The 121,896-nt window shown below is 39.4% G+C and overlaps 4 protein-coding genes and 2 long non-coding RNA genes across 23 annotated transcripts in view; 3 read left to right on the top strand and 3 right to left on the bottom strand.

Annotated features, from left to right (window-relative positions):
* The first annotated feature begins 6,237 nt into the window (after positions 1-6,237).
* dock10 (dedicator of cytokinesis 10) lies at positions 6,238-84,144 on the top strand. Of its 8 annotated transcripts, XM_058079072.1 has the most exons (59): positions 6,238-6,380; positions 6,882-7,040; positions 14,234-14,496; positions 43,288-43,407; positions 43,652-43,741; positions 43,837-43,919; positions 45,760-45,832; positions 46,034-46,192; positions 46,942-47,076; positions 47,159-47,345; positions 47,829-47,914; positions 49,166-49,249; positions 49,330-49,488; positions 50,653-50,901; positions 50,979-51,101; positions 52,989-53,071; positions 53,146-53,268; positions 53,331-53,410; positions 53,484-53,671; positions 54,594-54,659; positions 54,738-54,830; positions 54,903-55,026; positions 55,111-55,232; positions 56,869-56,952; positions 57,047-57,139; positions 57,321-57,439; positions 59,233-59,302; positions 59,935-60,048; positions 60,116-60,187; positions 60,258-60,404; positions 60,498-60,581; positions 62,056-62,152; positions 62,300-62,332; positions 62,427-62,605; positions 62,774-62,890; positions 63,839-63,956; positions 64,055-64,176; positions 64,273-64,387; positions 65,608-65,674; positions 65,781-65,828; positions 68,219-68,320; positions 69,299-69,411; positions 69,483-69,598; positions 72,743-72,880; positions 72,955-73,137; positions 73,212-73,322; positions 74,583-74,798; positions 74,883-74,940; positions 75,356-75,457; positions 77,061-77,167; positions 77,241-77,363; positions 78,608-78,721; positions 80,675-80,821; positions 80,882-81,092; positions 82,539-82,729; positions 82,806-82,906; positions 82,969-83,107; positions 83,224-83,296; positions 83,413-84,144. In XM_058079072.1, exons 3-59 carry the CDS (start codon positions 14,389-14,391, stop codon positions 83,466-83,468), a joined length of 6,615 nt encoding a protein of 2,204 aa, XP_057935055.1. In that variant the 5' UTR covers positions 6,238-6,380; positions 6,882-7,040; positions 14,234-14,388; the 3' UTR covers positions 83,469-84,144. The 8 variants fall into 8 exon arrangements, with proteins under 8 accessions (XP_057935055.1, XP_057935052.1, XP_057935051.1 ...); XM_058079069.1 differs by lacking the exons at positions 6,238-6,380; positions 6,882-7,040; positions 14,234-14,496 and adding an exon at positions 34,703-34,861 and having other exon boundaries at positions 60,116-60,181; XM_058079068.1 differs by lacking the exons at positions 6,238-6,380; positions 6,882-7,040; positions 14,234-14,496 and adding an exon at positions 34,703-34,861.
* LOC131134148 (uncharacterized) lies at positions 44,731-63,965 on the bottom strand. 3 transcript variants are annotated; one of them, XR_009131347.1, is made up of 11 exons: positions 63,791-63,965; positions 62,411-62,646; positions 60,227-60,337; positions 59,927-60,006; positions 59,471-59,653; positions 59,216-59,372; positions 57,672-57,805; positions 57,227-57,326; positions 54,137-54,305; positions 50,638-50,830; positions 44,731-47,588 (listed from the first exon to the last, which is right to left on the bottom strand). It is a non-coding gene; the product is annotated as an uncharacterized LOC131134148 (long non-coding RNA). The 3 variants fall into 3 exon arrangements; XR_009131345.1 differs by lacking the exon at positions 57,227-57,326; XR_009131346.1 differs by lacking the exons at positions 57,227-57,326; positions 63,791-63,965 and adding an exon at positions 62,768-62,863.
* LOC131134149 (uncharacterized) lies at positions 64,053-72,334 on the bottom strand. Its single transcript, XR_009131348.1, has 3 exons — positions 72,248-72,334; positions 69,281-69,608; positions 64,053-64,166 (listed from the first exon to the last, which is right to left on the bottom strand). It is a non-coding gene; the product is annotated as an uncharacterized LOC131134149 (long non-coding RNA).
* A 3,117-nt stretch (positions 84,145-87,261) lies between the features above and the next one.
* cep57 (centrosomal protein 57) lies at positions 87,262-95,818 on the bottom strand. 4 transcript variants are annotated; one of them, XM_058080577.1, is made up of 12 exons: positions 95,497-95,818; positions 95,169-95,337; positions 94,821-95,015; positions 94,557-94,678; positions 94,365-94,481; positions 92,840-92,917; positions 92,682-92,765; positions 92,548-92,616; positions 92,233-92,474; positions 91,018-91,162; positions 90,700-90,938; positions 87,262-87,468 (listed from the first exon to the last, which is right to left on the bottom strand). In XM_058080577.1, the coding sequence occupies exons 1-11, from the start codon at positions 95,515-95,517 to the stop codon at positions 90,747-90,749; spliced, it is 1,434 nt and encodes a 477-aa protein (XP_057936560.1). In that variant the 5' UTR covers positions 95,518-95,818; the 3' UTR covers positions 87,262-87,468; positions 90,700-90,746. The 4 variants fall into 4 exon arrangements, with proteins under 4 accessions (XP_057936560.1, XP_057936559.1, XP_057936558.1 ...); XM_058080576.1 differs by lacking the exon at positions 87,262-87,468 and adding an exon at positions 89,764-89,857; XM_058080575.1 differs by lacking the exon at positions 87,262-87,468 and having other exon boundaries at positions 89,764-90,938.
* A 56-nt stretch (positions 95,819-95,874) lies between these two features.
* On the top strand, positions 95,875-109,237 carry mre11a (MRE11 homolog A, double strand break repair nuclease). Its single transcript, XM_058080574.1, has 20 exons — positions 95,875-95,954; positions 96,301-96,364; positions 96,448-96,580; positions 98,517-98,677; positions 98,754-98,841; positions 98,922-99,063; positions 99,894-100,008; positions 101,050-101,235; positions 101,311-101,479; positions 101,556-101,636; positions 101,710-101,839; positions 103,891-103,991; positions 104,246-104,416; positions 104,494-104,553; positions 104,621-104,783; positions 106,789-106,875; positions 106,959-107,023; positions 107,107-107,156; positions 108,305-108,419; positions 108,510-109,237. The coding sequence occupies exons 2-20, from the start codon at positions 96,345-96,347 to the stop codon at positions 108,546-108,548; spliced, it is 2,076 nt and encodes a 691-aa protein (XP_057936557.1). The 5' UTR covers positions 95,875-95,954; positions 96,301-96,344; the 3' UTR covers positions 108,549-109,237.
* Positions 109,238-111,846: 2,609 nt separating this feature from the next.
* The window catches only part of fat3a (FAT atypical cadherin 3a), a 117,228-nt gene continuing 107,178 nt past the window's right edge, over positions 111,847-121,896 (top strand). For all 6 annotated transcript variants that reach the window (XM_058080477.1, XM_058080475.1, XM_058080476.1 and 3 more), the window contains exons 1-2: positions 111,847-112,111; positions 112,478-112,680. The gene's annotated coding sequence lies outside the window, so the exon portion shown is untranslated. The remainder of the gene's footprint in view (positions 112,112-112,477; positions 112,681-121,896) is intronic.

Here is a 121,896-nt window from a genome sequence, read left to right as displayed (position 1 = left end):
AGGTGCACTCAAAGAAATAATTTGTTGGGTGAACGTAATAAAATGATGGAAAGAATTTCCACCTAATTAAAATGCTGTCATTTAATGAGATATAATTTTGTTGAACCAACTCATTTCAAACATGTTGAGTAAGTATTGGTGTTACCATTACAATGTTTAAATCCAACTTCATTTGTATAGGTTGTTTTAACATATTTACTAAGGTAGAAGCTGACTTATTTTCCTTTGGTTACATTAACGTCTATATGATTATGGGTATCTTATTTTTACAGGCTAAAAAAGCTACAATTTTAAAAGGTAAAATAACACCAGTTATTTAATCCTGACTTGACAAAACTTAAAATTCAGTCAATAAAAAGTTAAACGGAGAAAAAACTTTTTAAAAGGAAATACTCTAAAGTAGTAGTGACTGTATTTTTCAAAACAGGCAAAAAATGACAAAAATGCATATCTTGATTTGATTGCTACTACATTTATGAACTTAAAGTACTCTGTCATGTACCTGAGACTGGCTGACGACACTCTCTTTGCAGTATCTCTTTGGTATGATGAAGCTGAAGAACCAGTCCCTTTCACAGGTGGATGACAGATGTTGGTAAACCTGAACAGGAGACCCTTTTAGTTTGGGACACAGGACATCTTCATAGTATCTAGTAAGTTCCTGGGGTAAATTGAGACAAGAGTGAGGACAGCTTAGTTTAGTGATTAACAATCAAAGCAACACATGTCAAAGGTTAATAAAAAGCTTAAAATTGTGATTTATCTCCCGCTTTGTGAAATAATGTCAATAAATACGTCCATAAAGTACTATTTTATCATACACCTGCACATACATTTGGAAGGACAAAATGATCAACTCACTTTAGCCTAACATGTCCACTTTAGCTTCAGCGTTTTTAACCTTATCTGTAATTCACAAGTTAATATTTACAGGCATGTGAACAGCACATTGTTTTACAATTGCTCATTTTTCCACCTACCAATAAACTTACTTTAGTTAGTCTAGTATGTGTTGTCTACGTGGTGTTTAACAATGGCAGCAATTTAGTTTTAGCTAAAAGGTAACAACACAAAAACTAGCAGTCATAAGTATGTAAAATACAATAAATACGAAAGAAAGAAAGATGACAGAATTAAAAGGGAAAGTTAACTTACCGATGGAGATCTTTCTCCACCAGGGATGGTTTAAACGTTTGATGGATGCCAGAAGATTGTCGTGAGGTAGAATAAGCTAGCTCCCCAACTCTCAGCTATGGCGCTTCTCCACCGGAAGCTACCTTAGCTGATGAATAGGGCCTGTCACGTGTTGCTGCCACCTTCTGTTCTGGAGAGGTATTGCAAATGGGATTCCAATCTCAACCCATTAGGTTGTGTTGATATAAAGCCATCAAGTAGTTTAAGGATTTTGCTCGTCATGTTAAAACTACATGATTGAAAAATATCTAACCATTAAATATGAATAAATATAGCAGAAACTACATGTTACACCTTTGTTGATAAAGCAGACACCCATGTTGCTTTTATTGTGTGTGTGTGGAAGCTGAAATTAAACTAAAGAAGCTCAATATCGGCTTTGTTATTCATATCAGATATAAATTGTAATTTCACTTTGTTAATGTCACTTTAGTTGTTAAAATATAGAAAAAGATGTTATAAAAATTATCTTATGAAAAACAAATAATAAATAGTAGAACTTTCTCAACTTTATTCTTGTGACGTAACTTTTTCCGCAAACTTCCAAAAAATTTTACTTAATCATATTTTTTATTTCCCAACAGGTCAATATATTAAGAGGGAAAAAGTTACATTTTAACAACCCAAAATGTTATAATTTTATGAGAATAAAGTCAAAATATTAGGAGGTAACATTTTTGTAGAAAAGTGCTTAAGTTCAGGAAAAAATACATTTTGAAGTCATAATATTATGAAAAACAAACAAAATAAAGACAATTCAGTTGGGAGAAAAGCATTATAAAATTAGGGAAATAAAATAATATTACAAGAAGAAAATGTACAGAGATTATTTAAGAATATTTGGAAAATTAAAAAAAATCTATAAAAATGGGAGAAAAAAGATCAATGGATTCTTGATTCTCTGATTTAAGGCAAAGGCCTTAATCAGGTAAATATCTTGTTGAATTAAAAATGCAGCAGGCAGTAAAATATGGTTCAAAAATCCACCTGTGTCATCGTTTTGTTGGAAACCAACAAGGAAAAAATGTATTTTATTAATTAATTTTATTAATTAACTTTATTAATGTCACTTTAGTTGGACGAAGTTAAAATATTGAAAAAGATGTTATTAAAAAAATATATATTATGGAAAACAAATAATACAAATTATAATTTTCTCAATTTTATTCTTGTGACATAACTTTTTCCGCAAAAATTACTTTAGAACTTAATTATAATTTTTATTTCCCAACAGGTCAATATATTAAGAGGGAAAAAGTTTTTTAACAACCAAAAAATTATAATTTTATGAGAATAAAGTCAAAATATTAGGAGGGAACATTTTTATAGAGAAGTGCTCAAGTTCAGGAAAAAATACATTTTGAAGTCATAATATTATGAAAAACAAACAAAATAGAGACAATTAGGTTGGGAGAAAAGCATTATAAAATTATGGAAATAAAGTCATAATATTACAACAAGAAAATGTACAGAGATTATTTAAGAATATCTGGAAAATACAACAAAATCAGCAAAAATCGATGCGAGCCATGACCAAAGATGCAGTTTTTCTTGATCCCGACTAAGCTCTAATCTCGACATTAAACTCAATAGCCAGGTCTTACGGTGCTTGCATGGGCGAGGTAGCTAAATGTGTTCTAATCTTCTGTTAAAATCTAATCTATGAAGTTCAACTCTCCATGAAACTATAGTTAAGGTGCGGTACTTCAGGGCAGCTGCAAAAAAGAAAAGAAAAAGCTCCTGGCGATAGCTTACGCTCAACCTGCGCTACTCGTCAAGCTAACAAGCGGCGACGCGTGGTGAGTTATTGGACTGACTACCAGGCCGGTTTGATCTTTTATTTACACATCTTTTTCTCAGTATTTCAGGACATTTTTCCAAAGCCTTTGCAGTCGGAACGCTACAAAGGAAGGTGTACGTCTAAAGTAAAAAAAAAAGACCTTTACTTTGGCGAGTTGCTTCAGAAATTCAGAAAAAAAAGTTTGGTCACCTCGGTCACTACGGCGGTTGGCTGCGGTACCACACAAAGATCCCGAAGACACAAAATCATCCGATGCGAATACGATTGCATATTATTCACTCAAGTGGTTGTCCGCATCAAGGAAATAGAGCCGCTACCTAAAACTATTATTCCGCCATTAGTTTTCCGCAGGTCACGATTGTGGCATAATGCAATAGCATTCATCTATTTCATTCATTTTGCTTCTTACAGAGCGCCGCACAATTTAATTACCCATTCTCCTCCCTGAATACGGAAGCGGGACCGAGCGTCTCATCCCCCGTCCTTCCCGCCGCTCACTCACTTCTCGTAAAGGATGCAGGGTGCCGAAACAATGATGGATAGAGTCTGAAAAGTGCATTATTTCTGATGCATTTTTGATTATTTCTAGCTTTTTCTTTTTTTTTACGTAGGTAATTCAATAATAGGCCTGATAGGCCCGACTTCTGTCAGACAGAAACGCGCTATTGCAACAGCTCAAACATGGCTTCCTATCGCCATTGTTTCACAAACTAGGACCTTTTATGTTTTTATGTATTTATCTCCTGCTACTTCACTCTTTACTCACAGCCTTTGTGACTCCATCCGTGTATCCGTCTTCAGCTCCGAGACGTTCTCATTTGGACCGCTGCCTTTTAGAAGATGTTATAAAAAAAATTATATTATGAAAAACAAATCAGAAAAATTATAATTTTCTCAACTTTATTCTTGTGACATAACTTTTTCAGCAAACTTTCCGAAAACTTTCCCAAAATGTTATAATTTTATGAGAATAAAGTCAAAATATTAGAAGGGAACATTTTTGTAGAAAGGTGCTAAAGTTCAGGAAAAAATACATTTTGACGTCATAATATTATTTAAAAAAAAAAACAAAATAAAGACAATTAGGTTGGGTAAAAAAGGGTTCTAGAATTATGGAAATAAAGTCATAATATCACAAGAAAAAACGTACAAAGATTATTTAAGAATATTTGGAAAATAAAACAAAATCAGCAAAAATGGGGGGAAAAAAGCGATGAATTCTTAAAATATCTTCTTATTTTGGACTCCTCTGATTTAAGGTAAAAGCCTTAATCAGGTAAATATCTTGTTGAATTAAAACGCAGTTATCAATAAATGGATGACTCTGCGGAGCGTCCCAGAAGGTAAAGCAGGTCGTCCAGAAACTGGAGGGTTGGCGCTTCCAACCCGGCTTTCTCCGTCCCAGTAACTGGGCCAGATACCTCACCACGTTGCCGCCCACGCTGGTGTATAAATGTGGATGGATTATCCGTGTCAACAAAGGAATTGTACATTTTCATTGACTTTTTCCTGTGCAAAATGCGAATACTTGTAAATATTTAGTTCGTCTCCATCACGTACACACAGAGATGTTCACCAGTGACATTTAGTGAGTGGGTGAGTGTGGCACCGTGGTCCTTCTGATGTGATTGGCTTTGTGCTTTGCTGTCACGGTGACCCGCCAAAGATTGATGGGGGGCGGGGGCGGGGGGGTGTGCCACTTGCCTGCCTGAGTGTATGTGTGGGGGCTTTCGGGGGGAGACGGGACAGGCCTAAAAGGTCAAAGAGATTCACTCTGATGAGACAACACCTGTGACGATGCCACGGCTCCGTGGGTGTGGAAACACAATCCCAAACTGGACTCTGTGGGATTTTCAATGAATAGCAGTAATACTCCAGAGGAAGAAACCTCCTCTGTTATTTTTGTGCTAACAATTGTAACTTCAGGAGGTCATTCATGTTTTAACTTGCCAGATTGGCACCTTTTTTTGGAATTGGTATCCTGCTCTCGTGCTGCATCGTCATTTGGGCAGCTTTGAAGTTCACTTCACGTTTTGGGAATGTGGGAGGAAAGTACCCGGAGTACTCGGAGAAAACCCACGCATTCACGGAAAGAACATGCAAACTACTGGGTGGAATTGAACTCGGGTCTCCTAGCTGTGAGGTCCGCACGCTAACCACTCTACACACGTGCAGCCCTCATTATTTTATTTTTGTATGAATTCATTCATTGAATTGTTTTGTGATTAAAAAGAAAAATTATTGAAAATTCAGAAGACACTGCTAAACACTTGCTAAATTATAATTGTTCTGTGAATTTTTAATTATTTTTATATTATTCATATATTTTATATTATTAGTATTAATTATTAATATTTAATTAAAAATTATAATTTTCTCGACATAACTTTTTCCGCAAAAATTTTAACTTAATCATATTTTTTATTTCCCAAGAAGTAAATATATTAAGAGGGAAAAAGTTAGATTTTAACAACCAAAAAAGTTATAATTTTATGAGAATAAAGTCCTAATATTAGGAGGAAACATTTTTGTAGAAAAGTGCTCAAGTTCAGGAAAAAATACATTTTGAAATTATAATATTATAAAGAACAAACAAAATAAAGACAATTAGGTCGGGAGAAAAAGATTTCTAAAATTATGGAAATAAATTCATAATATTACAAGAAGAAAATGTACAGGGATTTTTTAATAGTATTTGAAAAATAAAACAAAATCAGCAAAAATGGTGGGAAAAAAAGTTTATTAATGTCACTTTAGTTGCATGAAGTTAAAATATTGAAAAATATGTTATTTAAAAAAATATATTATTATTATATATTACATTCATATATGCATATATAATACAAATAATACATAATAGATATATTATTATTACATTCTTTGTTTACACCACATTGATCAAGTGGAAGGCAGGCAGCCCTCTGAGGGCAACCACAACTGCGTTGTGGCCCACGGTGAAAACTACTTTGACGCCAGTACTCTTTGTCTCCATCTGATCCAAATTGAACCTCTTCAAGTTGTTTGATGCTCATGTCTGCTTTATCAACAAAGGTGTAACATGTAGTTTCTGCTATATTTATTCATATTTAATGGTTAGATATTTTTCAATCATGTAGTTTTAACATGACAAGCAAAATCCTTCAAACTACTTGATGGCTTTATGTCAGCACAACCTAATGGGTTGAGATTGGAATCCCATTTGCAATACCTCTCCAGAACAGAAGGTGGCAGCAACACGTGACAGGCCCTATTCATCAGCTAAGGTAGCTTCCGGTGGAGAAGCGCCATAGCTGAGAGTTGGGGAGCTAGCTTATTCTACCTCACGACAATCTTCTTGCATCCATCAAAAGTTTAAACCATCCCTGGTGGAGAAAGATCTCCATCGGTAAGTTAACTTTCGCTTTTAATTCTGTGATCTTTCTTTCTTTCGTATTTATTGTATTTTAGATACTTATGACTACTAGTTTTTGTGTTGTTACCTTTTAGCTAAAACTAAATTGCTGCCATTGTTAAACACCACGTAGACAACACATACTAAACCAATGTTAAATTAAGTTTATTGGTAGGTGGAAAAATGAACTATTGTAAGACTATGTGCTGTTCACATTCCTGTAAAAATTAACTTGTCAATTACAGATAAGGTTAAAAACGCTGAAGCTAAAGTGGTCATGTTAGGCTAAAGTGAGTTGATCATTTTGTTCTTCCAAATGTATGTGCAGGTGTATGATAAAATAGTACTTTATGGACGTATTTATTGACATTATTTCCCCAAGTAGGACATAAATCACAAGTTTAAGCTTTTTATTAACCTTTGACATGTGTTGCTTTGATTGTTAATCACTAAAGTAAGCTGACTTGTCCTCACTCTTGTCTCAATTTACCCCAGGAACTTACTAGATACTATGAAGATGTCCTGTGTCCCAAACTAAAAGGGTCTCCTGTTCAAGTTCACCTACGTCTGCCATCCACCTGAAAGGGACTGGTTCTTCAGCTTCATCAAACCAAAGAGATACTGCAAAGAGAACGTGTCATCAGCCAGTCTCAGGTACATGACAGAGTACTTTAAGTTCATAAATGTAGTAGCAATCAAATCAAGATATGCATTTTTTAGTCATTTTACAAATCAAGTCTGTTTTGTGTCTGTTTTCCTTTTAAAAATACTTTTTGTTGACTGAACTTTAAGTTTTGTCAAGTCGGGATTAAATAACTGGTGTTATTTTACCTTTTAAAATTGTAGCTGTTTTAGCCTGTAAAAATAAGATACCCATAATCATATAGACGTTAAAGTAACCAAAGGAAAATAAGTCAGCTTCTACCTTAGTAAATATGTTAAAACAACCTATACAAGTGAAGTTGGATTTAAACATTGTAATGGTAACACCAATACTTACTCAACATGTTTGAAATGAGTTGGTTCAACAAAATTATATCTCATTAAATGACAGCATTTTAATTAGGTGGAAATTCTTTCCATCATTTTATTACGTTCACCCAACAAAGTGTACCTTTCTCCTAATCACCCAACTCTTTCTTCACGTTTCCGTTTGTCTTTCACCACTGGCTAGTGTGTTTTCTCCAGGACGTTTCCCATCATTGTCCTTCAGTCCACAGCACCGTGCCTTTATGGTTCCTGACCCGGGTCCATTCGTCTTAGCGCCACCTCTCAGCGTTTCCTCCTCTGTGGGCTCAGGACCGCTCACTATAATGCCCCCGCCCACACCCACGCCCGGGGAACCTGTGGGGCTAATTAAAGGAAAACAAACCCTGCACATTCCAACTGTGTAGAAATCTGCTTATTAGGACTAAAAGTCATGATTCATTAAGAAGAGGATGATCCCAAGGAAGAAAGTCTAGTATCCAGCATTTCTCAGCGCATATGGCTTGTTTTAGCAAAAAAGCCATGATTCTTAGTGTACTTTTTGGGTGTACCGACATGCATGTTTACATACAATATGTCGCTTGCACTCAACGATACTGGTCGTAGTCCACACTGCTGGCCTGGACCTCCTTTCTCTTTGGTCTTCCACGCAGCTTTCCTCAGTGTGATATTTTCCTTTGGCGCTAATGAGTTGTAAGTGGCCAATACTTTCTTCTGCAGGAAACTCATGTCAAAGTAATTAACTTTTAATGAGAGGAAACCCACTGATTAGAGTGTTTTCCTTAGCAAATGAGCCAATTAATTCTGTGGGTTTGAGCAGTGGGGCCAAGAAGGCCTTCTCTCTTCAGCTGGTCCGTCTGCAGCACCGGTCCTTCTTTCTCCCACACACAAAAAAAAACCACAGACATAAACACTCAATCCCACCCGAGCCCCCGCTTGGTGTGTTTGACCAGCTGCTGGAGTTTGGGGGTGTTTGTGCACACTTTTACCGTTTTAGTCTATACACACAATTGGAATTTCTGTTGCCCACTGCTGCTCTCTAGTGACAGGAAAGGTACCCAAAACTAATCATGTTTGAGTCCAAAGTACAGTACAAGAGTCATAGCACATTTTCAAGCTCTCATCACTTTGTCACTATGTATTTTATTCAGGTAATTTAGTCGACTATAGGCGCCGGGTTGTTGGTCCCCCAAAGCAAATAACCACTACGGTTTCCAAAATAGCACAAAAAATGACTAACTCATTTGCTGCCAAAGATGTATTAATGTTTGTTTCAACCCGACCGCTCCATCCCAAGGACATATTTGCACATCTTTTATGTTTTTTTGCGCCACAAGCAAAGTTATATTTTAACAAACAAAAAAGTTATAATTTTATGAGTATAAAGTCAAAATATTAAGAGGGAATGTTTTTGTAGAAAAGTGCTTAAGTTCAGGAAAAAATATATTTTGAAGTCATAATATTATGAAAAACAAACAAAATAAAGACAATTAGGTCGGGAGAAAAAGGGTTCTAAAATTATGTAAATAAAGTCATAATATCACAAGAAGAAAATGTACAGGGATTATTTAAGAATATTTGGAAAATAAAACAATCAGCAAAAATGGGGGAAGAGAAAAGTGATGAATTCTTGAAATATCCAGTATGTAACTTCTTATTTTGGACTCCTCCGATTTAAGGCAAAGGCCTTAATCAGGTAAAAAGCTTGTTGAATTAAAATGCAGCAGGCAGCAAAATATGGTTCAAAAATCCACCTGTGTCGTGGTTTTGTTGGAAACAAACAATGAAAAAATGTAATTTCACTTTATTAATGTCACTTTAGTTGCATGAAGTTAAAATTTTGCAAAGGTGTTATAAAAAAAAATTATATTATGAAAAACAAATAAAAATTAAATTAAAAAAAAAATTCTCGACTTTATTCTTGTGACAACTTTTTCCGCAAACTTTCCAAAAATTTTACTTAATTATATTTTTTTATTTCCCAAGAGGTCAATATATTAAGAGGGAAAAAAATATATTTTAACAAACAAAAAAGTTATAATTGCTACTACTGCTGATAACGGAAAAAAGTCGAAAAATCCCTTTTCTCCTGATGAAAAACAAGCGTCTAATCTTTCTTTTGCTATATACCAAGTCTATGTAACCCTAGAACATAATATTCTTCAAAAACAGCCTGTACTGACAGGGTCTGCTTATGAAAAATGTCTGGGATGTGGCTGTAGGCAACCTCCTGAAAATATTTTTGCGATACTGCCACAAGATCATCAGAGTTGTCCGTGTCTAGTACCTCTGTATGCACTTTAAATGTTAATGGCCTACTCACGTGTGTCAAACTTGCCGTAGTGTACCGAACTAATCAGCAGTACTAACGCCGGCTGAGCAGTTAGCACCTTAGCGCTATTACAACATTGGTTCTGTTGCTGCTGTGTTGTGCAATACACAAAGAGATCAGTGTTTTCCGCGACAATTATTGCTTCCTTCCAATGAACTAAGCTTTTTTTCGTCATAAATGAGTTTATGCCCGCTGGCGTTAGACTGATTGACAGACATTCCCATGGAGGTGGTTCTTATCTGAACGAATGTACGTGAGTTTGTGTGAATAATGTGTGACCATTTGACTTTTTCTCACGAGTGGGTTTAACCGCCACGAGAAAAGCGTACTAACATCTTATTACAGGGCCGAGCGCCACTCTCCGCTATTCCCTGAATGGGCCCGTTTTGATGTTCTGATGGGCACAGGCCTCTCAGAACCTGGCAAATGTGCCCGTTTCATCTCTAAATTACCGTCAGGGTTTGAAGCGCTGACGTTCTACCTTCATCTGTCACAATATGGCTCAAGTTTGTTGAAGTATGTGAAAAATAAAGGCGAGCCCCGAAAAACAAAAGCGAGCGAGAGACACGCGGGCCCGGCAGCTGTTGCCGTTTCAAAGCCTGCCCAAGCACTTAAGATGAAATCCATTTTGTTTCAAGTTGCGCACACGGCCTTGCCTGACGAGGGCTCCAGGGGTGAGGAGAGAGAGAGACAGATGGAGACGGGGAGAGGCCGAGGGAGAGCGCCGGAGAGAAATCTGTTTGATTTGTCAGAAGTTTTTTAATTTCATCTACAGCTGTCAGGATGCCGACGAGCCACACCTCATCGCCGCCTTTTATCCCAGTGATTTCACCCCGGGCACCACACACTCGTCTCTAATACACACTCGCACACGTGAACATGCGCGGCTATTCATTAACTAAACAACACAAAGGAGAGCCGGGAACAAATAATGGGATTTAAAGTGACTGACTGGGTGTGAGGCTCCGTTGGAAAGGGCAATTGTTTGACTGGGCAATAACAACAAACTGTAACTCGTACTCTGGTACTCAAATTAAACAGATATATTTCATGTAGGGAGCTCTATGGCCGTATTGATTAGAATAAAAGAACATCAGATGCTGTTTATTCCTTCAAAATAAGTCTGGAAAACAATTCTGTCTGCCGGCTTCTGATATTTACGTAAGACTAATCTTAAATCAGGGTAACGCTTTCATTGAGCCCAACTACGGCACATCAAACGCCTGAGAAATATCTGTATGAAGTATGAATAAGGAAAGGAGTATTAAGTCATTCTTGCAAATACTCAGCTACTGTGTTAGAGCGCCATGGCTCGTTTTAGAAGTATCTATAGATCACAGTTGCGTCGGAATACTATTATTTTAGACTACCATCACACTTCTGCCTGTCCAAACTCCACACTGTAAAAAAAAAAAAAAAATTTTAGCTTTTAGTTCCGTCAACTTATTTTTGTGCGTCAGGTCAACTAAATTTTGCTGTTGTTTTAGTTGTTGAGACAACTAGAAATGTTAGGTTTTGATGCTCCCAACTAATAAAATAGTTCAGTCAGGTGGTAAGAAACACTCCGTCGTATTGTTTTAAAGACAAAACATTGTTACATTTTTAATGTTTTCAAAATTATTTAATCTGTGTCAGATTTCAACCCTGACTACTGCATTTAAGAAGCAGATACGTTCTGTAAAAAAATTCCAAGTTGACTCAACTTAAAAAATTTTTTTAACCTCGCTGCCTTAAAATTTGGATTAAATCTAGCAAATTATTTGAGGTAATTTCAACACACAACTAAGTTTCTCCAACTTAAAAGACCAAGTTCACGTGACTTATTGATTTGTTTTGGGAACTTCATTTTTTAGGCCAAATAACCAAATATTTTGGTTGTATCAACAATGTAAATCAAGTCATCTCAACTCATTTTCAAATCGGAATTGAAATTGAAATTACCTGAAATAATTTGCTAGATTTAATCCAAATTTTAAGGCAGCGAGGTTACAATTTTTTTTAAGTTTAGTCAACTTGGATTTTTTTTTGTACAGTGTCGGAAAGTCTACAAACCTGTAAGATTCCTCCCTAGTAACGATGAAAAACGGGAAAGAAACTACCATATCAGAATGTTATCTAAAGCTGTTTTGCGTCTCTCGATATGTCCATAAACAAACTGAAAAACATATTTGATAAAAGCCAAAAGCCTAATTACTCAGACGGAGTGGTTAAAGGGCCCAGTGGGACTTAGCCTTTGCATTTGGAGTCAATGTAGAAAATAAAATAGTAAAAAATACTCTGTAAAATATGGTGGTGGTAGTGTGATGTCTGTGGCTGTTTTGTTGCTTCAGGACCTGAAAAGACCTGCTGTGATAAATGGAACCATGAATTCTGCTGTCTGACCTGAAAGTCGTGACGTTAAGTTGAAACCAACTTGGGTTCTCCGGCAGGACAACGATCCAAAACACACCAGCAGTCCACCTCTGAATGGCTAAAGGAAAACAAAATGAAGACTTGGAGTGGCCTAGTCAAAGTCCATGACCTTAAAAAGGGCGGTTCATGCTGGAAAAACCCTCCAAAATTGCCCCACAGCGCTGTAAAGACTCATTGCAAGTTATCACAAATGCTTGATTGCAGTTGTTGCTGCTCAGGGTGGCCCAACCTTCTTCATTACTAATAAAAAGTTTCATTTAAAAACTGCATTTAGTGTTCAGTTGCGTTGTGATTGGCTAATGTTTAAAAAATGATTATCTGAAACATTTAAGTGTGACAAACATGCAAAAAAAAAAAAAAAGAAATCAAGGAATGGGGTCAACACTTTGACACCAATGTATGGGTAGGAAACGTGGTATGGCAACATTACATGGAGTAACACCGCCATCCAGAGGTCAAATATGGTACTACACTATTCAGAAATTTGGTTCTCTGCAAAGGACTTTCAAATTACTAGATTTTGATTGTTTTGTGTTAAATCTGGATTCAAATAAAATTAAATTAGGCCACCATATTGTGAACTTTGGTTCACATCAATAATCTTAACCAAAACGCTAAAATAATATTTTATTTCCCATAAGAAACCTTGTAAATCCAATAAATATGGCAAGACAATCAAAAATGTTAACACAAAGTATGTTTATATTGTTTTACAATGCATAAAACAATTTGAAATGTATATAAATGATGAATTATAGGGATAAATGACAATTTAAAGCTACTTTGACTGTACTATTAAGTCACTGAAGGTGTGTTGTTTCCAAAGACCCGATTTGCCATGACTTGTTTCTTAAATTGAATCATGTTTGTCACCTCAGCTTTTCTTTCCATCAAGCAGCCTACATGGAGCCAAAGAAAGTTGCATGTGTCAGCATTTTAATGAAGAAGGTGAGAAACAATATTAAAGTCAAGAAACGACTAGCAAAACAGGAAGGTAGTGTCGGCGTGTATCTTACTGCCACAACGTGTCTTTGTCAGCAATCACATTTGACCCTTTTATTTGTCATTTGCATGCATTTACAATAACTTGTGCATGTACAGCTACAGTTGTACGACGGTACAAACGTGTTTGTGTGAACATTTTTGAGACTTGTGGAGGAAATCTCTTAGCTAGCATAAAACCAGAGTCAACTGTGCGCTGACTTTCTACTTAAACCATTACCATTTGTGCTAAAAAAAATAATTTAAAAACACATTAAACGCGCACCGAGCTGTACGCTAACGAGAAAATCCACATAATCCGAGGCTAAATTTTGATCCAAATCCTCGGTCCAGTGTCCTGTCGTAATGGTTGCTAGCAAGCTAACTGGTCCCAAGCAGGTTCGCTACAGCATTGTCACTTGTTTGTTGTAAATACTAAACCTTATATCATCTACTTCATTGTGCTAACATTTGATTTATACAGGTTTATCAAGTGAATGTAGCTTTACAATGTATTTATACAGCTTAAGCAACCTGAGCTAACTAATCTTACATTATGATTGCGGTAGTCCTGTAATTGCAGTCCCGCTTTTGTACACCAGGGAGCGCCACCGGTGCATAAATACTGTAGCTGGCGTTTTTACTAATTAAGAACGCACACAGGAGTTGCAGAGCCGAAAATGGACAACGTAATGCGATAAATTCAATTAATAATGTGGAATATAAATATGTAAAACAGTTTACATACTCTTATGGGGTTTTTTAAATATTCGACATAATGACCCCAAGGGCCATTATGTGTTCCTGTAAAATAAAAATGTTTGACTCAAGTCTTTGATTAACAGTAGCTCCAATTGGGAATTATTATGCCTGTCATGAGAATTTTTACATTGTAATAAACAATGCAATCACATTTTTAGTGCGTGTCTTTTAAACAAACAGTATGCGTTTAGTTGGTTGAAAATGGTTTTTAAAGTGAACGTGAAAAATACGTCAGGTTACGGAATAAGACCAAAATTGGGATACAATGTGGACTTCAAAATAAGAGAACAACGTCCCCCAGCGTTCATTTCCTGGCCTGAGTTTTATTCTGAAAGTAACAACCGGATGTTGTTTGTGTGTGATTATTTCCAAGGTGACTACCCAGTGTGTCTGCTACCGTATGTGTGCGTAAACAGAGCGCCGTGTCGAGTGCTCATGTCGGGAGCGAGGAGAGGGTCCTGACTGCGGCACATTACCCCGGACCGTACGGACCACCCCCCCCCCCCTTGCCACCGCTCGGATGACGACATGGCAGCCGAATCGACCCGGAGATTCACCAAGAACCTGCTGAAGCCCGGGAGCGCCGCGGAGATCCGGCAGACAGCCTGCAACGCTGTCAGACACTCCGCAGTGGCGGTGAGTAAAGAGCCGGCGTCGATGATAGAAAAAAAAAAACACGCATCGCCACCTGTGGGCTGTGGACGGTTGGATGTTAATGATCAAACATGGATTGAAAAAGGGGGACCTCATGAGTCCACACCACCTCTGCAGACCGATACCCCCCCCCCCCCCACACACACACCCCCACCGCCTTCCAGCTGTGCTAGAGCTGCCATTGACATTCATCTTGCATCTTTCTATGCAGCAAAGACCCCACACTAGCTTTTAATGCTTCAAATATGTCCTTGCATTGATTCCCACAATGGGAAGAGAGTGGGGGGGGGGGGAGTGGAAGGAGTTTTCCAGTGTGTCCAAATGAGATGAATGGAATTGTGGCTTGGTTGTAGGTTAGTGGGATGCGGCAGGAGGCATCTGGAAAATGGAGGAAGGGACGCAGGAGCGGTGATAGCTAGCGCCACGGTACTCCATTTCCATTTACAACCTTTAAAAAAAAAAAAAAAAAAAATCTCCACGTTATGACAAGCTCCGGTGGGCGTGTCACACCTCACAGCAAGGACGGTAAAGGGGAGAAGGGGCCATCTTTGGGGAATAAATAGAAAAAAGACTGAATGATCCATGTTAGATTCTCCTTATCCGAATGTCCGAGTGTCCGTTCCGGAGATTTCCATAAAGAAAGGTCATTCCGATCCACTCCCCCATTCTCCCATTCCACACTTGCTGTGTTAGTGTGTCAGTAGGACACAGCTCAGCAGAGTGCACCATTGATCGCAATGCCGTCCAAGAATTGGACGTTCTGTTGGTTCAGTGCAGAACGTTTCAGATTGGAATCCTCCCAGGAGACGCTGTAGAAACGTACTGTATGTTTCTCTGTGCACAAGATCATTGATCGTTGACTTGCTTTGTTGGACAGTACATGTCTTGGGCCGATACCGTGCATAATATTCCACTGCAGTATACATCACTGGGGCACTTTAGGACCGATCCGTCCATTTTAAGCTCCAACACTTACGGATCCCCTGTGATGCAAAACTGACTTTTTAGGGACGTTCTAATGTGTCTCTAAAGCAGGACACATTTGGTTTCAAAAAATAGTGTACTCCGCTTCAAAGACTTCCTGAAGCTGGTGGGACATATCCACGTATACATGGAGCCAAATATTCCAATTCCATTGGTGTTATTTGCTCAAAGGGAAAGAATGTAACCTTTGTATACACCTCATTCCCAAAGAAAAGTGCCAATCCCAATGAATATATCATGGGATTCCCAGGGGTGGAATATTCCTTTCCCCAATCCCATTGAGGTATCTTGTACCCGCTCAAACGGAAAGTTGTCAGACTGCGTTCTTCTTCTTCTTCTGTTGTTTATTGGCGGTTGGCAAGCAGCTTTGGTGTGCATTAGCGCCATCTGTGGAACACAATCTAAACCCTTCTATACGCCATTCACAAGTACACTTTTAGTCAAAAAGAAAATACATATCTATATAAAACATGTGCCCAGCTTAATTATAAAATATTAGCAAGATTGAACTTTATCTTTTCCTGTTCCCGGGTGCGTTCTTTCAGCGAATGCTGAGATATGACGTAACACGCAGCTCCAGACGTTCTTCACTTTTAAAAATGGAGGCCAGCAATCGGCACTGGACTGCTAAGGAAAGTTTGTTTTTGATTCCAACTAAATTCCAAGACTGGATGAAGGAAAAACTGGCAATACGGAGTTATTCCAACAAGTGGAAGAAAAACTGGAGGAAGTCGGTATCACGTGATGTTGGTGTTTACGTTTTACTGGGCATGCCCCATTGACTATTCTGGTTGATTATATGTTGACACGCAATTGGAATTTTCCTTTCCATGTATACTATTGCTTTCGGAAAGGTCATTCGGGAAGAGAAAAACTCCTCATATAAACGTGGCTACTGACCCAGCATGCTTTGTGGCAAGGGTTTAATTTTGGCATCTGTGCTGTGCATCAAAAAAAATGATTTGGAAGCATCCGATTTATCAGCATTCATGTGTAGTCATGTGACATCATTCCTGGGAGGCTTCAGTGTGGACACCTTTTTGAATAAGTTGCATTAAATGGTAATGGTAATGGTAATGGTAATGGTTTTATTTCATTTGAACATGCATCAGATTCCAATTGAGTGCATCCCATAATCAGTTCCCAGTTCCAGATGTCCAAAAGGAGTAGGAAGAAGCAAAGCTTATTAGATCCTACCCCTCCATCTGGTACTTTTACAATCACTAATTGTTAAATTTGTTCACTTCCTGTTTTCCTTTTATTTTTTTTTATTTTTTATTTTTTTATTTTTTATTTTTTATTTTTTATTTTTTATTTTTTATTTTTTATTTTTTATTTTTTATTTTTTATTTTTTATTTTTTATTTTTTATTTTTTATTGTAATTACAATAATAATTGGAACCATAGTAAGTGTATATAGGTATGGAGGAGTCTGGGGTAAACATGTGTCCGACTGTGCAGGTACGACGGCGTTGTGCACCAGCTGAAACTAAGCGGGTGTAAAAGGTCCACGGGCGTTTGAGCACCCACTCACACGGATGTTTGCGTCAACGTGTTAATGCATGGCTTTTTTTTGTTGCTGAAAGAAAGCAGGTCAGCAGAATCAGGCCCTTTGGCGTAACGTTCAATGAAGCGTGAGCCTCTCTCTATGTTTCGCTTTCACTTCTGTTCATTCACTCCGTGTCACTCCCTCTCTTTTTCTGGCTGGTCTATAGTTTCACTGTAGTACAACTAGTACACAAATGGGTTCCGGCCTCCGTCAGAGCTGCTTTATAATCCTTCTCTTCAATGGCAGACCACCCATCTTCAAATCTGTAGGAGCATGGATGGTGGTCTTTGGCTTTACTCCAATCTACAATGCAAATATGACAAATATCACAATAGAATTTCTTGCATTTGAGCTTATGAATGGAGCCCACTTCACGTCTTTTTTAGCGTGTTTAATGTGAGCTTTGCTAAAAAAAATAGCAGCACGTCACCACATGTGTCGTCCTCGCGGTGGATGCCGCCTGCTGGGACAAACCACATGACATTCAGCGCTGGTGGATTCCAGCCCACACTAACCACATGGCTAACATGTCTGCCCTGGCATCCCATTGTACGGCTCTGTATCTGCAATGCCACAAGGCTGTCCGCTGTGGAGACCCGTTATTAGCATTGGCGTCCATGGCGCCCTGATGGTACCAAATCAGCAAATCAGCCGCTTCACAATTAGTCCATCATTTGACATCTTCTCAAGGGACAGTACTATAAATGACATTTTGTCACGTTGGTCAGTGTCATAAAGGGCAACATAACAAACTCTCCCGCCTCCCAACATATCCACGCAACCCACTTTGTCTTTTGGAGAAAAAAAATACACAGTCGACGCTCACCGACACGTTTGATGGGCAATGGAATAGCACAAAACAGTGTGTGTTCACGTAATGGTAATGGTAATGGTAATGGTTTTATTTCATTAGAACATGCATCAGATTCCAATTGAGTGCATCCCATAATCAGTTCCCAGTTCCACATGTCCAAAAGGAGTAGGAAGAAGCAAAGCTTATTAAATCCTACCCCTCCATCTGGTACTTTTACAATCACTAACTCTTACATTTGTTCACTTCCTGCTTTCATAATATAGTTTAAGGTTTTTTTTTGTTATTTATTGGTTTATTTTATTTATTTTTATTTTATTTTTATTTATTTTAATTTATTTTAATTTATTTTAATTTATTTTAATTTAATTTATTTTAATTTATTTTAATTTATTTTATTTTAATTTATTTTATTTTAATTTAATTTATTTTATTTTATTTTATTTTATTTTAATTTATTTTATTTTAATTTATTTTAGTTTATTTTAGTCCCATACCAGAGTACTCGGTGATATGAGCATCCAATGCCATAACGGGTACCGTCGTAAGTGTCGTCGATAGTCGGGTAGTCGATTACAGCATAGTGAGACGTGGCGAGTGAGGAGGTGAGAAGACAGCGTTTGCCAAAGGGAAGTACAGATACTACTTCGATACTACCTTGTTGAGGTCAAAGGTAAAAAAATACATGATGTCCCCGAAAAAAAAAAAACTTTGTCCACGTCTCGTGTGAGCAACTCAAACGTACATAAACGTAATGGGGGTGGGGCTTAGCAGGAGCGAGTAATGCAATAGTTACTTTTACATGTAACTACTTACTTTTGGAATGGAGTAACTCAGTTACTTTTTTGGAGAAGTAACTAATAACTATAATTACTTTCTTAAAGTAACGTGCCCTATACTGCATATACGTAATAAGCACGTAACTTCAGGAAGCAAAGGGAACTCAAAAAGTGAAATGCAGCCAAAATTCTGGTTTTCAAGGAACCCTACAAATGTTGAGGACGACATTTTCTGCACCACAAGGAAATCCAGGACCCAACTAATGATGCATCTTGAAGCACATTCTGCCAAATTCCTTATCACCAACAAGTTATTGCTTAATCTATCTCCAGAAATGACTAATAATTACTCGTAAACTGTCAAATGTAACGCTAACGATAAACCACAGAGTTTGTTCCTTGGACTCATGCAGTGGATCACTTGGAGTGTATCCTTGCTATTGTTGAAGTCGACTATCTCACAGCCTCCAAAAATGATGAAGCAACATTTTGCGGCTTTTGTTAGGGAGCCCAACGCCCCCAAACATTCACGCAAGTGATGACGACTTTGAATATTTTCTTACTTAAATCACAACAAACCAAAGAAATCCATCTGTTGGCGTGATTGCCTGCCCTTTTGTGTGGAAAGAAAGTCACACATGAAAGTCGCCCTTCAAGATGGAGGACCTTTCACTGACTAGAATTTGCGATTTTTATCAATGACCTGAAGCATGCAAGAACTGGGAGGGGTCACATCTGGCTAACATGTGGTTTTTTGTTTTGTTTTTTTTTTGCCTTGCGTTGTCTGTCATCCCTACAAAGCATAAGAATATATCAATTATGAAGCATCTGCTATCCAATCCGCCAAATCAGGGGTCTCAAACATGCGGCCCGCGGGCCAAAAGTGGCCCGCAGGACACTAGTTTGAGGCCCCTGCCTTGATATGAAAGTTTAATGTTATTTGATATGGATGCTGTATGGTATCATGTACCCAGAAAAAATGATTACGTTTGATTCATGTTCATGTTAAAGGTTAAATAACTGTTAATAGTTATCCTCCCTATCCGTGTGGAAGTGGTAAGTTTTGGCTATTTAAGTTGAAAGGAAATAACTTGAAGGCTACCGTTTAGGTGGCTAGCTCTCTAGTTTGCGAGTTAGCATGTGTCTCAAGACCCTGCAGTTGCGCAATATGTTGTAAATAAAAAGAGTATAAATGTGACTATAGTCGTGTTTTGTCATGTCTACAGGGCTCTAATAATGCTTTGTTCATTTTAATATGAAAAAAATCATTTGTCTACCCACCAACTATATGTGCTTTCTTAACTTTTTATTATTATTATTATATTTATTTATTACTGATTGATTTTCTTTGATTGATTGAGTTTTTAAAATTTTTTGTTTTTAATAAATGCGTTTTTTTTTTTTTTTTAAAAACCTGATGTGACCCAGTCTCACTCAGACCCGAGCTCCAGTGGCCCCCCAAGTAAATTGACTTTGAGACCCCTGGTCCAAATGGACTCTTCTGGCATCTTCTTGCATGTGCTTGAGCTTCCTGGGCTCTAACGTGAAGGTTGTTCCTGGAGAGAAACAACACCAGTGGGTACGTCTGCACGTCTGGAGCTCTAACGCGTGTCAGACAGCGTTTGAGCAACGGGGGGGGGGCATTCTGGGTAGACGTGCATCTGTGATATGAATGTAGCGTACCCGTCAGGGGACTGGCTGTCAACTTGACTACGCTCTCGCTCCGTGACGTGCCGATTGCCTGGGGTGCATGGCGCTCAACTAGCGACCCTCGTAGTGACACAGTACATGGAAGTACAGTAGCATAGACCCGGCACTTCTAGCGTACAAACAAATGATGTTGAAAATCAATGGTCCCTGAGGAGTGGTACTGGCTGTATTAGCAGGGAGCTGCCCTTATGTAGCGGTGCCTCTGTTGCCATGGAAACACACAGGGTCAATTAAGATGGAATCCTAACAGGAAGCGTTCCTATCAGTCTTTGCATAGCTCTTTGTCCACTGTTTTGGCTCATTTTGGGCTATTATGGTCTTTTAGCGTTATTTCCCTAGAAACAAGAACCGATCTAGATCCAGATCTAGATCTAGATCTGGATCAGTTCAAGCATAAACAGAAAAAATCCAAAGAGAGAAATGAAGAAAAGATCTGTATTGAAATGGTATCTGCAAGCTGATGTTCTAGTCTGGAGTAGAACATCATTGGCATTTTAGCATCCCTTCAGACCTCAATTGGTCCACACCAGGGGTGTCCACAGTGGAGCCCACGGGCCATTTACGGCCACAAATGTCGTCAGCCCGGCCCTCAAGTCTATTCTCATTTTATAGGTTTTTGTTCCGAGAAGTCAGTACTTGATAAAATGCCATATACTGTAATAGTACCCCCCAGAAAATCACTTATTAGTGAGTAGGGGAGGCCTCACTTTTATAGTATTAATAAATTCGCAAGCAGGCTGCACGGCGGACGAGTTTTTAGCGTGCAGATCTTAAAGCTCGGAGACATGAGTTCAATCCCACCCTCGGCCATCTCTGCGTGGGTTTTCTCCGGGTACTCCGGTTTCCTCCCACATTCCAAAAACATGCTAGGTTAATTAGCCACTCCAAATTGTCCATACGTATGAATGTGAGTGTGAATGGTTGTTTGTCTATATGTGCCCTGTGATTGGCTGGCCACCAGTCCAGGGTGTACCCCGCCTCTCGCCCCAAGACAGCTGGGATAGGCTCCAGCACCCCCTGCCACCCTCGAAAATGAATGAATGTTCGCTAAGCAGGACAACTTTCCGCTCCGTCTTTGTCCTCCTGTCTTCTTCTTACACTAGGAGGCATTCAGGCGCACTCGTAATTTTGTGTTTCTGGCGCTAATTGTTGTTGATTTTTATTCACGTACCCCCTGTGGCAATCGACGTACCTGTGAGAGTACGTGTGCCCCACTGTGGGAACCACTGATCTAGATCAATGGTTCTCAAGTCGTTCTTCCTCAGGAACGGCGACCCAAACTACAGACTTGTGAAATAATCTAACATTTAAAAGGGACTGTTTGGAATGACGAGCACTTCTCCAGCAGATCTCTGCAGCTGTGTGTAGGACAAACGTACTTCATGTCTTTCCCCTTCCGCTCAAGCTTGACAAAGTCGCCCAGAAACATGGCTTGCTAACTTCACGGACATCAAGTCAGACATTTATTTTGGTGATCGGATCCTCGGACGTCGTGATAGGTGGCCCTCGTGCCCATGCTTGAGCAGCATAGTGAAAGTGAAAGTGAAAGGAGTCACAGTGAAGCTTCGCCTGGCAGCTGCTGTCCTCTTTGTCAGGTCGAGTACGTACTCATACGAGGACAATAGGATTCATTGTCCGCCGAGAGCACGCGCCATCGGCGTTGGCACATCACCAATCAGCTAAACGGTATCTCACCGGCCACTTCATTAGGAACACCACAGCGAGTCGCACGTATTGTCGTTTTGGCGGCGCTTTGTGTTCAAACCTGAGCGCTGTCGTCGGCCGCACGTGTGATGAGTCAAGCACTCGCAACCAAAGACTTTATATCGCATCTCACGGCCTTTGAGAAAAAATTATGATAAAATAATACAAAATCTAATAAATATTAAAAATTTAAAAATATATAAAAAAAAAATTTATATAATGGTTATTTTATTATTATTCTTATAATATATTGGTTATTGAAAATATGTTTTTAATAAGATGATGTGTATATATTTCAGCCATTTTACAGAAAAAAAGACACACTTAAGTATACAATGTTGCAAGAGTAAGGTTAGATTTTTATGAGAAAAATAAATAATGATAAAATAATACAAAATCTAATAAATATTATATAAATAATATTAATATATTGGCTATTTTATTATTATAATATATTGGTTATTGGAAATATGTTTTTAATAAGATGATGTGTATATATTTCAGCCATTTTACAGAAAAAAAGACACGCTTAAGTCTACAATGTTGCAAGAGTAAGGTTATATTTTTATGAGAAAAAAAAGATAAAATAACAAAAAATTTAATAAATATTATATAAATAATTTGAATATATTGGTTATTTTATTATTATTATAATATATTGGTTATTGGAGGGCGGCACGGCGGTCTGGTGGTTAGTGCGCAGACCTCACAGCTAGGAGACCAGGGTTCGGTCCCCGCCCTCGGCCATCTCTGTGTGGAGTTTGCATGTTCTCCCCGTGCATGCGTGGGTTTTCTCCGGGTACTCCGGTTTCCTCCCACATTCCAAAAACATGCTAGGTTAATTAGCGACTCCAAATTGTCCATAGGTATGAATGTGAGTGTGAATGGTTGTTTGTCTATATGTGCCCTGTGATTGGCTGGCGACCAGTCCAGGGTGTACCCCGCCTCTCGCCCGAAGACAGCTGGGATAGGCTCCAGCACCCCCCGCGACCCTCGTGAGGAAAAAGCGGTAGAAAATGAATGAATGAATGAATGGTTATTGGAATTTTTTAAATATAAATGTTTTTATTTTATTTTAATTTTAATATGAATTAAAATATATTCTTTTAATTGTCAAATATAGACAATAGTGTAACAAAATATTTTCCCAAAATACAAAAAATATCAAAAATGATGTATTATATAATAATATAAATTAACATGATTATTTATTATTATTATTAACTTTTTTAAACCACCCGGATGGCCTCCTGGTTCACTTCCTGGTTATTTTCGGCGAATGCCCTCCGGCATCGTCACGCTACGTAAACCAGAGAGTCGAAGAAGGGATTCTAATGAGATGAATAGCTCTTTGACGTTTGTAACGACCGAAGCGCAGACGGCTGAGCCGGCGTTAGTTAGCCCGACAACAGTGGCACCGTGCACGGCCAGGACGGGTGTATCTTCTCAATGACTCATTGAGGCGGACGGCGAGGGAGGGCGAGGGAGGGCGAGGGAGGGCGAGAGAGGGCGAGAGAGGGCGAGGACAGTGAAATAAGAGCAATCGGAACAAAAAGAAAGCCTGTGCCGCCTCCTGCTGAATGGAGCCACTGTTTGATGGTTTGGTGACGCCGCACCGGGGGGCCGTTGGGCACGTCGGAGCTGAAAGTGGGAACATTTCCACGCAGCAATTTGGATCAGAATAACCCAAAGGAGGTCACGTTAAAGTTAAGAGGATCCATTCCCGTTTGCCTTCTTTTGCCTTTCTCGTCAGGAACTTGAAGCCTCACCATGGACGCTTCTTCACTCAGGCCTCGGGGTGGAACTTAGGCAGCGTGGGGGTCCTGTTGGGTCCACTCCACATAACTGGACTAAGAATAGTCCACTTAGTCTCTTGGGAGTGAATTGAAGTGTTGTGTCCGACTCCTCACTCTGCATTCCTCAGTAGGAGGCTTGAATATGCTACTGCCATTAGCCCCCCCCCCCCCTTTTGTCTCGCTGCCCGCGCCCTTGAGCATCTGCGCACACGCGCCCGTGCATGCCTTGTGACGCTTAACTGCGACGGCTTTAAGCTAGTCTGCTGACTGAGTAGCACAAGAACAGAGTGTGCTAAGTGCGGCGTCACAATTGTTGACGCTTGGCTAAAACGTTGGTAAAACAAGCTAATGCATCGGCAGAGTCAGTAAAATGGCCAACGTCAACTTTGCTCTGAATACGCCAGTACAGTAATAAAAACTAATAAACATCAAATCAAATAAAACTAAAATCAAATAAAACTAAAATCAAATAAAACTAAAATCAAATAAAACTAAAATCAAATAAAACTAAAATCAAATTAAAAAAAGAAAAACAGAAAAAAAGACACGCTTAAGTATACAATGTTGCAAGAGTAAGGTTGAAAAATAAATAATGATAAAATAATACAAAATCTAATAAATATAATATAAATAATTTTGATATATTGGTTATTTTATTATTATTATTATTATTATATATTGGTTATTGGAAATATGTTTTAATAAGATGATGTGTATATATTTCAGCCATTTTACAGAAAAAAAGACACACTTAAGTATACAATGTTGCAAAAGTAAGATTATATTTCCATGAGGAAAAAAAATGATAAAATAATACAAAATTTAATAAATATTATATAAATAATTTGAATATATTGGTTATTTTATTATTATTATTATAATATATTGGTTATTGGAGATATTTTTTATTTTTTATTTTATTTTTATTTTAATATGAATTAAAATATAGACAATAGTGTAACAAAATATTTTTCCCAAAATACAAAAAATATCAAAATGATGTATTATATAATAAAATCAAATAAAACTAAAATAAAATAAAACATAAAATACGCCCACAAATAAATTGTGATAATTTTAGTATTTCAGTAATTCAGTATTACGTTTGTTATTACGTTTGTGGGAAATGTATTACATTTGCGGGTATAAGATGATGTCTATTAGTCTCTAAGGGTCTGGCTAATATATTTGGACTTGGGGACCAGAAGGGTAAAGGTTGAAGAACTAGTGGATTGACTATTAAGCTCATCTTCTATCTTCGTGGGTAAAGGTAAAGGTTGAAGAACTAGTGGATTGACCATTAAGCTCATGTTCTATCTTCGTGGGTAAAGGTAAAGGTTGAAGAACTAGTGGATTCACCATTAAGCTCATGTTCTATCTTCGTGGGTAAAGGTAAAGGTTGAAGAACTAGTGGATTGACCATTAAGCTCATCTTCTATCTTCGTGGGTAAAGGTAAAGGTTGAAGAACTAGTGGATTCACCATTAAGCTCATCTTCTATCTTCGTGTTCAAGCAAAATGCCTGCGAGCCGAAGCCCAAGTCTGGCGCCGTGAACAGAACGGCTAATCCTTTTTACACACTCCGAGATCCGCCTGTCTAAACGCTCCGTGTCGGCTTTGATCACCTCCACCATAATCCAGCTCCACCAGACCTGTCCCCCTTTGACCCTCCATAGCAGAAAGTATATAAAAAGGAAGCGACGGAGATGAGCTGCCGTTATTAATCTTGGGGTCCAGGAGCGGCTCCGCTGATAAAAAGCATTAGTCTCCATGTCTCCATGGACCTCCTAGACCTTAGACCTGGTCATAGACTCACTTCAAAAGTGCCGCACGTTCCTCTGGGAACGGGTTGTGTTCACCTAACATTTTTTTGTCCAGTCACTCATGCGACCAGTCCAGGGTGTCGCGTCTCTCACCCAAAGACAGCTAGGGTAGGTTCCAGCATACCCGCCACCCTATTGAGGATGAGCGGCGTAGAATAAGGAAGGATGGATGGAATTAGGGTTTTCATAAAATATGCCGTAAAATGCCGATTTTGGAGCTGGAGCTGCGTGTTACGTCATATCTCAGCATTCGTTGAAAGAACGCACCCGGGATCAATTTAAACAGGAAAAGATAAAATCTTGCTAATATTTTATAATTAAACGCGGGACATTTTTTATATAGATATGTATATATTTTTTTATTAAAGTTTTTATGAAAATAGAATATATATATTTCATTGAAGTTTTTATTAAAATATAAAAATTAAATAATAATAAATAAATAAAAATAAATAAATTTTAAAAATATTAATTTTTTTATTAATATATATTAAAAAAAATATAGATTTAGATTTGTGTTATCAGTGACATCATTTTTTCTCCTTACATTACACTTTTTTGCATTTTTTTGCTTTTTTTTTTGCATTTTTTTGGCCGAAAAATGAGCATACTAGTTTTTATCGTATTCTAACCTGTGTTAACCCACTCAAGCTTGGTTATTGTGTGTAGCTGCTCTATAGGAGTCCACAACTCAATACAAAGGGCTGAAAAATGAGCATATCAAGCTTGGTTATTGTGTGTAGTTGCTCTATAGGAGTCCACAACTCAATACAAAGGGCCGAAAAATGAGAGAATTAAACCCAGTTCTTCTCAATCTCCTGACTGTGTGGCCTCCATGCTAACCACTCCTCCACCATGCGGCCCCAGTATGTGTTCTTGGCATCTGTAATTCCACAACTTCCCAACTTCCCGACTGTAAGAAGACTTCCCTTGCATATCCGTAGGCTGGTGTAGGTTTCTGTTAGGATTACATGAGTGTAATATTTCTCCCTCTCTGGATTTGACAACACTGCGAGTTCAGGGCGAGTTACAGGAAACAGGAATCATTTGGGATCATTTCCGAGTGACAGCGGCCTCGACGTGGAGGGGGGGGGATTGCGGTTTGGTTGGAGTTTGAGTTGGCCCGGAAACCAGGGAGGCTGTGTAACACTCAAAGTTTGAAGAACCGAGAGGAATCCTTCTCGGATTTATTACAACTGCAATCGTTCCAGCGATGATGAGCAGATTCATATCAGCATAACCCCTTGAGACGCATGCTAACTCGCAAACTAGAGAGCTAGCCACCTCAACGGTAGCCTTCAAGTTATTTCCCTTCAACTTAAATAGCCAAAAACTTACCACTTCCACACGGATAGGGAGGATAACTATTAACAGTTATTTAACCTTTAACATGAACATGAATCAAACGTAATCATTTTTTCTGGGTACATGATACCATACAGCATCCATATCAAACATTAAACTTTCATATCAAGGCGGGGGCCTCAAACTAGTGTCCTGCGGGCCACATTTGGCCCGCGGGCTGCATGTTTGAGACCCCTCTTATAAAGCATCCCTGTAGTATTTAAAGCATTACTGCAACATAAAAGCATGTTTTTATGATCTGAGTGTACCTCTGCTACCAAAGAACTCTCCCTAAAAATGTTGCTGCTTCATCTATTTATATAATTTATATTTATATATAAATGCATGGCGTTTATTGCAAATATTAAAATGAGTGTTTTGCACAATGGAGGTCCGACCCCGGATAGAACACAAAGGGATGGATGCCGTGTGGGAGTGGGAATTAATGAGGCTGCGACTACGGGACAGCAGTCGTGTGTCCCTCTGCTGCTTGTTTGCGGGATAAAATATCTCTTGTGTATCCCAGACTTCCCGTCTAAGATGCTGATTCAGGACTTGGACAACAGAAGGTCTTAGTAAACAGTAGGGAGGAGGCGCTACAGCGGTACCTCCAAAGTCAACACAATCTGTTCCGCCCGGTGCTGAATGGTTCCCTTAGGAAATAATGGAGAAGAAAAAATCAGTTCCAGTGTCAAACTGTTGCCATATTTGAACCTTCATTAACTAAAAGTTCTTCCGCTGAGGGATGCATACTGACAAAGAAAAAATCTTACATTTGTGTAATCAGTGACATCATTTTTTCTCCTTACGTTACACTTTTTTGCATTTTTTTGGCATTTTTTTTTGCCGAAAAATGAGCATAATAGTTTTATTGTATCCTAACCTGTGTTAACCCACTCAAGTTTGGTTATTGTGTGTAGCTGCTCTATAGGAGTCCACATCTGAATACAAAGGGCCGAAAAATGAGCATAATAGTTTTTATTGTATTCTAACCTGTTAACCCACTCTAGCTTGGTTATTGTGTGTAGCTGCTCTATAGGAGTCCACAACTCAATACAAAGGGCCGAAAAATTTGCATATTTTTTATTGGATTGTAACCTGTGTTAACCCACTCAAGCTTGGTTATTGTGTGTAGCTGCTCTATAGGAGTCCACAACTCTTAGGAAATAATGGAAAAAAAACAATCAGTTCCAGTGTCAAACCGTTGCCACATTTGAACCTTCATTAACTAAAAGTTGTTCCGCTGAGGGATGCATATTGACAAAGAAAAAATCTTACATTTGTGTTATCAGTGACATCATTTTTTCGCTTTTTTGCCTTTTCTTTCGTCCTTGTACATTTTTTCTTATAATATTATATCTGTATTGTATACATTTTTACTGTTATATTTAGTTTTTTTGTTTAATTGTATTTTTAGAATGTGCCAAGGGCGGGTCCAAACGGTCGTGAGCCGTAAATGGCAGCCGGGCTGCATTTTGGACAACCCTGCTTTTAGACGTTGTGGGTCGTCAAAACGTCACCACGTCACACACAATTCCTAATCCTGGTGTCAAAAGAACTACACACAACATCAACACAATAGGATAAAAAAAACAGATAAAATAGATAAAAAACAGACAATACATTACCAACGTATAATGCAGAATATTAACCAACTACTATGTGAGCTTTAGCTATGTGCTTTCTAGCTTTTTTTTGTTTTTTTTTTTACAAAAGCTGTACAGCAAAGCACTCTGGGATACAGGAAATGCTCCCAGCAACGCTACATTATATAGATCATTGCTGTCAGAAAAGTATTTAAGCCGTGTAAAATAATGGATATGTTGGATATGGATGGATATTATTGATAGCAGAATTTTAGTTCACTATTGGTCATGATTTTTTTTTTTTTTAAGTTTAAAATTAATTTTTCATTTAATTTTTTTCATCAACGTATAACTTATTTACTGGAACTGATATTTCATATTGCAGTATTTGTTCAATTTTGTTTGTGAAAATGCATAAGAAGCATGACAGTAAAATGATTATCACGTGTTTTTGTGACAAGTGACAAGTTTGCGGGAAGCGATGCTTTAATATTAATAAAAAAAAAATATATTAGTAATGAAGTGCCGTGCAGTATTGGTATAGCCAATTGGTATTTTTTATTGATGTGTATATTTCAGGCTGAAGTCGTTTTAAATGTTTAAAGTGGAAAGAAAAGGTAAAATGTTGCTTGAATATGATTTTTTCATAAATGGTCTTGCATTATAATATCTCAGTCTATAGTGTATAATTACTTTTTTAGTTGGAGGGAAAATAATGTTGTTTTTTTCAGCAATAGACACTTTCCCAGCAGTCGCCCCCCCCCTGCCCCTAATTCTGCCCACCTTGTCTTCCCAACCCCCGCCCACAACAACATCCATACCGCCTCGGGACTCCAGTTCCCAGTTAAAGACATTTTAATGGCTTCCTTTTGTAAATAAACCAGCAGAGCAGATCCTATCTGGCTCCCAGTGGCCCCTGCAGATGGCGTAGTAAAGCACCAGCAGATGGGCCCGAGGTGGAGAGCCTGCTGTGTTGGGCTCCCAGCGCTAGATGGCATTGGCGGTGTACGACTTCCTGTGACCCAACTCCAAAGTCCAACTCACTACTTCAGAATCTTGAACAGTCAGGCTGGTAAAAAGCCTTTTGGAGTTGAGACAGGAGCAAAACTAGAAGACCAGTTTGTACAGAGCAGATCCCAGACCCAAGTGGGGTGTATAAAAATGATGGTGTGTTCCTTGGATGTGCTCCCAAACGTAAGGAATTTCTTCTGGGCTTTGCTTGAAATCACACATGAATGAAAAAGTCAAAGTCAATAAAGACTTGAGTCAAAGTGATTGACATCCCAGAAGAAGTCATGGTCCACCAGATGTTGGTGTGCTTCATGAAAGGCGTTACATCTAAAGACGATACTACACTCGGGCCCTGGGTCTTCCTTGAAGCCCCCTACCAGTCAGACACGCGTCCGGGAGGCGTTCTGCTCAGATGCCCGAGTCGTTTGCAGCCGCTTGTAACAGCGATGTTGTCCTTTCGGTCTCTATGGGTCTATAGTTCTGTGGTCCTGTAGTCCTATGGTTCTGTGGTCCTGTGGTGCTATGGTCCTATGGTTCTGTGGTCCTATAGTCCTATGGTTCTGTGGTCTATGGTCCTATAGTCCTATGGTCCTGTGGTCTATGGTTCTGTGGTCCTATAGTCCTAAGGTCCTGTGGTCATATGGTCCAGTGACCCTGTGGTGCTATGGTCCTGTGGTCTATGGTCCTATAGTCCTATGGTGCTGTGGTCCTATGGTTCTGTGTTGCTATGGTCCTGTGGTCTATGGTTCTATGGTCCTGTGGTCTTATAGTCCTATGGTCCTGTGGTTCTATGGTCTTATGGTCCAATGGTTCTGTGGTCTATGGGTCTATGGTCCTGTGGTCTTATAGTTCTGTGGTCCTATAGTTCTGTGGTCTTATGGTCCTATGGTCCAATGGTCCTGTGATCCTATGGTCCTATGGTCCTGTGGTTCTATGGTCTTCTGGTCCTTAGGTCCTGTGGTTCTATGGTCTTCTGGTCCTTAGGTCCTGTGGTCCTTTGGTCCTGTGGTCTTATGGTCCTGAGGTCCTGTGGTCCTATGGTCCAATGGTCCTGTGGCGCTATGGGCCAATGGTCCTGTGGTCTTATGGTCCTTAGGTCCTGTGGTCCTCTGGTCTTATGGTCCTATGGTCCTTTGGTCCAATAGTCCTGTGGTCCTTTGGTCCAATAGTCCTGTGGTCCTTTGGTCCAATAGTCCTGTGGTCCTGTGGTCCAATGGTCCTGTGGTCCTTGTTCTTCAGGACATCCCACCTGCATGTACTGACTATGACAAATGTTTATGTAATGGTTTGGATTGACTTTCCATTTCCACCCATAGACATATCTCTGGTTAATTATGGCTAATTACACTAAGTATTACATTTAATAGACAATATGTCGAGATACAAGAACTTCAACTTTCATCCTTTGTCTGATCGGTGATAGAAGCAAGAGAAAAGGTCAGGATGGAATGCAGGAAACAAAGCTTGACTGACTTCCTGTTTGTGCAGATGTGGTGCAAAATGTACACGTTGAGGTTTTACTCAGAACTGCTCACCTCGGTCGGCCTTGAATGCAACATCAGCTCACCTCGGTCGGCCTTGAATGCAACATCAGCTGATCTCCAGTTTGTAAGAGTTTCGTTTTTGACATTTTTACCTGTCATCGAGTGTGAAGAGAAGGTCATTATTATTCATGAGGCAAAGGAAAAGTGAATGAATCTTAGTTTGTCATTATTAGTGCTAATTATTGACCTTGCATGATAACGTGAGGTCGCTAATGATGGTTGGACCATCAAAGTGTTTGAGTACCTTTTATTTCCATGTGACCTTGTGCACGTCAGGAGTGGCAGCATCCCTGTGCTGGTCACCATGGCAACAAGAGAGCATTTTAAAGCCACCACATCAAACGCCCCCATTACTCAGGGAAGCCAACTATAGCCCAGCTAGCTAACTGCTTACCAAGCAACATCCAGGGGGGGGGGGGGTTTATTAGACCCAGGTTTCCTCCGTAGGCCCGGCTCGGCTATTTGAAGCCAGTAAAACGCTACACGCTTGGCTATTGTGGAAATACTTCAACCACAAGCATGATTGCAGCGTAAAAAGACGAGGGCGAGGACCCCGGTAGTCGTTGTTCCCGGCGACGGCACATCTGGGAGACATTAATGACACCACGGTGATGTCATTTTCTTCATCTCGATACGTGCATCGTACGTCTGGTCATGACATGCGAGCGTAGATTATATCGATGACGTACGTTAAAACACACAAATGTGTCGTAAAGATACAGATGTTTTCATTTTAGCAGAAGAACTCCGTCATTTCCTCATTCTTTTATATCAAGTCATGCTTTTTTATCACACATAAAGACCTCATCAAAATCTTAAGAATTGTTGAAAAATTGTTAAAATATTCACTTTGCATATTTGGACCTAAATGGGGTTTTAACCCTTCGATGCACGAGTGACTGGACCCTCCACTCTTCCATAAGTGGATCAAAAATCACCCATACTAGAATCAATGCCTTTTTAGGACAATTTGGCCATTTTGGTTAGGAATAATCACTTGTATGATATTTAGTATTATATTTAGGACCACACAAGAATGATTTCATGTTAGAAACATCTTCATTTTTCACTTTTTTACATCTTTGAAAAAGAAAATGACCCCGTACAACAATAGAAAATGGGAGGATCCATTGTGTGTTGCATAAAGGGAAGTTAAAAATGTCAATGGCATGATATCAAAAATATGATTTTTGAGGAATACCTGGAATATGAAATGATAACAATTTATTCATTATGAAGATATTTCAAGAAAACAACCTGACCGGGTCATTTTTGACCCACTTATGGAAGGTTGGGGTAGTAACACAAAAACTAAAATGTCTTAAAATGTATAAAAGGTAAGTTAAAAATGTGAATGGTATGATATCAAAAACATGTTTTTTGAGGAATACCTGGAATATGAAATGATAAAAAACTTTATTTACGAAGATATTTGAAGAAAACAACCTGACCGGGTCATTTTTGACCCACTTGTGCATCTAAGGGTTAAGTAGACCTGATCTAAAGGTTAAAACCACAGGTTATAAAAGCCCAAATCTGCTCAATTTATTGACATTTTTGTGGTGAACTTTACATAGAGTATTACTACAAGGTCCTGCTGCCTCTCACCTGACACCCCCCCGACACCTCACAGCACCCCGCCAGGCGGCCTTTGCTACCCCAGACTCCGTGATCCAGGAAGTTGCCAGCTAATTAACCTTCCTCTTGTGTTAGCTTCCTGGTAGCATCTCTTATGTTAACGGGTCGTGTATTAAATGAGCTATAAAATCCACTAAAAACAATAAGTTAGCATCAAATTAGCTTGTCATGTCTTGGTTACCTTCTTAGGCTTCCTCATCCATGAAAATGTTGCTTTTAATACTTTTGGTGTGGGCATGGAGGCCTTTTTTTGTCACTATACCCCTCCATTTCTATTTACAAAAATGCTCAAATCAACCTCAAAAGAATCATATTCATAAATTGAAGGTTCTTTTGTTAATTGGCTATTACTGAGGGATATAGAACATATCTCTTAAATCAATGAGTTAGATTTATTTTCTCATTTGAGTATGAATGACTAAAGAAACATGTATGGTGTTGGGGTGAATTTTGACCCATATATATTCATGTCAAGAAAAGGTAGAAAAACTTATTGTTTTCAGCAACACAACTTTAGTATAAAGTGAAATGAAAAAGCAGAACAGGTCCAGATCTTGGTTCACTGTACTTGTTGACATTCTTTCCATCATCCAAATTGGAAATGTGAAATCAGCCAATCAAATGAGTGAATTCACGTCACATGTCTGGACATTGTTTTTATGCTGGTATACTGGAGAAAAAATTGGTCAAAATGAGAATCCCCTGAAGTTAACCCACTCAAGCTTGGTTATTGTGTGTAGCTGCTCTATAGGAGTCCACAACTCAATACAAAAAGCCGAAAAATGAGCATAATAGTTTTTTATGGTATTCTAACCTGTTAACCCACTCTAGCTTGGTTATTGTAGCTGCTGGTTGTCATTGTGTTGGCTAATTGTACACTTATGATTTCAGTTGTGGCTCAAAATATTGCTTTATAGTCATATTATTATAACCGGGTCCAAACCCACCCTAACAATACAGTGGTCATCATTTCAACCAGACCATTTTAAAATGTAGTAAAAATTATTTTTTTTGGTTTTATTTAGTTGAAATAGTGTTTCCTGACAAAGTCAAAAAAGCCTTAATGCAATAAATTAATTAAATTAATTAATTTAATTAAAATTTTTAATTAATTTTAATTTTTATTAAATTTTTTAATTAAAATAATTAAAATGAATGCAATAAACAAATGTTATGTGATTCTTTTTATGTATTAAAATGTAAAACACAAAAGGAGGGTTAACAAGAGGAGCAACAAATCCAGCATTTATTTTTTTTGTCTTTGCTTTGCTGACGCCTCAGAGAGTACAGTAGTAAATGTTGCAGTACAGGACAGTATCAGAGTCCGTGTACTCCGTCCGCATGCTGCGTGCTTCCTCTCCAAATCCGCCCACTCCCTATTTTCCCTCCCCGGAGCCTCCCTGACTGTACGAGTGTTGTTGCCAGGGTGTTCCAGACTAAAGGAGCACCCCGGTTTTCCCTTCAGGCGCCGACACAGACAACAAAGTTTATGCAGTCTGCAGCAAAAAGGGGGGGGGGGGGGTTATCATGACTGCGGTAGAACCGGTGGCTTTACTGTAAAAGTGGAAGGATTGGTGTGACCGTCGTTAAAAGATGGCTGCAGAATGAGTGAGGAAAAATGATGCGGCTTTGTGTCCTGGTTCTGGTCCTTGTTGCTGTCTGGGCTGGGCTGGACTGGGCTGGGCTGGGCTGGACTGTACCAAATGCACTCAGCGTATGTGTGTGCGTGAGAGAGAGTGAGAGAGAGAGAGAGAGAGAGAGGCTAGCGGTGAGTTTAGTCCGCCATCGCCGCAGAAAGAACCGGAATCCGTAGCAGCGAGGATGGAGCATCCGCCGCCTTGACGAGGCTTCACGAAACGCTCGGCTGCTATCCGCCATTCAGGGGGGGGGGGGGGGTCCCAACAGGTGACATGGGTTGTTCCGCCAGCGGGGTCCTACTTCTACGCTCGGTGGGTGGGGCGGACTGCGGCCACATGTGTTCAAGGCAGGATCAAACGTCAGCGGATGCTGCGACACCCACCCTGGAAGGCTACACCGCCGCCAGCTCACCTCTGACCATCGTTGTTATGGTAACCAGCATATGTTTTTTTTATGGAAAATATTCATTTTTCATGCATTTTCTTGTTTTCAAAAAGAAGAGTCGAGTAGTAACTGTAGCTGTAGGTATAAAATGGAGTACGGATACAAGGGTGGGGGTGCTAGTGGTGGAGGATGGGGTCACACATAAGGAAAAACTCCATGATTTATAACAAAAAAAATACAATATTGATCCCACTGGTTGAATGAAGAAATATGCATGCATGCATGCATGAATGAGTTTATGAAAGCACTACATCAGGGGTCTCAAACTCAATTTACTTGGGGGCCACTGGAGCTAGGGTCTGGGTGAGACTGGGCCGCATCAGGTTTTACAAAAAAAAAAAACGCATTTATTAAAAACAGAAAAATATGCAAACTTTTTCAGTGCTTTGGTTCCGATTTTCTACAATAAAAGCTCTGATAAAACATTCCACTGTTCTCAAATATCTTACTTTTTATTTTTCTACACAAAATAAGATGAAAAATAAATAAACAAATCAAGAATAAAGAAAATCAATCAATCAGTAATAAATAAATATAATAATAATAATAAAAAGTTAAGAAAGCACATATAGTTGGTGGGTAGACAAATGATTTTTTTCATATTAAAATGAACAAAGCATTATTAGAGCCCTGTAGACATGACAAAACACGACTATAGTCACATTTATACTCTTTTTATTTACAACATATTGCGCAACTGCAGGGTCTTGAGACACATGCTAACTCGCAAACTAGAGAGCTAGCCACCTAAACGGTAGCCTTCAAGTTATTTCCTTTCAACTTAAATAGCCAAAAACTTACCACTTCCACACGGATAGGGAGGATAACTATTAACAGTTATTTAACCTATAACATGAACATGAATCAAACGTAATCATTTTTTCTGGGTACATGATACCATACAGCATCCATATCAAACTTTAACATTAAACTTTCATATCAAGGCGGGGGCCTCAAACTAGTGTCCTGTGGGCCACATTTGGCCCACGGGCTGCATGTTTGAGACCCCTGCACTATGTCAAGTCAGATGCCTTTTTCCTAAACAAGTGTCCAGCCATCTGTTAGGATCTGAAACCAACATTTTTGTTCTCCCAACAGGACCCTGGTTTCTGGTAGACCCGTGTAAAAACGTTTTGTCACGGTGGGATCTTTCCAGTTGTTGATTCTTACTCTCCCACGATAAAGTTTAGTCTATTCATCTCCGTCTCTATGGTGAAGTGGAATTGATGTTTGACACTGCAAAGTTTCACCTTGACTGGGCTTCCTTGTATGAAATATTCCTATTCAGAAGACCATTTTTGAAAACGGTAATTGAGTTTTTTTTACCTTTAACCTACAAATAACTACACAAAGTCAAAGACCTGGGATAGCTCTGAATACTCGCTTTCACTCGGTAACGTCTCGGACTTCCTTATATGGACGTTCCCAAATACAAGCAGTAGACCCGCCCTCTGCACTGTGAAGATTTCACCATCTAAAAAAGATGCGGGTTATTGTGTGTAGCTGCTCTATAGGAGTCCACAACTCAATACAAAGGGCCAAAAAATGAGCACAATAGTTTTTATTGTATTCTAACCTGTTAACCCACTCATGCTTGGTTATTGTGTGTAGCTGCTCTATAGGAGTCCACAACTCGGTACAAAGGGCTGGAAAATGAGCATAATAGTTTTTATTGTATTCTAACCTGTGTTAACCCACTCATGCTTGGTTATTGTGTGTAGCTGCTCTATAGGAGTCCACAACTCAATACCAAGGGCCAAAAAATGAGCATATCAAGCTTGGTTATTGTGTGTAGCTGCTCTATATCATCTGCAAAAAGCCATTGGTGCTATCATTGAGCCCTGGGGAACACCAAAGTTCAAATTCAGCTTGGTCTTCCACTTTGGTGCATCCTTGCGGACTTAAAAGGATTCATGCAGCTCTTCCATCTCTGGGATTCATAATGTTAGATGTAATATTCCCGAAATGAATCAGCAGTAAAATCTATGTGAAGAAACACACAAAAATGAAAAACATAAAGCATAAAGTCATTTGTGATATAAAAGCTTGTTGTAATGATGTACAACAGATGTCTGACTTCCTCTACTTTCTCCCCATCAATCTTTCATCCTCTCCACTTTTGGTGGTCTCCTTTCGCTTAGCGAGACGGTGAGAAATGAAATATGCTGTAATAAATAATAATATACTGAAATATGCTGTACTGTACTTCAGATAAACACAGACCACCTTGTTCACAATTAGCTTCTCGTCTTTGTTGCCGTGCTTGGCTCTCCGTTGATCCGTTGATTTAATTTACGATGCTCTTTTCATCCCAGTTGGCCAGCCTCCTGGTCTACATGTTCTTTCCTCACATCTGCACTTGATCAACATCTACCTCACGCTTGCTAATGGCCAGGGAGAGCAAACGGTGGGAGGTGTCAGGCAGACATGTTGAAAGGTTCATAGATGACATGATGGGGATCACAGGAAGTGGACCTTTGATGAGACCAAGAAAGGAGTTACTGTACACGTGGCAGATGGACTCTGGATTAAGATCATGTGGTCTCTTGATAGACTTCATGGTAGAACCGCGCTTTGCTTTCTGCTTAGTCATCTTTGCAACATCTCATTTTCATCAGTGTGTCTTCTCAAGGCACGGACCTCAAGAAAAAAAACCCCACACAGCCGTTATTGTCTAAACAGCTGGCAACACAAAGTAGATCCAAGGTGTTGGTGTTGAATGGTGCAAAATTGCTGGATGTTCATCTCACTAATTTATACCAAATAGGAATATTACTCAGCATTTCTCCAATTTACCAGGTTGTAGGTTGACTGTAAGAATGGTGCATGAGTGCTGTAATCAATGGGGGAACTGTGGTTCATTCATTGAGGAAAACCAGGCTGATTGGCAGTTTTCCCAGCATGACAAGGAACCCAAACACATCTCCAGGATGACCTGTGGGGCATCATCAAGCCAAAGGAAGGTGTATATATACATATAGACTATATATTTTTACAAAAAAATATATATAAAAATGGCCCCCACTATTTGTGCGGTATATGCCGCACTCGGTGCAAAATTGCTGGATGTTCATCACACTAATTTATACCAAATAGGAATATTACTCAGCATTTCTCCAATTTACCAGGTTGTAGGTTGACTGTAAGAATGGTGCATGAGTGCTGCCATTAATGGGAGAACTGCGGTTCATTCATTGAGGAAAACCGGGCTGCATTGTGGTTTTCCCAGCATGACAAGGAACCCAAACACATCTCCAGGATGACCTGTGGGGCATCCTCAAGCCAAAGGAAATTGTATATATACATATAGACTATATATTTTTACAAAAAAATATATATAAAAATGGCCCCCACTATTTGTACGGTATATGCCGCACTCGGTGCAAAATTGCTGGATGTTCATCACACTAATTTATACCAAATAGGAATATTACTCAGCATTTCTCCAATTTACCAGGTTGTAGGTTGACTGTAAGAATGGTGCATGAGTGCTGCCATTAATGGGAGAACTGCGGTTCATTCATTGAGGAAAACCGGGCTGCATTGTGGTTTTCCCAGCATGACAAGGAACCCAAACACATCTCCAGGATGACCTGTGGGGCATCCTCAAGCCAAAGGAAATTGTATATATACATATAGACTATATATTTTTACAAAAAAATATATATAAAAATGGCCCCCACTATTTGTACGGTATATGCCGCACTCGGTGCAAAATTGCTGGATGTTCATCACACTAATTTATACCAAATAGGAATATTACTCAGCATTTCTCCAATTTACCAGGTTGTAGGTTGACTGTAAGAATGGTGCATGAGTGCTGCCATCAATGGGGGAACTGTGGTTCATTCATTGAGGAAAACCGGGCTGCATTGTGGTTTTCCCAGCATGACAAGGAACCCAAACACATCTCCAGGATGACCTTTGGGGCATCCTCAAGTCGAAGGAAGGTGTATATATACATATAGACTATATATTTTTACCAAAAAAAAAAAGTATAAAAATGGCCCCCGCTATTTGTATTGTATATGACGCACTCGGTGCAAAATTGCTGGATGTTCACCACACTAATTTATACCAAAGAGGAATATTACTCAGCTATTATGTCACTGTGGGGCATCCGCAAGCCGAAGGAAGGTGGAGTACCTGTCACGGAGGAGTCATGGAATTGGGTAAATTCCGTGCCGTAGGCAGTGCTAGATTGGTTTCTCGCTCTTGGTATTAACACTTTGGACATGTTCTCTGTTCCCAGCTATTTCAACAATACCTGAGGTATGTTGGCTAATTTTCAGTGAATCGTTCGTTTCAGGGAACCGGATCATTCCGATTCATTGAGTAAAAAGATCCGTTCATTTCGGTCAATTGGTTGTTAGCCTGTGAGCTCCCCTAGTTGTGTCGGTCATGAACGAACGGGTTAAAAGAACTACTTCAATTCATGACTGAGGGCTGTGCGGCGCTACAGTGTTTAGCGCGCAGACCGCACCGCTAGGAGACCCGAGTTCAATTCCAACTCGGCCATCTCTGTGTGGCGTTTGCAGGTTCTCCGGGTACTCCGGTTTCCTCCCAGGAAAGGGAGGTTAATCCTTTGAAGTCTACAAGGTTGCACCAAAGTGGTAGACCAAGCGTTGCACTAGGGGGCAAGTTCGATTCCCGGTTAGGGCTGCATCAGGAAGGACATCAATTCAATATCTGAAGCTGAATTTGAACTTTGGCGTTCCCCAGGGTTCAATGATAGCACCACTGTCTTTTTGCAGATGATGCTAAAATTTTGGTTTATTTTTTTTTTACAATAACAAACAAGTAATAATAATGATTTAAAATAAATATTGTATGAAATACTTTGGTCTACTCAAGTCCTAGGTTAATTAGCGACTCCAAATTGTCCATAGGTATGAATGTGAGTGTGAATGGTTGTTTGTCTATATGTGCCCTGGGATTGGCTGGCCACCAGTCCCTCGTGAGGATAAACGGAAGAAAATGAATGAATGAATTCAGGACCGACTGTCGGTCGAATTGAACGGTCGATTGTCGGTCAATGTCCCGGTCTCGGTCTTTCAGTCAACTAACCCCGCCCAATGACAGAGCGAGGCGTGGCTATAGGATAAAACGGGCAAGTACGCAGATAGAACGATGACCTGACTGTCCAACCAATCAAAAAAAAGCATTTGCAACCGAACGGACTGAACGGGTATTTTAGTCGCGGTGACCTCGTTCACAAAAAAGAACACATTTTTTTGCCCCATTTGTTAAAAAATAAAATGGTTGTGGATTTTAGTTGATACTAAGTAGCGTACGACCTTCGTGGTAGATCATTAAATACGTTCTACGCCACGGAATTAGTCGTGTTTGTGTCAGATAAAAAAAAGGTTGGGCTACAAAGTCTTTTTTAAACGTTATCGCACACGTCAACTGTTATAAAGCGTTTCCTCTTATGGAGATCTCTTCTGCTCTGAGGTTTCGTCTGAGGAAGTGCACAGCTGTGTGTGTTTGTGTGTGTGTGTGTGTGTGTGTGTATACAGACTGACTATTATGAATATTATTATAACAGAATCATTGTCTTATTTGCCTGTTTGTCTTCTAATAGGACTTAAAATAGCGTCATATTGTAATAAAACTAAATTTCAATATATGAATACAAGGCGATTCAGCACCTCTCATTTGTTGGGGAATTTTGGACTGTGTGTGTGTGTGTGTGTGTGTTGAACATGAACTTCCTGTCCATCCACGTGCGTAGACAACCAACGAGGTGACGGTTCTCCTTGCCGGAGAACAGCGTGCGATTGTTTAGCATCTTTTCTACTTTTTTTTTTTTGGTTTGTTTTCACTTGTTTGTCGCCGAGCTTTTGTGTTTATTTAGCTTTGGCTATGAGCTTCCGGAGCAAAATCACCTTCAGGAGGAAAATCAAGACTAAACGAGTGAGATCAGCTTTCAGCCAGTTGAGTATTGTATGTATTATGTATCTTTTTTATTCTTATTATTTTATTCTTATTACGGCTCTTCCTGTTGCTGTGAATGTTTTTGTATTATCTGCATCGGTAATTGTCATCGGTAAGTTCTACTTCTTCTTCTCGTGTTCTCATCTGTGCTACTCGCTTTTACGGGAAACTTAGTGAAGCTTGAGCGATAACGGCGGGACATTGAGTTGGGACTTTACATGCTGTGTCTATGACGCACAAATGTCGATATCTGCTGGAGAAGAGCGCACCATAAAGACAGGACAGCATCTTTTTTTTTTTAGCATTTTTACAAAATAAAAAGTATAAAAATGGCCCCCGCTATTTGTACAGTATATGCTCAGTGCAAAATTGCCGGATGTTCATCACACTAATTTATACCAAAGAGGAATATTACTCCAATTTACCACAAAAAATTGTTGTATATTAATATATGACATATTTTAATGTCATTTAATGCACATACACTCCATCTTATTTAATGATTCCACCATTCTTAGGTATTGCATTTGGAATTCATCAGCGAAGTTGCAGGTTGACTAAGAATGATGCAACAATAATTCAGATGAGTGAATTATGGACTGGGCAGGAAACCAAAATATGGCGCCTATTGATTTTAGATCCCGCCATTGTACATTAGCGTCAACGTCACGTCGGCAAAGACACCTCGAGTGACTTTACTGTACTTTGTTGATTTTCTGGTGTCGAGATACAGCAACTGGAATTGACTTGTGTTTTCATTTGAGTATTGAAGTGCATGAAAAATGAAACACATCAGATGGGATACTTAGCGGTGCGTTCTTAGCATTATTAGCATTCTTAAAGTCCACATTTGATTGCAATGCAAGCTGAAACCACAATAAAGACGCAACCCCGACCGATTAAAGTGAGCTTAAATGCTCCAATTAATGTTGCCCTGCAATTAATCACAACACTGTTCCTATAGTCGCCCGGTCTACCATACTCTACTAAAGCCAATAATAGCATTGGTATTAACAAGTGTGGCTGTAGGCAACCTCCTGATGTAGTTTTTTTTTATGATGTTGTGATAATTACAATAGATTCAGCTATTATTCTTATTCTTAAGCTAACAGCGTAAATGCAAGTTTGAAAATTTCCACTGTGGCTGCATTCATGGTTTTTTTAAATTTAAGAAATTTTTAATTTTAACTTTAAGATTAAAACCTAACCCAAAAGGGTCCAAAGTGGGGCCCTAAATACAATTTAACAAGAACCCAACAACAGCAGAAATGGGAAAATTTAACAATTTTGCAAGAATAGAGTCAAAATATTAACAGTAAAAAGTTGTAATGTAAGAGGAATTTTTACGATAATAAATAATATTGTGGAAAAGTTCAGGTGTCTCGCCCGAATTAGCCGGGATTGGCTTGTGAGGATAAGCGGCATAGAAAATTTTGGATGAATGAGACTTTTTTTGTTTGTTTGTTTGTTTGGTTTTTTTGAATGATGAATGAAACTTCATAATATGAGGGAAAAATAACATTGTTTTAGGAGCATAACGTTGAAATATTAACAAAAAATTACGTTTTTTTAAAGTGTTTTTTTAAAGAAACAAACAAAAACAGATGGGGGAAAAGTTGTAATATTATGTAAATAAAGTCTAAGTATGTATGCATGAGAAAAAAGTTGCAATTTTACAAGAATAAAGTCGTAATATTATGAGGAAAGAGTGTCATTTTAGTGAATTTTACTAAAGTAGAAATATTAAAGAAAGAAAAAGTTGTAATTATGAGAAAATGAGGTTTTGGAACCAGTTCTAGCGTAATGTTAAGTTATAACATAATGTAAATAAAGTCAAAATACATTCGGTATACAGGATATTACAGGAAAAACATTTGTTGGAATATTTGTAAAATAAAATAAAAAACAGTAAAAGCTGAAGCAGAGACTAAAATTCCTACAAAGCTGCGATGCAGATTTTTGTGGAAATATATACGTATATATAAGTTAGCATATCTACGTTATCCACATTACGGCTCAGCGTGCTTCTTGTGCGTATGCGTGATGCATTCGTGTACAGCGAGGAAATTCCAACCATATCATGAGTAGATGTACTGCAGCGAAGCTACAGTATCTTATTTTGCCTTCGGGGCGTGTCCCCGCCCGCCCGCCCGCCCGCCTGCCTTCAGTGCTAATAGCCACTTGGCTACTTCCTGCGTGCTGTTTTTAGGTCCTGATGATGTCATAGGAAATGTCCAGATGATGACTTTTCCCTTCAGAATGCTCAGATTGTGTGTAGCCTACCGGGACCGTTTACCGTGTCCGTGTTGAAACCACATGTTGTCATGATGCTGCATTCATGTCACATGCTCAAATGTATCATCTGTTTGATTTCACCTTATTGTTTTATTGTTTCATTTCCTTTGCAAAAGCCCGTGCTTCAAATCTCGGGAATGTCTCCCAAGTTACTAACACGGCTTTTTGTTTTGCTTTGCAGCAAGAGAAGCCCAAGCTGATCGATCCTCTGGACTACGAGGCCGTCATCTCGGAACTGGGAGCCGAGCTCAAGGAAGACCCTCTCAGAGAGCTTCTTCTGTTTCCTGACAACGATTTCACAGTAAGTGTCCGAGCGGCTAATGCAGTCTAATCCCATCATCGTGTAGCTTCCTAAGAGCACGAAAGGGAATTCCCAACATCACGGTAGGATGTGGGAATATGTCAAAAATACTCGGGTTGCATTTAAGAGGACTAAAACGCGGCGATGAATGAATGAATAGACGCTAACAATAACGCAATAGCCCATTTTGTGCACAGCCGCCGCCATGGCAACGCTTTCCCTCTCCATCATCTCATCCCTGCAGGTATCCACGGTGCCCCAAGAGAGAAGGACTCTCAGGTCAGCGGTTCCTGAGGGTGCGGATCTCCAGGCTGAATGTCTGCTGGTCAGACAGGTCATACGCATTCGATGCGCTCTTCCTTCAGAGACGCCTTTTTTTTTTTTTTTTACAAAAGTTCATATTTATTCATATTCGCCTCGCTCTTGCAGGCCTGCAAGTATTACAACTCGGATCTAAACGTGGTCCAGTTTCAGTACGACGACTATGCTGGAGACTACCGCCTGCTGCCAAGGTATTGTCAGCTCAAAATCTGTCCGAAAAATATCTTAGTTTCCCGGTTTAAACGGCACGGTTATATGTATGACGGCGCACAAAGCCGAGTGAAAAACACAAATCCCGCAACGGAACGTCATTAAGTCCTTTAAATAAGTCAAATGGGTCCAGAGATGGGGCTGATCCAAAACTATTCCAACCACAGGAATGTTCACCCTCCGTCCCACGGGTCACCACTGGCAGTTCACACGACCTTTAAAACGACAGGAAGTGCACTTCAAGCAGGATGGAAAGATCTTACAGGCCCTTTTGTTTCTTGGGGAGTTCATGTCATTATATAAAATAGTATATACGAGAACCACATACTAGGAGTACTTTTAAACTACACAAATTCATGGCTAGAGACACTAGGCTGCTTATCCTCACTAAGGTGGCCAGCCAATCGCAGCGTTGGTAATGGTAATGGTAATGGTAATGGTAATGGTTTCATTTCATTTGAACATGCATCAGATTCCAATTGAGTGCATCCCATAATCAGTTCCCAGTTCCACATGTCCAAAAGGAGTAGGAAGAAGCAAAGCTTATTAAATCCTACCCCTCCATCTGGTACTTTTACAATCAGTAACTGTTACATTTGTTCACTTCCTGCTTTCCTAATATAATTGAAGTTATTTATTTCTTTATTTAATTAATTTTTGTATTTTTGAATTTTTTGTATTTTTTAAAATACATTAAAAAAATAAAATATTTTTCATAAATTAAACAAATATTTTTTAAATAATTTTTTTACAATTTTAATTTTATTTTTTTTTCATTTGAACATGCATCAGATTCCAATTGAGTGCATCCCATAATCAGTTCCCAGTTCCACATGTCCAAAAGGAGTAGGAAGAAGCAAAGCTTATTAAATCCTACCCCTCCATCTGATACTTTTACAATCACTAACTGATACATTTGTTCACTTCCTGCCTTCCTAATATAGTTTACGTTTTGTTTTTTTTGTTTTTAAATAATTTAATTAATTTTTATTTTATTGTTGTTTTTATTTTTTAAATTTTTTAAATTTTTTGTCACATACCGAAGTACTCGGTGATATGACCATACAATGACATAATGGGTACCATAGTAACTGTCAATATAGTGATGTATATATATAACTTCCTGTTTTCCAGCATTGACAATATAGTCAGCAAAAAAATATTTGCAATCAAAAGTAAGTACAGCGGAACTTAATTTTTATCATTGAAATAAAGCAGAGATTTATCCAACACTCAAAAATACACAGTGTCCTTAAACCGCCCCAAGGAGAAGACAAGGAGACAGATACAGAGTTGTTCATCGTTCTGCGTGCGTCCTATGAACCGATAAACCACACACACACACGAAATAAAGACGATTAAAAGATTGTCAATCCGGAATCTGTCCATAGTGTCCCAACTCTAAAGTAGTCTTTGGTGTCTTTGGACCCGTGTGGATCAAAGACCGAAATGCATAGAATAAGATTTCACGTTTATGCAACGTTTCCCCCGCATCAACAATGACATCCATACTGGAAATATGCGGCTCCTGTACGCATTTGGTGGTTTCCGCTAAGATTCGTCTGCGTCTGCCAGTCTGAGCATTCTTGCGTCAGCCCGCCGTGGCCGCAAATCCTCCGACTGCGGCCATTATTTTCGACAGCCACGTGACCTTTAGCGCCGGCGCGGCCATTTTTGCACACTAAACAAAGCGTCAGCTTATCTACTGTTGACTCTGAAGCCAAAGGGTCTGCTCCAGGGAGGATTAATCAAGTTAACTCTTTGCGTACTTCATCACCGGCGTTCCGCATCAATATTGTCTCCTGCTTTGGTCCTTTGTAGGAAATTATACAAAGCGGAGAAGCTGCCTTCCCATTCCTTTGAGATCGACTATGAGGACGTGGACAAAGATGAGGTCGGTAATGGCTTCAGTCTTCTGACAAATGCCTTTTAGATGCCGGCGGCGTCCCGGCGTTATGACGCTCAAATCAGTTTAAGTGGAAGCCTTCATGCTGTTACGACGTACTCAAGTGCAGCCTCGTCAGTGTTGACAAACGGCCGACTTCCATCGCATCGATCCGCTGACTGAGGTTGGACTTTACGCGTCCTTTTACAGGATACCACGTCTCTGTCGTCCTCCAAAGGAGGCGGCGGCGGCGGCGGTGGAGGAGGAGGAAGCGGGGGAGGAGGCGGAGGAGGAGTTGGAGTGTTTCGGTCCGGCTGGCTCTACAAGGGCAACTTTAACAGCACCGTCAACAACAGTATCACCGTGCGGGTGAGGATTGTTTTCCTGAAGTGCGCTAGAATTTCATTCATTTTTCCATTTCATAAACAATGAAAATGAATTAGATGATTTAGAAAGAAGGAAGTACATTTTTGCATAGAGGCCTACTATCAACAACTGTCAAGCCTCATTTCGGAGAGCAGCACAAACCGGGTCTAACAAGGATATAAAAACGCTGCGCAAATATCTGAGAGTGTGTGGTTTAAGACAAAGACGCCTCACAAGTCGTCACTAAAGCACTAAATAGTCGCCGTCAAACACCAGTGTCAGTATCAACAATGAAGCGGGCACTTCGGGATACTGGACTTCATGGCAGGACTGCCAAGAAAAAGCCAGATCTCAGACCGGACAAAAAAAATTCCAAGTCGTCCCAAACTTTTAAGCCGTAGTTTCACTCAGATTTAATTGGCTGAGTCGCATCATCATCATCTATTTTGCTCATTTTCCACGCCTGTATTGAGTTATGGACTCTTATAGAGCAGCTACATAAAGCTTTCTAGATCTTCCAGACTCTTTGGATTTCCTAAACTGTTTTAATTTATTGCAAGCACCCATTTTAAGGCCATAAAAACGCTTTAAAAAATTACAGCCTAGGTCTAGGTCCAGGTCCGTGTTGGATGTTTAGCTTAGTGTTCCCTGGTCTACGTAGGATTCAACCCCGCTAACGAACAGACCCGCGTTTCTGTTCCACGTCAAATGATGAATGAAATGTGACAATCGCGTCTCGATGTCGTTGCAAGTCATTCAAGAGGAGATACTTCCAGCTGACTCAGTTGACAGACAACTCTTACATCATGAACTTCTACAAGGACGAGAAGATCTCCAAGGAACCCAAAGGTTGCATCTTTCTCGACTCCTGCACTGGCGTGGTGCAGGTACGCTACAAGTCATCAATTCAAGTCAAGACATCAGACGTGGTGTTTTTAATTAACACATAAACGACCTGATCATTTCTAGAATAATCGTCTAAGGAAGCACGCCTTTGAGCTGAAGATGAACGAGGTCACGTACTTTGTGTTGGCCGCCGAGACCGAGCAAGATATGGAGGAGTGGATCAGCACCTTGACGCGCATCTTGCAGATCACGCCTCACGACGGACCCGCTCCGGACCGCAAGAGTCTGGACCTGTCCGACCATCGCCAGGGTGAGAAATAGTTGCAGGAAGCTACGGATGGATGAATGAATATTATATTAGAAAATATTCCGAGAGTCTAGTCTGGAAGGATAATGTCTTGTGTAGCAGCACACAGAATCCATGACCCTGGTAGCCTTCGTTAGATCCTTAATCCAAAAATATTACTCAGCATTTCTGGTTTATCAGATCTTTTTATGATGTTCATTTTCACTTCCATGGTGTTGGCTTTCCTTTTCTTTGCCGCACTGCCACCTGGGAGACATAATGGAGAGTATAAAGTTAACGAGTAATGTCGTCCTGTCATCCAAAATAAAGTTTTTATTGAATTTATGGGAGCGCAAAACACAAAACGGTTGTACGCTGCTTAACGTGCATTTATAATGCCATCCATCTATTTCTATGCCGCTTACCCTCATGCTGGAGCCTATCCCAGCTGGACAGGTCGCCAGCCAATCGCAGGGGATTTGACCTCTGGGTTTGTTCCTCCTCCAGACGTGTTCGACCTGTCGTTGAGCGACTGCTGTTTGCAGGAGAACGAAGATGCCACGGAAAACGGCATTAACCCTGAGCTAGCTAAGGTGGGCTGCTTTTTTCTATCGTGATTAATTAGAAAAAATTAATCTCCGACAGTAATAATATTGCTAGTTTTTGCTGCAAATTGCTGCAATGTCGTCCTGTCATCCAAAATAAAGTTTTTATTGAATTTATGGGAGCGCAAAACACAAAAAAATGTTGCAATATGGAAGGTTGTACGCTTTAAATTATTATTTATTCAAAATTATTTGAATTATTTGTACAAATTACTGTTTATGCTGTACATTGTTCATATTTGATGTCATCTATTTATTCACCACATTATTATTTATTATTTTACGGGAGCCAGGCAACGACATTTCGTTGGCAATTTCTATCTATTTTTCTATAATTATTTTTCTATAATTTATATAATATATATAATATAATATAATTTATATAATATATATATATATATATATTTATTTATTTTTTTTTCTATAATTATTTTTCTATAATTTATATAATATATATAATATAATATAATTTATATAATATATATATATATATATATATATATTTATTTTTTTTCTATAATTATTTTTCTATAATTTATATAATATATATAATATAATATAATTTATATAATATATATATATATATATATATTTTTTTTTTTCTATAATTATTTTTCTATAATTTATATAATATATATAATATAATATAATTTATATAATATATATATATATATATATATATATATATATATTTTTTTTTCTATAATTATTTTTCTATAATTTATATAATATATAATATAATATAATATATAATTATATATATATTTATTTAATATTATTTTCTATAATTATTTTTCTATAATATTGCTATTTTCCACACAGTGTGTGTAGTTATTTGTAATCATCTACCTATAACCATTTTCCAAATATGTCAGTGTTAAATTGAATGTAAAAAAAAACTTAAGTATAATGAATATATCATCTACACAAAGAACCATGTCATTTGGTAATTACCATTACAAATGGGAAATTGGGTAAAATGACGATTAAAAGCAAAAATCCCCAAATAATTGCACAAATGTGTTTTGCTTTCTTTGAGCGGATGCAAGCCAATAGCATAATTAGCATTGTGGTTTCAAGTAATGATACATCCGCTAAAACCAGCTTTGATGTGACCTCGTGGTGCAGATATAGACGCTAGTGTCTATTCAGAGCGTGCAGCAGCCGTGCGGTTTGTGCTTTTTCAAGGGTGTAATTATCTTTCTCTTTTGCTCCATTGTGTCTTCTTCTCTTCTGCAGTATATCTCAGAGACCGATGAGGGAATTCGATGCGCTCGGAGAGAAGAGAGATTGAATCTTTTCTCGCTTGACCCCGATACTCCTGTACGTACGAACTGCACCGCGTATACTTATATTAGAATTCATACTTAAGCTATAAATCACGTGGTATTTGTCAATGACAGGTGCTGAGGAGCCCACGTGTGGAACACCCATCCAGCGAAAACACCACAGTGCGTCCTTTTGAGGAGAAACTGGGCAGAAGGTTCATGGTGACCTGCCGATCCCTCAACTTTATGCTGCAGGGCTGCATCAGCGAGACGGAAACAGGACCGGTCACTAACGTAGGAAGCGTTATTCGTCATTATTCTTGGTGTTTGGACACCAGCACAATCTGGGTCTAACAAGGACAGAAAAACGATGCACATCTAAAAATCTAAACTAAAATCTCTTACCATGCTGTTAACTACTCCCTTCAGAGAGCAGCACAAACTGGGTCTAACAAGGACAGAAAAACACTGCACAAATATCTGAGAGTGTGTAGTTTAAGACAAAGACCTGGCAGCTGCACCAAATACAGTAAACCTCGGATATATCGGACTCGGATATATCGGAAATTGGCTCACAACGGACAGATAAAAAAGAAGCGATTTTTCTGTAATGCATTTCCAATAAAAATTAATTGCATATATCGGATTTTTTATAACGGATTAGGCCTATTTCGGACAAAATCTCCAGTCCCGTTCCAATGCATTTCCATGAAATTTCCCTGGCATATATCGGATGGCCGCATCGTGGCGCTCCGATTCGCCGAATCGTGACAGGCCGCTATACGACGTCATTTGCAGCGTTTGCAGCGTTGCCTGCGCGTCCAGGTACATTGGAAACATAGTCAAGGAAGTGCCTTTTTATAACGGATAAAATCCCATTTACGCATATACCGGATATAAATCCCATATATGCGTAAAACGGACATTTTCCGGTATACGCATATAACGGATTTCGCTTATATCGAAAAACAAAACCAGTGGGAACAATTGAATCCGATATATCCGAGGTTTACTGTAGTAGTATCAACAGCGAAGCTTGGATTGCCAAGAAAAAGCCAGATCTCAGACTAGCCAAAAACATTCCCAAGTGATCCCAAACTTTTGAGCGGTAGTGTATTATAACATGGATTTCAGAGTGGTACAGAAGGACCCAAACATTAGCAATACTAGCTTAACTATGTGAGCTACAGTGCTAACCAACTGGCTTAGCTGTGTTGTTGGGTTATGAGTTTCCGGAATTGAGCCCCCGCATGTGTAGGCATTAGCTTCAGGCTACATTTTAAGATGCTTGAGGCAGTATCTGTTACGCATGTTGGGGATGAGACGGGAACCCGGTCTCTAAACTAAAACTAGCAACAGGTGAATGTAATCAAGAAAGTACTAACAAGGACATAAAAACGCTACTGTCACGCAGTATCACGTCAAGAATGACAAATTTGATACCCTGTCTTCCACCAGATTGAGCCTTTCTTCGTGTCGTTAGCACTGTTGGATATAAGAGATGGGAGGAAGGTATCTGCTGACTTCCACGTGGACCTCAACCAGGAGGCCGTTCGTCAGATGCTGGGGGGCCTCAGTAACGGGTCATGCAGTGCGGGCACTGGTTCAGGAGCTCAGGAGAACGGCCTGTGCTCTCCTGTGGAGAAGAATTCAGGAGATAGTCATCCTCATGTGGAGTTGGAGCACTGGTTATGCTTTCCTAAACAGGTACCAGCAAACCGTAACACCAAAAGTTGTTGTTGTTGGGAATTGAATAATATGTTTTTGGCATGCAATCCATGCAGGCCATATTCTCGTTGACCAACCCTCACGTGGATATAGTGATGGTGGCCAGAATAGAGAAGGTGCTGATGGGTAACATCGCTTGTGGGACCGAGCCGTACATCAAGAACACAGACTCCAGCAAGGTCAGAAAGTCTTTTTCTGCAATTTTGCTGCATGCTTTGAATGGGAAATAGTATTGCCATCTAGTGGACAAATAGAAATAGCCAGTAGTGCAAAATTGAAATGTAATCGAATTATTTATTGCAACTTTTAACCTAACAAAAAAGTACAAAACATTGGAACTTTTGGGGAAAAACCCGGTGGAACCACTAAATTTTTTTCAGTGTTCCAAAATATTTTGTTACCTCCACCAAGTGCAGTACAAAGCGTAAGATGAGGTTATGTTTCTGTTGCCGTTTATCTCGTTGTCTGTTTCAATTCTGAATGGAATTGGATGAAAATGTCAGGAATTGTCGGAAATTGGGGCTGCACGGCGGTCGAGTGGTTAGCGCGCAGACCTCACAGCGAGGAGACCAGGGTTCAATTGACCCTCGGCCATCTCTGTGTGGAGTTTGCATGTTCTCCCCGTGCATGCGTGGGTTTTCTCCGGGTACTCCGGTTTCCTCCCACATTCCAAAAACATGCTAGGTTAATTTGCCACTCCAAATTGTCCATAGGTATGAATGTGAGTGTGAATGGTTGTTTGTCTATATGTGCCCTGGGATTGGTCAGACTGGCCACCAGTCCAGGGTGTACCCCGCCTCTCGCCCGAAGACAGCTGGGATAGGCTCCAGCACCCGCCATGACCCTTGTGAGGAAAAGCGGTAGAAAATGAATGAATGAGTTCTCCTCCTATTTTGTGTGGAAGTGGTAACTTTTTGGCTTGTTATTTTGTCTTTTCCCACCCTCGGCCATCTCCACCTGGAGTTTGCATGTTCTCCCCGTGCATGCGTGGGTTTTCTCTGGTTTTACTCCGGTTTCCTCCCACATTCCAAAAACATGCTAGGTTAATTAGCCACTCCAAATTGTCCATAGGTATGAATGTGAGTGTGAATGGTTGTTTGTTTATATGTGCCCTGTGATTGGCTGGCCACCATGAATGAATGAATGAATGTTATGCGTTTGCATGCTAATGCTAGTATTGCTAGCATGTTAACATTGGCATTGTAGCATTGACTCAGCACTATCATGCTCATTGTTAGCATGTTAGCATGAGTGTGAATGGTTGTTTGTCTATATGTGCCCTGTGATTGGCCGACCACCAGTCCAAGGTGGACCCCGCCTCTTGCCTGAAGACAGCTGGGATAGGCTCCAGCGGTAGAAAACGAACGAATGAATGAATGTTATACGTTTGCATGCTAATGCTAGTATTGCTAGCATGTTAACATTGGCATTGTAGCATTTTTAGCCATTTTAATATTCACGACTTAGCACTATCATGCTTATTGTTAGCATGTTAGCATGAGTGTGAATGGTTGTTTGTCTATATGTGCCCTGTGAATGGCTGGCCACCAGACAGCTGGGATAGGCTCCAGCAGTAGAAAATGAATGAATGGAAAAATGGAAATTGGATATGGAAGAACTGATTCAATTATGGGAGTGATTCGGATTACCGTCTGGATCCAGGAATTTTTTTTAAGAATTCTTTAGCATTTTCAACATTTGTGCAAATACAGGACTAATTTCCAAAATATCAAAGACTGATCCAAAAAAAAAAATTAGGATTATTATTTTGGTGTCAGTCACAATTGGGGGGGTACTGTTGCGCTCTCCAAAGTGCTTCTCTAGTTGAGTAGATTTGTGGACATTCTGTGCTTTGTTGGGGTTAAGGTTACAAATACTGTAATATTTTTTTAGCACATGCTGCCGTTGTGATCACATGGGTTCTGCATCCTGAATATAAAATATAAGTGACGGAACACAGTCTCAAAATTTTAGATTAAGGTCAATACAATCCAATCAATATTGGATCTGGACACTCCTAGTTTTACGGGTTTCTTGCTAAGAATTCCTTCTGCTTCCTCGTACAGACCGTCCAAAAGATTCTAAAATCCAATAAACAGTTCTGTGGTAAGCTGGGAAAATACCGAATGCCCTTTGCTTGGTCTGTCAGGTCAGTATCACTCAACACAACGTGATCATTTCCATCATTTCTGTTCCATAACCTTTCTTATTTTATCTGAAAAGGTCCCTTTTTAAAGACAACCACGGGGCACTGGACCGAGAGTCTCGTTTCTCACCTCTCTTCAAACAGGAGAGCAACAAGATTTCTACAGAAGACCTGATTAAGCTTGTGTCCGAGTACAGAAGGTAAAGAAACTCACTTTGAATCCTTCAAGACATCATTTTTATAACATTTTCATCAAAACCAGAGCTGAGAAGACCAGCAAGCTTCAGACCATTCCCGGGACTCTGGACATCACAGTGGACTATGTTCCGTTGGAGCTTCCAAGTACGACCGCTTGACACACCTTTCTCTCAGATTCTGCTTTTTCTCTCTCCGAACATCTCATTGGTATTTTCAGACTGTGTGACGTCCTCCTACATCCCAGTGAAGCCCTTTGAGGATCTGAGCAAACACCAGCCCACCGTGGAGGTGGAGGAGTTTGTCCAAGACACCACCAAGTTCACTCAGCCGTACCGCGTCTACAGGAACCACATCTACGTCTACCCCAAGCATCTCAAATACGACAGCCAGAAGAGCTTTGCCAAGGTAAAGCTGTGGCGGCGTTTAGCTTTTATTTCCGTCAAACATCTCATCCACGGTTGTCAAGACAGTTGTCCTCAAAACAAGATACTGTTTAACCTAAATTATAAGACTGTATTTTTTTTCCCTGAAAAAGTCTAAAAACACCAACAGGTGGCGCCAAATGCGAGTCAGAGCTTTTTTTCCTGTCACTCACACCAGCGACATGGAAAGATACGTCTTCTGAATATTATTATGTCTCGAAACAGACCTTAAAAAATACTACTTCTACTTCTGGATATGGACTTCTCTACTACGTCTGATATTCAGGTCAATATGCTTTACAGATACATATTAAAAATATGAATATGAATTGAATGGGTTGCCAGTTAAACTATTGTCGCCTTAAGATAAACAAAAAAATTCCAATAAAATATGATCCAAAATTCAAACACTGGTATTTTGCTAAGCATATATAAGGTACGGACATACCTTGGTTTTCAATGAAAGTTCCGCCCCAGTTTTCATACATGGTCTCAGTTAAAGGTCAATCCTGCTGAAGAAATGAAAAATCAAGGACGCTGATGGTGTGAAAAATCACAAATGGTGGTAGAAGATGAGGGGCCATGGTCTCCGCCCGCATTCGTCTTCTTGTTTTCATCTGAAATGAATAGAATTAGTTATTATTTAGTTATTATTAGTTATGTTTCATTGTTTTCAAATTAACAACAGCTACTTGTTGACTATGACTTATGACTTATGTCTTCTTTGTGGACTTTTAAGTGTCCACCAGTGGTCCGCCAATCACATTTTGAGACCCCCTGGCCCCCCTATTGTTTAGTATCAAACTAGAGTCATTATATTTATTTACGTAATCATATCTGATTACATTTCCTCTGCCGTTATTTATGTACGGTATTATGGGTTATAGTGGTCTTTCTGTCCACAGGCTCGTAATCTAGCAGTCTACGTGGAGTTCCGCAGCTCCGATGAAGAACTCGCCAAACCTTTAAAGGTAACATGCTCTCAAAAAAAACATAAGCATGGCTTTTATTTTGAAAAGACACCCAATTTGTCCATTTGTCTTTTTCAGTGCATTTACGGCAAGCCGGGAGGTCCAGTTTTCACCTCAGCAGCCTGTTCCACCGTCCTGCATCACTCTCAGAACCCCGACTTCTACGACGAGGTGGACTCAGCGCACTTGGTTCTTGCGGCAAGAACACAAAACTCAATAGAAGTTTTCTTCCATGCCCAAAAGGTGAAGATCGAGCTCCCGACCCAACTCCACGAAAAGCACCATCTGCTCTTCTCGTTTTACCATGTGACTTGCGACATCAATGCAAAGACCAACGCTAAGAGGAAAGAAGCCCTGGAGACCCCTGGTGAGCATCAATAGATTATGGCTTCTTCAGTAGTAGTATTTTTCACAACATTGAGTATCCTGTGTTGTGTCTGTGGATTTATAGTGGGATACTCTTGGCTGCCTCTCCTCAAAGATGGTCGTCTGTCATCTCAGGAGTTCAACATCTCTGTCTCCAGTAACCTGCCGCCTGGTTACCTGGCAATAAAAGAGGCCGGCAACACCAAGGTAATGGTAATGGTAATGGTAATGGTAATGGTAATGGTAATGGTAATGGTTAAATGTTATTAGAACATGCATCAGATTCCACATGTCCAAAAGGAGTAGGAAGAAGCAAAGCTTATTTTTTTACAATCACTAACTGTTACATTTGTTCACTTCCTGCTTTCCTAATATAATTGAAGTTACTTATTTCTTTATTTAATTAATTTTTGTATTTTTTTATTACTTATTTTAGTTTTTAAATACATTTTTGTTTTTTTTAATACATTTAAAAAAATAATATTTTTTAAATATATTTTTAAATTTTTTAAATTCTTTTTATTTTTTTAATAATTTTTACAAATTTTAATTTAAATTTTTTTCATGTGAACATGCATCAGATTCCAATTGAGTGCATCCCATAATCAGTTCCCAGTTCCACATGTCCAAAAGGAGTAGGAAGAAGCAAAGCTTATTAAATCCTACCCCTCCATCTGGTACTTTTACAATCACTAACTGTTACATTTGTTCACTTCCTGCTTTCCTAATATAATTGAAGTTATTTATTTCTTTATTTAAATAATTTTTGTATTTTTTTATTACTTATTTTAGTTTTTTTAAATACATTTTTGTATTTTTTAATACATTTTTTTAAAAAGAATATTATTTTTAAATATATTTTTAATTTTTTTTTAATTCTTTTTATTTTTTAAATAATTTTTAAAAATTTTAATTTACATTTTTTTCATGTGAACATGCATCAGATTCCAATTGAGTGCATCCCATAATCAGTTCCCAGTTCCACATGTCCAAAAGGAGTAGGAAGAAGCAAAGCTTATTAAATCCTACCCCTCCATCTGGTACTTTTACAATCAGTAATCAGTAACTGTTACATTTGTTCACTTCCTGCTTTCCTAATATAATTGAAATTATTCATTTCTTTATTTAATTAATTTTGTATTTTTTTAAATTACTTATTTTAGTTTTTTAAATACATTTTTGTATTTTTAAACACATTTTTTTTAATTTACATATTTTTTTATTTTTTTATTCTTTTTATTTTTAAATAATTTTTAAAAATTTTAATTTCAATTTTTTTCATTTGAACATGCATCAGATTCCAATTGAGTGCATCCCATAATCAGTTCCCAGTTCCACATGTCCAAAAGGAGTAGGAAGAAGCAAAGCTTATTAAATCCTACCCCTCCATCTGGTACTTTTACAATCACTAACTGTTACATTTGTTCACTTCCTGCTTTCCTAATATAGTTAAAAAATGTAATTTAATTTTAATTTATTTTATTTTTTTACTTTATTTTTATCACGTAGTGAAGTAGGAAGTATCATCCGCAAATAATACCAGCTTTTTAAGTCATTCGTAACTTTGGATATATCATTGATGTACAAGTTGAACAGCTTTAGCCCCAGTATTGACCCCTGGGGAACTCCTGGGGAAGGTGAGGGAATAGAAGGTTATGTGGAGTTTAAACGTTGGACAAGTCGGACATTTTGAGTCTGCTCAAATGGTCAAGTTTTGTGCCCCGAACTGTGGCGGGAACGTTTTTCATAACGCCGCCATAAAAATAATAACACGGGCAACACGGTAGAGTCGCATCTTTTGACAAATGAGGCCCACGGTTGACGTGATGTGTGCGCTTTGCAGAATGGAGCTGATGTGAAATGGGTGGACGGGGCCAAGGCCATCTTCAAAGTGTGCACCACTGTGGTGTCAACTGTATACACTCAGGTAAACCTTGTAGAAGCACATACTGTATGTTTGGCAAAGAACATTTCCTTAATAACTTGGATGTGTTTCTACTGCATTCCTTTTCTTCCGCCAGGACCCCCACCTGAACAGATTTTTCCAGCAGTGCCAGAAAAGAGAGCTGGACCTCTCGCTACCTCCTACCTCCTATTTCCTCAACTGCCTGAAGGTTAGAGGAAAAAACCACTTCCTATGCCCTATTGAGTGATTTCTCAATAAGGCCAAATTATTCCACATCTAATCAGTGAAACATTACCGTATGTCAGACTTCATTTTGCGGTGGCGAGCCTTTTTTTTACTGGTTGTACTCGCTCCCTTTTTCCTCCTGCCTCTCTTCCACCCTCTTCCAGGGTCTCCTGAGTATGGAGAAAATCCCAGTGATCATCAGATTTCTGCCGGTGCTTTTCAACCAGCTCTTCAAGGTTCTGACTCAGACTGACAATGATGAGGTCACTACTGCCACCACCAGGTAGACTACTGCCATTACGGAGGGGGGGGGGCAGAACATATATTTAATACACACACTATTTTATGCTTATAATTTTCCTTGAATTATTTGTCCCTTTTTTCAGTAGCACTATAAACATCAGACCACATCAAAGCATATCATTTAATTTAACAGTTTTTTTTTTTTTACCAAATAAGACATCCAACTTGCAAGTCATGTTGCCAGTTTCTATGTTAAAAGTAGAAATACTTACAAAGCAACTGGCGGGCCAGATTCAAATGCTTGGCGCGCCGCATGTGGCCCCCGGGCCGTAGTTTGCCCACCCCTGGTCTATGTCATGTAGCGTAATCCTGCACCACTATGCACTTCCAATTTCGTAGCTTCATTCTGTAGGTAGATATAGAATATATAAATACAGACCACCAGTAATCAAAATATGCATTATAATTATTATTTTTTTTTCATTATTTTTTCTTTTTTTATTTTCGTGCATAAAAATGACAAAATGAAGTAAAATGCAATAGAAGGCATTCAGAAGGCACACTCAAAAATGTCGTGATGATGTGTAGTATTACAGAGTGGTCACTAGTAATGATACTGTAATATTCAGTGAGACACACAAGCACCAGACCAGACCAGAACAGATTTGAATGATCAGTCACAATAATTTTTAACATGGGCTTATGGTGCGACCGTAACCAATGCTAAGCTAAAAATCAACTCTGAACTCGTCACTTCCTGTCCCCCTCCACTCAGCTCCCTAGCACTGGAACACATTGTGAACATATCGAACAAAGCAAAATTTGTTCTCAATCGGAAATCACTCCACACTCTTTATTGCTCTCTGGTTCTACCATATCTTACTTATTGTGTGGAAATATGGGCTAATAACTATAAAAGCAATCTTCACTGGCTAAATGTACTGCAAAAAAGGTCAGTAAGGATAATTCATAATGCCGCCTACAGAGAACATACTAACTCCTTATTTCTAAAATCACAAATACTTCAACTTGCTGATATAGTTCATCTTCAAACAGCTCAAATAATGCATAAGGCTAAAAATAAGCAATTAGCTAAAAATGTCATCCAATACTTCTCTACAAGAGAGGAGAAATATGATTTTTAAAAAATAAAAAATTTTAAAAATTAAAAAAACAATAATAATAAAAATCAATAAAATAAAATTTAATTAAATTAATTGAAAACAAAACAAAACAAAAAAAAACTGAAACTATATTAGGAAAGCAGGAAGTGAACAAATGTAAGAGTTAGTGATTGTAAAAGTACCAGATGGAGGGGTAGGATTTAATAAGCTTTGCTTCTTCCTACTCCTTTTGGACATGTGGAACTGGGAACTGATTATGGGATGCACTCAATTGGAATCTGATGCATGTTCAAATGAAAGAAATTAAAAAATATATATTTGAAGAAAATATATATTCAAAAAATATATATATATATTTATAAAAATATTTAAAAAACATTTAAAAATGTATTTAAAAAAATACAAAATTTATTTAAAAAATACAAAAATGTATTTAAAAAATACAAAAATTAATTAAATAAAGAAATAAATAACTTCAATTATATTAGGAAAACAGGAAGTGAACAAATGTAACAGTTAGTGATTGTAAAAGTACCAGATGGAGGGGTAGGATTTAATAAGCTTTGCTTCTTCCTACTCCTTTTGGACATGTGGAACTGGGAACTGATTATGGGATGCACTCAATTGGAATCTGATGCATGTTCAAATGAAATGAAACCATTACCATTACCATTACCATTACCATTACCAACCTTGTTTGTGTTTGCAGAGTGCTGGTCCACATTGTTTCCAAGTGCCATGATGAGAACCTTGATCATTATCTGCACTCCTATATTAAGGTATGCTGGCATGTGTGGGATGTCATATGATCCTTGCATGACACCACGACTTCACACACGTCTTTGTTTGCTGGAAGGCAAAAAAAAACACGCACAAAAAAGAACATTACTTGTGGATACGGAGTAAAAAATGAAGAGTCAGAAAAGCTACTTGAGTAGGACACAAACCGGGACATTGTCTCAGTCAGAAAGACCACAATCATATTTCCTTGTCGGCGTCAGTGTTGTAAAACTGCGAGGGAATTTGTGGCGGAGACAAATGGAGGAGGACTTTGCAGCAAGGCTGACGGAGCTGCTGTTGCCGTGGTAACAGATTGGCACAATATTCAGCGCTCTCCGTGTGTGTTCTCCCTGTTTGAAAAGATGGAGAGGGTTGTAATTCACCGCAGCATGAATGGAGAAGGCTGCTATTCACGTGGGGAAGGCTATACCGTCGTAACATGAATGAAGGCTATTTGCTTACATGATTTTCATCGTTTTTTATGTATTTATAATTGGGATTCAATGGTTGATGATTAACTGTGTTCATAATAATTGATGATTGACAGTCTGACGGCTGATTCCACCTGAACTCTAGACCATGACTTTGAGTTTTAAGGCATTTGGAATAACCGATTCCCTTACGTGTGTAGTACGTGTTCAAGTCCGAGGCCCACGGCTTCAGGACGGTGCACGAGGAGTTGGCCAAAGGCGTGACTTTTGACCTGAAGAGCAACGAGCAAGCGGCAGTAAGGAACGTCTTGAAGGTTAGTGTCACATGACCTTCATGCATGCATGAATGCGTTAAAATAGCGCTGTCGATGTCTCCTTCAGTTTTCCTGGTTCTTCTTTGAACTGATTGTCAAGTCCATGGCCCAACATCTGGTGGACTCGGACAAGGTGAAGGTAATGGGGGTGTATCGGTTATGAAAATGAAATCCATACCGAAGAGTAACCTTAGCGTCTTTCTTGTCAGCTTCCAAGGCCGCAGCGTTTCCCCTCGTCCTACCAGAGCCGTGTGGAGACGCTGGTGGAGACGGTGTCTGATCACATTTTCTGGAAGAACAAAGACCTGGCAGATGAGACACGCAGCGCCAACTTAGCCGTGGCAGCTTTTGTCAAGGTAGTAATGTTTGCCTTCCAAAAATATATCTATACAGTATATTATTTCAACGGCGTGAGTAAGTGAAAAACTCGCATGGTGTTTCTCCTGCAGCGTTGCTTCACTCTGATGGACAGAGGCTTCACCTTCAAACTGATCAGCAACTACATCAACATGATCACGGCAACTGACAGCAAGGTGCAAACCCCGACAGAGAATGACAAAATATCAAATACAACCTTGGTTAGCATCATTAACTCTTTCCAGAAGGACTCTAACCAAAACAAACATAAGAAATAACGTAAATGCAATTACAGTTTTACACGCACAAAAACATTCTAAATGCGTACAAATACACATAAATTATGAAGGAAATGGATGAATTAACATTTATTTTTACCGTCACTGATGAAAAAAATAGCATAGACCAGCTAGAGACCCGCGACCAGCATGACCAGCATATGTTGTGTTTTTGTGCTGGTCTGACCAACATACCAGCATAGCTTTTGTTTCCGTGGTCTGGAGGACCAGCATAGAAACAAGAACACAACGTATGCTGGTCTATGCTGGTAGCAGGTCTGTGCTGGTAGCGGGTCTATGCTGGTAGCGGGTCTATGAAAACACGTTTTGGGACTTTTTGACTATTAGAGTCAATCGCTGAAGACATCGTAGACATCGTAGACGTAGCTACGTAGCCGATGTCTGGGTCCGGTTGCTATTTTGTTAGCAAGCTAGCTTTTTGTTAAACGCCAAGGAGGTTGTAGCTAACAATACAGTAAACCTGGGATATATCGGATTCAATTGTTCCCACTGGTTTTGTCCGATATAAGCGAAATCCGTTATATGCGTATACCGGAAAATGTCCGTTTTACGCATATATGGGATTTATATCCGGTATATGCGTAAATGGGATTTTATCCGTTATAAAAAGGCACTTCCTTGACTATGTTTCCAATGTACCTGGACGCGCAGGCAACGCTGCAAACGCTGCAAATGACGTCGTATAGCGGCCTGTCACCATTCGGCCAATCGGAGCGCCACGATGCGGCCATCCGATATATGCCAGGGAAATTTCATGGAAATGCATTGGAACGGGACTGGAGATTTTGTCCGAAATAGGCGGAATCCGTTATAAAAAATCCGATATATGCAATGAATTTTTATTGGAAATGCATTACAGAAAAATCGCTTCTTTTTTATCTGTCCGTTGTGAGCGAATTTCCGATATATCCGAGGTTTACTGTACATCAAAAACCCAGTTCAGACTCACACAAGCCAAATGGAAAATGTACTTAAACCGGGGCGACATTGTTGACTTTAACTGAAAAACACGCTTAACGGAGCAGATGCTAACTGGAACCTCAGTGTTCATACACTTCGGTTTTAGGGGAAAGTACCGTATGTCTCGGCCAAACATGTCAGAATTTTGACGATTGGAATGGAAAAGTTCCTAGTTGACACCGGTTCCAGGGGGAACGCTTTAAAGGAGACACATTACAAAACTTTGTTGGGTTTTCTCATACTTTTGTGAGTCTGGAACGGATTTGTTGGATTGATATTATTTCTTATAGACAAAAATTTAGACTAATGAGGAAAACGAGGTTCCGCCTGGTACTGTATACAGTCCAAATAAGGTTTGCGCAATGAATCCATGAGTCTCTCCTGTGTCCAGGTGTTATGCGAACTGAAGTTTGAGTTCCTGAGAGAGGTGTGCAACCACGAGCACTACATTCCGCTCAGCTTGCCCCTGCCCTCCGCTCGCATCTCAGGTAGTAGGCGGGGCCACTGTGTTCTTTGTGTGTTAACAGCACCTTCATGCACCGAGTTTGTCGCTCGCTGTCATTTGTCTGTTATGGTAACAAGCTCTCTTTCTTTTCTACCCTGTCGCTCTTTCTTGATGTGTATGTCCATGTCAGACCATGCATCCCCAGAGCCACAAAGCACTCATGGTAAATATGTGCACTCTAGTTTGGGTGTGCATCCATGACATTATCGTGATGACGTCTCCAACACATCAAGCGGCTTACTTCTTCTCTATCGCAGCCTCGGTGCCCGAGTACAACCTGACCGGAGAGTTCTGCAGGAAGCATTTCATGACGGGACTGCTGTTGCGAGAGCTCGGGCTGGCCCTGCAGGACGAGCAGGACCTCAGGCACCTGGCTTTGGCCACCCTGAAGACCCTCATGGCCAAGCACTCACTGGATGCACGCTACGCCACCAAGGTGAGAAGAACTGGACCGCCTACCTCCATGAGCATCTTCTCCTGTCATTTGGGGTTTAGTCACACATAGATTAGTTAGCCCTTCTCTCTTTAATTGCTGTTGTTTGTCATTATCAGCTTCCAAAAAGCACGACGGATCAGAACATGTGTGATGTCTTCTTACTTTCAGGAGAAGCAAGCAAGAATAGCATCTCTCTATCTTCCTCTCTATGGTCTGATCCTGGACAACATGCCTCGCTTCTTCCTCAGGGACCTTTTCCCCATTTACTTGACCTCCAGCAATCAGGTACAGGTCACTTAGCAATTTATTTTTAATTATTGTTATTATACATTTAAATGTATACTATTTATAATAGTATACATTTAAATGTATACGATTTATAATAGTATAAATAGTAAAGTACAATTTATAATATTTATTTATTTATAATATTATTATAATGATGTGTTATGATGATAATAATAAGAAGAAGAAGACGTAGATGAAAATGAAGCTGTCACAGCCTGGTATTATTATATGTTTATATGTATAATATTTATAATACTATTTATATATTATTTATAATATTATTATCATAATGTATTATGATGATACATTATGATGATAATATTATAAAATATTATTATTATACATTTATATGTATAATATTTATATTATTTATATATTATTTATAATATAATTAGAATGTATTATGATAATAATAATATTAATAATAATGATGATGATGATAATAATACTAGGCTGTGACAGCTTCATTTTCATCTATGTCTTCTTATTATTATCATAATACATTATAATAATATTATAAATAATATATAAATAATGTAAATATTATACATTATGATGATAATAATAATATTATAAAATATTATTATACATTTATATGTATAATATTTATAATATTATTTATAATATAATTGTAATGCATTATGATAATAATATTAATAATAATGATGATGATGATAATAATACCAGGCTGTGACAGCTTCATTTTCATCTACGTCTTCTTCTTATTATTATTATTATCATCATCATGTATAATATTTATATTATTTATAATATTATTATAATAATGTAATATACATTATTATACATTTATATGTATAATATTTATAATATAATTATAATGTATTATGATGATAATATTAATAATAATAATAATGATGATGATGATAATAATCATACCAGGCTGTGACAGCTTCATTTTCATCTACGTCTTCTTGTGACTTGCAGGGCTCCCGAGACGACCTCAGCGTAGGAGGGGTCGTGGCCGCAGGGACGCTGCCCGTCACTCGCCACGGCAACTCCGTGGACGCCTCCTTTTCCAAAGAGGTGCTCAACTCCATCACAGGTATCGTGTGCTACTGTACGTTTTTGTGCAGAGGGGAAAAAAAAAGTGCAAATGAGGTCACTGACACGCACCCTTCCCCCCCCCGGCTCCTGTACTAGCCTTTTCATCCTTGGCAGTTGCTACGGGCAACCAGGCCGACTCTCGGGGCTCCCTCATCAGCGTGGACTCCAACCCCAGCAACAGTGACAGGAACAGTGAAAAGATGGACGGCTGCGAGAAGGTAAAGAAAAACCACTAAAGCGGAATCGTGGCTGATATTTGAAGTCATCACGACCGCAACGATCTGATCTTGGAAGTGTCCTCCATGTGCCGTCAGTTTGCCCGGCCTCAGTCCCTCATTGGCTACGGTTCTCGCTGTGACAAGCTGGACCAGGCGGAGACCCGCAGTCTCCTCATGTGCTTCCTGCACATCATGAAAACCATATCTGAAGGTAACCCACACGTTGTTAGGATTATTCGCACCAATTTGGGCTACAATTGTGTCCATGATATTACCTAATGGATGCACGGCAAGTCTCATTGTTTTACTCATTTCCTCCAGCCACTTCTGGAATATTTGTTTTTGCCTTTATTCTTTTCATTCTCTAATTTTTGTCTTATTAAAATATTTTACAGTACAATACTATTTTTTCTTAATTTTTTAAAAATTTTTCTTATGTCATTTCACTCCAAAAAAAAGTATAAAATATAAATAATATTATTCATTCATTCATTTTCTACCGCTTATCCTCACGAGGGTCGCGGGGGATGCTGGAGCCTATCCCAGCTGTCTTCGGGCCAGAGGCGGGGTACACCCTGGACTGGTGGCCAGCCAATCACAGGGCACATATAGACAAACAACCATTCACACTCACATTCATACCTATGGAGTGGCCAATTAACCTAGCATGTTTTTTTTTGGAATGTGGGAGGAAACCGGAGTACCCGGAGAAAACCCACACATGCAAACTCCACACAGAGATGGCCAAGGGCGGAATTGAACCCTGGTCTCCTAGCTGTGAGGTCTGCACGCTAACCACTAGACCGCCGTGCCGCCCTAAATAATATTATAAATAAAAAAATATAAATAGGGATGTCCGATATTGGCTTTCCATTGGCTGGTACATGACGCTGTTATGTTACATTTTAGCATGTTAGCATTAGCTTAGTAGTATTTTTTGCTATTTTTATAGCATTATAAAAATGATTAAAATATAAATTTGTTTTTTTCCCACAAAATTTTTTTTTTCATTCACTCTTAAATTGGTAATTACTTATAAATAATGGTAATAGAGGTAAAAAGTAGTATAGACGTACTACTGTAAAAAAAAAGCTAAAAGCTAAAAAAGTTTTTACGTGTTTTTGTCTTTATGCTTCACTGATAATGTTTTTCATCAAGCGTTTGTTGGGAGGTCCTTGAACGCACCACAGCTGCTGTGAGACGCAAAAAGTGAAACTGGTGTGTAACTTCTTATTGCAAATGTGGATCCGAAATCAGACAATGTCAAGCTAGCAGGAGGTTCTGTAGGGGGGGGAAGCGTGTGTTTTATGGCCGTCTCGGTTACTGGCAGATTTCCGCCATTCACTGGCGCTAATGTAAAAGCGGGGGCCTTACTGTATCATTTTTCCCAGTCACTTTAATGGTTTGAACACATGTGTTGTCTTTTTCCAGATGTGCTAGTTTCCTACTGGCACCGGGCCATTCACCAGGAGATCTCAGACTTCTTTAAAATATTAGAGTAAGATTTGCTGAGCGCACATCCTCTTGTACTGTACTGTACTGTACTGTACTGTACTGTAAAAGTCTGTTTTCTGTCATGTGATCTCCATGTTCCCTCTCTTCAGGCTCTCTCTGCAGCACTTCAGATTCATGGGAAAGCGCCACATCGCCAGGTAGCCCAAGAGGCGGACCGCTTTCCTTTTTAACGGCTACAGTGCCGCACGCATGCAAACATCTTATTAACTCAACATGCATTCACATACGCACCACATGAGTTATGCATAATTCATGGGATTATACATGTGATGCCACACCTGCAAGTAATGGCGGCCAAGCAGAGACACTAATGTGTGGCGCGTATGCGTGCGCACGCTCAAAAAACGGGGAGGGGCGTCTCGCTGCGATGTGTGCAGCGCAGCTGGATGTTGCGCTGTAGTATTTGGCGAGCGCACCGTGGGGGTTGTTTTTCCCGCGCAGGAGCGCAGGAGCGCTGGAGCCGAGCCACCGGCATCTTCTGCTTCCTTCCCCGGCTAATTAAATTAGCCCCCCACTCTCGGGCTCGCATGTAAGCCAACGAGAGGCTTTACCGTGTGCAAGCATTAACAGAATAAAGATAGCTGGAAGCTCTCAGATGTAGCGCGGGCTTGTCTGGGAGGGGGGGGGGGGGCTGCGAGGTACTTAACATTCGTGTGTGATAGCAGGCCAAGGGGAGCTCGCAGTGTTGCACCGTCTCGCTGTCTGTCTCTGTTGCGGCGTTTGATGCTGGGCTGACTCGGTGCGGGCGTCCATTGAAGTTGCCGTGGGATGAATTACAAGCGAGGGGGGGGGCAGACAGCCAGCCTATCAGACGACAATTGGGTTGATAAAAGCAGCAAAGCACCCTAATACCTTTTGTTCATCGTTGCAGGGGAGGGGGGCGTCACCTTTTTTGTTTTGTACTGTGTTGGCCATATTTACATATAGGTACATGCACAGCCAAATATTTCGATGTCCTATCCGCCTGCATGCCTTCATTTGTTTTGTAAGTGTCTGACTTCACATCATTTACATTATATAAGCGCAGTATGTGGCCACAACATTAGGTACACCTCATATCTAACGCCAGAACAACTGATCTTGAAAGAAATAATTGTTTTTTTTTTAAGTTGGCATTGAATTAGCAGCGCCCCCAGTGGTGGCTGTAAGTAGTGCACTTCTTTTAGCCTAAAAAAATAATTCATTAAATCTCATAGAATAAATTAACTCAATATTCAAATATTACTTCCTTAGGTCATTGAAATAGTTATAATTTTATACTTTTTTTTGCTCAAGTTCCCCGGCAAAAAAAAAATACATTTTTTTTAAATCTGCTTTGTATATAGCAGGGGTCTCAGACTCAATTTACCTGGGGGCCACTGGAGCTAGGGTCTGGGCAAGGCTGGGCCGCATCAGGTTTTCAAAAAAAAAAAAAAAAACACATTTATTAAAAACAGAAAAATTAATAAACTTTGCTTTGGTTCCGATTTTCTACAATAAAAGCTCTGATAAAACATTCCACTGTTCTCAAATATCTTACTTTTTATTTTTCTACACAAAATAAGATGAAAAATAAATCAAGAATAAAGAAAATCAATCAATCAGTAATAAATAAATAAATAAATATAATAATAATAATAAAAAGTTAAGAAAGCACATATCGTTGGTGGGTAGACAAATGATTTTTTTCATATTAAAATGAACAAAACATTATTAGAGCCCTGTAGACATGACAAAACACGACTATAGTCACATTTATACTCTTTTTATTTACAACATATTGCGCAACTGCAGGGTCTCGAGACACATGCTAACTCGCAAACTAGAGAGCTAGCCACCTAAACGGTAGCCTTCAAGTTATTTCCTTTCAACTTAAATAGCCAAAAACTTACCACTTCCACACGGATAGGGAGGATAACTATTAACAGTTATTTAACCTTTAACATGAACATGAATCAAACGTAATAATTTTTTTCTGGGTACGTGATACCATACAGCATCCATATCAAACTTGCGCTGGCCGCACTAACATTAAACTGAGGCGGGGGCCTCAAAGTAGTGTCCTGCGGGCCACATTTGGCCCGCGGGCCGCCTGTTTGAGACCCCTGGTATATAGTATCTCACATGATTCTGCCTGATTTAGTTGACCGAGTTGAGTAGTCGTATTAAATGAAGGTGTACCCAATGTGGTGAGCGGTTTAGCCCCAGCATGAGCGGTCTTTCCATTCTCCTGCATTGGTCTGTGATGTGGCTTCACCGAGGCATCAAACAGTACAGCGGTGCATTTTAAACATCTGTTTGTCGGAATCGGGCTACTAAGCTGCTCTGCGATAGCGTTTAACTGGCATCCCATTCTAATCTGCGCTGTATGAATGGAATTCTCCGACCTGGACTCCCTACTCACACGCCATGTTAACCACACACGATCCTGACGAATGCCAGTAACAGCATGGAGGTCCGAGGTCAAAGTCGACTTGAATGCCTCGGGCATGCTCATGTAAAACTAAACCTACTAACGTTAGCTGTGATGTGATTGGCTCGTGAACAGGAAGCTAGCAGCGGCGCTAAAGCTGGCCCAGTCCACCCACGCCAATGGCACCCTGAAGGTCCCTAACCATCCCTCCCAGCCCTCGAGCCTCCTCCCACAATGGTAACCAGCAACCTCCCACGCTTGAACTGTTTAAACGTATTCAACTGTCCTTAAAGGTCACATATTATTATTATTATTATGCTATTTTTCAACCATCTTCTCCAAAACCTTAACAGTGCTTTAATGCTAATGAGTTGGGAGAAAGGCGCTAATGCTAATTAGCTTTTTGCACATCCACTGTAACTCTGCACTAGTCCAACATAATAGATACCATATATCACATATCATAACGTGACAATAAGGGGGCGGGACACACACGTTAGCAACACTAGCATAGCTACGGTAGCTACAATGCTAACATCATGCTTGGTTAGCGTAATCGCCGAAGCGCTGAAAAAAAAACAAAAAACGCGATGACAGCTGCCATGTTTGTAGCTGACTGACGGATAGCTAGCAGATCTTCAGGTTGTAGTTTAAGACGTGTAGCGAAGCCTTTATTTATTTCCTAAGCTAACCGCTGTCAAGTGGTTGGCGTCAACACGGGCTTCTTTTGAGCTCGTCGAGAAGAAATGAGGCAAGAAGTTGAGCGAACAAGTGAGGGAGATGATAAACGTTTGGTTCCAGGGAGACATATTACTGTTAGAACGCCATTTTGCATAATAAGGGACATTTAATAATGGAAAATGTAAGGTTAAGGAAGCAAGAATGGAAGACTACCAGGCTGATACTGTACGTAGGATTCATCAGTGCTGTGACCACCACTTGATACTTCATGGTAGACGCCGTAGCTACGTATGTTCTCAGCATGACCCCGCTATCCTTTTGTGTGGTTGTTATTGTTCTCCTGTGCTCATAGATTGTAGATCCATTATTTTTATACCTCCACTATGCACCACAATATTAGGTACACCTGCACCATCTTAGGAGATCTATTGTAACCGTGCATGTGTACCTAATGAAGTGTCCAGGGAGTGTCTTTACAGAATACAAAAGGAACTCCAATCACCACAATATGCTCACCGTTGCTCTTTCCTTCAGGATGGCTTCTTCTGGAGCAGAAGGTCACCGACAGGCTCGTTCCCAGACCATGCCCATCATCCGGGGCAAGAACGCCCTCACCAACCCCAAACTGCTGCAGATGATGGAGACCGGTGGGTGACGCACACAAGGCGGGCTTTGAGGGACTTGCTTCACCTGATCTGCATCGGTGTCTCGCTTCCAGATGGGACTATCCAGGACGGGGACAATCTGAGTCCCACTGATGTGGAGGCCAACTTGTCTACCGAGGTGGCGCTCACGGTGTTGGATGTTCTGGAGCTCTTTGTTCACCATCACAAGGTGTGTGCTCCTTTTGCAGTGACGACATTGACAGTACGCCACACATTGGTTGTCCTAGTTTGCGTACTTTTGGACCACGTTTACAGCAACAGACATGATCACAAGTCTTATCTATGGCGCCAATGAATTATTTATTATTATATTATATTATATATTATTATATTATTATTATTATGCCTACAATATGGCGTACTATGAGTGTAAGGGTGGCTATAGGGGTGTTATTTTATTTTTACAAATTTCCCCACTGAGGGACGAATAAAGGCATATCTTATAGGGGTGTTATTTTATGACCAGAGGGCTCTAATAATGTTAACAACAAGGATTTTTATGCTTTTAGCTGCAAAAATATTACATTTCTACTATTATTATGCCTGCAATATGGCGTACTATGAGTGTAAGGGTGGCTATAGGGGTGTTATTTTATGACCAGAGGGCTCTAATAATGTTAACAACAAGGATTTTTATGCTTTTAGCTGCAAAAATATTACATTTCTACTATTATTATGCCTGCAATATGGCGTACTATGAGTGTAAGGGTGACTATAGGGGTGTTATTTTATGACCAGAGGGCTCTAATAATGTTAACAACAAGGATTTTTATGCTTGTAGCTGCAAAAATATTACATTTCTACTATTATTATGCCTACAATATGGCGTACTATGAGTGTAAGGGTGGCTATAGGGGTGTTATTTTATGACCAGAGGGCTCTAATAATGTTAACAACAAGAATTTTTATGCTTTTAGCTGCAAAAATATTACATTTCTACTATTATTATGCCTACAATATGGCGTACTATGAGTGTAAGGGTGGCTATAGGGGTGTTATTTTATGACCAGAGGGCTCTAATAATGTTAACAACAAGGATGTTTATGCTTTAAGCTGCAAAAATATTACATTTCTACTATTATTATGCCTACAATATGGCATACTATGAGTGTAAGGGTGGCTATAGGGTTGTTATTTTATGACCAGAGGGCTCTAATAATGTTAACAACAAGGATTTTTATGCTTTTAGCTGCAAAAATATTACATTTCTACTATTATTATGCCTACAATATGGCGTACTATGAGTGTAAGGGTGGCTATAGGGGTGTTATTTTATGACCAGAGGGCTCTAATAATGTTAACAACAAGGATGTTTATGCTTTAAGCTGCAAAAATATTACATTTCTACTATTATTATGCCTACAATATGGCGTACTATGAGTGTAAGGGTGGCTATAGGGGTGTTATTTTATGACCAGAGGGCTCTAATAATGTTAACAACAAGGATTTTTATGCTTTAAGCTGCAAAAATATTACATTTCTACTATTATTATGCCTACAATATGGCGTACTATGAGTGTAAGGGTGGCTATAGGGGTGTTATTTTATGACCAGAGGGCTCTAATAATGTTAACAACAAGGATTTTTATGCTTTTAGCTGCAAAAATATTACATTTCTACTATTATTATGCCTGCAATATGGCATACTATGAGTTTAAGGGTGACTATAGGGGTGTTATTTTATGACCAGAGGGCTCTAATAATGTTAACAACAAGGATTTTTATGCTTTTAGCTGCAAAAATATTACATTTCTACTATTATTATGCCTGCAATATGGCGTACTATGAGTGTAAGGGTGGCTATAGGGGTGTTATTTTATGACCAGAGGGCTCTAATAATGTTAACAACAAGGATTTTTATGCTTTTAGCTGCAAAAATATTACATTTCTACTATTATTATGCCTGCAATATGGCGTACTATGAGTGTAAGGGTGACTATAGGGGTGTTATTTTATGACCAGAGGGCTCTAAAAATGTTAACAACAAAGATTTTTATGCTTTTAGCTGCAGAAATATTACATTTCTACTATTATTATGCCTACAATATGGAGTACTATGAGTGTAAGGGTGACTATAGGGGTGTTATTTCATGACCAGAGGGCTCTAATAATGTTAACAACAAGGATTTTTATGCTTTTAGCTGCAAAAATATTACATTTCTACTATTATTATGCCTGCAATATGGCGTACTATGAGTTTAAGGGTGACTATAGGGGTGTTATTTTATGACCAGAGGGCTCTAATAATGTTAACAACAAGGATTTTTATGCTTTTAGCTGCAAAAATATTACATTTCTACTATTATTATGCCTGCAATATGGCGTACTATGAGTGTAAGGGTGACTATAGGGGTGTTATTTTATGACCAGAGGGCTCTAATAATGTTAACAACAAGGATTTTTATGCTTGTAGCGGCAAAAATATTACATTTCTAAATAACGAATCCTACCTTTCTGTGTCTGAAACTAATTAACTGATAAACAACCAGATTATCCAGAACATGACCTTCGGTATAGGTTACCTATGGGCTCTGTCCTTCTGAGCTAAAAAATGTATTTTTATGTTTACAAAATATTAAATTAAAATGGAATACATAATAATATATATTTTTTATATTTACAAATTCACATTTTCTACAGCAGCGAGCTAAACACCCAAAAGACAACAAAACAAAACAGTACATACGTACATTCAGGTATGCTAACAATGAAGGTATGACCAATGAGTACTGAAGTAAAATACGAACAAATATGTCATCAAATGTCAATAGTATCAACAGAATATCGTACATAAGGATATAAAATGAAATAAACTTACAGTTTGTGCTTCTTCAAGAACAAGACAAACAAGGATGGAGGAAGATACGATGCGTTTGTCTCCATCAGACACCGTGTAAACAAAAATGGCCGATTCAAATTAACTTTATGGCTCAACAGCCGACCACAATTAACACCGCCACTAGAGGGTGCCAAATACACGAGTTAAATCACATACTAAATTTGAGGGACATAACACTGGGAGACTATTCACAGTGCTGCTTGTTCTGTGGTACTCTGCTGCCCTCTGGTGGTTTGAGTGATTAAGTACCACTTAAAAGTATTTAGCTCCTGTTATTAACGCTAATGCGTTGCCAAAAGTACACACTTTGAATACATTGTCACTTTCAATAACCAGTGTTTGCTTGTGTTGAATATTAAAATGTATTTTGGGATAATTCCGACTGTTTTCATCAGTAAATGCTACTTTACAATGGGGGTACCTTTTTAGTGAATGCTTTTCAAATATGTCATTTCTTATTATTATATGTTTCAGAAGCAACTGCTGATGGATGATGGACAGAACGCCCTGATGAAGAAGGTGCTGGACACCTACTTGCTTTTCTTTCAGATCAACCAATCCACCGCCACGCTGCGCCACATCTTTGCAGCGCTCAGGCTCTTTGTGCAAAAGGTCTTCTCTTCGCCGCCATGTTGATTCTCGTCACACGTCCACGCGTGTCATCGTTTTTCTCCTCTTCCTGTCAGTTCCCCAGCGCGTTCTTCCAAGGTAAAGCCGACCTCTGCGGCTGTCTTTGCTACGAGATCCTCAAATGCTGCAACCATCGCTCCAGCTCCACCCAAACGGAGGCAGCCGCCCTGCTCTACTTTGTCATGAGGAAGAACTTTGAGTTCACTAAAGGCAAATCCATAGTGCGCTCGCATCTCCAGGTATGTGTGGTCACACATTTTTTTTTCTGCTTTTTAAAACGGACCCGCTTTCATGCCGTCACGTCACATGTCAGGTGATCAAGGCCGTCAGCCAGTTGATAGCCGATGCTGGCATCGGAGGCTCCAGATTCCAGCAGTCGCTGGCCATCGTCAACAACTTTGCCAACGGAGACGCCCCGCTCAAGGTAAAGCCTTGCTTTCAAGTGATGTGTACGCCTACGCCACAGTAGAACAGTGTGGCGCAGCGCGGCGCACCCACGCCTCCATCCCTCCCACCAGCGGCAAAGCGGGATTAGAGAAGTTGTGAGAGGGTTTAACGCAGTCGATGGTAATCTTAACCAATCAAATGTACACCTCATTGACTTCAAATGTGCAGGGCGCACCTGCGCCTCATTAACCAAATTGGCAAAAAATGCTTCAATCGGTGTGCTGTCAGATCATTACAAGTGCATTTGTCGTTAAAACTATTATTTTACATTTATTTTATTTTAAAAAAACATGGAAACAAATTTTAATGACTTTTTTTTCTCATTTTACTTTAAAAAACATGGAAAACGGTTACAATATGTTGGTATTATCATGTAATTTTGTTTTTTAAGAAAATGTACCATACCAAATTGTAAAATTAAATATTTTTTCTGCTTTTCTGTTTTTTCCTGCTCCATTTCTGCAATAAAAAAAAAAATCATTTTATTTAAAAAAAATAGCTGAAATGGAGCAGAAAAAAAGCAGAAAAGCAGAAAAACATTTTTATTAATTTAAAAGTTAAAAAAAATTATTGTATTTTTAAAAAAATAGCAGACATGGAGTAGAAAAAAAGCAGGAAAGCAGAAAAATATTTTAATATTACGATTAAAAAAAAAATTAATTTAAAAGTTACAATGTGTTGATATTATCATGTAATATTCTTTTTTAAGAACATGTACCACAGGAAAGTTGAAATCGTAAAATAAATTTTTTTTTCTGCTTTTTTTTCTGCTCATTTCTGCTATTTAAAAAATATATATATTTTTTTTTTAAAATAGCAGAAATGGGAAAACAATTATTTATTTTTTAAAAATAGCAGAAAAAAGCAGAAAAGCAGATTTTATTAAAAAATTTAATTTAAAATGTATTTTATTTTAAATAACATGGGAAAAAAATTTAATTTACATTTTTTTTTTTATTTATTTTATTTAAAAAAACATGGAAGCTGGGATAGGCTCCAGCACCCCCGCGACCCTCGTGAGGAAAAGCAATAGAAAATGAATGGAAAACTAATACAATATGTTGGTATTATCATGTAATATTGTTTTTTAAGAAAATGTACCACACCAAATTGTAAAATATCATTTTTTTCTGCTTTTTTCTGCTCCATTTCTGCAATTAAAAAAATTATTTTATTTTTAAAAAATGTATTTTATTCTTTAAAACCAGCATAAATTACAAGTGCATTTGTCCGTCAGAATTCGCCCTTCCCAGCCGAGGTGAAAGACTTGACCAAGCGTGTCAGGACGGTGCTGATGGCCACGGCTCAGATGAAGGAGCACGAGAAGGATCCTGAGATGCTGGTGGACCTCCAGTACAGTTTGGCCAACTCGTACGCCAGCACCCCCGAGCTGCGACGCACCTGGCTGGAGAGCATGGCCAAGGTCCACGTCCGTAACGGAGATCTCTCTGAGGTTCTACATGTTTCATACGTTTTTAACGTTTTTCTTCAGAAGTCGGAAACTTTACTTTTTTTTTTTTTTTTTTCTCGTCCTCAGGCCGCCATGTGCTACATCCACATCTCCGCTTTGATTGCCGAGTCGCTGAAGAGGAGAGGTGAGTCCACGCATGCAGAAGACGTAGCGGCATGGATTTACTATTGTCACGCTTTTGCACAAAAGTATTGAGACACTGCATCGGCATCCAAGGACTTGCTTAAAAGACTCGTCTCAGTACTTTTGTCCACACTACGACATTTCTCGTGTCTTCAGACATTCTAACCACGAAATCCAGTCACACTCTCTTCTCTGCTAGCATGGTCACCGCAATGGTCATACGTGTGCTTGCATCATCGGGCGTCTCCGTCTTTGCATCCGAATGTCCCACCTGGTCCTAACGTCCTCGTGCCACCTCTTTGTACCGTGTCCCCACTGGTCTTCATTCTAACCCTGTTGCATCTCCTGCATGCATCTGATCAACCCAAGAGACCCGTCTTTAAAAAAATGTGTCCTCCTCCCTTCCTACCAAACAGGCTACTGGAGAGCAGACAAGGCCCGGATGTCCAGTGTCCCCCCCGAAGAAAGTCCTGTGTTTAAATGTAGCTCCTTACTAACTACCTCCCGAGACCAAGACAGTGAGTGTGTGCGCCTGGGGGGCCCGGCTGGGTTTTTGGGGTCGGGGCGTCAGTGGGATGACGGGGAAGCAGTGGGTCCATGGCTGTGCTTATCAGGTGCTCTGTGATGCTTTCAAGAACACGGAGAAACATACAGCGATGTCGCTTTATTCTGAGCGGAACACTTTCACGCCGCCCTTAAAAATGACACCAAGGAGCATTTTGGGGAGCGTCAAGCCTGGAATTTATCAGTGGTTATCAGGTGGGACCGTGCCTGATGTTTTATTAGAGATGTTACACTTGGGATTTCAAATGTCCAATAGCAGGGTTACTTGCCTATATGAATATGAATGCTGTTTGCTAGATTCATTATGAACTAATTCACAATTTTATTTTATTTTACTTGACTTGACTTGACTTTTCCGACCTGACTTTACTTTACGTTACTTTATTTGACTTGACTGCTTTACGTTACTTTACGTTACTTGACTTGACTTGTCCTGACTTTACTTTATTTGACTTGACTACTTGACTTGACTTGACTTGACCTTACTTTACTTTATTTGACTTGACTACTTGACTTGACTTGACTTGACTTGTCTTGACTTGTCCTGACTTTACTTTATTTGACTTGACTACTTGACTTGACTTGACCTTACTTTACTTTACTTTACCGACCTGACTTTACTCTACGTAACTTTATTTGACTTGACTACTTTACGTTACTTGACTTGACTTTACCAACCTGACTTTACTTTACGTTACTTTATTTGACTTGACTACTTTACGTTACTTGACTTGACTTTACCGACCTGACTTTACCGACCTGACTTTACTTTACGTTTCTTTATTTGGCTTGACTGCTTTACGTTACTTGACTTGACTTGTCCTGACTTTACTTTATTTGACTTGACAACTTGACTTGACTTGTCCTGACTTTACTTTATTTGACTTGACGACTTGACTTGACTTGTCCTGACTTTACTTTATTTGACTGGACTACATGACTTGACTTGACCTTACTTTACTTTACCGATCTGACTTTACTTTACGTTACTTTATTTGACTTGACTACTTTACGTTTCTTTACGTTACTTGACTTGACTTGTCCTTACTTTACTTTACTTTATTTGACTTGACTACTTGACTTGACTTGTCTTGACCTTACTTTACTTTACTTTATTTGACTTGACTTGACTACTTGACCTGACTTGACTTGACCTGACCTGACCTTACCTTACTTTAGTTTATTTGACTTTACTTTACTTGACTTTTATGACCATACAATGACATAATGGCTTCCAAAATGGTTAATAGTACACGGTGTTGTATTTGTAAATAAACTATTATTTGGATTTTTTTTGTATTGTTACAGTTGTCACAAAAACAAAGTTATGATTGCTGTTTTTCCTCCTTTTTTAGTTGGGAGCTGATATTTTCTTGAAACTTACCTAAGTTAATGGACTGATAATATCCAAATGCACCCCCCCCCCTTAATAGATATATGTATATTTGGTACTTCCAAGCCCAACTTGATGAGGATATCCAGTTTTTGCTGTCATGTGATCCGTCTGGCTCATCAACTGCATCCTGACATCCTTTCCATCGTTTGTGGCAACTCCAGCATCGTTTTCTTTGGGCTGGGCGGCCTTCATGTGCATCAGCCCCAACGTCAAGGAGGAGGGGGCCATGAAGGAAGACGCCGGCACGCAGGACACGCCCTACACTGAGGTCGGTGGTACCCCAATCTGGGTTTAACCTCCACTCTGCTCCCTCATGGACGTTTATGTGTGGCCGCGCTCAGGACACCCTGGTGGAGCAGCTGGAGCTTTGTGTGGACTACCTGTGGAAGTCGGAGCGATACGAGCTCATCGCCGACATCAACAAGCCTGTCATCGTGGTCTTTGAGAAGAGGCGAGACTTCAAGGTGGGTCTTGGTGAGGTACCGTAGAGCCCGTAACGGAGAACGTAACGGAGAACGTAACGGATGCCATACTAGCGTAGCTATGTGAGCTACAGTGCTAACACTACGCACAATTTAACAACAACAACAACAGCATGCTAGCTTAGCCTATTTGCTGAATAAAAAACACAAAATACAAAACAAACTAACCGCTTGACTGGTGCTTTATTTTTAAGATGTGTAGCGAAGCTTTTTGGTTTTTCCAGTGATATGTATGCCTACGCCACAGCAGAACATTGTGGCGCAGCGCGGCGCACCCGCGCCTCCGTCCCTCCCACAAGTGGCAAAGCGGGATTAGAGAAGTTGTGAGAGGGTTTAACGCAGTCGAGTGTAATCTTAACCAGTCAAATGTGCGCCTCATTGACTTTAAATGTGCAGGGCGCACCTGCGCCTCATTAACCAAATTGGCAAAAATTGACAATTTTATTGGCCAAATATGTCATCACGCCACTAGGGTCACAGCAAATGACGACTGACTGGTGCTTTATTTTTAAGATGTGTAGCGAAGCTTTTTGGTTTTTCCAGTGATATGTACGCCTGCGCCACAGCAGAACAGTGTGGCGTGGCGCACCCATGCCTCCGTCCCTCCCACAAGTGGCACAGCGGGATTAGAGAAGTTGTGAGAGGGTTTAACGCAGTCGAGTGTAATCTTAACCAATCAAATGTGCGCCTCGTTGACTTTAAATGTGCAGGGCGCACCTGCGCCTCATTAACCAAATTGGCAAAAATTGACAATTTTATTGGACAAATATGTCATCACGCCACTAGGGTCACAGCAAATGACGACTGACTGGTGCTTTATTTTTAAGATGTGTAGCGAAGCTTTTTGGTTTTTCCAGTGATATGTACGCCTGCGCCACAGCAGAACAGTGTGGCGCAGCGCGGCGCACCCGCGCCTCCGCGCCTCCGTCCCTCCCACAAGTGGCACAGCGGGATTAGAGAAGTTGTGAGAGGGTTTAACGCAGTCGAGTGTAATCTTAACCAGTCAAATGTGCGCCTCGTTGACTTTAAATGTGCAGGGCGCACCTGCGCCTCATTAACCAAATTGGCAAAAATTGACAATTTTATTGGCCAAACATGTCATCACGCCACTAGGGTCACAGCAAATGAGGACTGACTGGTGCTTTATTTTTAAGATGTGTAGCGAAGCCTTTTTGTTTTTCCAAAACTCTTCACACGTCGACGCCGCTGCTTTTTCGTACCCGCAGAGGCTGTCGGAGCTGTACTACGACATCCATCGCTCTTACCTGAAGGTGACCGAGGTGGTGAACTCGGAGAAGCGCCTTTTCGGACGCTACTACCGTGTGGCGTTCTACGGACAGGTGAGGGACTCCGACGAGGATTTATTTACACAACGCTGCATTGTACAGTCGCTAGTTCTATAGCCGTGAACGCGGAGGTGTACCTAATGATGTGGCCAGCCAGCGTAGACCACATGACCTCCGCGCCGGTGTTCTTTAATGTCTCTGTTTGCTCTTTTCTTCCTTTGGTGTTATATTCTATGCCAAGATGGCGGTAAGTTTGGCTGCGTGTTGTTTGTGTGTTTGCTACGTTTCCTCGGCGCTAACAACTTTTGCTCCCCTCTTCCCCGTTTTGCCGCTATTAACTGTCTAACCCCGCCCCCCCCAATCCCACTCGTTGGAAAGGTTTGTGAAAAGCTTGCTGTGATCCATTTTGACTCCCTTATTCCTCCACAAACGAGAGCCGAGCTAATAAACACGAGTCCAAGTACGTCATCACGCCACCAGGGGGCGACGTGCAGCCAGACCGCCTTGAGGACAGCAGTCATACGCTCTACGTAGCGTACCGTAAATGCTCTAATTACAGCAAATGACCACTTAAAAGGTAGAATTCGGTGAAATCACACAAAACTATAGTTATGAAAAAGGAGGTTGCCTACAGCCACAGCTGTTCACGGCTGTGTTTTTTTTTAGACCCTGGCAGTTATATGCTCTTGTATTATAATTGAAAGGAGTGAATGTTAATTGGAGCATTTACGGCAGGGGTGTCCAAAGTGTGGCCCGGGGGCCATTTGTTGCCCGCAGCTAATTTCACAAGAATATTATGATTAAAAATAACTTCATTTTAACAGCACAGAGTTGAAAGTTCATAACATGGAAAACGGTTACAATATGTTGTTATTATCATGTAATATTTTTTTCTGCTTTTCTGCTTTTTTCTGTTCCATTTCTGCTATTTTTTTAAAATAATCTAAATTTTTTAAAAATAGCAGAAATGGAGCAGAAAAAAGCAGAAAAGCAGAATTTAAAAAATTATATTACATTTATTTTATTTGAAAAAACATGGGGAAAAAGTTTTAATGTTTTTATTTATTTATTTTACTTTAAAAAACATGGAGCACGGTTAAAATATGTTGGTATTATCATGTAATTTTGTTTTTTAAGAAAACGTACCATACCAAATCGTAAAATTATTTTTTTTTCTGCTTTTCTGCTTTTTCCTGCTCCATTTCTGCAATTAAAAAAAATTCTTTTATTTAAAAAAAAATCATTTTCTTTTAAAAAAAAAAAAAAGCTGAAATGGAGCAGAAGAAAAGCAGAAAAACATTTTTTTAAAAAGTTTTTTTAAAAAAATGTATTTTATTTTTTAAAAATAGCAGAAATGGAGTAGAAAAAAGCAGGAAAGCAGTAAAATATTTTAATATTATGATAAAAAAATGTAATTTAAAATTATTTTTTAAATTTATTTTGTTTTTAAAAGATAGCAGAAATGGAGCAGAGAACACCAGAAAAGCAGAAAAACTTTTTTTTTTAATTTAAAAGTATTTTTTTTAATGTATTTTATTTTTTAAAAATAGCAGAAATGGAGTAGAAAAAATCAGGAAAGCAGAAAAATATGTAATATTACGATTTAAAAAAAATAATTTAAAGGGTTTTTTTTTAATTGTATTTTATTTTTTAAAAAATAGCAGAAATGGAGCAGAAAAAAAAATAATTTTACTAGAAGAAACTCCTAATATTAGTCATTTTAGTAGCATACTGTTGAAATATTAAAGCAAATAATTTTTTTAAATGGCATTATTACAAAAAGGAGAATAAATGTAAACCAAAACCAAAAAACCAACAAGAGTAAGACCCAAGTGGATACTATCTCACCTCTTCATGAGTTGCGTTATCCGACATGCTAAAGTAGGCCTTGCATCCTTCCATTTTTGGTTATGTGGTCCTCTCTGGAAAAGGTTTGGCCAGCGCTATTTCCGGTGTTAAAGCTGTGGGACATCCCATGATTGTACGTGTGGCGGTGTGTCCTGGCAGGGTTTCTTCGAGGAGGAGGAGAGCAAGGAGTTCATCTACAAGGAGCCCAAGCTGACCGGTCTGTCGGAAATCTCCCAGAGATTGCTGAAACTCTACTCGGATAAGTTCGGAGCCGACAATGTGAAAATGATTCAAGATTCCAATAAGGTAAGCCAAAGCAGGTTGTGGTGATTCGGAAAAGTTAAAGCCTCCATCTTTGTCGCTCAGGTGAACCCAAAAGACCTGGACCCCAAGTTTGCGTACATCCAGGTGACGTACGTGCTGCCTTACTTTGATGAGAAGGAACAACAGGACAAAAGAACGGACTTTGAGAGGCACCACAACATCAAGCGCTTTGTGTTCGAGACGCCCTTCACGCTCTCTGGGAAGAAACACGGAGATGTGGAGGAGCAGTGCAAGAGGCGCACCATTTTAACCAGTCAGCATTCTTTCTTTATTCGCATTTCCATTTACTAGGTACTGCATTATATAATCACGTCCAACAGAAGACTTGGATAAGAATAAATACATTTTCATGTACTTTATATATTCCCAGGTAATAGCCATCACTGTAGTCCCGGGTGTGTGGCTGTTTTTTCTAAAAATATATATATATAATTTAACAAGTAAACAAAAAAAACACCCAACAGCAAAAGTGGAAAAAATCTGCCAAAATATTAAGAGGAAAAAGTTGTAGCGTAACAAGAAAAGTCATATTTTTACCAGGAAAATTAAATTTAATAAATTTAGATTTTAAAAATTTAATTAAAAAAATTACCAGGAAAAAATCCCATTATTTTAGTAGAATAAAATTGAAATATTACTTCATTCATTAGTTTTCTACAAGGGTCGTGGGGGTGCTGGAGCCTCCTCCCAAGTAATAGCCATCACTGTAGTCCCGGGTGTGTGGCTGGTTTTTCTAAAAAAAAATACAATTTAACAAGTAAACAAAAAAAACACCCTTAAAAAAAAATCTGCCAAAATATTAAGAGGAAAAAGTTGTAGCGTAACAAGAAAAAATATTTTATATATTATATATTTTAATATTATATATGTTATATATATTTTTTACCAGAAAAATGTAATTTCATAAATTTAGATTAAAAAAATTTAATTGAAAAAAAATTACCAGGAAAAATCCATTTACTTTAGTAGAATAAAGTTGAAATATTCATTTATATATTTTCAAATATTCATCACAATATTCAATTAACCTAGCATGTTTTTTGGAACATGAACTCGGGATTGAACTCGGGTCTCCTAGTTGTAAAGTCTGCATGCTAACTAAGTTGAAATATTAAAAATTGATATTTTTTGAAGTCATAGCATTAAAAAAATAATAATAAAGTTGTATTTTTTATTAGGCTGGAGGAAAAGTTGTAACATGGGAATGAAGGCAAAATATAATGAAAACAAATTTGTATTTATATATTTTATATATATATTTATATATTTTTATATTTATATATTTTTTAAAAAACAAAGCGGACATGGAAAAAACTGTTTTTTGGCTCCATCTGCTGGATGTGGTGGGTCAGTGCCATCGCTTAGCTCCCAATGCAAGATGTAACACCAAAACGATGAAAATAAAATAAAATAAAATAAAATAAAATAAAATAAAATAAAATAAAATAAAATAAAATAAAATAAAATAAAATAAAATAAAATAAAATAAAATAAAATAAAATAAAATAAAATAAAATAAAATAAAATAAAATAAAATAAAATAAAATAAAATAAAATAAAATAAAATAAAATAAAATAAAATAAAATAAAATAAAATAAAATAAAATAAAATAAAATAAAATAAAATAAAATAAAATAAAATAAAATAAAATAAAATAAAATAAAATAAAATACTTGGTTTTTCTTTGTCTTTTTGTAGCGAGCTCCAGCTTCCCCTACCTGAAAAAGCGCATCCAGGTGGTGGAGCAGCAGAGCACGGAGATGAACCCCATCGAGGTGGCCATCGACGAGATGTCGCGGAAGGTCTCCGAGCTCAACCAGCTGTGCAACATGGAGGAGGTGGACATGATCCGACTGCAGCTCAAACTGCAGGGGAGCGTCAGCGCCAAAGTTTGTCTTCTCCTCTCACGCTTCCAACTCTGCGGAGCTTCCGCTTTGGGTTCTGACTTCAGCTTCGCTCTCGCAGGTGAACGCAGGCCCCATGGCTTACGCTCGGGCCTTTTTAGAGGAGAAGAATGCCAAGAAGTATCCAGACAACCAAGTCAAACTGCTCAAGGAGATCTTCAGGTAGCGCCAGACCATCTTCTTAGCGAAGACAATGCATGACACGCTGCTGATGTTCCATGCAGGCAGTTCGCCGAAGCCTGCGGCCAAGCGTTGGACGTGAATGAACGTCTGATCAAGGAGGACCAGCTGGAGTACCAGGAGGAGATGAGAGCCCACTACAGGGACATGCTGAGCGAGCTGTCGGCCATCATGAACGAGCAGGTCTGGCCTCGGCGCCGCAAACGTCTTCCATCTTCCATTTCCTTCTCTGTCACGTCACGTCATCGTTGTCGTTCTACCTCTTCTTCTTCTTCTTCTTCTTCTTCTCCAACCTGCAGCTGCCCAAACGTCTTCTGGCCTCCAGCGCCAACTCTCTCTCTAACAGCTCTCTTTCCGCTCTCTCTAAAACCGGTATGTCGTGTCATGTCAACACAAATACATCAGGAGGTTCACTACAGCCGCAGCTTGGTGTTAATTGAAGCATTTTTGGGGTACATTGTTTACACGCTTTTATTTTTATTTTCCAGATCCCTCACTCAAGGCAACCCGGAACGGAGCGCCACAGCGGCTTCTGAACGGCTAAAAGGCGGACAGGAAGTGGAGGACTTCCTGTCTTGTGCTTATTTGTGGTAGAAGAAGAAGAAGACGGAGAAAAGAAGACGTGTGTAGACTGTGCTCGTGCTAGTCTTGCTATTGTCCTGTCGTTGAACGTGGGGGTAGGGTGGGGGGGGGTGGGGTGGGTGGATCCGTTTGGTTCTGTTAGTTTCGGTTCCGACAAAGCGAAAAACATGTGACTTAACTTGGAGACGACGCGCGCCTTCTGGCCACAGCGCCGCCCCTTTAGAGTACAGCGTCCCGACCGAGCTCCGCCTTCACGCGCCTTCACGTGGCTTCGCTGGTTCTTGTCAACGTTGGACAATAACAAAGGTAAGCTAAGAAAGGAGACGAGCTGAAGGCACCTCCACGGGGTGTTTTGAATGTACCGCAGCTCCACGCCGCTAATTTGTACCCTTTGCTAACGCGACCCCGACATCAGCAAGCGGAAGCGCTCCAAAACGAAGCTTTTGTAACATTTTTATGCTGCAAAATGCATTCTTACTCTTATTAGTTACTCTTTTCAATTGTATATAAGAAATATTAATATTTAAAACATTTGAAATGTTCCTTTTTTAATGAAATATACATATAAATATTTGTTTAGCTGACTTTAAAAAATGTTTTATGTATAACATTGAAATTAAAAATTTGTTAATGAGTGATTATTGCGTAATGGTTGTGTAGGCTTGTTGTGCTTTATTTGGCGGGGGGGCGGGGGGGGCTGATTGGGTTTCGGTCTGCCTCACATGGACGGCTTTGACGACTGTGGGTGGCTCAGGTTGCTTACAGGCAGCTCTTTATTTGACAGGTGCCAATCATGAGCTAGGAAAAGGATCAACCAGATTGTCAAGCCAGCCAATCACAGGGCACGTATAGACTCGGGTCTCCTAGTTGTAAAGTCTGCGCGCTAACCACTCGACCACTGTGCAGACCTAAGTTGAAATATTAAAAATTGATATTTTTTTAAGTCATAATATTAAAAAAATAATAATAATAAATTTGTATTTTTTGTTAGACTGGAGGAAAAGTTGTAACGTGGGAATGAAGGCAAAATATTATTAAAACAAATATTAAAATATTTAAAAAAAAACAAAGCACACATGGAAAAAATTTAATTTAAAATTAAAAATATATATTTTATTTTTAAAAATAGTAGAAATGGAGTAGAAAAATATTTTAATATCACGATTGAAAAAATTATTTAAAAAAATAGCAGAAATGGAGCAGAAAAAAGCAGAAAAAAAACTCCTAATATTAGTCATTTTTGTAACATAGTGTTGAAATATTAAAGAAAATTATTTGTTTTTAATGGCAATATTACAAAACATTATTAAATATTATTAAAACAAATATTAATTATTACAATTATTAATTATTAATATAGACAATCAAACTAACTCGGGATTGAACTCGGGTCTCCTAGTAGTAAAGTCTGCGCGCTAACCACTTGACCACTGTGCAGACCTAAGTTGAAATATTAAAAATTGATATTTTTTAAAGTCATAATATTGAAAAATAATAATAATAATAAATTTGTATTTTTTGTTAGACTGGAGGAAAAGTTGTAACATGGGAATTAAGGCAAAATATTATTAAAACAAATATTAAAATATTTTAAAAAAACAAAGCAGACATGGAAAAAAAATTAATTTAAAATAAAAATCAATTGATTTATTTTTTTTAAATAGCAGAAATGGAGTAGAAAAATATTTTAATATTACGATTAAAAAATTATTTTTAAAAAATAGAAATGAGTCAGACAGGTACATATTTTATATGTCTATATATCATATTGTTGTATATAATAATGTCCTACAATTTCCAATGCTCCAGAGGAGCCCAGAGGGAGGCTGATGTCATTGCAGCCCCCCAATTTAGTGTTAAGTTGCTGTGTGATGAGTTTAGTGACACCGTGAGTGTCTATATATCATACTGTTGTATATAATAATGTCCTGCAATTTCCAATGGGTTGCCAAGCTTGCCTTGTGAGTGCACTGATAGCTTGCGAATGAGCTAGCGTTTCCTCATTCATGAGTGGTACGGAATTGGAACAATTAGGAGTAGTCCTGAACTAAACAAGATTAGCATTTAGGCATAGAAAAAGTAGGAAAAAGTAGATTCAGAACCCCGCCCTTTTCTCTTCAATTGCCGTTGTTCACTTGCGACACAATCCGGGTTTATTTAATAATTATTATAAAATATAATTACAGCATAAAATATCTTTGTACTCATCACTAATGAACGATAATGTAAGATGATGTAATGAACCGTACCTCCACCTTAGTGGTACCGACAGTCCACTAATTATCCTAAGAGGTACATCAGTCTGGATCTGGACAGATCTGGACCCCCATAGTCCATTGAGAAGCCCCACAAAGCCGATGTGGATTTAGATCTCCACGTGCCAGGTAGGACCCCTGCTTAGTTTTCCAGAAACAGTACCCGGCCGCCTGCTGATGAATAAATAAAATCCTCTCCCTGAGGGCTGAGCTCCGGCCGTGTACGCGAGCGGCGCTACGGGCTTGCAGGCACATGCACCAAGATCCGGACCCAGATTGTGTAGACCGAGGGGGTGGGAAGTCAGCATGTTGAAAGGCCGGCAGCACAATGAGACGCCACTTCCTCCTCCGGTATTCGGGAAGCCGTGGTTCTGGCAACGCAGCAGCAGCACCATGGAGAGCACCCGCGGCTTGGCGCAGGTGATCATGGAGATGCGGCAGGAGATCAAGAAGCTGGAGGCTGAGAACAGAGCGCTGCGTCAGGACCAGGACCAGGACCAGGACCAGGAAGCGTCTGTATTGATGGAAAACCCTTATGGGAATCTCAGGAGGAACGCATCTACTCCCATCCTGAAGAAATATAAAGGTATGTGTTGATTTATCTGAAAATGGATGGATTGTGCCGCAAAAGGAGCCCAGAGGGAGGCTGATGTCATTGCAGCACCTTGATGAATACTTTGCTCAGATATACTTTTTAGTGTTAAGTTGCTGTGTGATGAGTTTAGTGACACTCTGGTTTTTGTGCTTGGATTCTGTGAGGCTCTCTTTTTCTACAGCAGTGATTCCCAAAGTGCGGGCCGCGGCCCCCTTGTGGGCCGTGGTAGTACTGCAGGTGGGCCGTGAGAGGTCTTTAAAAATATGATTCTTTATATATATATATATATATATTATATATATTATTATATTATAAATATTATTTTTTAAATAATTTTTATTGTAAAATATTTATTGCACGACTTAAAAAAAATATTTATAGGCTCAAGTAATAACCTATTGAGTGTTATTGACCTATCACAATATTTTAGGACCCCCCTTGTGGGCCGTGGTAGTACTGCAGGTGGGCCATGAGAGGTCTTTAAAAATATTATTCTTTTTACATATATATATATATATATATATATATATATTATATTTATATATTATATATTTTATTTTTTAATATATTACATATGTATTACATTATAAATAATTTTTTAATAATTTATATTGTAAAATATTTATTGCACAATTAAAAAAAATATTTATAGCCCCAAGTAATAACCTATTGAGTGTTATTGACCTGTCACAATATTTTAGGAACCTTATATAGTTTATTATATAGTTTATGATTGGAATAATAATCATTATTATTATTAATAATATAATATAATAATTATTATATTATATATTATATAATATATATGTTAAATAATAATACAAATAATTAATAATAATAAATATTATTATATTATATTATTATTATTAATAATAATAAATAGAACTCAAGTAGAGCCCTGATTTATCTCCCCAGACAACGCCGTCATGACAGTACGGAGGTACTCTGTGAGCTCCAGCCTGCGTGGTGTCATCCCCCTGCCGACAGACGCAGGCCGGCAGAGCCCCCTGGGATGGGGGCCATTCAAGGAGGAGATCCAACATGGCAACGGAAACCCTGCTCATGGATCATCTGGTGGTCTGGAGGACGGCTCGGCTAGCAACACAAAGTCCCTGCAGGAATACGTGAACAAGAACAGGTAAAAAAAGGAATGCTGTCAAACATTTAGATTGATCAAATAAATATTATGATATAAATATTACATAAAACATAAATATTTAAGACAATACCAAGCAGTCCAATTCCAGAGTCACAATAATAAACATGAAAGGGAGTAGCTGTTGCATGACTGAAGTACCTCATTAGTTTTTCTTTGTTTCCAATGATACTAATACTGTATTTTATATCTTTTATAATTTATAATATTTATAACATTTTTTATAACATATATTATATTATATTAACATTATTATACTAATACTGTATTTTAAATAATTTATAATATTTATAACATTTTTATTACATTTATTATATTATATTAACATTATTATACTAATACTGTATTTTAAATAATTTATAATATTTACAACATTTTTAATAACATATTTATAACATTTATAATAATTATATTAAATATAGATAAAAGAACAACTTTCTTGTTGTTGTCTCAACAAGAAAAAAATAAAAATCCAAACTTACATAACCCCGTGTGGAAAAAGTGATTCCATCATCGTGATAATACAAAGCTTAGAAAGCCATTTCTAAACATTTGGGACTCCAGCAAACCACAGTGAGAGCCATTATCCACAAACGGTGATATTTTTTTTTGGGGGCGAGGTGGATTTCCCTGAGGATGTGCCTCACTAGCATGTGCTCATTTTTCAAGATGAGGTGGCTCTGATTGCTATTAAATCTGCCTAGCAACAAGTGGCATATCATTTGTGACGCCGCCAGAAATACAGAAATAATTATTATTTACTTTCACTTTTATTGCATATTACCATGGAAGATAATTGCAAGTGTCCATTTGTCCCCGCAGAGCCAAGATGAAAACCGTCACCTTCCTTCTCCCAGTGGAAGACATCTACACCAACAGACCAGCTCTGTCCAAAATCACCGAGACCGAGTCGTGAAAAGGAAGCAACCACCAAGAACTGAATGGAACCTAAACTCCGTGGCCCGAATGCGGTCAGCCTCTTCTTGTACTGTAGGTCACCTTCTTCCGGGCTCCACAAAAAGACCAGACTCCGGTTACACGGTGGTGGGACACGGGAGCCTGATCTGCGGAGAGGATCACATGTCCTCTGATCAAGTGGTTTTGGAAGCCTTCAGGTTGTGGACGTTTGCGGTCATTGACGCGGGCCGATTTATTATTTAGGCAGCCTTTTCTCTCTCGCTTACGTCAAGTAAAACTGGTCACGCTTGACCCGGTTGTTGATACTGGCTAAGCTATGCTCACAGGACACGTGAGCTCACTTAAAATGAATAATGAACTAATAATAATTAAATGTAATGCTACACAATAAGCACAGCTTACAAGACATCATAGTGAGACTGACTCAACAGCGCCCACGCTGGTTAAAGCCAAGTATTGCACTCTACAATTTTTTTTTCCATTCATTCATTTTCTACTGCTTATACTCACAAAGTTCACAGGGGTGCTGGAGCCTATCCCAGCTGTCTTCGGGCGACACCCTGGACAGGTTACAAATAGTAAATAATGCACTTTAACACAGATTTATGTATTTTTTTTATTTATAACCACACATACACACCGTCATATTGTATAACAAGTAGAAATATTTCATGATTTCCTTACAGTATGAATGAATGAATAAAAAATGAAGTATATATAGAGCAAAATAGGAATGTTTTTGCAACAAGAGTGTACATAAGACACCACTATGATTTGTGTTGGAGTTGTAGCGTCCTCTGCTGGTAGCAAAACCATATCATCATTATCATCATCGTCATCATTCATTCATTTTCTACCGCTTATCCTCACGAGGGGATGCTGGAGCCTATCCCAGCTGTCTTCTACACCCTGGACCGGTGGCCAGCCAATCACAGGGCACATGACGTACGTGCTGCTTTACTTTGATGAGAAGGAACAACAGGACAAAAGAACGGACTTTTCCACTTAGGTACTGCATTATATAATCACATCCAACAGAAGACTTGGATAAGAATAAATACATTTTCATGTAGTTTGTATATTCCCAGGTAATAGCCATCACTGTAGTCCCGGGTGTGTGGCTGTTTTTTCTAAAAAAATATATAATTTAACAAGTAAACAAAAAAACACCCAACAGCAAAAGTGGAAAAAATCTGCCAAAATATTAAGAGGAAAAAGTTGTAGCGTAACAAGAAAAAGTCATATTTTTACCAGGAAAATTAAATTTAATAAATTTAGATTTAAAAAATTTAATTAAAAAAAATTACCAGGAAAAATCCCATTATTTTAGTAGAATATTAATTAATTCATTCATTTTCTACAAGGGTCGTGGGGGTGCTGGAGCCTCCTCCCAGGTAATAGCCATCACTGTAGTCCCGGGTGTGTGGCTGTTTAAAAAAAAAAAAAAAAAAGAATTAACAAGTAAACAAAAAAAACACCCAACAGCAAAAGTGGAAAAAATCTGCCAAAATATTAAGAGGAAAAAGTTGGAGCGTAACAAGAAAAAGTCATATTTTTACCAGGAAAATTAAATTTAATAAATTTTGATTTAAAAATTTTAATTAAAAAAAATTACCAGGAAAAATCCCATTATTTTAGTAGAATAAAGTTGAAATATGAATTCATTCATTAGTTTTCTACAAGGGGGTGCTGGAGCCTCCTCCCAGGTAATAGCCATCACTGTAGTCCCGGGTGTCTGGCTGGTTTTTCTAAAAAAATATCTAATTTAACAAGTAAACAAAAACAAAAAAAACAAAAGTGGAAAAATCTGCCAAAATATTAAGAGGAGAAAGTTGTAGCATAACAAGAAAAAGTGATATTTTTTACCAGGAAAACTTAATTTATTAAATTTAGATGTAAAAAATTTAATTTAAATTTTTTTTCAGGAAAAATTCCATTAATTTAATAGAATAAAGTTGAAACATTAATTAATTCATTCATTCATTTTCTACCGCTTGTCCTCATGAGGGTCGCAGGTATGCTGGAGCCTATCCCAGCTGTCTTTGGGCGAGAGGCGGGGTCCACCCTGGACTGGTGGCCAGCCAATCACAGGGCACATATAGACAAACAACCATTCACACTCACATTCATACCTATGGACAATTTGGAGTGGCTAATTAACCTAGCATGTTTTTGGAATGTGGGAGGAAACCGGAGTACCCGGAGAAAACATCATCATCATCATCATCATCATAAAGGGAATTGTAAATGCACTTTACGGGTGTAGCACCTGCAGGATTCATGTGGATTTGGATGCGATGACTTCCTGGCAGCGTCTCAGGTCCTTAACGAAGTCTGCAGGGCTTTCATGTCCTTGAGCAGCTTCAGATTGCACCGGCTTTTCTCACCTGGATTTGACTTGACCGCCCCCGCGGAGCGCCCCCTGGTGGACACCGCTAGAGTGCTCACCCTTGGCGGTGGAATCCTGCTGGCCTGCCTCGTGTGTGCTTCCTTTCTTAATTTCTTGATCTAGCGACAGGAACATGGGAACACGGGTAATGAAAGGATGAACACAAGGTTTTTAAGGGCTTTTATTTTGTGTACGTACCTGTATTTTATGCCTGTAGAGCTTACTGATCTGATCTCCTTTGCGCTCAATTTTGAGGAGCAGCTGCTCTTGTTCTCTCTCCAGCTGCTTTCTTTCTTGCAGACAAACGCAGCGGTCCAGCTGACGCATCAACTCGTCCTGCTCTCTGCAACACACAGGATCACCTGCTAGTACCTGGACAAGCTTCATTTAAGAGGGGACAGACAGACAAAGCAGAACGAAAACAAACACTGCCTGTATTGCTTCATTTTAGAGGGGACAGACATAAAATAGACAATTAATATTGCCTGCTAGTGCTTGATAAAGTGTCATTTAAGAGGGGTCAGACAGAAAATAGACATTAAAACGAAGGAACATCACCTGCTAGTGTTTGGTAAGCTTCATTTAAGAGGGGACATACAGAAAAAAATTTTTTTTTTAAAACGCAACAACATTGTCTAGTCGGTTTAGTGTCATTTAAGAAGGGACTGACATTAAAATAGAAAACCAACTGCAACAACAGTGCTTGATTTAGCTTAATTTAAAAGGGGACAGATTTAAAAGGCGAAATGAAGAGCAGAAAACCATTATGCTTGCTCGTGTTTAGAATAGCATCATTTAAGAGGGGACAGACAGAAACTAGAGAAAAGAACGCCACAGCTTTTTCTGCTAGTACTTGGTAGACTTAATTTAATAGGGGACAGGCAGAAAATAGAAAACAAAACGCAACAACACTGCACTACCAGTGTCTGCTTTAGCGTCAATGTAAAGGGGACAGACAGAACACCATTGCCTAGTCGGTTTAGTGTCATTTAAGAAGGGACTGACAATAAAATAGAAAACCAACTGCAACAACATGTCCTGACAGTGCTTGATTTAGCTTAATTTAAAAGGGGACAGATAGACGAAACGAAGAGCAGAACCATTATACCTGCTTGTGTTTAGAATAGCATCATTTAAGAGGGGACAGAGAGAAACTAGAGAAAAGAACGCCACGGCATTGTCTGCTAGTGCGTGGTAGACTTCATTTAATAAGGGACAGACAGAAAATAAAACAAACGCAACAACATTGCACTACCAGTGTCTGCTTTAGCGTCAATGTAAAGGGGACAGACAGATGAAACAGTGTAGAGAGCAAACAGGGATAGCTTCATCTAAGAGGGGACACAAAGATAAATTCCATAACAGACGACAACAAAGTAACATTTCACAGCTAAAATCAGAAAATGTACTTACAAACTCATCAGTCTTAGTTCCTCCTGCAGGCCCTGCAGAAGGTCCGACAGCTCCCCGCTGGCGGAGGAAGCGGAGCCGGAGGAAGCATCGGAGCGGCGGCGACGGCTGCTGCCGGCGTCCGAGCAGAAGGTCTTGCTGTTGTTGTCGAGGACGTGACTGTTGCACAGCTGAGGCTGGTGGCGCTTCAGGAGAGACAGAACCGACTGCACGTTGGCTCGGACGGAGTGGCTGCCGCCTACTGACTGTGTACAAATACACACAAATATTAGCTAAGCGCAGTGAGTACGCTAACAGATGTGGCGGGTGTACGGCTACCGTTCCGGCAACAAAAGGCACGTCATTGAGGTTGAGTCTGTAGTGAGGTTCGGAGTAGGACCATTGCTTCTACGAAGCAAAACAGAAAGTCAATCAGCATTTGTGTTGACCTTTTCTTGAATAAAGACTTTTACCTTCAAGATGCTCTTCTTCTCTTTGGTCCAACGCGGCGACGACGACTGCAGAAGAATCCTGTTGGCCTCCAAATCCACCTGCAGCTGAGGAACACAAAAGAAGTGATGGTGAGCGCATCCATATTCACTTGAAGAACCGTTTCCATATGTTGTGGTACCTGCTTGGCTTTATCCTGAAGCAGCTTCCTCTGGTGCTCCTCTTCCTGCAGTTTCTGCTCCAGCTCTTCGATCTTCACCTGACACATAAAAAGTTGGTCCCAACGCCTTCCGACACTGCAGCTGTCACGTCTATCATTACGGCTAAAAACCATGTCCATTACCGTGTAAAGCAGGGGTCGCAAACACGCGGCCCGCGGGCCAAATGTGGCCCGCAGGACACTAGTTTGAGGCCCCCGCCTTGATATGAAAGTTTAATGTTTGATATGGATGCTGTATGGTATCATGTACCCAGAAAAAATGATTACGTTTGATTCATGTTCATGTTAAAGGTTAAATAACTGTTAATAGTTATCCTCCCTATCCGTGTGGAAGTGGTAAGTTTTTGGCTATTTAAGTTGAAAGGAAATAACTTGAAGGCTACCGTTTAGGTGGCTAGCTCTCTAGTTTGCGAGTTAGCATGTGTCTCAAGACCCTGCAGTTGCGCAATATGTTGTAAATAAAAAGAGTATAAATGTGACTATAGTCGTGTTTTGTCATGTCTACAGGGCTCTAATAATGCTTTGTTAATTTTAATCTGAAAAAAATCATTTGTCTACCCACCAACTATATGTGCTTTCTTAACTTTTTATTATTATTATTATTATATTTATTTATTACTGATTGATTGATTTTCTTTATTCCTGATTTGTTTATTTATTTTTCATCTTATTTTGTGCAGAAAAATAAAAAGTAAGATATTTGAGAACAGTGGAATGTTTTATCAGAGCTTTTATTGTAGAAAATCGGAACCAAAGCACTGAAAAAGTTTGTATATTTTTCTGTTTTTAATAAATGCGTTTTTTTTTTGTAAAACCTGATGCGGCCCAGCCTTGCCCAGACCCTAGCTCCAGTGGCTCCCAGGGAAATTGAGTTTGAGACCCCTGGTGTAAAGGATCTGTTCCCATGAAAGCCGCAGTGATAACAAAGTACAGTATATAGTATATATGCAGTACATGTACATGTTCACAGTGGTGTGAAAAAGCGTTTGCCCCCATCTTGTTTCCTTTTTTTTTTTTTTTTTGCATTTTTGTCAGTTAAATGTTTCAGATTATCAGACCAATTTGTGGACAATGACTCTCACCGTGGTTTGCTGGAGTCCCAAACTTAAGAAATGGCTTGATTTTTTGTTTTAAATTTGGCTGAATTACACCAATTCTGCAAAAACTAGTGGACCAGAATTCCTCCACAGCGCTGTAAGAGACTCGCTGCAAGTCTTCGCAAACGCTTGATTGCAGTTGTTACCTCTAAGGGTGGCCCAAGCAGTTATTAGCTTTAGGGGGCAATCCTTTGCTTTCATTTAGGAACTGCCTTTTGTGTTTGCTTGTGTTGTCATTGACTAATGTTTACATTTTGTTGATGATCTGAAACATTTAAGTGTAAAAAACATTTTAAAAATATGAAATCAAGAAGTGTGTGCATATACCCGTATATATGTATGTACGATATATACATCATATCACCCATAAATTCAGTTTCTTTGGGTACCTCAGCTTGTCCCTGCGTGCGCGTCAGCCTGAGATATTCCTGCATTTTCTGCAGCTGGACCTGCTCCGAGACAGGACCGGCTTGTTTGTGTGCAGACCTGGAAGCCTCCATGGTCACCTGACCGTGCATGGAGATCACAAACGCCTCATTAGATTAGAATTGGAGAGGAGAAATAAAACTTTGACCACTCACCTGCTGTTTGAGCAGGCTGCTCTTCTCTCCTTTAGCATTGCGTAACATCTTCCTCATGTGACCCAGCTGACGCTCCAAGTTGACGCAGCGAGACTCCGCAGCCGCCAGCTGGGTGACTAACGCTAGTCAGGAACACACACAGTTTAAATGCCATTATCTGCTTTATTCGACATCATATATGGACACAATCAGAAAATGATCACATGACTATATATTGTATGTTGATGTTATGGTTCCAGGTGTGTGCATTATTCATACGCCCACCTTGGTTGCAATTATACTGCTCATTTGTGGGCTTTCTTGCGTCCGTCTGACTGCCTGCCGCTCTCTGTGCCATCCTGTGTGCACGAGGACGTGTCGCTGCATCGCCTCTGATTGCGTGATCGAGATCCACATGCTGTTTCTCCAACTCCAACCTCCTGATCTTCTCCTGGAGATTCCTCAGAGCAGACAAGATGGCTGCAAAGAAAACACAGGATTTGCTAATGCATTTTGGATGGAATAGCATGAACAGAGGGCTCGGACAGGAGCAGATGTGTTGCAGGAGCAGTGTGGCGTCATGTTGCATGTGTTGCTGTAACCATGGAGCTCTGACAGTGGAGACATATTAACCTGCACCGTTGGTCTCTGGGTAGCCTTTACTGGGCGATGGAGGGCGATAAGGGTCATATGTGTCACTGGGTGTGTGGTGCTCCAGTGTGCCTGGCCATGGCCGGTGGGCTGGATAGTCCTTAAAGGAGGGCAATGACAGGTTGTCACAGACAATACGTGGATGCAGCTCCTGCACGGAACACGATAATAATAACAACACATTATTAGCGCCAACAGACTATACTGTAACACACTCACAATATGTAATAACAATATGGCGTTGTTAGCTTGTTTAAACTGAGGTCCAGCTGCTTTATTTCCCCGTTGTAAATTATATTAGCAAACGTACCGTCTCCCGCGTAGTCTCCATTGAAATTCTCCCGATCCAATGGACAAACAAAGTAGTAGATGGTAGCAAAGTTATAACTACAGTCACGTAACTAACATTTAGCTAGCTATGCACCGTTTCTGACGCTTGTGTCGAACGAAAACAAATAGCAAACCAACACACTGGTTGTTAAAAAAAAACAAAGTAGAAGCGATTCGTTGTTCAGCTTAGCCCGTAAGTACCTCCCTTGTTGACAAATTGTGGTACTCGAGGAAGCGGTTTGCCCTTATAAATAAATCAAACGCACAAAGCTTGTTGACAAGAAATGTAGTTTTTCTCCACATCATCTAGTGTCGGCTCAAAGAGAACTAAACTACAATACCCATAAGAGGATGCCCCGGAAGGAATAAAGTGTTAGTGGGCGGGGTTCGCAAGAGGCGCCGGGAGTTTCACTGCATGATTGTGGTTCTGGTGGAGAGGTGGGTGTTACAATCTGACTTTTCTTATGTACGCGTGATTTGTTTTTAATCTATTTTAACTGAAAGTTAAGTACATATTCATAATAAAAACTGAGCTCGATTTTAATGGGCAACACGGCGCTATGCGTAGCTGTAGCATAGCTAGAAAGCTAATTGTGTACTGTACTGTACGAAGTCATGTAGTAGCACTGTGTTAGTTATGTTATGCTAGTCTTATTTTAATGTACGTCTTTTCATTCGAAGTCACAACACATGATGTTGCATTGTTGCACCATGAACTTTTTAAGGCTCTTAATACATTTTTAACAAATGGGTAAATGTTGTGTTTTTTCTTGTGTTTTTTCAGCAAGGCATTTAGTCTTGGTGTGATCATCCAACCTCTGCATCATCATGTCCTCAGAGAGCAACTTGTAAGTTTGTAAACAACATACCCTCAGTATCAGGGTTCTTATGGTTCACAATGTCTGCGTTTAACTTGTGTTCCTCTCTCCAGGGACGATGGTGACACCTTTAAGATCCTGATTGCTACCGATATCCATCTCGGTTACCTTGAGAAAGACGCTGTCCGCGGCCGTGACTCCTACAACACATTTGATGAGATCTTAAAATGTGCCCAGACAAATCAGGTCGGTAACACAAGTCCTGTACATACACAAATAAACAATGACCAATATTTGTGAAGAACAGGCTTTCACTCTGGACTATTATTAGGAAACATAAAAAACATATTGAAGCAAATTTGTACCTATTTTGTGGCCTAATTTAATAATTTTCAAATATTCAAATGGCGGAATGAGCTCAAATACAAATACGAGTTATAAAATGCGAGTGTTATTTTATACATAACATCGCTTTTGTGTTTTTGTGCCTAAATTACAGCTCTCCAAGCATTATCATGGCTAAATGAACTAAACTACAAACCTAAAGCATTCAAAGATGTTGACATAGAAATGGCTAAAAATGCTAAGATGCTAGCATGCTAACGTGTTTCATAATAGTGCTAAGTGTTTGTATATGTGTCTAGCCAGGAAAATAGCTAAAAATGTGATCCTAATGTTAGCATGCTAGCAATGCTAATGTGCTAACGTTGTCTTTGCTAACACCTGGCATGATAGTGCTAACTCTCTATAGAAGTGTGATGTGTTGACCAATGAAAATGGCTAAATATGCGTACGTTAACATGTTAGCAATGCTAACATTTCTATGATAACACCTAGCATGATGGAGCTCAGTGTTTATGTAAGTGTGTACCCATTAAAATAGCTAAAAATGCTAGTATACTGAAGTTAGCATGCTAGCAATGCTAATGTGCTAACGTTGTCTTTGCTAACACCTAGCATGATAGTACTAACTCTTTATAGAAGTGTGATGTGTTGACCAATGAAAATGGCTAAATATGCTAATATATGTATGGTAACATGTTAGCAATGCTAACATTACCACGATAACACCTAGCATGATAGAGCTCAGTGTTTATGTAAGTGTCTCATCAAAATGGCTAAAAACGCTAGTATGCTAAGGTTAGCATGCTAGCAATGCTAATGTGCTAACATTGTCTTTGCTAACACCTGGCATGATAGTGCTAACTCTTTATAGAAGTGTGATGTGTTGACTAATGGAAATGGCTAAATATGCTAATATGCACATCTTAACAATGCTAACATTACCATGATAACACCCAGCATGATAGAGCTTAGTGTTTATGTAAGTGTCTACCTATTAAAATAGCTAAAAATGCTAGTATACTGAAGTTAGCATGCTAGCAATGCTAATGTGCTAACGTTGTCTTTGCTAACACCTAGCATGATAGTACTAACTCTTTATAGAAGTGTGATGTGTTGACCAATGAAAATGGCTAAATATGCTAATATACGTATGGTAACATGTTAGCAATGCTAACATTACCACAATAACACCTAGCATGATAGAGCTCAGTGTTTATGTAAGTGTCCCATCAAAATAGTTTAAAACGCTAGTATGCTAAAGTTAGCATGCTAGCAATGCTAAATTGCTAACATTGTCTTTGCTAACACCTGGCATGATAGTGCTAACTCTTTATAGAAGTGTGATGTGTTGACTAATGAAAATGGCTAAATATGCTAATATGCACATGTTAACATGTTAACAATGCTAACATTACCATGATAACACCCAGCATGATAGAGCTCATTGTTTATGTAAGTGTCCCATCAAAATAGCTAAAAACGCTAGTATGCTAAAGTTTGCATGCTAGCAATGCTAACACCTACCATGATAGCGCAAAGATACAATTCCTGAAAATTTCATGGCGGAGGTAAGGACCTTATTATATGAAATTTGTCTTTATGTTATGTTGATAGGCATTTATAAACCGTTGTGTCCATCCATTTCTCCAGTTGCTCTAACAATGTTAAAAAAAACATATTTACAAGGTTTTAGACAAGGTTTTTCATGCTCTAACGACAAAAATATTCCATTCATAAATAAGGAATCCAACTTGATGGAAGGTCACTTATCCCGGTTGGGTCTGGACCTAATTAACTTCAACAAACGAGGGATGACTGTATAAATGTTGGCTCCTAGGTGGATTTCATCCTGCTGGGCGGGGATTTGTTCCATGACAACAAACCGACTCGCCGCTGCCTGCACACCTGCATCACGATGCTGAGGAAATACTGCATGGGAGACTCACCAATACAATTCAACATACTCAGTGACCAGGCCGTTAACTTTAACACCACCCAGTAGGTCCCACTGCGTGTTTTTGGAAGCACGACTCCCCATCATCTAATACTCAAACCGTCTTCAATGTTTATTCAGGTTTCCGTGGGTTAATTACCAGGATGAGAACCTAAACATCTCCATCCCTGTGTTCAGCATCCATGGTAACCACGACGACCCAACCGGGGTGAGTTTCCTGCAATACACACACACACACACACAGGTGAACATGTACAGGTGGTTTGATGTGGTGTTCTCCTCTTGAAGGCTGAAGGTTTGTGTGCGCTGGATCTGCTCAGTGCCTCTGGGCTGGTGAACCACTTTGGTCACTCCCAGTCTGTGGAGAAGATAGAGATCAGCCCCATCCTGCTGCAGAAAGGCAACAGCAAGCTGGCCTTATATGGCCTTGGTGCGTACATATACCGTGTAGTACGCTAATAGTAGGCTAATAGACATTGTTTGGAAAAGACGGGACTGGAATTAAAATTGTAGACATAAAATAATAAATGAATTCAAATACAAAAATCATTTTAATAAAAAAAAACAGCAAATAATACTAACAATAAGATCTTAGCTTAAAATATATAGTTTGGATTGCATTTTGATTGAATTGATTTGGAATTTTTCTACAATGAAGAAATAAAAGTAATAAAAAATTAAATAAATTGTAAAAAGAATATTAAAAAACAGCAAAGATACTAATACTCAATATTAAAATATTTTATATTTTATATATATACTAAATATTCACATTTTTCTAGAAAAAAATTAAATAAATTCAAATAAAACCAATAACACCAAATACATATGTATTTTAGATATAATTCTTATTTAAAATGTTTAGAATTTTCAATTTTACTAGATAAAATTTAAATAAATTTTAAAATGTAATTAATAAAAACAGCAAATAATACTAATAACTTTATCTTAGAATATATATTTAATTCATTTTATTTCTAATATTTCTAGATTGTAGAAATAATAATAATATTATTTTATAATGTTATTATAATATGAAAATATAATATAAAAAATATATAAAATAATATAATAATAATAAATAATATTTAAAACATTCAAATAAAAATGCCATAGTTTGTTTAAAAAAATCAAATAATACTAACTTAAAATATATATATTTAAAACCAGCATCCATTGATTTTTCAGTATGAGAAAAGCTCGGACACCCGTGGTTTAAAGCGTCCAGTGTGACATCATGTATGTGTGTCTGTACACTAGGGTCCATCCCGGATGAGCGTCTGTACAGGATGTTTGTCAACAACCAAGTGACCATGCTCCGCCCAAAAGAAGACCAAGATGAGTGGTTTAACCTGTTTGCCATTCATCAGAACAGGTGTGGGACTCACTCACTGCATTTGACCACTCTTGGTAATGGTAATGGTAATGGTAATGGTAATGGTAATGGTGATGGTTTAATTTCATTAGAACATGCATCAGATTCCAATTGAGTGCATCCCATAATCAGTTCCCAGTTCCACATGTCCAAAAGGAGTAGGAAGAAGCAAAGCTTATTAAATCCTACACCTCCATCTGGTACTTTTACAATCAGTAACTGTTACATTTGTTCACTTCCTGCTTTCCTAGTATAATTGAAGTTATTTATTTCTTTATTTAATAAATTTTTGTATTTTTTAAATACATTTTTGTATTTAAAAAAATATATTTTTTTAAATACATTTTTTAATGTAATTTTTTTTAAATAATTAAAAACATTTTTTTTATATTTTGTTTTTATTTTTTTAAATAATTTTAAATAATTGTAATTTTTTTCATGTGAACATGCATCAGATTCCAATTGAGTGCATCCCATAATCAGTTCCCAGTTCCACATGTCCAAAAGGAGTAGGAAGAAGCAAAGCTTATTAAATCCTACCCCTCCATCTGGTACTTTTACAATCACTAACTCTTACATTTGTTCACTTCCTGCTTTCCTAATATAATGGAAGTTATTTATTTCTTTTTTTAATTAATTTTTGTATTTTTTGAAATACATTTTTGTATTTTTTTGAATACATTTAAAAAAAATTTAAATACATATTTTTAAAATAATTTCAAGAAATGTAAATAATTTTTTTAATATTTTATTTTTATTTTTTAAATTTTAATTTTTTTCATTTGAACATGCATCAGATTCCAATTGAGTGCATCCCATAATCAGTTCCCAGTTCCACATGTCCAAAAGGAGTAGGAAGAAGCAAAGCTTATTAAATCTTACTAGTAACTGTTACATTTGTTCACTTCCTGCTTTCCTAATATAGTTTAAGACTTTTTTATTTTATTTTATATTATTTATTTATTTAATTTTTTCCCGTAGTTCTTCTTTCGACAGCAAACTAGCCGTCTGGTCCTGAATGGATGTTGTCTTTGCGTCCAGGAGTAAGCACGGCCCCACAAACTACATTCCCGAACAGTTCTTGGATGAATTCCTCGACCTGGTGGTGTGGGGTCACGAGCACGAGTGCCTCATTGCGCCGTCCAGAAATGAGCAGCAACTCTTCTACGTGACGCAGCCCGGCAGCTCTGTAGCCACCTCGCTCTCTCCTGGGGAGGCTACTAAAAAGTACACACATACATAGAATAGAGTACTACATGCATGCAACTGGAAGCTCATGGTATGGTTATGTTATGTATTCAGGCACATTGGGTTGCTAAGGGTGAAAGGTCGTAAAATGAACCTGCAGAAGATTCCCCTCAAGACGGTGCGTCAGTTCTTCATCCAAGACGTGGTGCTTTCCGACTACCCGGAATTGTTCACGGTGGATACGTCCAATGTCAAGAAGGTGGAGAACCTTTGCCACGCCAAGGTACTCTCCATCAAGACGCAGACACACAAACGTCACGTGTTAGGTGTGTTAGGGTTTGAATACGTCGTGTTTGCAGGTCAACGAGATGCTACAGCAAGCCGAGAGGGAGCGACTGGGCTGTCCGCTCACCCCGGAGAAGCCGCTCATTCGCCTCAGGGTTAGCTTGACTCCTTCCTCCAAATCTCTCATCATAATCCCAACACAGCTCATGTTTGTTCTCCTTCGCTCAGGTGGACTACTCCTGCGGGTTCGAGACCTTCAACGTGTCTCGTTTCAGTCAGAAATATGTGGACCTCGTAGCCAACCCCAAAGACATCATTCACTTTCTCAGAGCCCGGGAGAAAAAGGAGAAAATCAAAGGTAAAATGTTTATTTTATATCGTCTGATTTAATTGATGCCGTGCTTCAATTATTTGCCAGAGGTGTTACAATACAAAATGGAGAGAACGGTTCCCATCATGCATTTCGTCCCAGCAAAGCCTTTCATTTAACATGGCTGTCAGTGGGGAGCTTCCCTCTGGCTCCCTCTGGTGGACAGAGGCAGCTGATCAATCTTTGCAACGAGTTCTTTCATAGCAGATGATTGGCTCCTGTCAAACAAAGAGCTACCTGGTGATCAAGGACTCGGACTAACCCAAACCCTAACCCGATCCCGATGAGGCCTCTATATGTAATAATCTATTTTTCGTTCTAAATTTAGTGGGTGGGAAATACATTCATTCATTTTCTACCGCTTATCCTCACGAGGGTCGCGGGGGGTGCTGTCTTTTTGGCGAGAGGCGGGGTACACCCTGGACTGGTGGCCAGCCAATCACAGGGCACATATAGACAAACAACCATTCACACTCACATTCATACCTATGGACAATTTGGAGTGGCTAATTAACCTAGCATGTTTTTTTGGAATGTGGGAGGAAACCGGAGTACCCGGAGAAAACCCACGCATGCACGGGGAGAACATGCAAACTCCACACAGAGATGGCCGAGGGTGGAATTGAACTCGGGTTTCCTAGCTGTGGGGCCTGCGCGCTAACCACTCGACTACCGTGCAGCCAAGTAAGATTCATTCATTCATTTTGTACCGCTTATCCTCGCGAGGGTTGCGGGGTTGCTGGAGCCTATCCCAGCTGTCTTTTTGGCGAGAGGCGGGGTACACCCTGGACTGGTGGCCGGCCAATCACAGGGCACATATAGACAAACAACCATTCACACTCACATTCATACCTATGGACAATTAACCAATTAACCTAGCATGTTTTTGGAATGTGGGAGGAAACCGGAGTACCCGGAGAAAACCCACGCATTCACGGGGACAACATGCAAACTCCACATAGAGATGGCCGAGGGTGGAATTGAACTCGGGTTTCCTAGCTGTGGGGCCTGCGCGCTAACCACTCGACTACCGTGCAGCCAAGTAAGATTCATTCATTCATTTTTTACCGCTTATCCTCGCGAGGGTCGCGGGGTTGCTGGAGCCTATCCCAGCTGTCTTTTTGGCGAGAGGCGCGGTCCACCCTGCACTGGTGGCCAGCCAATCCCAGGGCACATATAGACAAACAACCATTCACACTCACATTCATACCTATGGACAATTTGGAGTGGCTAATTAACCTAGCATGTTTTTTTGGAATGTGGGAGGAAACCGGAGTACCCGGAGAAAACCCACGCATGCACGGGGACAACATGCAAACTCCACATAGAGATGGCCGAGGGTGGAATTGAACTCGGGTTTCCTAGCTGTGGGGCCTGCGCGCTAACCACTCGTCTACCGTGCAGCCAAGTAAGATTCATTCATTCATTTTCTACCGCTTATCCTCGCGAGGGTCGCGGGGTTGCTGGAGCCTATCCCAGCTGTCTTTTTGGCGAGAGGCGGGGTACACCCTGGACTGGTGGCCGGCCAATCACTGGGCACATATAGACAAACAACCATTCACACTCACATTCATACCTATGGACAATTTGGAGTGGCTAATTAACCTAGCATGTTTTTTTGGAATGTGGGAGGAAACCGGAGTACCCGGAGGAGAACATGCAAACTCGCACACAGAGACGGCCGAGGGTGGAATTGAACTCGGGTTTCCTAGCTGTGGGGCCTGTGTGCTAACCACTCGAGTACCGTGCAGCCCAACAAAATAATTATTTCTAAATAAATAATACATAAAATGTTGTTCTTAATGCAGTCTGTTATGGCTAATCTTGCTAATCTAAATATTTTCTGTGTATTTTAAACTAGCAAGGTGTACCTTTTGGAATACAGGAAGTGAACAAATGTATTGCAGTTAATGTAAAAGGAAATGAGCTTTGCCTCTTCCTATTTTGTAATTGTAGTACAGTATGTGATCAAATAAATGAAACTTTATATGTAAACGTATGTGTTAATCTGTACGCTATGAATGTTTTTGTCTCCATAGATGAAAGCTATGTTGACTACAGCAAGGTGACAAAAACATCTGCGCTGGAGGGCCTGAGAGTGGAGGACCTGGTCAAGCAGTACTTTGAAGTAGCAGAGCAGGTGATGGGGCCGCAATCCCTTTGTGGAGTGTTTAGAAACTTTATTTAACAACAGAACATGAACATTCATGATGTTTCCTAAGCTCCATGATAGTGTGCACATATATTAAAAATAATGCACACATGACTGCACATCTAATATGTCGCTATGTTGATGAAAAGTTGCGCTATAATGCCACTAAGTCACTTGTACCAAATCTATCTGTGGCGGTCTAAATGTATTTGTGGTGGGCCGTGTTGGTCACACGTCCGCAGAAGATGCAGCTCTCCCTCCTGACGGAGCAAGGCATGGCCAAAGCCATTCAGGAGTTTGTAGACAAAGACGAGAGAGACGCCATCGAGGAGCTGATCACCTACCAGCGGGAAAAGACGCAGCGCCACCTGCAGGGCCGAAATGTCATCACGGAGCAAGAAATAGACGCGGAGGTGAGCACGGCGCCGCGTGTTCTGTCAATGACGACGCGGTCAATTAAAGTAGTTTTTTTTTTTTCACGAACGTCCAGGTCCGACAAATCAGAGAGTCGAAGAGGAACACAATGGAGGAAGAAAATGAAATCAAAGAGGTTTGTGAGATGTACGCACACGGGTGAGGAACATCTTCTCGACTATGATCGTTCCTTCTTTTTTCAGGCAATCGACAGAGCCAAAGCTCACCGCATGGAGCGAGGAGAGGACGCCGTGGACGTAAACATGTCAGATGAAATGAGCGATATGGAACCCGAGCAAGAACCTACCCCCGCGAGAGGAAGGGGAAGAGGAGCCAGAGGGCGGGGCGCGCGAGGGCGGGGCAGAGGTGAGTCCTGTTCCAAAGATTTATTCTTAGTTTTTGGACACGTCAATGATATCTACTCCCAAATACTAATACTGAACATCTCGTACACATGATATACATGAGTATATGGGGGGCTGCACAGTGTCCTAGTGGTTAGCATGCAGGCCTCACAGCTAAAAGACCCGAGTTCAATTCCACCTTCGGCCATCTCTGTGTGGAGTTTGCATGTTCTCCCCGTGCATGCGTGGGTTTTCTCCGGGTACTCCGGTTTCCTCCCTCATTCCGAAAACATGCTAGGTTAATTTCTATTTATATACAGTGAAGAAAATAAGTATTTGAACACCCTGCTATTTTGCTATTTCTCCCACTTAGAAATCATGGAGGGGTCTGAAATTTTCATCGTAGGTGCATGTCCACTGTGAGAGAGATAAACTAAAAAGAAAAATCCAGAAATCACAATGCATGATTTTTTAACAATTTATTTGTGTGATACAGCTGCAAATAAGTATTTGAACACCTGTGTATCATCTAGAATTCTGACCCTGAAAGACCTGTTAGTCTGCCCATTAGAAGTCCACCTGCACTCCATGTATCATCCTGAATCAGATGCACCTGTTTGAGGTCGTTAGCTGCATAAAGACACCTGTCCACCCCATACAATCAGTAAGACTTTAACTTGTAACATGGCGAAGACCAAAGAGCTGTCCAAAGACACCAGAGACAAAATTGTACACCTCCACAAGGCTGGAAAGGGCTACGGAGCAATTACCAAGCAGCTTGGTGAAAAAAGGTCCACTGTTGGAGCTATCATTAGAAAATGGAAGAAGCTAAACATGACGGTCAATCTCAATCGGAGTGGAGCCCCATGCAAGATATCACCTCGTGGGGTCTCAATGATTCTAAGAAAGGTGAGGAATCAGCCCAGAACTACACGACAGGACTTGGTCAATGACCTGAAAAGAGCTGGGACCACCGTTTCCAAGGTTACTGTAGGTAATACACTAAGACGTCATGATGTGAAATCATGCATGGCACGAAAGGTTCCCCTGCTTAAACCAGCACATGTCAAGGCCCGTCTTAAGTTTGCATATGACCATTTGGATGATACAGAGGAGTCATGGGAGAAATTTTTATGGTCAGATGAGACCAAAATAGAACTTTTTGGTCATAATTCCAATAAGCGTGTTTGGAGGAAGAAGAATGAAGAGTACAATCCGAAGAACACCATCCCTACTGTGAAGCATGGGGGTGGTAGCATCATGCTTTGGGGGTGTTTTTCTGCACATGGGACAGGACGAGTGCACTGCATTAAAGAGAGGATGACTGGGGCCGTGTATTGTGAGATTTTGGGGAACAACCTCCTTCCCTCTGTCAGAGCATTGAAGATGGGTCGTGGCTGGGTCTTCCAACACGACAACGACCCGAAGCACACAGCCAGGAAAACCAAGGAGTGGCTCCGTAAGAAGCATATCAAGGTTCTAGCATGGCCCAGCCAGTCTCCAGACCTGAACCCAATCGAAAATCTTTGGAGGGAGCTCAAACTCCGTGTTTCTCAGCGACAGCCCAGAAACCTGACTGATCTAGAGAAGATCTGTGTGGAGGAGTGGGCCAAGATCCCTCCTGCAGTGTGTGCAAACCTGGTGAAAAACTACAGGAAACGTTTGACCTCTGTAATAGCAAACAAAGGCTACTGTACCAAATATTAACATTCATTTTCTCAGGTGTTCAAATACTTATTAGCAGCTGTATCACACAAATAAATTGTTAAAAAAATCATGCATTGTGATTTCTGGATTTTTCTTTTTAGTTTATCTCTCTCACAGTGGACATGCACCTACGATGAAAATTTCAGACCCCTCCATGATTTCTAAGTGGGAGAAATAGCAAAATAGCAGGGTGTTCAAATACTTATTTTCTTCACTGTATGTGCCCTGTGATTGGCTGTGATAGGCTCCAGCACCACGGCGACCCTCGTGAGGATAAGTGGAAGAAAATGAAAGAATGATTTTTCTTTACCATCATCCAGGTGCTAAAGCTCCAGAACCCAAAGCTTCCGGACGCAGCACTTCCACGAAGGCCTCAGTCACAACACAAAGTGGAAGCATCATGCAAGGTCAGTGTGAAGGTCATTGTGTTGTGTTTTCCATTTAAAAATGTCGGCGGATGCTCACCAGTGCTACTTCTGACCTCGTGTAGCGTTTCAAGCTTCACCCCAGAGAGCTCGTCGGACCACAGCGACCACATCCTATGCAGCAGATAATGTATACTGTTTTTTTTTTTATTTATTTTTTACTTATTTTTGTCTTTCACGTCAGTATTTTGAATCTGCCTTTGTCATCTTCAGCTCACCATTGACGACTCTGATGAAGACACGCCTGTAACCACAGCACCCAAGTATGTTTGTTACTCTTCAGTCATATTTTTCTATGAGCCAACAATATATTTCAACAACCCAAAAATATATATGTATACAGTATACACATATATTATCGAGCTTCCAGACTTGCCTGTGATAAGTGAATTTCCATGAAGCAGGATTCTTTATATAAAGGGAATATTTTTGTCGTTAGCTGTTTACAACCTACAGGTTTTAACAATATTAGAGACCTTTGGTCTTAAAATAACACCCCTATGATCACTTTTACATTCATATTAACCTGTGCTATCTAGATCAGGGGTCTCAAACTCAATTTACTTGGGGGCCACTGGAGCTCGGGTCTGGGTGAGACTGGGCCGCATCAGGTTTTACAAAAAAAAACCCCAAAAAACGCATTTATTAAAACCCAAAAAATTTTTTAAAATTCACTTTCGTTCCAATTTTCTACAATAAAAGCTCTGATAAAACATTCCACTGTTCTCAAATATCTTACTTTTTATTTATCTACACAAAATAAGATGAAAAATAAATAAACAAATCAAGAATAAAGAAAATCAATCAATCAGTAATAAATAAATATAATAATAATAATAAAAAGTTAAGAAAGCACATATAGTTGGTGGGTAGAATGAAATGATTTTTTTCAGATGAAAATGAACAAAGCATTATTAGAGCCCTGTAGACATGACAAAACACGACTATAGTCACATTTATACTCTTTTTATTTACAACATATTGCGCAACTGCAGGGTCTTGAGACACATGCTAACTCGCAAACTAGAGAGCTAGCCACCTAAACGGTAGCCTTCAAGTTATTTCCTTTCAACTTAAATAGCCAAAAACTTACCACTTCCACACGGATAGGGAGGATAACTATTAACAGTTATTTAACCTTTAACATGAACATGAATCAAACGTAATCATTTTTTCTGGGTACATGATACCATACAGCATCCATATCAAACTTTAAACTTTCATATCAAGGCGGGGGCCTCAAACTAGTGTCCTGTGGGCCATGTGTTTGATACCCCTGATCTATAGATGTACCGATTCAAACAAATAAGTGATATATCATCATCATCATCTCTATATAAATGTATAAATGTGTGTCCCATCCCTTTGTAAACATGTGGTCTATCTTCCACCATCCTCCTGGTTACCTCAGAGCCAGACCATCGTCATCCTCGTCCTTCTTGCGGCACAGCTCCCAGAACCAGAGCCAGACATCTAAAGGCGTGGCATATGATGACAGCGATGATGATGATGATAATGCTACAGAGGTAAAGGAGAACTATATGATGTTACATCAGTATCGTTTCTACTTTCCCATGCTCAACCTTTCATCTTTTTCGTATTTGACCTCCATCCAGGGTGATCCTTTTAAAGGCCCCGGCCGTCGTGCAAGTTGATAACGTCCCTCATAGAAGCTGTATGTTCTTCCTTATGTTGTTTCACACTAAAACATAATAACACAATAATACTTAGCAGGTTATTTAGCTGCTTTTCTATGCCACTGTAGCACAAAGTAGGATCGTTTGAAGCTTTTATCTCCGTCCGGTTTGATGTGTGGAAGACAGGAGAGTCTCTAATTAAAACGTTTCATATAAAAGTCTTCATCGCCTTTGTTCCTTCAAAAGCGAATAAAACGAGATGCTTAAAGCAGCCGGTCAAAAGGTACGGGTAAGTGTGTGAAAACTCATCCCGATGTCAAAGGGTTCTTATTCCATTGCGTTATCAGACCCAGAAGGATGAATGATGGCTCTTTTTATTGCTCATATTTTTCACTGTATCATCCGTCTTTTATCCTTCCATCAATGGAATACAACAAAGAAATACTCCATTTTGAGCACATTTGTTGAATTTCTTTGTGGTTTTCATGAGGAAAATGAAGCATCTAGCTTGTCGTTGGGGGGACTTCATTATCTCTGCCAGCTTGTGGTCTCGTGACACATGGTAAAATACCGTTACCAAAAAAAGTTCTCACCGTAGTTTTCCGTTACAATATTTTCTTTCATTTTATTTTCATTATCTGTTCCGTTGTTGCTGCAAATAAAAGCCAAGGTCATCTCACACCACTTCCATTTGTCGCCCCTCAGTAGAGACAGGCTATCCCAAAGTGGTCATTGGTTAAATACTACATTAGCAACCACCAGGGGGCGCCTCAAAACCATAATAAAAGATGACCAAACAACAGCCAGCCACAGTTTTATATGTTTACTTTTATATGTTTATTACTGCGACCACCGCTATAATGGGGATTACCAAGCTACTCTGACATGTCCATATGGTTAGAAATCATCATTTTAATTATGACTTCTGGGACTTTGGCATCAATGACTCAGGACCTGACTCTGCGTCCTGTAGAAATCCTCCCCCTGAGGACTCTAAGTGGGTTTCGAATAGAGGATAAGGGAATCTTAAAGAAATCATAGAATGAGAACCAGATTGTTTATTCCTGACAACAATACCTAATACAGACGTCCGGGCTTATCTGCAGTCCCTGTATGCCTACAAGTAAGCGGGTGTTATTACATTGCAGCTGCAAAAAAGTACCCTTCCTTTCCCTGCCCGGCCTTTTATACACTCAAGATTGTGTAAGAGGCTGGAGTCCTGGACCAATCAGCTTCCGTCACTGCCCTAGCTTGAACCGCTTCTTTTATGGTGTTTCTGCTTCAGTTTGTTTGCAGGGGGCATCAAGGCATTTTTTTCCTTTGTTCGCAGGGGCATCAAGGCATCTTTTTCCTTTGTTTGCAGGGGCATCAAGGCATCTTTTTCCTTTGTTCGCAGGGGCATCAAGGCATCTTTTTCCTTTGTTCGCAGGGGCATCAAGGCATCTTTTTCCTTTGTTCGCAGGGGCATCAAGGCATCTTTTTCCTTTGTTCGCAGGGGCGTCAAGGCATCTTTTCCTTTGTTCGCAGGGGCGTCAAGGCATCTTTTCCTTTGTTCGCAGGGGCATCAAGGCATGTTTTTCCTTTGTTAGCAGGGGCATCAAGGCATCTTTTTCCTTTGTTCGCAGGGGCATCAAGGCATCTTTTTCCTTTGTTCGCAGGGGCATCAAGGCATCTTTTTCCTTTGTTCGCTGGGGCATCAAGGCATCTTTTTCCTTTGTTCGCTGGGGCATCAAGGCATCTTTTTCCTTTGTTCGCAGGGGCATCAAGGCATCTTTTGCCTTTGTTCGCTGTTTGCAGGGGCATCAAGGCATCTTTTTCCTTTGTTCGCAGGGGCATCAAGGCATCTTTTGCCTTTGTTCGCTGTTTGCAGGGGCATCAAGGCATCTTTTTCCTTTGTTCGCAGGGGCGTCAAGGCATCTTTTTCCTTTGTTCGCAGGGGCATCAAGGCATCTTTTCCTTTGTTTGCAGGGGCATCAAGGCATCTGGAACATTCTGCTTTTCCTTTGTTGCAAAGCAAGCTGTCATATGCGTACCCGATGTTTCCACCATAACTGTCAGTTGTCACGTTAGTACTTTTTTGTGTAGGAAGTATCTTTTATTTGTATTTGTGAGACTATGTGTTTGTTTTAGCTTTTATCTTTAGCTAGCAAAATTGAGCAAATACCTTCAGTCCCCATTCAAAGTATTTTGCAAACATTTAACTTCCAGCAAGACGGGTATTTGTATTTGCATTTACAAATTATGACGTCATGGTATTGTATAACAGTGGACTTGACTCGGCCTGTCTTGTCATGACCTGAGACTTGACTTGGACTTGCAAAGAAGTGACAAATGTGGTGGGAGTGTAATGGTGATGCTAATTGTTGGTGTGACTTGAATCTTCATACCTCAACCATAAACCGTCATTCAACCGTCTATGAAGGCCTTTTAGGGAATTTGCTCAGACCTTGCCAAGGACCCCCACATCCAGCATCTTCACCTCTGTCTGCTGCAACTGTCCATTTGCACAACCAAAGAATTTCTGCACAAACTCTCACGATTGCTCATCTGCATGCTCGTCGCCCCCGTCAGGGTCTCGACCCGACTGCCGTTTGTCGTCGTAACCGACTTATGCAAATGCTCACATTCAATGGCAGACGGCGTGTCATGCGGGTGAGTGTCTTGCTGATGTCAACATCGTGGATGAGTGGCTGCCGTGGGGGGGGGTTAATGTTTGCTATGGCAGGTGTATGTTATGGTAAGTGAACACAGGTTATACATTATACAGTATATGTATACAGTATATTACAGTGATACCGTGACGCGGTCCTGACGGCCATCACTCCATGCTGCAGTATGATAATGCATATTGCGAGAATATAATATCCATCTGTGTAGTTTATTTATTTATTTTTTTTAACTGTGCGTTTGTTTTATGCAATGTGAAAGTATTTCACAGTTTGTATTATCGTTTTGCACTTTTCGGCCGCTGTAAAATCACAATAAAAATATTTTAGGCCACTAAAAAATGTATTTTTCACCATATTGTTTGATTTATTGTTGGGGGGACTTAGGACAATTCCAATAATCCATGATTGAAAGGGGCCCGAGTCAATAGGTACATCATTTTGCGATATGGTTAGGATTTTTTTAAATATAGAGTCAGAAAACTATTAAAACAATGTAGTTGTACTTGGTAGTAACAGTTAAATAGCCACACTGATCAAAAGTAAACTTCCATATTGACTGTGCCTCCCCCTGTAGCTACATGAAATGGTTTAATCCACGGCTGCATTCACGTGCTCTAATCCCAGCAGTCGGCAGTTGGCAGAGCGGAGTGAAACAATGCTAATAATGCTAACAGCGCTAACTAAAAATAATGTCTGAGATTGTTAAAAGAAAAAAGAGAAGAAAGGCAAACAAAAATTGTGTCGATATGTCACCTCTTTTTTTTGTAGCGTAGCCAGCCTCTGTGATGGAAATTAACTTAGTTAGCTTGTCCTACAATGAAAGAAGCTAGCGGAGTTTTAGCATGTTGTGTTAGCTTACATTTTACTCAATGTCTAATTAAACACCTCCCCTCTTTACTAGTTTAACAACAGGTGAGCAACGTTGTGTTCAATGTCGCTATCATTGTATCGCGGCATCAAATAACAAGCAGTAAATATTATATTGGTAGTATTGAACAATATGATATGATGATATTTTGATGGTCAAAACGCTTTGTAGCTCAGTTTGTCTTATGTACTTGCTCCAAATTTAATATCGATCTGAACATTAAGGGAAAAAATACACCGATATATGTATGTGAAAATAATATGAAAAAAAAAATTTCGATCTCGCTATTTGCGCCACCCTTCGTATCGACAGTATCGGTAATTAGAATCGATCCAGCCGCCTCCAGCCCACTTTTGTGTGGGGATTTTGTGCTTGAATAATGTGAACTGATTTGTGTTGTCCTCCTGCAGGCTTCGCTGTTCCCCCGCGCGTCTGCGCGCGACCAGGCCTCGCCATGCGCGCGTCCAGAGGAGAGAAAGCGCATCGGAGCATCTTCAGTCTCGGAGCAGCCACTACCGCTCTCTGTGTTACGGAGATACCGCCGTGGATGAGGGGGAAAAAAGCCGACTTGCAGCTGACTTTTTCAGCAGGATATATTGTGCACCATGACGGGGTAAGTGGAGCCGCCGTCGTTTTGAACACGATCCGTGCAAAGTTCCCAACACGGACTCAAACGTGCTGGCACGAATGCGGCGGAACGGGAGTTTCTGCAACCGGTGATGCTTGTCTTGTGTACGTCACTGGCGAGGTTGTGCAGAAGAAAGTGGGCGATGCGTGGCGTGTTTTTTTTTGTTTTTTTTTTTTAATATGGTGCTGCAGCAGCGTGTCCTCCATAGAACATGTGATTGCTAATGATAAGAGCGGGGTTTCAGCCTCACTCTCCCCGGTAGCCCCATCCGGACTACATCCCATCATGGCTTCCCCCTTGTAGCCACCAACCTATGTTGTAATGTGAATAATCATATTCATATCTGCAGTAGCAAGGTGCAAAAGGCTCACTTTGATTGATGATATTATGCAGACGCAGGTGTATATTTAGTATTCATGTGCACAGATATGTTAAATATAAATATGTGCTATTTTGTGGGGGTGTCCTGTGTCTTTATGATGTTTGAGGTGGTTGGGGTCTGCGACTGTCAGATTGATGCCTGTCGGAATGCATTGTTGCTGCAGACAAGCAAATGGAAGCAGTACCAGGGGCTGGTCCTAGATGTTCCATGCATCTCCATTATGGAGGTACTAGTCACTTCAGCAGGGTGGAATACATTTGCTGATTTCTGCTTTCTGCCAAATCCATTAGGAAGCATGCGACTAATGAGCCAATATGACTATGGTTTTTTTTTGCTTTTTGCTTCTCGACACGCACACACACACACACACACACACATATATATATATATAGCGAGCTCACACATCTGCAGCTCCTTCTCTCTCACCTTTCTTTCAGCTGGCACACAGCCCAACAACTGCACATCTGTCTTCCATGCTCTGTGGGCCTGCGTTACACCTCCAGCACCTCCCTCCCCGCTACTCCATCACCTCTTATCTTTGCACCTCCTTTTTTCACCACCTTCTCTTCATGTGGGGAAAAATATTAGGCATTTATCATTCTACTTGTCATGCTTTTATTCACTTTTTATATTACTACTGATGCTAAATACACCATAATGTAGTAATAATAATGGTTTAATTGCATTTGAACATGCATCAGATTCCAATTGAGTGCATCCTATAATCAGTTCCCAGTTCCACATGTCCAAAAGGAGTAGGAAGAAGCAAAGCTTATTAAATCCTACCCCTCCATCTGGTACTTTTACAATCACTAACTCTTACATTTGTTCACTTCCTGCTTTCCTAATATAGTTTAAGTCTATTTTTTTGTCATGTTTTTTAATTTGTTTAATTTTTATTTAATTTTATTTTTGTCAACTTCCTGCTTTCCTAATATAGTTTAATTTTTTTAATTTTTTAAATTTAATTATTTTTTTTTTGTCACGTACCGAAGTACTCGGTGATATGAGCATCCAATGCCATAATGGGTACCATAGTGCGTGTCAATATAGTGATATATATAGCACATCATGACTTGTTCAAGACTCTTCATCCTAGTATTTAGCAAATTTATTTTATTTATTAATTTATTCATTTATTTTATTAATTAAAAAAATGTTTTTTTTAATTTTTATTTTTTACATTTTTTTCTTTTTTGTCCCATACCAAAGTAGGTGATATCAAATGTATTTCTTCCCTGAGATCATATTTCTCCTCTCTTGTAGAGAAGTATCGGATGACATTTTTAGCTAATTGCTTATTTTTAGCCTTATGTATTATTTTAGCTGTTTGAAGATTTGAAGTATTTGTGATTTTAGAAATAAGGACTGAGTATGTTCTCTGTAGGCGGCATTATGAATTATCCTTACTGACCTTTTTTGCAGTACATTTAGCCGGTGAAGATTGCTTTTATAGTTATTATCCCATATTTCCACACAATAAGTAAGATATGGTAGAACCAGAGAGCAATAAAGAGTGTGGAGTGATTTCTGATTGAGAACAAATTTTACTTTGTTCAATACTATAATATGATAAATATTGTTAGTGTCCATTCTGGTACTGGCATTTGTAAATATCGACATCTTTGAGTTGCATGACAAACAAACGCTGTCATTTCACTCAAGGACTCACGCTAGCGTGATGACGGACACTTCCTCCTCACTCTCACCAAGCCCCGGCTGAGCCTGGTTGGCTGTCATACATCAGTACTCGGGAGGAGCCATCACATTAATGAACGGACTTTTGTCTTTTGTCTTTACCGCTGTGTTGCATGAATCTATGGTGGACTCATTTCTATCACTTGTTGGATTATTTTGTCTTTCTGTTCATTTTTATAACTAAATCTTTCCTGGACACCCCCCCCATGGAGATGGGAATTACTGGAAGCTCCTTTGAAGCAAAACAAGACCACGAGGAGTCTAATAAGAATAATTGTAAAACAAAAATCCTCTTTAATAATCTTAATTTTGAGCAAGGAAATCATCATTCTTAATAGAAAGCAATAGAAAGTCATAACATGGGACACTGATTCACTCTGCAGTACATTCATGCGTGTAATAAAGACAAGTCCAAGACAAGTCAATTAACCAATGTGATTGCTAATCCCGTAGGCGGGGCGGGTCTGTCAGTGGCGATGGCTTCATTTATTTCATCACATACTGTACTGCAATTACAAAATAGGAAGCTCATTTAATCCTACATTGACTGCACTACATTTGTTCACTACCTGTATTCCAAAGGTACACCTTGCTAGTTTAAAATACACAGAAAATATTTACATTAGCAAGAATAGCCACAACAGACTGCATTAAGAACGACATTTTATGTATTATTTATTTAGAAATAATTGTTATTTTGTCGGGCTGCACGGTGTAGACGAGTGGTTAGCACGCAGGCACCACAGCTAGGAGACCCGAGTTCGATTCCACCCTCGGACATCTCTGTGTATGCATCTCTGCTCAAAAGTTTGGGATCACTTGTTCTTTGTTTTCCAAAGAAAAATATTTTCCTGCATTTCACATACATTTTTTTCCATTTCACAAACAATTTTAATAATTCAGATGATTTAGAAAGAAGGATGTATATTTTTGCATAGAGGCCTACTATCAACAACTGTCAGTCCTCTGCATCAATCTCCTGGTATGGCTGCTAATCCAAGTTCATCATTTTAGAAGGCTAATAGATGATTAGAAAAGACATCTAAAAATCTCTTACCATGCTGTTAACTACTCCCTTCAGAGAGCAGCACAAACTGGGTCTAACGAGGACAGAAAAACGCTACACAAATATGTGAGAGTGTGTAGTTTAAGACAAAGACCTGGCAGCTGCACTAAATAGTAGCCATCAAACACCAGTGTCAGTATCAACAGTGAAGCGGCCACTTCAGGATGCCAAGAAAAAGCCATATCTCAGACCGACCCAAAAAATTTCCAAGTGATCCCAAACTTTTGAGCAGTAGTGTATATCAAAATAACACATTTTAGAGTTGTAGTTATAATACTGTGAAAGGTTATCATACCGTCAGAATCTCATACCAGCCGATGCCTATTCTAAACATAAGAAACGGTTTCAAACAAAGAAAAAAATAAGCCAAAAAGTTACCACTTCCACACGGAATAGGAGGCGAGTTTTTTTTTTTTACTCTGTCATGCCAGACACAGTCAACCACGAAACGGCGATCATTTATTCATTAAAAAAAGGCACAACTGTAATGTGATTTCTCCTCGCTAGTTATATATTACAACCGCCACCTTTCATAATAGAAATCAGTACAAAGGGAAAAAAAATCCACCAATTGAAAAGCCGGCGCACGTTCGCTCGCGAGTACATTTGTAATAAGATGAGTCATTGAATTAATGCGATCACTCCTCCCGCCGTGCACGGCGCGGAGAGAAGAGGAGAATTGCAAATGTGTGACCGTGAAGAGAGAGAAATGACGCTGACGTTGTCGTGTAAATATGATATATACATATCATGCATGATTGGTTTGGTGAGGAAGAAGATAAGATAAATGATATAATGCGGCGCTAGAAAATACTATTGTTAAAAACAAACAAAGCATACTGTATGTCTGATGGCGCTTAGATTTGAATATGGATAACGTATGTACTTATCGTATCGTATTAACGTATGACGGTTGGTTTGGAGAAAACAAACGCTTGCTCCCTTAACTTGACTTGATGTTCATTTATTTATTCCTTTGCATCGCTTAGCCTTTTTCTACTGTCGCTCTTTCCCAGTCGGTTCCGAGGAAGTTTTCCGAGCTTTTGTTTTCCCATTGTCAAAGCACCGCAGGGGGTGCTGAACTCGAGGTGTTTTTCTTTTGGATGAACTCCGGCTCCGAACGCGTGCTGAGTGGGAAATGCCCGCTGGTTACCTCCAATTCAACATGACTTGTTTTTTCTTTGAAATATGACAGCCGCTATTCAAGGCTGCAATAAATTTAAAAAAATATATACCAGTACTGGTTATTAATGTCAACAAATATACTGTACCTGTCAAGTAAACTGTATTCTTAAGTCAGTATGGTAGTCAGCCATAATAACGAAAAGAGTCTGATGCATTTTTTGCTACATAAACACAGTTGTCATTCCGACTGCGATGACATCGGTACCTCAGTAAAACATCACATGCTTAATGCTTCAAATACATTTCTTCAAGTGTTGGAAAAGTCCCGTTGGCTTCTGTAGCGATAGAGAACAGCATTAAACACACAATTGGATAAAAAGTAGTGACTTCTCAAATTGATCTGTGGCGGTCCAAATTAATTAACGACGAATAAATGAACGTAAGGGAAACACCTTGAAGAACATGTATTCTATTCTGGAATAGTCTATCGTCACGGCAATGCTGGAGCCTATTCCAGGTGTCTATTCCAGGGTAGACCCTGGACTGGTGGCCAGCCAATCACAGGGCACATATAGACAAACAACCATTCACACTCACATTCATACCTAATAATTTGGAGTCACAAATGTTTTCGCTAACATGTTTTCGGAATGTGGGAAGAATCCGGAGTACCTGGAGACCCCCCCCCCCATATACTTGGAGTACTTTAATAGTACACACAGTAATAGCTGTGAGTATTTATTTTTTACTGATTTTTTTACTAAATGTTATTTTCTTGGCTGCACGGTAGTCGAGTGGTTAGCGCGCAGACCTCACAGCTAGGACACCCGAGTTCAATCCCACCCTCGGCCATCTCTGCGTGGAGTTTCCATGTTCTCCCCGTGCACGCGTGGGTTTTCTCCGGGTGCTCCGGTTTCCTCCCACATTCCAAAAACATGCTAGGTTAATTAGCCACTCCAAATTGTCCATAGGTATGAATGTGAGTGTGAATGGTTGTTTGTCTATATGTGCCCTGTGATTGGCTGGACACCAGTCCTGCGACCCTCGTGAGGATAAGCGGTAGAAAATGAATGAATGGAAAAATTGTGCCGTAAGATTAGGAATCTTCAAGATCATAAACGTTGGAGCGAAAACGGCGCTCCAGGAACCTCGTTGCTTTTCATTCATTGTTTGACAAAATAAACACAAATTCATTTGCTACGCCGTTAGTTATTTCCTGGTCAGAGGCGTGACCCCGGTGATGTAATGAAAGTGAAACTAGTGTATAGTCAGTTCACGGCACCAACCCCAAACAGCGTAAAGGGGGTAGGTCGGAGCCGAAGACCCCCTACATTTGTAAAGAGGCCCTCCTCCAAACGTTTGAATACGTAAGCCAATGCACGTCTGCACTGCGGATGGCATCGCATGTCGTACTTCTGGTGACTTGCCGATACCGCGGAGGGGTGTCGTTCCCCGCCCGCAGCCGCTGACCTCTCCGCCGAGCGCACCGACCTCCACGCGGAGGAGGAGTCAGAGGGAGGCCCTCTCTCCTTTTGCTTTTGTTCTCCCCGAGCGCTCGGCTCCACAGGCTGCCTGCTTGGAAATGGCATCACTGCAAACCCCCTCCCTCGGTGCTCCTTCACCCTCCCCCACACTTCTCCTTCATCCCCGTGGTCCCGAGGCCTTTATGAGCGTCTGTTGGTGCCAAATGACAGCACTCTGAACCCCCCCCCCCCCCCCCCCCCTTACACGGCGTGCCGAGAGAGCGAGTTGAGGGATTTCTATGGTTCCCCTCTTCCTTCAAGCTGCGGGGGGAGTGCCTGGTCCGTGTTGTGTGTGTGTGTATCTTCACCCCCAGCGTTGGGACGGTTAGCCGCTGTGTGGGTAAGGGTGTGTGTTTGTATGCACGGCCCCCGCTATTGTTCTCCACAACTGCTGGAATGTTGTTGAATGGTGGCTGTGTCAATTCAGATATTGTGTTTCTTTGTCATTTCCATATGTGGACGGACAATTTCGCTCTCCTTTTGTGAGACTGCCTCGTCTCACAACGAGCCCGCCTCCCTCAGCATCGACTCCATTTAAGCGGAGAAGACACGGCAATATGCCATAGCGATTTTCCCATCCATGATTCACATGAATATTCATGGAGATGAACTAGCATTGTGTTCAATATGCCGACAGTATTTCCCCTCGCGTTGCACAGATGTCACAGAGATAATAAATAATGTTCATTTCATAGAATTCACACCTACGATGCTTTGAATGAGACATGTTAACGTCTGGTTGATTCCACAAACGTTACACTCACTCACAAGGCCGTCTTGGCCGATACTATCACTCCGTTCTCATAGCTGTCTTACACTTCCACATCTACATCTATGTACATATCTATATCTAGGTATGTAATGGTAATGCAGATTACAATGGAGTGCATCCCATAATCAGTTCCCAGTTCCACATGTCCAAAAGGAGTAGGAAGAAGCAAAGCTTATTAAATCCTACCCCTCCATCTGGTACTTTTACAATCACTAACTGTTACATTTGTTCACTTCCTGCTTTCCATAATACAGTTTAATTTAATTTAATTTAATTTAATTTAATTTAATTTAATTTAATTTAATTTAATTTAATTTAATTTAATTTAATTTAATTTAATTTAATTTAATTTTAAATTGGTTTTTTTAATTTAATTTAATTTAATTTTAATTTAAATTTAATTTTAATTTGTAAAAATTCTGCAAAAATCAATTTTAATTTTTAATTTTTAATTTGTAAAAATTCTGCAAAAATCAATTTTAATTTTTAATTTTTAATTTGTAAAAATTCTGCAAAAATCAATTTTAATTTTTAATTTTTAATTTTTAATTTTTAATTTTTAATTTTTAATTTTTAATTTTTAATTTTTAATTTTTAATTTTTAATTTTTAATTTTTAATTTTTAATTTTAATAATGCACCTCGCACCGAAGTAGGAGGTGATATGACCATACAATGACATAATGGGTACCATAGTACGTCACGAGGTTCATCTCTGTCGGTCCAACTGAGGCGGGCGAGTACTTAACATCCTGGCAACAAAAAAAGGGAATTGAACATCCATTGTAACACTTCACTAACAGAAGTCATAAAAAGAAGCAGAACAGGTTTTCCTCTCGATTGGTCTTCACCAAACCTTTGTTGGCAGCTAATCGCTCTATCCAGCGCTGGCATTGCCATTGCTTGTGTCTACTCTTTGAATGAAATTGTAAACTGTCCCCGAGACTCACAAGAGCTCCTTGTGAAATCAACTGATGCCATTCCCTGGTGGCGAATGCTGGCGCCCATATTGGATTTCAAGTAACACTCCATGCGACAAAGTGTGTGTGTGTGTGGGGGGGGGGGAAGAACAGGCTGAGTTTTTGAACAATGCAGACATCTGCAAACATACTCAGACGAAGCTTTGCCGTAATGGTATTGATTTTAATCATGACGTATAATTGATGCCAGATGGCTACTGTAACCGCTGGTCTCCTGGGACGCCAACACACAGCAGCGAGCAGCACGTTTGCAGTTAGAATCCTCAATGACGATTAGTCTCAACTTTTCTTCAAGGTGTACGCTTCCGGTGTGAATGAAATTAGAACATGCATCAGATTCCAATTGAGTGCATCCCATAATCAGTTCCCAGTTCCACATGTCCAAAAGGAGTAGGAAGAAGCAAAGCTTATTAAATCCTACCCCTCCATCTGGTACTTTTACAATCGGTAACTGTTACAGTTGTTCACTTCCTGCTTTCCTAATATAATGAAAGTTATTTATTTCTTTATTTAATTAATTTTTGTATTTTTTAAAATACATTTTTATTTTTTTATTTTTTTAATACATTTTTATTTTTTTTAATATTACATTTGTTCACTTCCTGCTTTCCTAATATAATTGAAGTCATTTATTTCTTTATTTAATATTTTTTATTAATTTAATTAATATTTGTATTTTTTTTTAATTATTTTAATTATTTTTTGTATAATTATTTTTTAAATGTTTTTTTATTTTTTTAATATTTTTTTAATATTTTTTTTATTTTTTAAATAATTTTTTTAAATTTTAATTTCTTTCATTTGAACATGCATCAGATTCCAATTGAGTGCATCCCATAATCAGTTCCCAGTTCCACATGTCCAAAAGGAGTAGGAAGAAGCAAAGCTTATTAAATCCTACCCCTCCATCTGGTACTTTTACAATCACTAACTGTTACATTTGTTCACTTCCTGCTTTCATAATATATAAGTTGTTTTTTTTAAATAAATGCACAGGTAGAACATGCAAACTCCACACATAGATGCCAGAGGGTGGAATTGAACTCGGGTCTCCTAGCTGTGAGTGCTGCTGGTCAGCAGGGGCCAGGAGAGGTCGGGGGAATCCCACGCAAAGCCACAAAATGGTTGAATTTGAGTATGCCTTTAGACCAGGGGTATGCAACTTGTGGCTCGGGGACCGCAGACAGCGCCGGAGTGTGAGCAATGTGCTATGGGTCAGTCGGTGAGAAACCTTAAGGCAGGGGTCTCAAACACACGGCCCGCGGGCCAAATGTGGCCCGCAGGGCACTAGTTTGAGGCCCCCGCCTTGATATGAAAGTTTAATGTTAGTTTGATATGGATGCTGTATGGTATCATGTACCCAGAAAAAATGATTACGTTTGATTCATGTTCATGTTAAAGGTTAAATAACTGTTAATAGTTATCCTCCCTATCCGTGTGGAAGTGGTAAGTTTTTGGCTATTTAAGTTGAAAGGAAATAACTTGAAGGCTACCGTTTAGGTGGCTAGCTCTCTAGTTTGCGAGTTAGCATGTGTCTCAAGACCCTGCAGTTGCGCAATATGTTGTAAATAAAAAGAGTATAAATGTGACTATAGTCGTGTTTTGTCATGTCTACAGGGCTCTAATAATGCTTTGTTCATTTTAATATGAAAAAAA

Source organism: Doryrhamphus excisus, chromosome 8 (genome assembly GCF_030265055.1).
Source record: "Doryrhamphus excisus isolate RoL2022-K1 chromosome 8, RoL_Dexc_1.0, whole genome shotgun sequence".
Classification (NCBI taxonomy): Eukaryota; Metazoa; Chordata; class Actinopteri; order Syngnathiformes; family Syngnathidae; genus Doryrhamphus; species Doryrhamphus excisus.
This window is presented reverse-complemented; position numbering and strand designations above follow the sequence as displayed.

Bases quoted from the DNA above. Each gene is read 5' to 3' on its own strand.
- dock10 (XM_058079068.1), top strand. From the start codon at position 34,703: ATGGGTTGTTCCGCCAGCGGGGTCCTACTTCTACGCTCGGTGGGTGGG. The intron at 53,269-53,330 runs GTAAAGAAACTC...CATCAAAACCAG, and splicing joins CTTGTGTCCGAGTACAGAAG to AGCTGAGAAGACCAGCAAGC. The intron at 62,333-62,426 runs GTAAATATGTGC...TCTCTATCGCAG, and splicing joins AGAGCCACAAAGCACTCATG to CCTCGGTGCCCGAGTACAAC.
- cep57 (XM_058080577.1), bottom strand. From the start codon at position 95,517: ATGGAGACTACGCGGGAGACG. The intron at 92,918-94,364 runs GTACCCAAAGAA...TTTATGTGTCAG, and splicing joins GCACGCAGGGACAAGCTGAG to GTGAAGATCGAAGAGCTGGA. The intron at 92,617-92,681 runs GTAAAAGTCTTT...TTTGCTTCGTAG, and splicing joins AGAAGAAGAGCATCTTGAAG to AAGCAATGGTCCTACTCCGA.
- mre11a (XM_058080574.1), top strand. From the start codon at position 96,345: ATGTCCTCAGAGAGCAACTT. The intron at 101,236-101,310 runs GTACACACATAC...TTATGTATTCAG, and splicing joins CCTGGGGAGGCTACTAAAAA to GCACATTGGGTTGCTAAGGG. The intron at 104,417-104,493 runs GTGAGCACGGCG...ACGAACGTCCAG, and splicing joins AGCAAGAAATAGACGCGGAG to GTCCGACAAATCAGAGAGTC.